Source organism: Cryptomeria japonica, chromosome 10 (genome assembly GCF_030272615.1).
Source record: "Cryptomeria japonica chromosome 10, Sugi_1.0, whole genome shotgun sequence".
In the NCBI taxonomy this organism is placed as follows: Eukaryota; Viridiplantae; Streptophyta; class Pinopsida; order Cupressales; family Cupressaceae; genus Cryptomeria; species Cryptomeria japonica.
The window spans coordinates 390,835,408-390,979,586 of NC_081414.1; positions in this window are offsets into that span (position 1 = coordinate 390,835,408).

Sequence of the window (144,179 nt, forward strand, 5' to 3'; positions counted from 1 at the left end):
AGCATTCTTCCTAGGAAGAAGGCTAGTTTCATGGAGTAGTAAAAAGCAGAGTTGTACTTCACAATCTACTATTGAAGCTGAGTATGTAGTAGCTTATATGAATTGCACACAAGCTATTTGGATGAGGCACATTTTGGAAGGTTTTAAGATGAAGATCTCAGAACCTATCAATATTTTGTGTGATAATATGAGTGCAATAAATATTTCTATGAATCCTGTTTTGCACACATGGACTAAGCACATTGAATTGAAGAATCACTTTTTGAGGGAGAAAGTTCAAAGTAAAGATGCTATCTTAGAGCATGTTTCTACCCAGGAGCATCTTGCAGATATCTTTACCAAACCTCTACCTAAGACCACTTTTGAGTATCTTAGAAGTCAGTTGGGGGTTGTCCCTCTTCATGAAGTCAGTTGAGCATGATGTTGATTGCATCAGTCCGTGAATTACTTGCAAAATTTAATATGGATTGATGAAGGAATGGATGTATTCCACAGGGGGAGCATCTAGTTACAGTTTGTTGATACACAGTGAGATTTTGATATTACATATTTTACTTTCATTTTGGCATTTTTGTCAAACGGGGAGAAGAAATATGTAACTGGGGAGAAGAACTATGTGTTTGATTAGGTGAACCAGTGACAGACTAAAGACAGACAGATCATGGTGAATACTTGGTATGTAAACCAAGATTCCTATTCACTAATCATAACAACAAATCAAATCAGAGGCGTTGATATTTCTATTGCCATCAATACCAAAGGGGGAGATTGTTGGTATTTTGCATATAGATTGCATTAATGATATGTTGTCATTGATGTCAATTGAGCCAGTGAATGGTATTCATGATTTTGCTGATGTTATTGTTGATATTGCTTTTGTATTGTAACCGATATGATAAACTTTGTGGAAGATGTTGTAAACTGGTATATGGTAGTTTGTAAGTTGAACCGGTGTATAAGGTTAAACCTTTCTATGTTATGTAACAGGTAAACCCTACCAGTTGTTTTTTGATAAACCCTAACCGATCAAGTTTGCTGGTTTATGATATGATGTTGAGCGGTAATGATGGAGGCACATGTGATCATTGAATGAGGATAAGTTTAGATTGATTTGACGCATTTGTTTGATTGTCTTGGAAAGGAGCAAAGTCGATTGCATCAAATGCATAGCGCATGATGAGTGATAAGTCCAATGAAGTGGTGATCATGGAGTGGTTGGAATTTTCTTCATTAATGTGAAGAGATTGTTATGATTTCTCACGATCAAGATTGTACCGACTTGTTTGTAATCTTGATGATAAGAATTAGGTTTTTGTTGTGTTACCGACCTACTTGAATTATATTTAAGGTCGATGAATTTGTTTGTAAAGGAGTTGGCAAAGTTGACAAAAATTAGTTGAGTGTATGGTTACCAAACCAGTGGATGGATCTGCAGTTTGAGCAAAGGAAGATTGAAGCTTAAGAAGGATCTGATCAAGCAGATGTAGTGCTATTTAGACATATCAAGAAAACCTGTTATTTTCTAACAATTACAGCAGAATCAAAATCCCTTAACCGGGTAAGCTCTAACAAGCTTGGTTACTTTCTAAATCCTCTAACAAGGTGGTCCATTAGTTTGGATTCTCAAATCCTCCAGCGAGGTTACTCCTAATAGGGTATTGTGCTTTTCATCAAGGCATATTTATAAATCCCTTAACCGAGTGATTCCTAATAGAATCGGTTCTTAACAGGACTTATTGTAAATCTTTAACAGGCTTGGCTCCTAATAGGGCAAACTTCAGAAGAGTTCAGATAGCTATCCTTGTGAGTCTCATCTCACTATGGTTCCATGTATAAATATTTGTGTCAAATGGTGAATGCTTATGTGGTTATGATCTTATTTGGTTATTTGATTAACTACTTAACTATTCTATTAAGGAATGATAACTAGAAGCATTGAGAGATGAATATGTTGACATATGGTCAAGCATTGTTGATGTTTACAAGATTGAAGTTGTTTACTGTTAAGTTGTCATAATAGTCAAACCGGTTGATGTTGGTTGATGTTGGTAATCTTTGAGATATTATCTTGACTGAGTTATTTGTTCATAATTTTATTTTTGAGTATTTGAATATTATCATCAAGCATTAGAAGATATTATCATTATCCATCGCTCCAGAAGCTAAGTCGGTCAAACAGAAATTAAGAAAGATGAATCTGCATGTAGCATTATTGGTAAAAGCTAAACTAAAGAAGTTATTAGACATTAGATTCATCTAACCTATATACTATGCTGAATGGATTTCAAACATTGTACCAGTTTCAAAACCTAATGGAAGCATCAGAATATGCATAGATTTTAGAGATGTCAACAAAGCATATCCAAAGGATGACTTTCCTTTGCCAAGCATCGACATAATTGTGGATCTAACAGCAGGCCACACAATATTATCATTAATGGATGGTTTCTCTGGCTATAATCAAATCAAAATTTCCCCAGAGGATCAAGATAAAACTGTGTTCACCTGTCCATGGGGAACGTATTGTTGGAACGTCATGCCTTTTGGCTTGAAGAATGCTGGGGCAACTTATCAAAGAGCCATGATGATAATCTTCCACGAAATGATGCATACCTTCATGGAGGACTATGTGGATGATTTATTGGCTAAATCATTCACCTGAGCAAAACATCTGGGCATATTAGATAAAATCTTTCAAAGGTTGGAATAGTTCAAAGTCATACTAAACCCTAAGAAGTGTGTCTTCGGGGTCACATCATGCAAACTATTAGGCTACATTATATCAGAAAAAGGCATTGAAGTAGATCCAGTGAAGGTACAAGCCATCATGGAGATGCCACCTCCCAAGAACATTAGCCAACTCAGATCTCTACAAGGATGGTTGCAATCCATTAGGCGATTTATAGCCCAACTAGCTGATAAATGTCTCCTGTTTAATCATCTTCTCCACAAGAATATACCTTTTAGATGGGAAGACAAGTGCATGGAATCATTTTACCAACTCAAGAAATATCTAATGAATCCGCCAGTTTTGGTACCACCAATAGCAAGCAAGCCGCTCATTCTCTACATATCAACAACTCAAGTATCATTGGGGGCATTTCTAGCACAAGAAGATTCAGAAGGAAAGGAATGAGCTATATATTACATCAGAAGAACTTTAAATGGATATGAGCTAAATTATACAATCATTGAGAAAGCTTTCTTAGTTGTGGTATTTACCTCTCAAAAGTTTCGTCACTACATGTTAGCTCATACAATCAAGCTAGTAGCAAAAATTGATCCTCTCAAGTATTTTACTCAGCAAAGCAGCTCTTATAGGACAATTGGCTAAGTGGCTCATCATTCTCAGTGAGTTTGATATCTAGTATGCAAAACATCGGGCTATCAAAGGACGGGTAATAGCAGATCAACTGGCTGAAGCACCACTACCAGATCAACAACCAATGCAGGTGGAATTTTTGGACATGGATGTCCTCACGGTCTCACCCAAATAATGGACCCTGTACTTTGAAGGATCCTATACCCAACATGGATTGAGTGTCAGCATCTTGTTCATCACTCCAAAAGGGCACACTATTCCACAATCTTATAGACTAATGTTTCCATGCACCAACAAAATTGTTGAGTATGAAGCCCTGGTGACAGGAATCAAAATGGTTGTGGAATGGAGAATCATCGAATTGAGAGTCTTTGGAGATTATCAATTAGTTATCAATCAAATCAATGATGAATATCAGACAAAGGATGATAAACAAATCCCTATAATAGAATGGTGGATGATTCTAAATAGTACTTTGTACACATCACCTTTGAGCAAATACCAAGGTTGGACAATAGAGCTACATATGCAATGGCCACTATCACTACACTGCTGCAAATTCTAGAGAAATGGAATCATTATGAGTTCCTGGTAGAGCAATTATTTTCCCCATCCTATGAAAATTCTGCATCCCAAGTCATCTATGCCTTAACCGGTTCAGACTCCCCTCTATATGGGACAATCTATGATTATCTTAAGAACAATACCCTTCCACTCGATCTATCCCATAACAAAAAATGTAGCTTCATCTAGCAAGCCACCCATTATACCTTAACTGCAGACACCCTTTACCGTCAAGGTCTAGATGGTACTCTTCTTTGTTTCCTCAATCATAATGAATTTGACTCTGCCTTACATAAGATTCATGAAGGTATCTATGGTGTGCATTCAAGTGGTCCTACTCTCACCAAGAAACTTCTGAGAATGAGATATTACTAGCCGACAATGAAGAAAGAGTCTTAACAATTTGCAAAGAAATGTCCCAAGTGCCAAATTCATGGCAATCTTATCCATGCACCAGTACATGAGCTGCACCCATTGACCACATCTTGGCCTTTCTGTCAGTGGGGAATTGATTTAGTAGGGAAAATTCATCCTTCTTCTTCAAATGGACACACGTTTATTATCACTGCAATAGAGTATTTCACAAAGTGAATTGAAGCAATCCCAATGACCACAGCAACTGGAAAATAGATCACCTCATTTATTCTCAATTATCTCATTTCCAAATATCACATTCACAGTTCCATCATTATCGATAATGGGCATCCTTTCAAAAATCGAGACGTACAAGAGATATGTGAAAGATTCAAAATCCCACATCGCTTCTCTACACCTTACTACCCATAGGGGAATGGTCAAGCAGAAGCATCAAATAAAACAATCCTGAAAAATCCTCAAGAAAATAGTAAATGATGCAGGTAAGGATTGGCATGTACAACTCAATCTAGCCCTCTGGACATATAGGACTAGCATTCAGACACCTACAAGGGCTACACCATATTCATTGGTGTATGGATCAGAATCAATTCTACCTCTTGAGGTAGAAATTCCATCTCTCAGAGTATCTTTGAAGGGCCTCATACCAGATGAGGAGTATCGAGTCAACAGATTACGTGAACTAGAGATTTTGGATGAAAAATGACAACATGCCTATGACCATCTCGAATGTGTAGAAGTTACAATCACAGAGTCATCCCTAGGGCTTTCAAAGTTGGTGATCTTGTACTAAAGGAAAATCCCATAAATCAACAACATGGAGAAAAGAAGGGGAAGTTTGAACCTAATTGGTTGGGTCCCTTTGTCATCATATCATCCTACAGATCAGGTGCCTATCATCCCTTTGTCAATGAGCCAAGCAACAACATCCATCTAAATAAATTCTACACTTGAGTTGTCTGATGCATGGAAAAAGCGAAAAAAATAAATAAATCAAAAAGTGCAATAAAACAAGTAGTGAAAACCTAGCAACAAGCGCTATTTGTGAGAGAACGACTCCTCTATCTATCAGTACTCATATCTTTGATCTATCTAAGTCTCAGCTAATGGCCATCACCCAACACTTATTCACACAACATTATCCTTGACATACTTAGCGTAGACACTATCCTTGATTATCTGAGAAACACTTCTCCACCTCATATCCCACCATGGCTTGGTGATCACCTTCTATATCCACATCAATAGATATCTATGAATAGGGGAAGCATTCCTCTCACTTCAAATATTTTGACAACAAACAACAACGATCACAACATGCTAAGAAAACAATGTCAACAACTGCTCATCAAGATAGAAAACAAGACCATTATCCAAATACAACTTTAACATACACATGATGGATGATTTTCTGAATTATGATTTGATTACATATAGCATGAAGTTTTGACTATTTTGTATCTTAAAAATTTGAATCATTAGAGCTTCTGAGCTACTTGAGGATGCATCAATCTAGAGAAGCAATGAGGGAATCTGATATTTTTTGGTTTTCTGTCTGTGAGGCGGTCATTCGTACGATGCAAATATTGTCTCAAGACATGATTGGAAACATATCATTTAAGATATTTTTCCACTTTATGCATATAAATGGTTAACTCTTGTCTGTTTTACCCAAGCAACACTCTAGTCATCTTGGTTCAATTATACCTCGATGCTGTGTCATCTTGAAATATCAAACATCCATGTAAGTTTTACTCTGGTCATTATGATTCAATTATATCATTATTCTTGTATAAACTTCCAATGTATCGAAAGCTCAATGATGAAAAACAAAAACAAAGCACAAACAAGTGACTAAATAGGAGTGACAACAACAAAATTAAAGTGATCATTTAGCTGCATATCATTCTTAAGCTTGCATTAGCCGCATATCATTTTAAATCTCACATCATTATCATTATCATTATCATTACCATACTTCTCATTTTCAAGATATATCTCACATCATTATCATTATCATACATCTCATTTTCAAGATACTATTGGAATAATGATATATTTGTCATTAGTGAATACACTTAGTGAAAACACTTATTCAATTCTGAATGGTTACCGAGCTCATCACTCAGTCCATAGCCTATACTGAGCATTCAGTAAAGCTCACCAATTAAATAGTTCAAACCGAGCAGTAAGACTGTCACCGAGCATATGAGACAAACAACAGTTACCGAGAAGTCAGTTCTCACCGAGTCACCAGTGGTTACCGAGTGACACTATATCTACCGAGTCACCACAGCTACCGAGTTCCAAGCTACACTTCGGGACTAGTATGGACTGAGCTTCTACTCTTACCGAGAGCATGACGATGCCGAGTACTGTAGTGGACGCCGTGTATTAGAAGATCACCGAGCCAGCTTGAGGAACCGAGTATCTACCGACTCAGTAATATTTTGTTCACCTATGTAAGGCCGACTTAAGAATGAGTTTATGTTATTAATTTGTATAAGGCCGACTTTATGAAATGTAAATGTAATTATGGACGGTATATATATGTGATGTATTATACCATCAGTAGTATGAATGAAAAATGTAAGATGTATGGATATGCGAAATTAGAAAGAGCAGAGCAGAAACTGCATTAAGGCAGTAGACTAGAACATTTTCGCAGAGTTAGTAAAGGAGCAGAATCGACATATCTATCTCAGAAGGAGATCAATACTCAAAGGATCTTATCAGCAATAAAGTTGTAAGTCAAGATCTACTGTTTCATCCTAACAGTTGAATCAGTTTGTAAATCCTTTTACCGGGTAGACTTAATAGTCTTTTGTAAATCTCTTAACCGAGTGCATACTTCATTGTATGTTTGTAAATCCTCTAACAAGGTGGACCTAGCAGTCCAAATTTGCTTCTAACAGGGCAGATCATCAGAAGTGATCATTGTAAGCCTTAACCGGCCAACTTTTACTGCAGTACCAAAGTTTTGTGGGTACCATCCCCACCCCAGTTTTACTTTCTATTTGGAAGGTTTCTGGGTCACCAAATCTTTGTGTTATGTGTTGTGAATGATTATATTTTCTTGCATGCAGTAGATTAAAAGAATGAATGGTTTAATATATGCAAGTGCAGAAATGAATTAAAAGATTTAAGTGTTACTGATTCACCCCTCCCCTCTCAGTAACTTGGTTAGTCCTGAATATTTTCAACAATTGGTATCAGAGCGTTGTGGTTCTCAGAGTAAAAGTTTGACAGCTTGAGAAAAGATCAAGACAATGGAGATATTCAGACTTGACAAAGCTATTGAGAATGAAAAGCTAGATCTGGAAATGGCCATAGCACAACTCAAAGAAGCAAGAGAACATCTTTCCCAATCCCTAAAAAGAAGAAAGGAACTAGCAAAAGAAATAAATGATCATGAGTATGTTGAAACAAAAATTGAAGATCTCTTTCCTACAAGTAGTTCAAATGAAGTAGATGAAGCAAACAATGCAATCAAAGAACTCCTAGAAAAAAATGGATTACTGCAAAAAGAAGTAAGGATGCTAAGAAGAGAACAGGAAATTCAGTCTGCAAGATTTTGTGAAATCTTGGAACAAAGGAATAAAATGCAAAATGAAATAGAAGGAAGAAACAATGAAATTGTACAGCATGAAAATCTCACTGAGCAACTCTCCAATGCAAATGAAGAGATCAGAATTCTCAAAGAACAGAATGAAAGTTTGAAAAATGAGCTAGATATTCAAAAGCAAGCAAATGAAAGGATGATGAAATCTCAAATAGACTTGGATCAATCAAATGAGCAAAATCTTCACAAACAAAAAGGTAAAGCTGGTCTTGGTTACAATGAAGAAGGTGAATCTTCCGAGCAAGGTAGCCAAAGAAATCAAAGACCTACATGCAATTACTGTGGTAAGACAGGTCACACATCAAACAAATGTTGGAGCAATGGAAAGACAAGATTCAAACGCAAATGCTACAGCTGTAATCAGCATGGTCACAAGGCTAGTGAATGCAAGGAGTTTGAAGGCAAATGTCACAAATGCAAGAAACAAGGTCACAAGGCATCAGAATGTAGAACAAAGACATTCACTCCAGCAGAACAAATTGTCAAAGCAATATTTGGTTGGGATTACAATACCTGGTGCAGATGTCATTATTGTGGAGAATATGGACACATTGGGATGAATTGTACAAGGCATCATCTAAGGAAGAAAGATACAACCATAAGATGTTATACATGCACTGAACTCGGACATATAGCCAAGAACTGCATGAACACAAAGAAGGTTGAAGATGAAAAGAAAGCTAAAGCTGACAACATTCGGAAATAGATGAGACAGCAGTGGGTTCCTAAATCTACCAAGCAGGATAATTCAAGCAATGGTCCTGTCACTCAAGAATTGGGTGACCCCACCATTACAAATTAGATCCATTAAAGAAGATAAGGAACTGCATCTTCAAAGCCTTACCATAAGCAGTTCCAAAATACAAAAGCATAATCGATGAAATCAGTATTTCCGATACATACAGAAAAGTCACTTACCGAGTTGAATGTTACCAAGCATGGTAAAACTGCAGACCTTACCGAGTTAGGTCAGTCTTACTGAGCAATCGCTAAAGTCATTAAGTCATCTCACCTACCCACTTATCAAGCATTAATGACAGAATTTTAATAAAAAGGGCAAAATCGACTTCATTCTTCACCACGTTATTCAGCATTTGAAGAGCTTAGGTTTTCAAAGTGCTTAAGGAGATTTAAGACGAATTTGCAGCGAAGGATCTAAAAAGAACTCGTTCCATTCAGCAATGACTTCCACTAGCACCACCAGCAGGAGCAAGGCGAAGAAGACTTCCAATATGTTAGTGAAAGGAGTTAAATGGACAGCGCCGAACTTCAAACTCGTTCCAGCGATCGCAGAATCACTCGACCCAAGTGGAGCACAGTCCAGAATTCCTTCCAAGGTACTTCTTATCAATGACATTCGTACTCATTTCAAATGCACTATTCAGGAGTTAGGGACTTTAGAAATGGACAATGCCCTAAGTCAGCTATGTGTTGACAAAACCCTAAAACCCGAGCATAGACATTTGGAAATCAAAGGTTTGACCCATATCCCACACCTACCAAGAAACTTTCAAGTGAAATGGATTAGGTATGTATTGAGCCGTGTACATGATGGGCAACTATGGTTAGATCAACCTATCTTAATAACAAAGAAGATGATTCATAGAATCACAGGTTTACCGATGTCAGACAAAGCAAAATCCACCAAAACCCTAGGTCGGGACGAACTGCAGGAGTTAACTCTTGCCGAATGGGATGGCAGAGGATTGAAAATTAACAATGTATCTGATGTTGAACTTAAATTTGGTATTATTATCATTGCATATAAGCTGTATAGTTCCAGTAGGCTAAATAGTGTGGCATGTGAGGCAGTAGACCTTGCCTACAAGGTAGTAAAGAAGAACATGGATTTTGACCTAGCAGAGGTTTTACTAACACAATTCAACAAGAACATGGATAGTATAAGGACATCAAATAATAATCCATGCAAATTTGGTTCTTTGTTGATTTGTATATTTTTCTATGTACAAAACTTTTTCCCTTCTAAAGGCACAGTAGTATGGAGGAAGGATACTCCAATTTTGTATCAGATAAATGAGTTTATAGCAGAAATAGGTCAGAATTTTGAGACAGTAATGGATAATTATTTTGAAGAATTTAAGGACAAAATGAACAACAGGTTCAGGATTCCTCCTAAGTTGGTAAAAGATTACAAGGATGATATATGTTTCATGGTAGACTGTGATAAAGTTTACATCCAGGTAGCCATACCCCGAGTGGCATGGGTAAAACCATTGCCCTATGAAATTAACATAGATGAAGCAAGGGATATAATAGAAGCCCTGATAAATGAACCAGCCATTCCCAACACCCCTGCATTTGGCACTTATGATGAGGCCAAAGCCAGAATTGAGCTTGAAATCAAGCTTCCAAAGGCCATCACCAGTACCAAGAGAAAGGCAGCTAAAGAAACAGAAGAAACAGAAGAGGAATCAGAAGAGGAAGCAGAAACACCAAAGAAGAAAGGCAAAGTAGTAATCACCAAGCCCAAACTTAAAACTGCAGTGTTCACAAGGAGAACCAGGAAAGGGCAAAAAGAAAGTGAAGTTGTATTCAGGAAACCCCCTCCTACCTTCGAAGAAAAATTGAAACAGTTGGAACAAGGATCTGGCATGTCTAACTTCAAGGCACTGAAGTATGAAAGCAGATCAGATGCAGAAAAGATGCAAATCGAGGAACTTTTACTGAACAAAATGGGTAAATGGAAATATACCCCAGATGATATCAGTTCTCAAATTCCAAATGAGCTTCTAGTCAGGATTAGACCAAGATGGACTTCAGCAGTGCAAACTGTCAAAGACATTTATGCACAAACCTTAAAACAGTTGTTACCGAACCTGACATATAAAGAAGTAAAAGAGGCATTAAAGGAGAATGAACACCAAATGACACTTAGGTTTCATACCTTCTTAGTTCTCTCCAAGCAGATAGAAGCAATAGTAAATAATGCCACAATTGTGTGGAAAAGGATATATAAGCTGCAAATGCCATCTGACCCCACAGTAACAATTGAGGGTGATAAAGAGGATGAAGAGGAGAAGGAAGAAGAAGAAGAAGCTGAGGAAGAAGGTGACACGGTAATAATAGGTGATGAAGAAGGTGACACGGTGATAATAGGTGATGAAGAAGATGATCCTGAACAGGTAGCAGCAGAAGTCATTGCATCTCTTCCTCACTCACCTCAGAAAGGCGTTGCATCATCAGCTTCAGCCAGCAGGATTGTGAGCACAGTAGCTACATCTATTGCTCAATCCTTGCCAATCACCTCTCAGCTCCAGACCCCAACAGTTACCTCATCCACCGAGCTGTAGAGCATGTCATTATCTACCGGGATGCAGAGTGTTGCCTCTACCAAACAACAAGTGACTTCTTCAGTCACCGAGATCACAACTTCTCCTGCAGCATGTATAGTAAGTTTTGCAACCTCTCCAGTTTTGACACATTCTTTAGCACAAATGATCACACCAATCAGCACTCCTGCATGTACATCAATTTTGGGAATAGTCGGTACATCCATGAGTCTTCCTCTAGTAAATCCCATTCCAGTTATAACAGCTACTCCAACCTTATCAACCATTGTAACTACATCAAAAGATAAGGAAGTAAGCACAGAAGTAATACAAAAGACACCTTTAAAACTTCTGCTTACCGGCAAGGCTATAGAGGATGATATAGATCTGGATAAAGAGATTGTCATTCCACAAATAGACCTCAATACTGCATCAATTGATGAAATGAGATTGATCAGCCAGTTGTTAGAATAGAAAGCAAAACAAAAACAACTAAGAAGTGAGAGAGACAGGGAATTCAACATCATAAACGGTGCAAAGACCATTCTCACAGATGCCTTAGGTATAAAAGTTGATCCCTCTCAACACATTTTTCTACAACTTGAAGAGGCTGTGAATAGATTCAATGAGGACTCATCAGGAGAAGAGAAACTGATAGAAAGAACCGAGAAGAAATTTGATAACAAGGTGCTTAAGCACATTGCTCAGCAGATAGCAATAAAACAGGTTGAATTGACCACTATTTTGGCCAAGTTAGAAAATTCTTTTAATAATGTAACTTCATTTTTTGCAAAGTTATGTGATGTTACCGAGTTCACAAAAGGAATCAGAGATCAACTGAAGAAAATTGATGATGATCTGAAAGCAAGTGCACAATAGTTGCAGCTTGACCCCAGCTCAAGCTCAACTCACCATTCAAACATCAGATTCCTATTAGATAAGCAATCAGAATTGCTCAGGGAAGATGCAAGGATCCGGTCTACATTGTTAGATATTCAGAATATGATCCTCCCTAACATGGATACAATGCAGAAACACATTACACATTCCAAAACATTGATCCATGATAACATTTTTTTAGTTGCAGAGCATGTAATTGAACTCTCAGCCAAAGTTCAAGTTGCATTGTCTATTTGCACAATTTTGCAAGAAAATTGGGATAAGACCTTGGCTCATATCAAACAAGTACACTCAGAGTTTATCTCACACTTTAATATTTCTATTTGAGTTATCTATTCTTTGGCATTATTGTCAAAAAGGGGGAGAATATGGAACATATTATTACAGACAAAGGGAGAATGATCAAGGGAGAATGTAAATAACAATTGGTATAGAGATAAGTGTATAGAATCATATGTATATTCTATGGGGGTGTTATGTACAGTGAGATATACAGGTATATACAGCAATCTACAATTGGTATCAATTTTGAAGAATCAAGTCAGCATGACAGATTCATTTTTGTCTCATAAGTGTTTTTGTCACTAATGCCAAAGGGGGAGATTGTTGGAATAATGATATATTTGTCATTAGTGAATACACTTAGTGAAAACACTTATTCGATTCTGAATGGTTACCGAGCTCATCACTCAGTCCACAGCCTATACCGAGCATTCAGTAAAGCTCACCGATTAAACAGTTCAAACCGAGCAGTAAGACTGTCACCGACCATATGAGACAAATAGCAGTTACCGAGAAGTCAGTTCTCACCGAGTCACCAGTGGTTACCGAGTGACACTATATCTACCGAGTCACCACAGCTACCGAGTTCCAAGCTACACTTCGAGACTAGTATGGACCGAGCTTCTACTCTTACCGAGAGCATGACGATGTCGAGTACTGTAGTGGACGCCGTGTATCAGAAGATCACCGAGCCAGCTTGAGGAATCGAGTATCTACCGACTCAATAATATTTTGTTCACCTATGTAAGGCCGACTTAAGAATGAGTTTATGTTATTAATTTGTATAAGGCCGACTTTATGAAATGTAAATGTAATTATGGACGGTATATATATGTGATGTATTATACCATCAGTAGTATGAATGAAAAATGTAAGATGTATGGATATGCGAAATTAGAAAGAGCAGAGCAGAAACTACATTAAGGCAGTAGACCAGAACATTTTCGCAGAGTCAGTAAAGGAGCAGAATCGACATATCTATCTCAGAAGGAGATCAATACTCAAAGGATCTTATCAGCAATAAAGTTGTAAGTCAAGATCTACTGTTTCATCCTAACAGTTGAATCAGTTTGTAAATCCTTTTACCGGGTAGACTTAACAGTCTTTTGTAAATCTCTTAACCGAGTGCATACTTCATTGTATGTTTGTAAATCCTCTAACAAGGTGGACCTAGCAGTCCAAATTTGCTTCTAACAGGGCAGATCATCAGAAGTGATCATTGTAAGCCTTAACCGGCCAACTTTTACTGCAGTACCAAAGTTTTGTGGGTACCATCCCCACCCCAGTTTTACTTTCTATTTGGAAGGTTTCTGGGTCACCAAATCTTTGTGTTATGTGTTGTGAATGATTATATTTTCTTGCATGCAGTAGATTAAAAGAATGAATGGTTTAATATATGCAAGTGCAAAAATGAATTAAAAGATTTAAGTGTTACTGATTCACCCCTCCCCTCTCAGTAACTTGGTTAGTCCTGAATATTTTCAATAGATACATCTCATAAATCAAAGTAATCAATGCATCCTCACATTCTCATCTCATCATAAATCATACATCATCATAAAAATCAAAGAGCATTATTATCTAAGCATCACATCATCATCAATAACACATGTGAATCAAAGAAAATCAATGTCATATATATTATATCTCAAAAAATGGTCAAAATGTACAAGGGATATCATGTCTATCTAAATACAACAAAATGATTGAAATACAACAGAGACAAGTCTCTCTGGTATGACTATCTCCTGAGGCTAACAGTCTTGCAATAGATGTCCCATCCCCTGGATCTCCACTAGGTGGATCACATCAGTCGAGCCCTGTAACACCTCTTCTCTCTATCCTCGTATGACTAGGAACAGATCAACTGGTTGCATAGCTAGGAGCTCTGTGATCTCTAGGGACCACCTCCTTGTATAAACGCTTGTAATACTTGGCCTCCTTGGCCATATACCGTATCTCCCTCAGCGTGTCCTGCATTGGGGCACCAGTCATCTCTCTCTCCAATCTCTTAGCAAGATCCTTTGCCTGACCTTGACACTCTCTCTATGTATCCCAATCTGCCATAATCTACGTAATCTAGCGTTGTTGTGCTAGCACCTATGCCTGTAGCTCCTGCACTGTGACCTATAGGGCTCTAATTTGCGAATCTTGTCGATGGGTGGGTACCCTAATTTGAATGGGTACCTGTTTCATGGTCCCACCCATGCCTTTCCCTTTCTAAGGTGCCAATGGAGGTAGAACATCATATCTCCTCCTCTGGGCAGGTCGACTAACATCCTCTATACCACCCACCGCTGCTAGCACTGCACCAACCCCACCAGCACCAAGAACGAGCCCTCCTCCTCTCCCTCTATCTCCCCCTCTTCCTCTATCTAATCCACCTCTATCTCCCCCCTCCCTCTATCTAATCCACCTCGAATACCTCCTCCACCACCTCCTCCATCATCTCCACCTCCATCTCCTACCTCCTCTCCCTCCTCATGTAGTACCCCTCCTCGGTTTAACTTATTAGACTCATGTTTTACTATTGTTACTTTCAGTAGATACATTACCATTATGTGTTATTCAGACTTATATGACATCATTTCATGCTTTATCTGGATATGAGATGCATAATTTATTTACAGTATTTCAGTACTTGTGATTTGTGGTATTTTATGGATTAGTGTTATGTACTGACACTTTACTTTATCTATGCAATCTGTAATTATATGTTGCATGTCTGTAAGTGTATTGGATGCGAGGGGATGATTTTCCTTCACTCACTTTGGTGAGATAGGGAACACGGCGATTCTCCTTCATCAGTGTGAATGCCATGTATTCTATATTTGTATATATATGCATATGTGGTTCGATGATGCAGGTCATTGCAGGTATAAGTACCAGGTATCGTCTCCACCTAGCTCCACAAGTCTGAGCATGCCTTATTTGTCTGATGGGAGTGGAGGAGATAGTGGTTGACCCTAATTGTACCTCAGTTACACTCTTGTGAGTCTCATCAGTCGGTCGTCCCTTTTGGTTTTGTTTGGCCGTTGTGTCAGTTTGCTTGACTATTTCAGAATCTTTATTTGGGTCTTCTCAGTTTGTGTGCCCTAGTAGATTGGATTAATTAATTGAGTTTATGGTGTCACTTTATAGTTAGCATATTTAATTTATGAATTATAATGCTTTAGTGATTATGAAATTAATTAATTAAGTGAACTGAAAAAATTTAGTTGCAAATTGCATTATAGTAGAAATATGGTTTTTATTTAAATTTAGTAGAAAATAAATTAGTTGCATTTATTATTCTCTAGATTTTAAAAATAAAATTTCCTTCCTTTATTAGTTTGCAATTTCATGATTTTAGAAATGTAATTTTATTTAAACCTTAGAGGAAAAATAAATAAAATTAAATACATTTATTGTTCTCTAGATTTCAAAAATAAATTAGAAATAAATAAAATCAAGTAGATTTACTTTCCTTAGTTATTTTTTTAAGAAAGTTAATTAAATGGGAATGAGAAAAGAAAAAAAAAAGGGAAAGTAATGATTTTTGGGAAATTGCATTTTCATTTACTTTTTGTGGGAATTAGGAAATAAAATAAAATATTTTAGTTTTTTTAAAATGGAATATTATATTTTGGAAAAGGAAAATATTTTCAACCTAGAAAGGTTTAGGTTAAACATATTTTTGGAAGAAAAATTATTTTTTTGGTGGAGTCACGGGAAGGAGACAGGGTTTTTTGGTGAAGAAAAATTATCTTGGAAGCAATATTTTGTTGAAGAAGAAATTATCAGAGAATTGCTGGGAAGAGGGATTGGCTTGGAAGCCCGGTTGCAAGGCTAAGCTCTTCTATGTGAATCTTCCAGGAAAGCTTCACAGGTTGGGTTGCTTTGCCTAGTTTTGTTTTCTTTTAATAAAAATAAATTAGTTTGTTCGAATCTCCAATCTTTGTTGTGGAGATTCTCATGTTTATTATTTATTTTCTATATTTTTAGTTTTGGCATTGTGAAAATTATAGGGTGTTATGCTGGCAAAATTTTTCCATTTTTACCCTCCTTTGTCCCAAATAGATTTTCTCTTTGTGTTATGCGATTTTGTGTTTCTTCCAGGTTGAGGAAAATCTTTAGAAATTGTGGGTTAAAAGAAAAATTGGGCTTATGAGGAAATTTTTTTTGTAAAGAAATGGGATTATGCCTCTCTATTTTGTCGCAAAGTTTGAGTGTTTTTATGAAGTCCTTTCCCAGTAAATTATATTGTGTAAATTTAGTTCTATTCTTTAAAAAAAAAATTATTATTATTATTATGCTGAGTTTGGACTCTATTGTCTGGGATGTGGAGATTTTAAAATCTCTTGTTGGTATTTTCATTTCTTGCTTTCTGTGTTTAAAAAAAAAAAATATAGAAGTTTTATTTTCTGTGCAAAGTAAAATTTAAATGTTAAAATTAAAAAAAAAAAAAAAAATTCATGGGGAGGGGGGTCGGTAGCAAATCTACCTACGGTAGCAGTGCTACCGTGCGGTAGCACCTGCTACCATAAGGTAGCAGTACTACCTACAGTAGTACCTGCTACCGTAGGGTAGTAGGGCTACCTTACGGGTAGCATGCTACCGTAGGGTACCAAAAAGGCTACCAAGGAAACATTAATTTTTGCCTCCCTATGTTTTGTGTGCTTCCAGTAAATGCCAAGTCTCGGGTTTCGTGCTCAGTTTTAATGTGAATTCAGATTTTTATTAACATTATATATATATATATATATATATATATATTCACCGAACATATATCATATACATATATTCATATAATTAATTCTGAATTTAGTTATTTTCAGAAAAGCTTATATTTAAGATTCTTTATTTACTCATGGAAATACATTAGGAGGTTAATTTTTATGCGTTTAATTTAACCTTATTGATCAAATGACAATTCTGCTTCTCTTTTATCAATGAAGATGTATTTCCTATTTTTCTGAAATATCCGTATTTGCAAGTAATTAATGCTCTTTACTATTTTAAAAAGATTCCCTGTTATAGGATCTTTAGAATAAAGGGTATTCTCTAGTAAAAGCATATTTCGTTGTAAATCTGATTTTGAGTTGTTGTCATGTTATAAAGGTTGTTTTTACCCTTGGTCAGGTGATGTTGTGTAACTCTATTGTTGTGAACCATCGAGTGTTTTGTTTCAAATGGTCAACCCTGGGTTAATGATTGTGTATCCTTCACCTGTAAATATGTCTGGATTAGTTATGGCTGTCAGTTTTTCCATAGAGTTCTCGTAGAGAGACCATTCCTATTAGTGTCCTATGAGAGAGAGTGGCTTTCAAGTGGGGGCTGTGCCCAAAGTGGATGGTAGGATAACCCCTCGAAAGTCAGTTAAGAAGTGATAACCTAATAATTGATTAGGGGGTGGGTAGCTAAAATATTAAACTAAGATAATGTGCCTTGCACATAGTTGAGTGCTTGTATAGGATCGGGATGTGGTGAGAAGCCCTGGAATGGAAAAACTACCACCTTGTCTTCACGAAGGGATTGGTAGGGTCTGCATGATGCTTAAATGGAGTCGGGGGTTCAGGAGAGGTTACCAGGATAACCCAGGATGGGGGCCAGGACCTCTGGAGGCCTACCTAGGGTAACCACCTTAAGCCATGCGATGACACTCTCTCCTTAGGGTCACTAGTGTTTGTGAGTTGAGTCACATGGGTTTTGCAGAGTCATGTTATACTGTTGTACTTGTCTTGTTTTTCTTGCTTGAGGGTCTTCTGCTATCTCCCAACATGGTGGGGTGGTTCCACTTTGGGATCACATGGTCGGGTGCTAGTGCCATTTCCCGGATATTTGTGTTCATACCTTCATGCGAGGATCGGCTTCGTTGGTGTTTCTTGGTTCGTGACTCATGTATCAGCTCTTGTTTGAGATTATTGTATATTTGAGACCATGTGGTCATTGTATTAGTAAACTATGTAACCTTGGCATTGTAACCTATGTATTTCATTTGTATTATTGGAAGCCATGTAATTATTGAATATTGTAATCTTAATTCAATGGAATGTATGTTTATTTCAGTTATCCTTCTTTTTATGTGTAAATGATTCATCAAAAATAAATGTATTGCAGCACTAGGTACTCTGGGTTTGTAGTGAGCCCATTCAACTTGACCTTTTTGTAGACACCTAAAAATGGTCAACGCTTGCGGAGTCATACTTTAACATTTGCGCATTGCCTCATTTTAGGTTTTTGCGTCGCATTAACATTTCTCCTATGTCACGCACTTGATTTTTATCATTTGCGAACATCGAGTCTTTCTTCTACATTCTTCATTCTGTCTCGCTCTCGAATTTGGTCTTGTCGACAACACTATCCAGTCATGATTTTAATCGATCTTATCCTATTGCATCAATGTGCGTGCTTATTTGTCATCATTTTGGACATCGTCAATCCTAATTAGGGTTTTGTCCTCCTGTCAATCTTGCGATCTATTTGTCATCAATCCTTGTCCTCTTGTCAATTTTGTCATTTTGCGATCATTTCGCTATCGATCATTGTCTGTCTCAATTATGTCAATTTGGATCAATTTGTCATTGTTCCTCGTCAATTGGCACATCAATTAAATAATTTATCACATTGGTCATTTATCAATCCAAAATCAAAATCATGATCGACATTAATTATCTTCAATCAAGACCTAATTGTCATTCTCGCATTGCTAATTCGTCTTCTAGGGTTTCGTGATTTCATCATTTAACCTTGTGTGTCATTTCTTCTTTTAGGATTAATAAATTGTTTATTTATCCTAAGTCTTCTCATTACAATTAAATCTTTATTTAATTGGCTAATTATTCTTCCTCTTGTAAATTAATTAATAAATGACAAATTATTAATTAATTTACCTAATTTCTAATTTCCTAATTTCCTATTTTTCCATCAATTTCTAATTCCTAATTTTCATCAATTTCAAATTTCTTAATTTCAATTTCCTCCTATTTCTCTCCTAAATTCATGGGAATGACATTTCAATTTGTCATAAATTGTCATAATTGACAATCAATCAATTTTGACATAGAATGTGTCATAATTTGTCATCAATTATCAATCAATCAAATTGTGCATGGAAAGTGCATAATTTGTCATAATTTGTCATATTGATTTGCAATTTCCATTTGAATTGCATCATGCTAATCTTTTCATTTATCCAATTCTTCTATAAATTGGATGATTTTCTTGAATCAAAGGCCCGAATCCCGAATCCTTGATTCTTGAATCCGAATCCTTAATCAAACTATCGAACTTACGCTTCTAGTACTCTTGAGCTTTTCATCAATCTTGCTTTCAATTGTATGTGCACTTGTAGGTGAGATCCACAAATCCATTGAAGAGGAAAGAAGAACAATGGAGCCGCATGGAAGGAGCATTCAATTCTGCATTTGGTTTGCATAATCTTTCATTTTGAATCTTTGTTTTCATACCTCTATTGAGTGTGCTTAGAATTAGGTTCATTTGCAATGAGTGCTCTCATGATTGAGTTATCATGTCTAGTGTTTTGATCTACTTTTTTGATGATTCCTAATTCCGATGCTACATTAATTGGTGAACCCGACGTGAATACTAACCTTCTAACCCTTTTACTGTGTTTTGGAGTGCTTCTAAGTTGATTTGCAGGTCAAAAACCCAAAAATAGGGCCGTGCAGTGCATTCTGGACACTTCTGCGCTTGTGTGAAGCATTTTGCACCTGTGTTGAGCATCTTGCGCCTGTGTATGCAACATTCTGCACTTGTGTCAGACATCTTGCGCCTGTGTCATGAGTTCTGCGCTTGTGTAAAGTCCAGAACAGAGGTGAAAAATGCAGTGTTTACTTGAAGTTTTTGATGTTTTTGCATTCTGTTTTCTGTGTTTTGGATTTTGGTACTAATTATTTGTGTAGAATCTTGGCATACGCATGGCAAAGACTAAAAATCAAACTACTAACATGTTTTGTGCAGATTCGATGGTCAAAGACAACAAATCAAACCTCTAACTTGGGTTTTGCAGGTTGCCTTGGAAAAATAACCAAATTGTGTGCTTGAGATTTTTAATTAGGCACTTAGTGATTTATAAATAGGTGGGAATGAACATTTGCTTGCTTTTATTGTTAAGTGTGACATTGGAGTAGGAGAGTATGCTCTCATCCTTCTTAGGGTGATCAAAAATCCAGATCTTCGATACCATGCTTGTGTTGTTGATTGAGTGTCACATTTAGAGGGCCTGCCTTCCCGACCACTTTTCTTTTGCAAGCAAGTGATAATCGTGAGAAGGGAACAACCCAAAGTGAGTACGGCTAGAATTCCTTGGCATTCTAACTCACTATAAAAAAATACCTGATGAGCGAAAGCTTTGAAGGAAGTGTTATGTGGGAATTGCAGTTACTTGGGAAGTGATGACCCTTGAACTCTTTCTCATATCAACATCTAAGTAGGGCCTCTTGGTCTAAATCATGCTTGCACGACTACATTTGTTTGGTATCTTGATGGGCTTAATGTCTCAATCATGCTTGCGTGACATCAAGGAGTAATGCTTAACATAAATCCTTACTAAACACCTTGTTTTAGAGGCCAAAAACCCTTCTAGTTGCTTGAGAAGGACAAATTCGGATACTTGGAAGAGATACTAAGTTCGCCATGGGGAGATTCCATGGGGACTGATGCTTGGCTTCCCTGAGAAGTGAGTGCCGTGGAGGGGAGCCCGTGGGGTCAAGCATCTATGTATTCTCCTTGAATCCCATAATGAGTCTACCTCTCAAGTACCTAATGTCCTTGCCTACCATAAGAAATGTGGAAATGAGCATGATTGTCTTGAGTCTATGTTAAAATATCTTGTATTCTTTGCTTGTCAAAAGTTGAATTGTATCTCATTTCAAGAGAAAAACAAATTGATTCAAAACAAGGTTAAACATAAGAGCATTTCATCCAACAAAGTTCAAAACACCTTCAAACATGGTTGTCAAACATTGTTCAAAATCTTGTCTCAACATTCATGTCACTTGCATTTAGGTTCATCCTAGGTTGCATTTTGCAAAATTCATTGTCAAGTACCAAGGTTAGGTTTCACCTAAGTCATACTCCTTTGCATATCAATAAGGGTCATCCATTTTGCATGTGTCCTCTTGCATTAGAGTCATATCATTGTCATACATTTATATTTGCATACCCTAAGTCTCTTCATTAAGCTTAAGTCATTATCATATCACATTAGTCATTTGCATATTAATTGTCCCTTTGCATATAGTGTCAAAGCTAGGTCTTGTCATACTTGAGTAATCCAAATCTTTGATAAACCCTAAGTCATTGTTAAGAAGTCTAGACCTTATCAAATCTTTTGTCCTTTTGTCATCAATATCATTTCATCAAACCTAGCTTAGTATCCAAGCGTATAGGGGAGACATTGTCATCTTGTCCTTTTTTTTAATTAAGTCCTTTTGTCCTTTGAGGTCTAGACATCATTTCAATTTCCTAAGGGTCTCTTTTTAGATTTGCATTCCAAAAAGTTTGTCAAAATCTTGAAAAACAACCAAAAACATAGATTGCATTTTCATTTATTTAGTTTGCATTTAGTTGCATATCATACATCATCCTTTTAAAATAAAAAATTCCAAAAAATATTGCATTTGCATAGTGACATGTCTATTGAAACAAGGTTCCAAGCACCAATGATGCAACAAAGTTTGACGTATCAACCGACAATGCAATCGCAATTATATCCAACCCAACAACAAAGCAACATTGGTCAAACTTATCATGATGAAACAAGTCTCCAAATACAAAAACTAGAGGAGAAACTAGCTCAAGAAGAGGAGATATTGGAACAAAGAGTGAAAAACATTGCGAAGAATAGATCACAAATGTCCAAAGTGTTTCAAAAATTTCCAGGTTGAAATCCAATTATCAAGCCAATTGATGTAAAATCTCTTCTTGAACGATCAGACATACTAGCTCTCCTTTCCCAAATAGAGATGATGAAACAATTTCAAGAAAGGAGACAACATCAACAACATTATGTGCCTCCACAACAAGAACAAGAAGGTGTTTACTATCAATCACATTTTCAACCATCACAACCAATGGTCCAACATATACAATCAATACAACCAATGGTCCAATTTCAACAATATGTCCAACCAATTATACAATGTCAACAAATGGTTCAACCAATGGTGGAATATCAACAAGTTCAATCAACATATCAATGTCAACAACCCCAACCAAGCATTCAAAAACAAAGCTTGCAACATGCACCAAGCCAAATTGAGCAACATCTAGTTCAAAATCAAAACATGACATTAGATCAGAACCAACTCCTTGCCAAACAAGTTCAAATTCCAGATACAACTATGTCAAAACCTCGAAAGAAAGGTGGCTTTATTGCAATGATCTTAAGGAAATGACCAAGTGAGTTCTTTGAGGAAGATCAAACTAATACGCCTATGTCTAGCAATGCCTCATCCCCCCATAAACAAATTGACTATCCAGTGGCATCTATCCCTACACCTTTAGAAGTTTCACAAGAACCTTCCATATTGTCCTCATCAAACAATACACCCAAGGATGAAATTATCCAAGAGCTATCCATAATTGATTGCCAAGATAATCCAATTCATGATGCACATCCTTGTCATGTTTTAGAAATACAAGACCCAATGCCACCATGCACTTTGTTGCCATTACCTGTTTTAGAGGATCCCATTAGAAGTCCCTCTTCCTCATGTTCAAGCATTGATTCCTTGCCAGAATCCATCACAAATGTTCAAAGTGCATTTCCTTCATGCCAAAACATTGATTCATTGTCAGAATCCCCCATGCATATCCAAAGTCCAACCTCATGTCAAGAGGATAATTTAGAACATGAAGAAATGCGTGTTGAAACAGATCAAGATCAAGATCCTGAAACCTTATCATCCCATCCAATTGTTGACCAGGATCCCATTTCCCCAGACACTCACAATGATTCCCCTATTCTTGTCCATCCTATCCAAAGCCCTATTGACACTCCATTCCTTGAGCAAGATCAAGATATCCCAGTTCATCCAATCCCAAACGATCCCCTTCCATTTCATGAAAAAACTGTCCTTTCAAATCCCATTGACATTCCACTTCCTAAGAAAGATCAAGATATCCCTTCCATCCTTTATGATGATCCCATTGAAATTCAAGAGAAAAGAACCTTTAAAGAGGATTCCAATGATCTTCCTCCTTGTCAAGATCAAATCATTCCTTCAGATCCTCCACAAGATCCACTTGTTCCTCCATCTCCATGTCCTAATCCCGCATATCCACTCCAAGATCGCATTTCTTTTGATGATCCCATTATTTCTCCCATTCCATCTCTTGAAGAGCCTGTCATTGAACCATGTCCACTACACAATCCTAGTCCTCCTCATGATCCTAATCCCCTTCATGATTCTAATGTGTCAGTGCAAGATGTTCATGAACCCTCGACATGCATAAAGGGTTCTTCCACTTTGGTGAAATCTAATCCACTTCAAGATCTCATTATTTCTCTCATCTCATATCCACCTCATAATGGACTCGCGTCTTCTTCCCAAAGAAAAGAGTCTCCTACCAGTCAAGATATTCATAAAGGCAAAGGAGTAGACCTTCATGAGCAAGAACCCCTTCATATCAAAGAATATACTAATGGTCATGGCTATAGAGCTCACACTCAAGGTGTTGGTATCCCTTCAAAGTCAAAATCCAAATGTCCACCTTCCCCATCATCGCTTCCATCCATTCTAGGTCCCTATATCCCTCCATCTCCTATGCAACATCAGCAAAGGCACACATCTTGGAGAACTTTCCATCAATCCCACAGGCCTCCATATCATTCCCATCCACACCGACATTCATTCCCTCTTCCAAGCAATTTGGATGCCAAGTATAAAAGTCATAAGTCTAAAAATCCACATGTATTCAAGGATCAACATGTCCAATATAATCGAAATGTCAAAACAAAGAACAATATGATCTATAAAGAAAAAGAAATATCAAAAAGGCCACAAAGGCCCACTGAGCAAAATAAAGCAAAGTCAAAATATATATGGGTTCCTAAATCCCTTGTGCAAGCAATGCACTACAAGGAACCACAAAAGCATGAAAAATAAAAAACCATGTGGATCCCTAAGAAGCTCCTTGAAGCACAAAAGCCTAAAGAAACATCCAACTTGGCATCCAAAATTGCTATTCCTCCATCCAAACCTTCCAAGTCTGTTCCTCCATCACCTTCTTCATCCATTTTGGGCCCTTATGTCCCAAAATCCCAAGCTATTCCTCCATCCAAATCTCAATATCCAAAATACGTCTTTCCTCCATCAGTCCATCACCCCTCAAGGTGTGTGCCAATGTTGATCTTGCCAACATTTCCATCCACTGAAGCACAATTCTTCCAATACCCTACCTATTATCCAATGCATATTTTCCATCCTTCCATCCCTTTGGTCCAATCCTTTGCATAAATCCTTGCCTTAGTTTCATGTCATTTTCCATGTCCTTATGCTACCAACGTCTTTGAGCATACTTTTAAAGGTCATGGTCCATTTTTTTTTTAAGGCTACTATCCAATCAAAAAGACGCTTGAGTCCTTCTTCCATCCCCTATCATGTGTCCGTCTTCTATTGAAAAAGTCAAAATACATACAAAAAAAAAAAGTGAAAAAAAAAGACAAAAGAAAAAAAAAAAGTAAAGCAAAAATAATTCGTCCACTGGTGAAAACCTGGCAAACAGGCGCCTTGGGCAAGTACCATGATGAAAACCTGGCAAACAGGCATCATGCGTAATCTATGAACTTCTTGCACACCACACTTGGGGGCAGGTTTCGTCCTTCATGTCATATTCCTCCATTGTCCTATCATCCCTTATGTCCAGTTTCCCTTTCCACCTTTGATCTTGACAAGGCTAACGATCATCATGAGCATCATGCATCTTGTTTGCAGCTTTCAGTCTACCATAGCTTTTGGTCTTTATCCATTTGCTTATTACAACCTTTCATCCATATTCCCTAGCTTATTGCAACTGTCTGCCACTATCCCTTAGCTAACCCCGACCTTCAGTCCATGTCCCTTATCCATTCTTGGTCTTGCTTATTCTATCCATATCTTATCACTATCCATACACTCTTTTTCATTCCTTGATCTTGATCTGACATAAGGACGTGAAATGTCACTGCTTTACATTGTCATATCCAGTCTCTTGTCCCATCATGCAATAGCCCTTGAAAATTGCATCCGTATTGTCTCCATGATAAAAGGCCTTTGTCTTCCCTCTATCCACCATCATTTCAGCAAGCCTATTTATTCACCTGTCATATTCCTTGCCTTGCTAGACATTGGGGGCAAAATCATAAAAATTGAAAAATGCCCTAAAAAAAAATCATAAAAAATCGAAAAATGTCCTGAAAAAATCTCAAAAAAATTGAAAAATGTCCTGAAATAATTCAAAAAACTTGAAAAATGTCCTGAAAAAAAATCATAAAAATTGAAAAATGTCCTGAAAAAATATCTAAAAATTGAAAAATTGAAAATCCCTAAAAATCATAAAAAGTCCTGAAAAAATGAACAAAAACATTTCAAAAACATCAAAATCCAAAAACATGCATTTTGCAATAAATATCCTCTTGGTGCATAAGACAGATCACTGAGCATCCATCCAACAACTCGCAATCGCACGATGTGCCTTAATGAAATCACGCTTAAATAGATGAACTTTTTCACTCAAACCAAACATTCAAACTGATCACAATTGTCATCTCAATCGAACATTAGTATCCAAATCATTTGTCCTTGTCTCTATTATCATGGGTCTTATACAAGGTGTGGTATACTCGAAACCAGACTGTGTCCTGTCTTAGACGGGGTATCACATTTCCTGAAACCAGACAGCATGATCGGCCTATCAGTACTTTCAACTTTTGACAATGAAGATCAAGATGTTTGTCTGATTTGCTTGAATTTGTGAGTCTTATCTTTTTTATTGATTTATCTTTGGCTTTGATCATGTTCCTATGTTGCTCGATGATGTCACTGAGTGATTTAGAGTGACCGGGATGGTTCATGATCCCTCTTCTTTTTTTTTATTGTGAGTGTTGCTTGTCTATCATGTGTCTGTCTTTTGCAAAAAGGGTTGCATTTCAGCTCTGGCCTTCAATGCCATGATGCTACGCATCCATTTTGCTACATAAAAAATAAAGGTTCTCACCTACAAAGTGCATTACTGAAAGCAAGTTTTCTTCATCTTTAACTGTCTTCTGTCTCATTTTCTTCTTACTAACATTTCTTCCATCAGTTCGGATAGTCAGTTCGGTCTAGTGCTCCGATTTCCCCGCACCCATATACTACATCCTGCATCCATTGGTTAGTACATTTGCATTACATCAAGCATCATATCAAGCATTTTATCCATGTCATATTATCAATGCATCAAAAACACATAAAAATATATCCATACATGTTCATAAACAGTGCATAAGTCATCCATACATGGAAAATAACATCAGTCATAGCACATTGCATCCCATCATATCAATGCATATCATATCCACATAATATCGGAGTACAAAATTGGACTGTCTGTCCTAAGTATGGCCCGTAGGCTGACTATATAATATCACACTACATAATGTCCACTGTCTATCATAAGGAGCATGTGCCTCTGTCACTGGGTTCTCCCTCTATCCTCCTCATCCCTACCATATCTCAAGTCCTGCTAATGTATCTCTGTCCGTGCTTCTGAGTCTATGTCATAACATGAAGCAGTCAGGCCGTTTCTCCCGTGTGATCAACGGATACTGTCGACTCTGCATCACAATTGGGGCACATTTTGTCAGTTTTAGGGTTTGCTCCTATGGGTTGCATTTCCTCATTTTCATGTCCACATCAGGGTGTTTTTCATCTCATTTGACCTATCCTATCCTTGTCCCCCCTTTCCGGAGCATTTGCATGTTGTTTTGACCAAAACTAGGGTTTTCATGCCCTCTTGCGCCTGTGTCAGAGAACCTGCGCCTGTGTCAGGTAAATTACGCTTGTGTCTTCCTACACAAGTGCAAAAGACATGACACAAGTGCAGAAGACCTCACACAAGCGCAGAAGTCATGACACAAGCGTAGAAGACCCTACACAAGCGCAGAAGTCAGTTTCTGCATCCCCTGTGGGCCCCGCAATGTCCCGCAAGCAAGTCAAATTCATGAAATTGAAAACATGGGTTTTTGAGATCCATATCGCTTCTCCCACATCATCCGATCATTTGTACATGCGTACATGTTCTCCGAGGTGATCTACCATTTGAATGTTCGCCATCTCTCTACAAGTGTCCTTTTCCAGAGCAACAAATCCTCTTCTTGGGCTAGTGCAAATGAGCAATTTTCACCCTCTTGGTCTCATTTATAGCTCTTTGTCAGTGCATAGATGGACGTGCGTCCTCTCCATCTTATGTTGGTCGTGGTCTTGTGCACCTTACATTGCTTGTCCTGCATGCATCCGATCTCCGATTGTCAGTCCGTTCGATCCTATCATTTTTATCGATCAATTGGCCTCTTTTCTGTATGTTTCCGGCCAATTCCTCGAGGGGGCATGCATATGTCATTATTATTGTCTGGGGCATTTTCATTAAGTTCTTTGAAACAACGCTTACAATCGCATTGTCTCAAAGAGGGGCAAAATGTAGACACCTAAAAATGGTCAACGCTTGCGGAGTCATACTTTAACATTTGCGCATTGCCTCATTTTAGGTTTTTGCGTCGCATTAACATTTCTCCTATGTCACGCACTTGGTTTTTATCATTTGCGAACATCGAGTCTTTCTTCTACATTCTTCATTCTGTCTCGCTCTCGAATTTGGTCTTGTCGACAACACTATCCAGTCATGATTTTAATCGATCTTATCATATTGCATCAATGTGCGTGCTTATTTGTCATCATTTTGGACATCGTCAATCCTAATTAGGGTTTTGTCCTCCTGTCAATCTTGCGATCTATTTGTCATCAATCCTTGTCCTCTTGTCAATTTTGTCATTTTGCGATCATTTCGCTATCGATCATTGTCTGTCTCAATTATGTCAATTTGGATCAATTTGTCATTGTTCCTCGTCAATTGGCGCATCAATTAAATCATTTATCACATTGGTCATTTATCAATCCAAAATCAAAATCATGATCGACATTAATTATCTTCAATCAAGACCTAATTGTCATTCTCGCATTGCTAATTCGTCTTCTAGGGTTTCGTGATTTCATCATTTAACCTTGTGTGTCATTTCTTCTTTTAGGATTAATAAATTGTTTATTTATCCTAAGTCTTCTCATTACAATTAAATCTTTATTTAATTGGCTAATTATTCTTCCTCTTGTAAATTAATTAATAAATGACAAATTATTAATTAATTTACCTAATTTCTAATTTCCTAATTTCCTATTTTTCCATCAATTTCTAATTCCTAATTTTCATCAATTTCAAATTTCTTAATTTCAATTTCCTCCTATTTCTCTCCTAAATTCATGGGAATGACATTTCAATTTGTCATAAATTGTCATAATTGACAATCAATCAATTTTGACATAGAATGTGTCATAATTTGTCATCAATTATCAATCAATCAAATTGTGCATGGAAAGTGCATAATTTGTCATAATTTGTCATATTGATTTGCAATTTCCATTTGAATTGTATCATGCTAATCTTGTCATTTATCCAATTCTTCTATAAATTGGATGATTTTCTTGAATCAAAGGCCCGAATCCCGAATCCTTGATTCTTGAATCCGAATCCTTAATCAAACTATCGAACTTACGCTTCTAGTACTCTTGAGCTTTTCATCAATCTTGCTTTCAATTGTATGTGCACTTGTAGGTGAGATCCACAAATCCATTGAAGAGGAAAGAAGAACAATGGAGCCGCATGGAAGGAGCATTCAATTCTGCATTTGGTTTGCATAATCTTTCATTTTGAATGCTTTGTTTTCATATCTCTATTGAGTGTGCTTAGGATTAGGTTCATTTGCAATGAGTGCTCTCATGATTGAGTTATCATGTCTAGTGTTTTGATCTACTTGTTTTGATGATTCCTAATTCCTATGCTACACTTTTTTCTTAGGTCTTAATGTTTGTGTTTCCCTTATTTTATCCTTGTCCTAGATCTAAATCATTTTCTCTTTTGTACTGTTAAGTCATGGCTAGGAAAGCCAGAGGAGGTGGCCGTATGGATGGTCGCAATAGAGGCAGAGGTGCAGGATGGGGTCATGGTTCTAACCGTCACAGTCCTTCACCACCACCCACTCATGTGAGTGACGAGCCAGAACAGTCTGTTTATCAGGATTCACAGCATGCAGGAGAGTAGGTTCCTGAAAGGGAAGAGCTGAGACAGATGTTTCAGGAGGTTCTGGCCAGGTTAGGCCCTAGGCCTGAGGTTGATCAGCCTATTCATGCTCAGGTTGAGGAGTCGCATCAACAGGTTCCAAAGGAGAGAGAGAGAGAGAGAGAGAGAGAGAGAGAGAGAGATCACTCAGGAGGAGGGAGATCCCAGCTCACCAAGATCCAGCTTCCTTGGGTCACATAAAGGACTTGATGAGTTCCAACCCTCCCTTCTTTGATGGTAAGGGTACTGGTCTTGAGGCAAAGACCTGACTTGTTAGTCTGGATCGGTGTATGCATTAACACCATATCATGGGAGATATTTCTAGAGAGATTCAGGGCATGATTTCTCTCACCCTAGTGGAGGCAAACTCATGTAGACCAGTTCTATGCTTTGCATCAGTATGGTATGTTAGTAGACCAGTTTGAGCATAGGTTCTATGAGCTTAAACAATATGTCAGGATTGGTAATGATGAGGCAATGCTTTTTCAACACTTCTTGAGGGGTCTAAATGACCGCATCAGTGGAGGAGTGAGAGTGTTCGAGCCATCTTCAATTGGGGTAGCCATGGAGAAAGCTAGGTTGGTAGAGTAGAACCTTAGCCGTGCACATGGTGGTTAGTCAGGAGTGCAGATTGGTAGTGGGCCTAGAGTTCATAGGAACCAGTCCCAGCCAGCTACACCATTTAGGAGTCCTCAGGCAACCACTAAGGGTGGACAACAACAACAACATCAGCCACTGAAATTGAAATAGTTCCAGGGCCAGCAGGGTGGCAATTCTCAGTATAGGAAGACCAAGAATTGGCAAAGAAGCATATAGGGTCCTTCAGGTTAGTCCTCACAGAGTGCATCTCATGCCCCTAGCAGGAGAAGCTTCCAACAGTCTAGTAGGCAGATGGGAAGTAGAGGACTAGGTAGGGGAGCTTGCTTCTCTTGTGGTCAGTTTGGTCACATAGCCACGCAGTGCCCTCAGCGTTCTCACCAGATAGGTCGTCAAAGGCCAGCAGCATTAGAGCTTACAGTAGGGGATGTAGGTAGATCCCATAGAGTGTTTGCAGCGATTGATGACCACCAAGTTGATCACTAGGGTACAGTTATTGAGGCAGTAGGTGTGTTATGTGGAATTCCTATCTCTATACTCTTTGATTTCGGTGCTTCGGATTCTTTCATTTCTTCGTCCATTGTGGAGCGGAGCGGACTCACGTCTGCTAAGCAAGTAGATGGGTGGCAAGTAGAGTTGGCTACAGGTGTGCGTGTTTCTGTAGATGCCTTTATTCCCAATTGTTAGTTGGACCCAGGAACCGTAGTTACCTCAGTTGACCTTCGGGTCATTCCTTTGGGTTCTTATGGAGTTGTGTTGGGGATGGATTGGATTTCATCTCATAGTTCTCGTGTAGACTGTCGCAAGAAGACAGTGGAGTGTTTAGATGACCTTGGCAGGGAAGTGGAGATTGTTGGAGTTCAGAGACTGATATCCCTACGTATGATTTCCACTATGCAACTTAAGCGGTACATGCGTAGAGGGTGTCAAATTTTTGTAGTTACTCTTGAGGATGTGGATGAAAAAGAGAGTCAAGAAATCACTCTTGATGGTCACCCTATTCTTCAAGAGTATGCTGATGTGTTTCCATTGGATATTCCTGGTATGCCTCCAAAGCGAGACATAGACTTTCGCATTGACTTGGTTCCTAGTGTAGAACCTATTTCGAGAGCTCCATATCAGATGACTACTCAGGAGTTGAGTGAGTTGAAGTTGCAGATTGAAGAATTGTTTGTCAGCCAGAAGATAATAATTGAGAATGAGGTAGGAAACCACCATACTCAAAATTACCAAATTCAAAATGATAGAAAGACAATGCACTATCCCCTTTCTCCCTTTTTAATTAAATTTACATTTAATTAAATTCATCCTTGCAAATAAATAAATCTAATTTATTTATTTAAATCCCCCACTTTTATTTATGTAAATTGCATCTATTTGGTTGAAATAAAGTAATTTTATTTTAATTAAATCCATTTCCCTCCACTTGTATTTTCCTATATCTCCCACTTGCCTCCTAACCCCCTTCTAGATTCTTCTAATAACTTCCAATTTAGCCTAATCCATCTCCTAAATATTGTCACAATCCTAAGCAAAGAGAAGTCAATTCTCAAAGCCTTCAAAGTCTTTGAAAACCATTAAAGACTTTATGTCCTCAACAAGTTAACCCTCAAAGTCTTCCAAACCATTTAAGGCTTTTACATAACCATTAATGGTTAACTCAACCTTCTTGCATGATTAGAGATTTTCTCTCTAACTCAACCCTTATCTAACCCAAGGGTCTCATCAAGCATTCATGGCTTTAACCTTGGTTATTTCTTTAACCCTTGCACAAGAGTTTACCTCTTGGGTAAAAGCTTTATCTAATGGATAACCCTAACCTAACCTTAACCCTTACCTCCTAGGGTAACCTTCATGTCTTCTCAAGCATTTAATGCTTCTTTCATCTCCTCTCAAGCAACCTCTTGTTGACAATTGTCACCATTTCATTGGTGATAATTGTAAACATGGATTGATTAACTTTTAACCATGTCCCTTGTAAAGATTATCTAATCTTGACCATCCAGTGCCCTATTTTTCCTATAAATAGAGCTCTCATTCTCTCATTTTTAGATATCCAGGTTTTCATGCATCAAACTTATAGTCATTTAACTAAGAATTTTATCCTCTTTGATAAATCATCTTAATAGCATTTAGAAACATTCTATTATCATATCATATCATATCCATGTTAGACTAGTATATCATTGCTAGGATAATTATCTAATCTTACCATCTTCTTTATGCTAGTTCAATCATCATAGTTTCAATAGCATATATATCCAGGAATGCATTCATGCATAATAATCAAACATCACTCGTTCTTGGAGTTATCATTCCTAAGTCACTTTTCTCAGTGATCTAAGAGCAAAGGCATTGACTTTAGGGATCTTGTGAGATAGAGAACAATGGGACACCCCTTGGGAAGTTGAGCTATTCAATATAGTTCCTATAACTTTCACCAAGAGTCTCATTGGTGTGTGGACCCTTTGAAACTAACTTTCATGTTTATGTCGCCCTCATTTCCTACACACACAACTTATCCTCATATAAAAATAAATTCCCTTTAATATAAAAATAAATCTAATTAAGCTATAATAAGATTCTTACTTTTGAAATGGGGTTTTCCCCCTAGAACCTTATTTTAAATTGTAAGACCCCTTTATGAGTCAACCCTAATTTTTAAATTATATTTTAATCTGACTCTTTTAGTGTTTCCTCTAAAATATTATATGAGATGAGATCATCTCATTACCATCTCTTTTATTCTATTTATTTCTCTTCATCTAAACCCTAGTTTTGAACTAGGTTTTTGTCTCTATATTTTTTTGAAATATTTTCTTTACTACCCAAACCCTAAATCGGATTTGGGTATTCTTCTCTACAAATGTCCCATGGTGAGCTTTCTATAAGTGTAAGTATCGACACATCCATGGGGAATGGCGGTGCGTGGCTTAGAAGGGGCGGCAGAGAGATTGAAGGCAACGACCACAAAGGTGTTGTGTAGGGGAGGTGGTATGTGAACACCGGTGGGTCGTAGGCGTCATCGGAGGGGAGGGGTGGGGTGGCCACCGCCCGCAATGTGGGGAAGCCCTCTACACCTATGGGGATCCCCTCCACCCCCAACCACCACCACAGTCGTAGGGGAGCCCCGCGTGACTGTGGGTGGACACGACCTTTCCCCCCCACAAATCAGCCCCCCTGTAATGGTTTCAATTTTATTTTTTGTTTTAAAATTTGTTTTTTTTTAAATATTTTTTTAATTGGCCAAAAAAAATATGATATTTTTGTGTATAAATATATATATACATATACATATGTATATATATATATATATAATGTATATGTATATGTATATGTATATGTATATGTATATACATTTTCTGTGTAATGTGCCTTTTTTTTTTCTTTCTTTTTTTCTTTTTCTAGTTTATTAAATAAAAACAACAACATTATAAAATGATTATATAAGGTATATTTATATATATACATGTGTGTGTGTGTGTGTGTGTGTAAATATACACAGAGGTGAAATTCTCTGTTTTAGAATAGAATTTTTTTAATTTGAACAGTAGCATTAGTATTTCTTTATTTACATGCATTTGTATATATATATATATATTTGTAACATTATTCTTCTACTGTCTATACACTGTGTATTTCCATATTTGCATTTTATAGCAACATTATAATAATCTACATGTAATGCATATATATATATATATATATATATATATATATATATATATATATATATATATATATATATATATATATATATATATATATATATATATATATATATATATATATCAAAATAATTGTATTCTTAGAAATATACCCACTGTAATTTTTCCAAAGTTGCTTTATTACAACATTTTAGTTTATTAACAACATTGATCTTTTATTTTATTTAACCGGCAATATATCTTTACAAATTAATGAATAACACATGATTCAATATGAAGTTCTTTTTTCTGTGATTTCTTTCTTAACTAGGAAGCAACAAGCAAAATGGAATAACAATGTATGTAGTATAATATAAACACTTCCCATTTTTTTTAATTTTTTTTAAACTAAAACTAATATTCCAATATCATATTTATTCAACCTTTTACAACTTGGAATTAAATAATCAACTAACAACCATATTACTCTTCACAATAGCAATAGGAATAATATTTGAATGCTTCTATTTTTTTAAAATCTAATGAATAAAATAACCAAATGACGTGTTACATTCTTCTTCTTTGGAATACATTGAATACAAGGAAAAATATATTATTCTATCTTTTTACAACATTTCCAGAAATTCAAATAAATATAATAAGAGGAATTTAAATCTAAAGATGAACATTTAGGTACACTTGAAAATACTTTAGCAACCACTTTAGGAAGGTAGTTTTTCTCCATCCTTTAAATAAATTGCAGACTTGCAAATAAAACTTTGGATGTGACCATGGAGGCTCACCTTCCAACCTATGCCTACTAGAGGCCACCCCCGAGCTAGGAGAACCAAGGACCAAATAGGTTACACACATACTCAAACACAAATACAAGAAATCAGATTTTACAAGAAATCATTTCAGCAATGAACTCCCAACTCAACGCTTGCACATAGTCACCAACTGATTCAAAATAATGGGGTGAAGGTGGACCAAGTATCTAAAGGGAGAAACTGCAATAAAATCATTGATAACCAAATGCCCTCACAAGGCTTAAAGATTTATCTAATTGGTCTCTCACATGACCAAAACAATCCTTATGACCCCCAAGGCTACAATCCAACTCCCCTTATGATGCCCATGTGTTATATATACAAAAAAACAATAGCAAGGAACTTAAACCATGTTTATCCCTCTCTTCCAAGAAGAGAGACTCTACACCCTTAGACTGTCCTAAAACCCTCCACCCCAAGACTACTCTTCTCTCCCAAGGGTGAGTTTAGTCTTGACTCCCATGTACAAACAACAAGAAAAAGAAAAGGTAAAACAACTCAAACAATTCCAAAAACATAGTTATAAGAACATAGAAACATATTATTTTCATAACAATTTCATATTTTGCCATTTCTCAATATGTATGCAACTAACTACTTGGATGGATTTACACCAACCTTTACTCCTGCTATGGAATGTATGTTGTAGAAGAGCTTCCCAATTCCCTTACAATCCTCTTACTTAGCCAAAAATTTTATATTCTAAAAATTCAAATCCAATTACAAAAACTTGTCTCCAAGATTGGAGAGTGGGTGATCAAAGCCCCAAGTTTGAAAATCTCCCCTATGTAGGCTCTCCTCACACTTTCCAACTTCCTTGGAAAGGATGTGAGTTCCCACGGGTTTGTCTTCCCAACCTCTTACAGGGTTTCTAGAAATGAAAATTTAAAATGGTGGTTGCAAGATGGGGAAGTGCACCTAAACACCAAAAGGAAGGTTGTCTACCCAAGAGTTAATCTTCTAAAAGTTCAATTTCGTGAATCTTGGAAAACCCACTTTTGAAGTGACTTGACAGTCACATGTGAGTGGTCAAATGGCTAAAAATGTCCCTTACCCATAGGTATATCATATGGGCCTTCAAAAGTGACCTAAACTCAACCCTAGGAGTTAGTTTGACCCCTCAAAAACCCACCTAAAGTTTATCTACGGGTCAAACTTGATTTGACCAAACTAATGGCTCTCCCACCAAGTTATCTTTTGGGACCACAAAAAGATATTTGAAAATGCATTGGGCTACACACTTTCCCTCCTAAGGACATGTTATTTGCCAACTCACACACATGACAAGTGTCAAGTGACACCATAAAATACACATCACTAAAATACACTTGGCATGTCCTTTTTGGGAATAATAACATTAACAATTACAAATATGAACTTACACTCAAGCATCACTATTACAGAATTAAATACATCACATACAAGGTATTGTCTCTCCAAATAGACAAACCTTGGCTTGACTAATTCACATAGGTTTAGTCTTAGTTCTCCGTGTATTTCTATGGTCACATGGATTAATTCCCTACACATCTCATTTCACACATTAGCAATCCAAAACAACATGCATATTTAAGTACAAGAAAGGAAATACATATTAGACACATAACATCAATTTCACAACATCTCATCAATTGATCCAAATCAAAGAGCAATATAGCTAGTATCCAATTAACAATTTTCCTAGCAAATCCATATAAAATTAATTATTAAATTGCATCATCATAAGCATCATATAAATCAATTTTCCATAAGAACATGTATAAATGTATTATATCATCATCACAATTAGTACTGAAATTAATGTAAGATTGAATAAATCATATCCCATGATATCAAATAGTATCTAAACCCGTAATGCACCAAGATAGTATATCAAATAATAAGTCTAACATAAAAATCAAAGAAGTGCTATGACAGGCTCGGGGTAGGGCCTCACACCCTCTCCCTCTAGGCATGAACTTCCTTGTGGAGGTCATTAAAAAGATGGGGGTACTGAGATCTCATCTGTGATGTGTCCTCCCATGATGTTGTAACCTCGTCATAAAAATCCCACTGGACCCTAACGTGGTCTAGCTCTCAGCCTCAAAGAGCCAGTGTCCGACGAGCTAATATGTGAATGGGCTCCAAAGCCAACTGCCCATCTGACTCCACCTGCAAGGCATCCCAATCTAGAATATGAGACTCATCATAAATATACTTCCTCGGTATAGACACATGAAACACATTGTGGATGTGTGACATGATAGGTGGAAAAGATAGATGATATGCAATTGGTCCTATCCTCTCAGGGATCTCAAATGGTCCAACAAAGAGATGTGCGATCTTAGAACCCTTTCCATAATGGATTGGACTCTTATGCGGTCACACTCTCAAAAAGACCCTATCTCCAACCATGTAGCTACGATCTATCCTCTTCGCATCTGCATACTTCTTATGTCTATCATGTGCCTCTCTAAGGTGTTGTCTAATCAAATCTACCTGCTACTCCATATCCCAAACTAACTCAAGACCAATAGCTACTCTATCCTCAATACAGGCCCAACTCAAAGGTGTCCTATAAGGTCTGCTGTATAATGTCTAATAAGGTGGCATCCCCAAGGAAGTGTGATGCCCATTATTATAGGAAAACTCTACCAAGTGAAGATACTCTTCCCATCTAGTTTGATGATCCATGCCATATATACAGAGCGTATCTTCCAATACCTGGTTCACCCTCTCTATCTATCCATCCATTTCCGAATGATAGGTTGTGATAAAGTTGAGTTTGGTACCCAATGATTCCTGTAATGCCTTCCAAAAGGAAGAAGTAAAGAGGGAATCCCTATCTAAAATGATCTCATGTGGAATGCCATGAAGTCTGAAAATATCCCACAAGAACACCCATGCCACTGCTGGTGTTGTGAAAGTAGTTTGGACTGGTGAGAAGTGAACTACTTTGGTCAACTTATCTACTGTCACCATGATGGCCTCATGATGGCGAGATGACATAGGGAGACCAATGATGAAATCCATCGAAATTGTATCCCACTTCCACTTTGGTATCGTATGAGACTGAAGCAACCCACATGGATGGCGGTGCTCCACCTTAACTCTCTTGCACTCAAGGCATCAGGCTACTAGTTTTGGAATGAGTTGTTGCATACCTGGCCAGTGATACAATTGTCTCAAATTTGCATGCATCTTCTTAACCCTGGGATGTGCTACTTGGGGAGCTCTATGAGCCTATATCATAATGAAATCACACAATTTTTTGGAAGAAGGTACATAAATACACCCTCTATGGTGTATTAGTCCATCGGACTCGAATGAATAATATTTATATCTCACTTCTAGGGTCTCTTGAGATTGCACTACTTGACACACCTCTAAATACCACTCATCCTCAAACAAGTGCTGCAATATGCGATCTCTCAGATCTGTATCTATAGACATGGAGTATATCTCATGACATCATCTACTCCAAGCATCTACAACTACGTTCTCTTTCCCCTTGATGTAGTGAACATCAAAATCATACTCACACAAGAACTCCATCCATCTCCTTTGACAAGCATTAAGTTTAGGCTGAGTAAATATATACTGGAAGCTCTAATGATCAGAATGAAGCTCAAAATGATGACCTAAAAGAAAGTGTCTCCATCTCACAAGTGCATGCACTACTGCTGCAAGCTCAAGGTCATTAGTAGGTTATTTAAGCTTGTGAGTCTCAAGTTTCCTAAAATCATATGCAATAGCTCGACCATCCTGCATAAGGACTACTCCCAAACCGTCCAAGGAAGCATCTACACATACCATAAAATCGACTAAGGGATCTGACACAATAAGAATAGATGCGCTAGTAAGTGTTTTTCTAAGTTATCGAAAGGCCCTCTCGCACTTTTCTTTCCACTCAAATTTCTTTCCCTTTCACTGAAGAGATGTGATAGGGTGTGCAACCCTAGAGAACCCCTCAATGAAGCGTATGTAATATCTTGCTAATCCCATGAAACTCCTGAACTCTGTCACACTAGTTGGCAATAGCCAATCCATAATATCTCTAATCTTTGATGGGTCAAGTGAGATCCCATCTCCTGATATGACATGTCCCAAATATCAGACCTTTGAATGGAAGAAGGCACACTTAGACAAGCTGTCATAAAACTTATTATCTCTCAAACATTACAATACTTGACGTAAGTGCTCTTCATGCTCTTCCTCATTCTGAGAATATATTAATATATTATCGAGGAAAACAATCATGAATCTATCAAGGAAGGTGTGGAATACACCATTCATGAGACTTATGAACACTGCTTGAGCATTCGTAAGGCCAAAAGGTACCACTGTGAACTCATAGTGGCCATATCTAGTTTAGAAAGCAGTTTTGTGAATATCACTCTCCACTATCCTCAACTAATGATATCTTGACTTCAGATCTATCTTTTAAAACACTTTGGCACCCTGTAACTGATCAAATAAGTCATTGATCCTAGGCAATGGATACTGGTTCTTAATGGTTACTTTGTTTAACTGTCGGTAATCCATACATAATCGTAGGGATCCATCCTTCTTCTTTCCAAAGATGACTGGTGCGTCCCAAGGGGAGATGCTAGGATGAATGTTCCCTTTCTCTAATAGTTCCTCAAGCTACATCATGATCTCATTAAGCTCATTAGTGTTCATTCTATATGGTGCTCTCAAAACTGGCTCAACTCCTAGTACAAGATCTATATGAAAATCAATCTCCCTACGAGGTGGCATATTGGGTAGCTCGGAAGGAAACATGTCTACAAATCCCTTAAGAATATGATTATCATCAAGTGAGGGTGTAGCACCCCTGCCCTAATCTATTTCTAACCCTGGTTTAATCTTGATTAGTTTATCATAATATTATGTTATAAGTCAGATGTTGATTTTACGCATAGCTATTGATGTGGTTTTCTCACTAGTTGTATGCTAGTTGTCAGTGTACCTATATCATGGTATTAACATCGAGCTAACGCTTTCATTAAATTTTATATATGTATGCATGTATGACTCTTGGTGCAGGATATTTCAGGTACAATGCCGCATGAGTGCGAGGTTCACCTTCACCTGGATTGCAGGTTTGAGTGTACCTTTTTAATCCTTAGAGTCGGATTAGGTGGTCGTAAGACCCTAGTTGACCTTAGTCGTGCTCAAGTGAGCATCGCCAGTCGTCGTCGGTAATCCCCTTCTTGTTTGGGTTTGCGAGTCATCTGTTTGGTTGGCTTTCTCGATTTGCGTGCTTGGTGTGTTTGGTTAATTTGATTAATTAGTCCTTAGTAATTTTCTTTATTAAATATATGCGTTTGTGCATTGAAGATTAATGGATTAAATTAATCGGGTTTTCGTATGCGATTTTCGTTGATATTGAATTGCTTATTTTAATTGGAAGTAAATTCGATTAAATGTCTGATTTTGATTATTAATTGCGTTTTATATATGCTGTTAAAAAAGAAAGAAAGTTTTGTATTTTATTGCGATAAACTTAACTGTATTCTGTTGGCTTTTGAGATTAGAAAGATTAAATTTGATTAAATGAAAGAAATCGATTTTTTAATTGAAAGGCAAGTTTAATTTGTTGGATAGTGAGAAAAGGATTAATTTTGTGAATTATTTGTAAATAAAAATTTTTATTCCAAAATAGAGTTTTTGGTCAACTCTTCCATATAACCCAAATTTGGGGAAAAATGGAAGGATGGACATTTTTTTTTGGAGAAGAAATTTGGAATGAATTTGGAGGTTTTGGGAAGGAATGATGCTGGATCTAACAGGTGGGCTCTCCTTCAGCCATTCCAGGATTGCGTATTAAGGTAGGATTCTGAACTGCTTTTCTTGTTGCCAAATCCAATCTTTGATTGCTTTCAGTTTTAATTTGGATTGTGGGTTTAAATCCATGTTTTAGCTGTGTTCTTCAAGAAAATGCATGGCTGTATCATTATGTTAAAATGGATTATCTTGCCATGTCTGGTTTTCTCTTTGTTGAATAAAAATAAATTTGTTTGAGGTGTGTTATCCCTCATTGTTGTTGGGCGTTTGAAACCCCTTCGTATTTAGGGAAGAATGGAACCACCAAAGAAATGGCTGTCAAACCCAGTTCGTTTTAACCGAACTCAAAAAAAAAAATCAAAATTTTATTATGAATTTTGCAGTGGGCGTTTTGTGTTTGTTGAAAGCCGAACTGTGTGTTAAAAAAAATAAAATTATTTATTCATTTTTGAGCTGGGCGTTTGCTCTTGTATCGGGACCATGCATTTTTTTTTGTTTTAGCGGACTGTATTTTGGGGTTGGAGGGTGGGGAGCGGAGCTCCACCCGCTCCTCCTCCCCTCTCCCCCGCACGTTCCCCTCTACCCTCCCTCGCAGACCGTTGCCTGCGGCTCACGGCGGTGGCCGCAGGGGCCGCGGTGGCCGCAGGGCGCCGCGGCACCTGTGGGCACCACCGCGAGCGCCGCCCGCACCCTTCCCTCGGCTAGGGTTAGGGCACGGCTGCCTAGCCACATAATTTTTAATGCGTTTTTGTTGTTTTAAACATGGTTTTAAAAAAAAAATGGTTGTTTTAATGTATTTTGTTTAGTATTTAAAAAAAAAAGCCTATGATGTTATTATCATTTTAATGGAAGTTATTATTTAATGTTAAGTTCAATTAGCTTCTTAATTATGGTTAAGGGGGCATATCATGATAAAGGCTAACTTGATATTGATTAATTATATAATGGAGTTATAGGTGAATTAATCATTCAATTTCATTTCACGATTTGTGCAGCCCTTCTAATTAAGTTCTTCAACTGTTAACTTCGCAACTAAATATCATTGATTATATTCTAATCAATCTTGGATTAATGAATCTAGATCTTGATCGTTGAAATACGATGTAATTACTGCTTGATGATGTTAAATTTTATCGTAGAACATATCATTTGAGTAATTGTAAAGTAGTGAAATATTTATCGTTGGGCATTAGGAATTTAACGATATGCATTGGAAATGACTATCTCCATTTAGATTCTCTTTCTAAATTTTTATTTCCGTAATCCGTATTATGTAACTGGAATTGAAATTATGAATCTGTAGAGATTGATTGTAGACCAGTATGTTAATGAAGTTTTGGATTGGAGATTAAATATCTTATTTTAGTTGATTAATAGTTGTTTGAGATTTATTAATATGAATTGGTTAAAAACTCATTATGGCTTAATTTGCCTGTTCGATGCTTTGAACCTTAGGAGTTAGAAAACCAAGAACAACTTATCCCTTGATGAGGTAGATAACTGTAATCAGCTTTAGATCATGTAGAAAACTTGATCGACTTTAATGTTTAAATCAATTTGAGGAAATATTGTCTTTTCTGATTATTGCCTTGCGAGTTTAATTTCTGTATTCGCCTTTAATTATGAAATGGCATGTTTTGCTTTGTTTAGTAGGACCCTGTCGTATGGATTGACTTGGGGTACCTGTTTCAGTCCTCGATTCTGAGTTGACTATTGTATTGTGGTAGTGTCGTTTTGGTCATATCCTCCTTGCGTGAGTCGAATGATGATTCATGGTTGACCTTAGTCTGTCAGGTCTCTAGTTAGAGTACCGTCAGTAAGTGATTGCCCTTGAGTTGTGGTTGACCAGATTATTGTTTTCCCTTCTTGAACTCCGTTCATCTGACCATGTGTATTCCTTGGTTTTGAGTTCGTCTGAGTATAGTCTAGTGTCGTATGGGAAAGTGGCTTTCGATTGGGGGCCGCGCCCAAAGTGGCTGCTGGGTAACCCGTCGAAAGTGAGTCTAATAAGTGATAACCTAACAGTAGATTAGAATGTAATCTCTAAATAAGATAATGTGCCTCACACATGGGATGAGTGCTATCATAGACTCGACATGCTGTGGGAAGGCCTGAAATGGCAAACTACCATCCTTGTCATCACGAGAGGATGAGTGGGTCCACATGAGGCTTGGATGGGCCGGAAGCTCGGATTAGGTTGCCAGGGTGACCCAATGTATGGGGCCGGGACCTATGAAGACTTGCCATGGTATCCATACCAGGTTGTGTGATGACACTTGTCCCTACGTTCGCTAGTGTGTTGTCGTTTTGTCCTGTTAGGAGTACCTTGTGAGTCGTCCTTTTTGTCTCTACCCTTGCGAGTGTCAGTTTCATGTTAGACCTTGGGTGGTGATGACTCAGTTTTATGGATGCTCTCCTGGACCCTTGTTTTAGCTTTGATTATGTTCAGCTGGATCCTGTTCTTTTCAAGGATCGTTTATGTATTATTGACCGATGCGGTCGCTTGTATATTGTTTATGTATGGCCTTGATGGCTGGATTAAAATGGTGTAACCTCTTGTATTCTTAACCTTTATTATTTATCAGAGGGGTCTTGCAGTTGCGCAGACCCGGAGATGTAGCCCTTTAGGGGTGAACTCCGAGATCATTATGGTGTTATGTGATGTATTCTCTTATGTTTCCTTTATTCAGCTTTATCATGTATGATTAACTTATGTTAGAATGGATAAGTGGATAATTGGAATTATCTTTAAATGCTTATTTGCAGTTCTTTCTTGAATGCCATGTTGATCGAATGCATAAGTGGTTTAGATGTGATTTATCATAGATGCCGTATGCAATCATCTTTTAAAATGCAATAAAATGGAGTATGAAAGAATGTAACTTAGAGTAATGAATTATACTCAGTTGTTGTTAAGGAATTTAAATATGCTTGGAAAGATCTCTTATGTTATGATGAAATCCTAGTGTATTAGAATGTTAGATGTATGGTTTGTAATTTTTAATGAAAAGCTTGAATGAAGATTGTGAATGGATCTTAATGATGAATCTTCGCTTGTGATTTATATTTCCCTCTTTTGAAAGGAATTACCCTGATTATGAATTATCTCGTTATTAAGATATTCAGCTTTTGGATTAATTGTGTGAGTTAAGTGAATTGTGAAATTAAGTAATCTCGTTGGGAAACTCTTTAGGTGTTAGTAGATGTCTTCCGCTATGTAATCTGAATCTTTGATATCTTGTTGCATCTTGTGTGTTGTAACTTAAAAGAAAAAAAAAAAAAAAAATTGCTCTCTATTCTTGTGTTATGGCTTAATCCCTTCGGGGTTTCCTGGCGGGGCATTACAGAGGGTTCCTTCCCATCCTCTTCTTCTCTATCACTAATAGTGATGGAAATTAACTTACATCCCTTTTGCATGCTCCACTTAAGCTGCATAGCAGAGATCATACAAAGTGATACGAGTCTTTGTACTCTTGAAATCACTATGGAAGTACCATGATCATCCACACACTTGATTTTTTTCTGTCAACAATCCATCTTGGCTCTGTGGGCATATAGCCAATCCATGCCAAGAACAATATCATAAGATCCTAGTGGTGTAACTCGAAGGTCTTCTATGGTGGTCATATTCCCAATCTGAAGCTGACAATCCTTAACCATTGATTCAACTGACACTCTACCTTCTGAAGCTAACTCAACTTCCCAACTAACATCTTGTGTAGTTCCCACTAGCCCACAAAACTCCACAACCAATGAAGAAATAAAAGAATCAGTAGCTCTTGAATCAAATAGGATAGTAACACTACTACCTCTGATCATACCTATGGCCTTTATAACGGTGGCCTAATGGTCAGCTTGGCAGTTGTCAACCACTGCAAAAACTCTGTGGGACTTACCCATATCCCCAACTGTAGGTTTTGAACCTTCCATACGCTAACTACCTGCCATCTGTCCCTGTGGGCACCCTCTCGCCATGTTTCCCATGGCTCCACAAGTAAAGCAAGTGTCATGTGTCTGAATCTGAACACCCTGTGACCTAGAATATTGTTGTCCTCCTATCCTACTAGATCCACTATAACCACCCCTGGTGGACTGTTGAGCCTGAGTCAGAGGTGTGTATGGAACCTATGATTGCTAATCATGTATAGGAGCCTGTGTCTACCACTACTTGGGCTTAAAGCCCTGTTGTCCCTGTGGAGGCCTTTGCCTCTGATTCTGCTAAGACTGCTACTGAGGGTGAGGGGGTTTGTAGGATCCTAAAGATTGTCTATGATTTCCCTTCCAATGGGGTTTGTGAAACCCGAATGACTGTGGTGTAGGGTTCTAGTTCTGAAACCGATCTCGTGTATCTTGTGGTTTACCCTGAATCTCCTCTGATAATAAGGCTTTCTCCACAACAACCCGTAGGCTTCCTGGAGGTGCCATGCATATTGGTCCTGCTATCTCGACATTCGGTCCTTTGATAAAATGGTTCACTAACTATTTATCATCCTTCATGTAATCTACCTAAGGTAGGAGCTCAAAGAGCTTACTCTCATACTGTGACACTAAGAGTCCCTTCTGCTGAAGGTCATGAAACTCATCAATTCGGCACTGCCTAAAGTCCTCTAACAAGTATCTATCTCTGAACCTCTCTAAGAAGGTACCCTAAGTAATGGTGTCAACAATTATGTCATTCTTATATTCCTCTTGCCTCCACCATGTGGAAGCTGACCCTCTTAAAAGATGAATATCAAACCGTGCTTTTAGATTTCTATCATAGGGATGCAATCCGAAGCACCTCTATAAGATCAAAAGATATAACTCAGCTTCTATCCCATCGATAGATCCTGCAAATGATGGTGGTTGTAGGTGTAGAAGCTCTCTAATCTAATCTCCTGGATCACAGGGTTCTCTCTCTACAATCATAGGTGCTATAACTAGTGGTGGCTCAAGTTGGTGAACTGACTCAGGCTCATGCTCAACTTGTCCCTCTATATGGCTAGGAGGTGGACTCCTACTCTGTTCCCTAGCTGTCGATCTATGACTCTCAGAAACCTGATGTCCTACCTGATGACCTATTGAAGGCAATCTATCCTGTACTATCCCTATGAGGTTCTATAGTGCGTTCAAAATGTCTTGGTTTGGGTCAATAGGTTGTTCGAGAGGAGCCTCCTAATTCCCTTAAGGAGCTGACTCTTCCCGCTCAATGTCTTCGTGTTCCATGCGAGCATGCCTAGGACCCCTTCCACATCTAAGAGCTTGTCACGTAGTTGGAGGCATCCTACACGAGTAATAAAATAAAATAAATAAATAATTTAAAAAAGAAAATAATAATTTAAGAGAAACCTAATGGAGAAAGGTTCCTAGTGTTGGAAACCTTGCTCTGATACCAAAATGTGGTGCCCAAACTTTTGGGCAAAAACTCATCAACAAAATTATTTTTAAATAACACTAAACTACTTGTGGTCTAAGTTCAAATAGATGTGATAACTCAATTAGTTTCACTAAAAGATATCCTAAGTGTCAATTTGAATGGGTCTCTAATGCGAGCGATAAATTATTTTATTTAACTAGGAGGCTTAGGACTTTTCCCAAGCTCTTAAGCGATTTAATAATCAAATAAATTAGATTTTATCTAAGTGTTGAAAGCCATCCAATAATCTTGAATATAATTCCTAATAAATTATATTTTAATTACTTAACATTTACAATAATTCCCATTAACTAAAGTTGAATAGATTAATCCTATAAAGTCAACACAACTTTTATAATTAATTAATTCCCCCAATTCAATCTTCAATTGTTATTATATTAAGTGTCAATATTATTTCCTTATAATATTTAAATAATTCCAAAATCCATTAAATTGACATTAATACAAATTCATTGTATTAATATTAATTAATTAGGCAAATGAATGTAAAGTCCCAAAATGTCATTAAAATAACTAAATCATTAATAATGTTGTCTAGAAAATAAATCTCTCATTATCATTGTATTAATATTAATTAATTAGGCAAATGAATGTAAAGTCCCAAAACGTCATTAAAATAACTAAATCATTAATAATGTTGTCTAGAAAATAAATCTCTCATTATCATTGTATTAATATTAATTAATTAGGCAAATGAATGTAAAGTCCCAAAATGTCATTAAAATAGCTAAATCATTAATAATGTTGTCTAGAAAATAAATCTCCCATTATTGATAATTAAATCCCCTTTAAAGGTTTAAATAATCATTTACAATTAAATACCCTCATTAAATTATAACTTCTTTTTAAATTTACATCTCACTAAGTCATTGAATTACAAATAAACAATCTCCCCTAAATAAAATATCCCCCCTTCTTATAATTTCATTAACACAACTCATCCTCATATAAAATTAAATTCCCTCTAATATAAAAATAACTCTAATTAAGCTATAATAAGATTCTTACTTTTGAAATGGGGTTTTCCCCCTATAACCTTATTTTAAATTGTAAGACCCCTTTATGAGTCAACCCTAATTTTTAAATTATATTTTTATCTTACCCTTTTAGGGTTTCCTCTAAAATATTAAATGAGATGAGATCATCTCATTACCATCTCTTTTATTCTCTTTATTTCTCTTCCTCTAAACCCTAGTTTTTAACTAGGTTTTTGTCTCTATATTTTTTTATTAAATCTTTTCTCTACTACCCAAACCCTAAATCGGATTTGGGTATTCTTCTCTACAAATATCCCATGGCGGGATTTTTGTAAGTATAGGTATCAACACATCCACGGTGGATGACAGTGCATGGTTTAGAAGGGGTGGCGGAGAGATTGAAGGCGACAACAACGGAGGTGGTCTATGACCACCGGTGGGTCGCAGGCGGCAACGGAGTTCACAGGCGTCGTCGGAGAGGAGGGGAGGGGTGGCAACCACCATGGTAGCCACCGGCCACAGTGTGGGGAAGCCTCCTGTGCCTATGGAGATGCACAACTCCCCCTCCCCACAATCGCAAGGGAGCCCCCCATGACTATGAGTGGCCATCGCCCCCCGCCCCCCCCCCCCGTAATGGTTTCAATTTTTTTTTTTGTTTCAAAATAGTTTTTTAAATCGGTCAAAAAAAATACAATGTTAATATATATATATATATATATATATATATGTATATATATATGTATATATATATATATATGTATATATATATGTATATATATATATATGTATATATATATGTATATATATATATATGTATATATATATATGTATATATATATATATGTATATATATATATATATGTATATATGTATATATGTATGTGTATATTTATATATATACATTTTCTGTGTAATGTGTAATTTTTTTCTTTTTCCAGTTTATTAAATACAAACAAAAACATTATAAAATGATTATATAAGGTATATATATGTGTGTGTGTGTGTGTTTGTAACATTATTTTCTACTGTGTATACAATTAGACAGTTCAAATAACTGGAAGACAACTGAGAAGGGGGGTGAATCAGTTGTCACCAGATTACCGGAACCTTAAGCAATTAAAACATTAATACCAGAACCCAAAAGATCAATTACCGGAATGCATAAAACAAATACCGAAATAGAAGATATACCAATTAAGCACAAGCAATAATCAGAGAATAAATACCATCCACATGCCACCAATATTTGTATGTGGAAAACTCGGTAAAGGAAAAAATCATAGTGGGAAGCCTACCCATAGTCAGATAATACTTATGCAGTAAGTATGTGATTACAAATAGATGGGCCTACACTTGCAGGAAGGCCAACAACCTAGAGAACATTTCTCATTACAAAAGGAGTCTCACTGACTACATAAAAATCCAGACTACAATCTGGATGAATGAATGAATTGCAATGATAGCATCTCCTATTCCTAAGTACGTTCCAGTTAAGCTCAACACCAGATGATTAAATCCTCTTACATAAACTCAACTTGATCACCAATGATCGACTAAATCCTCTTCTTGAATGATTATTACATTATTCGCTCCTATACCAAAACCACATCCACATATATGATCTACAATGAGATCTTACATCATATATATACAAACCCTCGACCACAAACAATAAGGCCAACCACCAAAAAATAAACATATTACATAATTACAAAACATGTCGGCCTGAGACCAAACAAATAATATCCAACCCATAAGACATCCCAGAAACACATCGAGAAGTCCAATCAACATGTTACATTAAGTCAGTCCATAACCTAGATAAACTGAGACCCAATTTAGGTCCACACACGGTAAAGAAATGATCCCAATCAACCAAGTCTCGAACACGATCACCATCAACATCCTGAATCTCCACTATAAGCCACACCAACTCCACTTATGCATAACATCAAAGATCTTCAACAATGCTCTACCGGTGAAACCCTCACCGAAACAACAAACCAAGCTTACTAGCATAGAGGATAGCATCTGATCAACGAATCAAAACCAACTGACTGAACATGAATCTGAGTAGCATGAATAAGCCAATTCCAAGAACCCAAAAATACCAGAGCATACCGGATCATCATGATCTAATCCAACCAAAAACCAAACATCCTACTGGGACCATAAGAATACCAGTAAACAACCAAAACATCTAGTGTTTACATCAATGACAAAACATCAATGCAACACATAATCAATTCCTCCAAATGGCCAACGTATACACAGTGTATTTTCAGATTCGCATGTTATAGAAGCATTATAACAATCTACATGTAATAGCATTGATCTTTTATTTCATTTAACTAGCGATATATCTTTACAAATTAATGAATAACACATGATTCAATATGAAGTTTTTTTTCTGTGATTTCTTTTTTAACTAAGCAACAAGCAAAATGGAATAACAATGAATGTAGTATCATATAAACACTTCCCATTTTTTTATTTTCTTTTAAACTAAAACTAATATTCCAATATCATATTTATTCAACCTTTTACAACTTGGAATGAAATAATCAACAAACAACCATATTACTCTTCACAACATCAATAGGAATAATATTTGAATGATTCTTTTTTTTTTAAAATCTAATGAATAAAATAACCAAATGGCATGTTACATTCTTCTTCTTTGGAATACATTGAATACAAGGAAAAATACATTGTTCTATCTTCTTACAACATTTCCAAAAATTCAAATAAATATAATAGGAGGAATTTAAATCTGAAGATGAACATTTGGGTACACTTGAAAATACTTTAGCAACCACTTTAGGAAGGTAGCTTTTCTCCATCCTTCAAATAAATTGTACACCTGCAAATAAAACTTTGGATGTGACCATGGAGGATCACCTCCCAACCTAGGCCTACTAGAGCCCACCCCGGAGCTAGGAGAACCAAGGACCAAACATGTTACACACATACTCAAACACAAATACGAGAAACCAGATTTTACAAGAAATCATTTCAACAATGAACTCCCAACCCAAAGCTTGCACATAGTCACCAAGTGAATCAAAACAATGGGGTGAAGGTGGACCAAGTATCTAAAGGGAGAAACTAAAATAAAACCATTAATAACCAAATACCCTCACAAGGCTTAAAGATTCATCTACTTGGTCTCTCAGATGACCAAAACAATCCTTATGACCCCCAAGGCTACAAGACAACTCCCCTTATGACCCCCATATGTTATATATACAAACAAACAACAACAAGGCACTTAAACCTTGTTTATTCCCGTCTTCCAAGAAGAGAGACTCTACACCCTTAGACTGTTCTAAAACCCTCCACCCCAAGACTACTCTTCCCTCCCAAGGGTGAGTTTAGTCTTGACTCCCATGTACAAAAAACAAGAAAAATACAAAGGAAAACAACTAAAACAATTCCAAAAACATAGTTACAAGAACATAGAAACATATTCTTTTCATAACAATTTCATATTTTACCATTTCTCAATATGTATGCAACTAACTACTTGGATGGATTGACGCAAACCTTTACTCTTGTTATGGAATGTATGTTGTAGAAGAGTTGCCCAATTCCCTTACAATCCTCTTACTTAGCCACAAATTCTATTCTAAAATTTCAAATCCAATTACAAAAACTTGTCTCCAAGATTGGAGAGTGGGTGATCAAAGTCCCAAGTTTGAAAATCTCCCCTATGTAGGCTCTCCTCACACTTTCCAACTTCCTTGGAAAGGATGTGAGTTACCATAGGTTGGTCTTCCCAACCTCTTACATGGTTTCTAGAAATGTGAAGTGTACCTAAACACCAAAAGGAAGGTTGTCTACCCAAAAGTCAATCTTCTAAAAGTTCAGTTTCATCCATCTTGGAAAACCCACTTTTGAAGTGACTTGACAGTCACATGTGAGTGGTCACATGGATAAAAAATGTCTCTTACTCATAGGTAAATCATATGGGCCTTCAAAAGTGACCTAAATTCAACTCTAGGAGTTAGTTTGACCCCCCTAAAACCCACCTAAAGTTTGTCTACGGGTCAAACTTGATTTGACCAAACTAATGGCTCTCCCACCAAGTTATCTTTTGGGACCACAATAAGATATTTGAAAATGCATTGTGTTACACACTTTCCCTCCTAAGGACATGTTATTTGTCAGCTGACACACATCACAAGTGTCAAGTGACACCATAAAAAACACATCACTAAAATACACTTGGCATGTCCTTTTCGGGAATAATAACATTAACAATTATAAATATGAACTTACACTCAAGCATCACTATTACGAAATTAAATACATCACATACGAGGTATTGCCTCTTCAAATAGACAAACCTTGGCTTTACTAATTCACATAGGTTTGGTCTTAGTTGTTTGTGTATTTCCATGGTCACGTGGATTAATTCCCTACACATCTCATTTCACACATTAGAAATCCAAAACCACATGCATATGTAAATACAAGAAAGGAAATACACATTAGACACATAACATCAATTTCACAACATCTCATCAATTGATCCAAATCAAAGAGCAATAGAGATAGTATCTGATTAACATTTTTCCTAGCAAATCCATATGAAATCAATTATTAAATTGCATCATCATAAGCATCATATAAATCAATTTTCCATAAGGACATGTATAAATGTATCACATCATCATCACATGTAAGATGGAATACATCATATCCCATGATATCAAATCACCTATCAAATAGTATCTAAATCCATAATGCATTAAGATAGTATATCAAATAATAAGTCTAACATGAAAATCAATATTAAAAAAAAGCATAAGAATGATATAAATAAATTTTATAGTAGCAAATCAAATTCCTAATAAATATTTTTTAACCAAAACCAAATAGACAAAAAACAACTTCTAATTTGTTTAAAATTTAATTATTTAAATGAAAACTACAATAATAATAAGATTAATATAAGATCTTCCATAAAAATCTAATAATAAAATATTATGTCATTGAGAACTTTCAAAAAGCTATGAATAAATTTTCTAAATTTTTAATAAGAAATTAGAAACAAAACAAATAATGTGATAATAAATGGTAAGAGAGAAAGATTTGATAATTTTGAACCATATCCACAATTTTCAATACAAATTAAATTCTATAGTTTTATTTTGTTATATTTTATATATAATTTTCTAAATATACTATTATAGATGAGATTATTAGTAAAACTTTTTAAATAAACATATGTAAATATAATATTATATTTTTAATTTATAATATTTGTTAAATATTTTTAAAGATAAGATTATAATATTTGTTTTTTAAATATTTTATATATTATCTTAAAAAAATTTAAATATCAATATAGATAATTATTTTAAATTAAATAGAAAATTTAAGATTTTTTATTTTTTGTGTAATTTTTTTGTGTATATCATTTTATTAAATTTACTACAGAAATACATATTAATTTAAGATTATAATGCTTTTTCCTTTTAGAATAGTTTAAATATTAGATCATGATTATGTTTTAATGTCAATATAGAAACTAATTAATATTTTATTTTTTATGTAATTTTTTTTGTTGTTTTATCATATTTTTTAGAAAAATGCATACTAATTTATAATATTTAATATCAATATAAAAATTTATAATTGAAATCATCTAATGGCTCTAGGCATTGCAATCGTCTTGCAAGTTTCTATATAAACATGGACCCTTGATTATAGAAATTAGTGGATTAAATTCATATAGGGAAGGTCTTTGGAAATATATAAAAAAATAGAATAATTCTTGAAATACTATTTTGCAAAAAACAAAAAATATTAATAATGATTCTCGAAATTTAAAAAGAAAAAATGATATGTAGGATATTTATATTAGTTTAAAATATTTTTGAACAACAAAGATTGAAAAAGATTTGAAAAACTAAATGAAAAACTAAAAATAAAATAATTCTTTAAATAACATTTTGCCATAAAAGAGATCAATAATAATTCTTGAAATAAAAAAGCAATATTTAAGATATTTAATATTAATTTAAAATGTAATGCCTACCAAAATACCCTAGAGAAATTAAGAAACTAACATACTTATATATATATATATATATATATATAAATATATATATATATATATATTTATATATATATATATATATTTATATATATATATATATTTATATATATATAAACATCATCTATTGCAACACATAACATCTTCTACTCATTGAATTAATATCCATCAACATAATATGCACTTAACCATAACAAACATATATTATAAAGACATTAACTAATTACACAAGCGGAAATAAACACTTAATTAACTTCACTTCTATCTCCCTAGGGTATCTCAACATCATTACTTATGAAATCACCACAAGCAAATGTTATCATGATCACTACTACTATCTAATGCAACCTAATACCATGAGTTTCTATTTCCTTTCATCCATATATGTATAATCATTTACTATTTCAATACAAAACATATCCATTACCATTTATTCCTTCCATGCAACATAAGTAAGATCATCCACTAACTACCTATAATGAAATGCAATCCATTACAATGTTAACTAATCCATTCCAATTAGGTTCATTTTAGAGCACCAATACCAAATATTCCTAATTCTTTTTTTTCATTCAAATACCAACATGATCATATACTTCCCCATCATTATTAACTTAATATCACTATGTTCTATTCACATTTCTAATTCCTTAATAGCATACACATAATACCAAATGCACAACCATAATTTAATTAACATTATTTTCCATTTCAAAATTATATTACAAAATACACTAAAATACATCCATACTTATCCTCCTACTAGAGTCATAACTGCATCCCACTTCATCTAATGCAATATAGTTCATTTCCTTAAGGTTAACCATTTATCCTAACAACTACCTATTCACATTCATATTCTAGAGATATCCACTTACCAATTTTAACAAATTTTGTATTAAGATAATTCCTTTAATGTCATCATAAATACTTCATACATATCGAATATTCACTTACAAAAAAAGCATTAAAATGACTTCAATTCACTACTAGTCCACAAGATATGTGATACATTACTTGGATGTGGTACTGCAAAGAGACATGGAGCAATATATCTCAATGTTTTCTTTCACCAATCATAATGAAGTCCTAAGTTAACATCTACCATTATATACATATATCCAATATATCAAGAGCATTACTCTTCTACTACCTTTACAACATTTACATGATATATACTAACAAGTGCCATAAGATCAAATACATCTATCTGCTACAGTATTCATCTATAAACCATCATGATAGAAGAATCCACATCCACGCAAGAATCCAATGAACACATCCCAATGGAAGAAGGCATCAACCACCCGGCCATGTGGAACCAAAGGAGCCACCCCCTGTGCTAGGAGATGACACAGGGTCCCAACACACACTCTAGACCTAAGCTGACACCTAACAACCAAAGAGACTGAACAACTCAATCACTACAATAGTATATAATGATATATCAATCACAAGATAATCACAAATATACTCCCAGGAGCATACCATCCAATAAAGATATAAGCATAAATAAAACAAAGGACAGATGTAGGGGTAGAGTGTCATCGCATGTTACAAGCATCCTTTCAAGGAACCTCTTGGTAAGTGACACACATGCGGAACCAACTCAACCAATGAGAGATCAAGAGAGTTCAGTTTTCCATCACAATGGCCTACCCAAGATTATCCTAAAACATCCTCCCTAAGACTAAGTCTTGGGGCTCACATCCATTAATTATCTTGATTAGGTGAATCCTAGTTACCCAACCCATCTAATTAATTATCAATGTTTGTTGGCATAATTGATGGAGATGATGATGAGATGAGAAGATGACCGACAAAGTTGATATGAGGAGATTGTTTGCTTGATGATGATGATATAATTGTAATAAGATGTTTGATGACTTAATTTTTGTTGTAATTGATGGCAACCACATTTGTTTAGTCATCTAGGTCATCTAGACCTGCCAATATAGCCTAACCAGTAGTGGAATGAGTTAGACAACAAAACTACTAAGTTGTTGTCAACCAATAAATAGGAATAAAGCAATGATCAAGTGACTGGTACAGATGATTGGAGAAGATTCAGGTGTTGTGGTTCAGAATATATGTTCATAACATTGGCATGAGTCTGTGATTGAAATCACATCAAGTTTGGTGAACCAGAAAGCACACTTGTAATTGATTGTTATGAAGTCTTTGAACAAGAATGAATATTGGTATCAGATCTTTAATCGATAATGATTTAAGGTTTGGCAGTGGATCTTATCATGATCATAACTTAGTGATGACATGTTAGAATCTGTGTGTAATGATAAGATTGTATTTGAGCATGTACAAGGATCAAATTTTTTGGGAAACAACAAAGTGCTTAGTAGAATGAAACCAGGGTTTGATTGCTTATCAGATCGATGTGCGGTGATCATTCAACAGTAGAAATCATCTAGAAATTTTTTGTAATGATCTATAATGTATTTTGGCAGAGTTTTTTGTCACGCTAAATGTAAATTCATTATATCTTGTTGATGTAATTAGGGTTTGTAGCTGCCTTAACTAAAAAGTGTATTTAGGGCTAGTTGGAGAAGAGATTTTGTGTCGATAGTTTGAGAAGAAGGTATTGCCAAACCAGTTTGAAGTGTCTGCATGTGTGTAGCAGAGTTCTGTTGAAAAGGATCTGTACTAGCAAGCAAGTGTTATAATCAGATCATTTGCCCTATTGTTTCCTAACAATTACAACAGTTTGAAATCCCTTAACCGGGTAGATCCTAACATGTCTTATATTGTAAATCCTTTCACCGAGTGGCTAAGTAACTTGAGTTTTAAATCCTCTAACAAGATTACTCCTACTAGGGTAGAGCTCCTAAGAGGGATGAGGCAAAATCCCTTGACCGGGTGACTCCTAATAGGGTCTTCTCTTAACTGGGCATATTGTAAGCTCTTAACTAGGTTAGGCCTTTAACTAGGCACATTCTAAAAGAGTGCAAATATTTTGTGGGTGCTAATTCCCACAATGGTTTTTCCCAGTTGGGTTTCCATGTGAAAAATTATTGTGTTTTGGTTTGCATGCTTTGTTGGATGTTTTCTTATGTGGTTATATTTCTTACATGCTTATTAATTTTCAGGTTGGAGAAAGTTGTTATAAGCTTTATTAAGTTTTTTCTTGCACTGATTCACCCCCCCCCCCTCTCAGTGTCTTATAAGTTTATCAATTGGTATCAAAGCCTAATTCCCTTAAGGCTTAACAACTTGGGAAGGATCTCTAAGGCTAACATGGGGGGAGGTTCAATGAGTTACAAAGAGCTTTCACATAGGCTTGTAGAATCTAAAGAAGCCCTTGGTGAACTAAAGGTCAAGTACAAAGCTTCATTGGCTAAGAGAAGAGAGCTAGCTAAGCATTTGTTGGAACTCAGTGAAAATAGTTCATCTGAGGAAGAAAACATTGATGCCTTGTCTAATGAGGTGGAAAAGCTGAATGATGGAAAGCCAAATCTAACGAGAGAGTTGGAAGCCCTTACCATTAGGATGAGCCAAGAGTTGGAATCCAAGAGGACAACTGAATACAAAATAAGAGATCAAGAGTATGATATCATTAAGCTGAACCAGGAGATTGGTACCCCGCATGCACACCTTCAAGATCTAAGAATGAGAAATCAGAATTAATGTGTAAGATGTCGGGTTCACCAAAATATAAAGTGGAAAATTGGATCCTAGTGACTCCCCGCCTAGGAGAGAGAGAGAGGAAGCCACTAGGATGATTTTCACTTGGAAAGGAACTTTACATTCAAAAGAGGGGCTTGAATCTACTAGATCCAAATCCAAGGGAAACAAGGGTGTGAATTCTGAGCGGATTGCAAGTGGTTGATGTGTGATTTACCCTATTTTGTAAATGAGAAAGTTGACTTGTTGACTATGTGGAAAAGAGAGAGGAAATGAGTGAAATGAGGAGCTACCAATTCGAGATCGGGTTGTAAATTTGAATCTGAGCTAATTAGACTAATACAGATCTACCCTACAAATTTGGAGAAAATTCATCAAGACCGTGGCAGGAATGTATATGGTTCGCCATAAAATCCGTGAAACGAAAAGGGTTCTTTCATCTCTGCAAATGAAGCCCAAACCTGCAATTACAGTTGTACACCTACAACCTACACACAGAAAAGAGAGGGAGAATGGTTGTGGATAGGGGTTTGCCTCAGTTGAACCCCGGTTGAGGAATAAACCTTGAAAGAAAGTAATTGCAAATTCTTGAATGTAAACAATGGAAATGTATACCTTGGAGATCTGCTACTTGTTGATGATGATTGCTTTGCTTCTTGAATGTAACCACAAATGTTGTATGAAATGGCATATAACATGAAAAAACCCTAACACACACACACACACATGCTTGCAAATGAATGTTGTAATTTTCCTCCAATGGATGAATGAAGAATACTTGAATGCTTGAATGCTTGATGATGACCTTGGAATCTTGTATCCTCTCCTTATGCTTCTTATCCCTTATCATGCGTTTTTCATCTGTCCATGAATGAGGGTATTGAATTCATTTTTATACATTCCTCAAGGATTAATTTTCAACCAATGAAGGCCTACAAAGAGGAATTGCAAACCCTAAAGACAAATAATGCATAGGAGATCGGGTAGACCGAGCATAGTGCCACCCTAAGGGGTGGGGACAAGGGCACCATGCCCCTGTCCTACCCTATTTTGGAGCCCAGACATGGTCTAGAGAAAACACAGGATATGAAGGAGGAAGGGTGAAGGGGTGAGAATGCAAAAATAGGTCTCGGTTAGGGAAGGAGATGTCATCGCCAAGGTGAGGACCCAAAATGTGGTTAAAATTGTAGGGGTCGCAATTTTATGACACTACACCTACCAATCCATTTTCTTGAAGGTTTACAATGTTTGTCAAGATTTTATACAAATAAAACAATATATATAATAAAAATAGTTATAATATAATTTTATTTCAAAACTAACTCCTACAAGGTTTGATTGCTCTTTCCTTGGACATATTCACCCTATTGCATGTGTTACGACCTCACGAAGATCACAAAACCCACTAATAGTCATCCCACTTATAGAGGGTGTCTCACTTGAAGATGGCACTCTCGTAATGTGAAAAATAAAATAAAATAATAATATTTTAAAAATAAATAGTAGATAACCATAACCATTATTTGATACACTAAATCTAAATGATATAATTAAAAGAAAAAAAATATATAAATTAGAGAGGGTTTCTATATATTTTAAATTTATTATCTACCATTTAACTTTATTTTCTCCATATCTAAAAGTTTCTAATTTGTCTTTAGTTTTTTTCCCACTTTTGTGTAAATTTTAAAATTTAAATATATACAATATTCATTCATTTTATTTTTTTGATTGGTGAATATGGGATTTTTACATTGGCCCAAATTAGATGAGGTCACAATTAAGAGACCTCATCTCGAACATGAATGCACAAGTCCAAATCCATGGTGGCCTAGCAAGGGCATAGAGCCCACAAGCACACCATCCCAACAAGTGTATAAAGCACAATCATGAGTGTCTACTAAGTCACTTAACATGAACACCAACAACATCAATGCTAAGGTTATCCCAACATGGGCACATAGCCTACGAGCACACCATCCCAACAAGTGTATGGAGCATAGGCAAGAACTTCTACTAAGTCACCTAACATGAACACTAGCAACACCAATGCTAAGGTTCAAACCTGTGAACACACTAAATCAACAAGGGCACGTGTGCAAGGACCTCCATTTTATTAAAATATTGAATTACATAAATACACTTAATCTCACACATAATTAAGCATACATCAAAGCAATTTGCTCAAACATATGAGAATAGAGACATGATTACGAATTTCAACATAATGTTTAAGTACATAAGTCCAAAGAATAAGCAAAACATAACGAAACTATTTCCTTTACAAGAGACCATAAGTTTGAATACAATGAATACATAAAATGCATAGTTAATGATAATATTGATAGAAACACCCAACATCTATCTCCCTCAAACATGTCATGGATGAGAACATTATTAGAGAACTTTTCCACCCAATTGTGAAGCACTATACTTCCCCAAAATTCTTCCTACATGAAGAATACTTGACCGTACATAAGGATGCCTAGCAATCCAAAACTAACAGAAGTAATGGAATCTTGTGCAACATGATATATCTATATTCTAAGATGCTATAGTAATAATACCATGATATGGAAGAGAGTATGAAACATAATGATTCAAATAGCAAATATATACTTAGAGATCAAATAAGATTTGGACAAAGCATCTTTTTGTGTCTACTATCAACATATAAGTTCAAGTAGAAACTTACCCTTCTCTTTGCTCCATATTCAGTACTTGTTTGAAAAACACATAAATTAAACAAGGAATACACAAAATGCACTAAGAATACATATGAAAACAAAGCATCTATCCATGCATTATTTATTTGGAAATTACTCACAAATATTAGCCAATTATGCAAACAAGCATATATTTTACATATACAATAGAAGTTAAACTTATATCAATAACACAAGAATGCATATAATAGTATAAAGTGTACAAGAGTACATAAATGCATTGGAACACCCTGCCAAGAAACCCTAGGGGATAATAACTATATACACAAGGAGTAGATGGAAAAAAATAAAGTAATAAGGTGTCATCATGCATAAAATATACAAGTATAACGCTCAAACCTTAAGATAAGATCAAACTGTTGATGACCAATAACATGCATGTGAAAGATAAGAGACTCAAAACTATAAACAATCAAGAGGAAAGGTATTTGAAACCATAGGACAAGGTCTAAGAGGTGTTTAGGGTCACACATGTCTCTCCCTCCATTTTTGGGTGGCTTTGCCCAAAATGGACATGTGTCCTCTTGGACACATGTCATTCCTTTTCTTTCTAGTTGAGCCACTTGTCCTTTTTGAGGACAAGTGTCTCCTCTTCACCTCCCCTTCCATTCCTCATCTCTCCTATTTAATCCCCTTCATTTTAGACCAAATGATCCACTTTTTCACTCAATGCATTGTTACTCTGCTAAAATAATCACACATCCATTTTTCATCTCTCATTATCACTTGCATCTACAATCATGGAGGACAAATTAGACATCCATTGACGTCATGAGCACACTTCCAATCATGAAATAATCAAATCAAAGCAAGGATATTGGTTTTAATTTCTTGTCATTTGTGATTTTGCTTTGGTTTTATCATTTTGATCTTGAAGTGTTGAGTTTAATGGCTTGTTTTGGTTAATTAGTTTATCTTTTTATCCTTTAGGTTAACACGCACATTTTTCCTCATACATTTTTTGGCACGTCCGGTGAGACCCACTTCACGAGTCATTTAACGTTTTTTGTTGTTTCAGTGTGTTTATTGCAGATTTTGAGCACTTGTAGGAAAAAAGGGGATCTACAAGCTGATTTCCACTTAGGCAGAAGTCTATTTTCTCAATTCTGTGATTTTATGAAACCATGGGTTTGCACTCTAAAACAATGGGTTCCCTAATATCATTTTCATATGACCGTGGGATCACCATCATCACTTTTGTACATAAGGTAAAATTTTCTTTAAGTTTTAGGTTTTTATAAATGATAATTGCCTTTTGTCTATGAAACAACGGGTCCACACCTTGATCCCTCTCTTAAAACAATGGGGTTGCGCCACATAGTAGCGAGATCACTCATTATCATTTATATGATTTTCCCAAATGTTATTTTTGGTACTAATCAACTAACTTGTGTGTTAGCATTTTAGACAGACAGCGGGAACACATTTTAAACCAGCAGATTTGCACCCTGAAACAATGGGTGTGTGCCCTAAAACAATGGGTTTGTGCCTTGAAACAACAAGTTCACTTAAAACAACAAGTTTGTGCCATACAGTACGTATACATCAAAATACATCATAATGGTAACGAAGTTGAACATGATTTTTGCAACATGTGACTCTTTCCTTATTAATCCAAACATACCAAAGTTTACACTTTTCAAAATACCTTTGACTAATGCTAATAGTTAACACCTTATCATCCAAATTTTTTTTGTCCAATTCAGTTTGAGTCATGTCCAAAAGGTGTTTTGGATGTGGATCATGAATTTTTGACCCAACTCTTACTTTAAGATCATCTCTAGCATTAGGTGATACTCTTGTATTATCATGCCAAAAAAATTCGATCGAAGTTTTGACTTCACCAGTAAGTTTCATATCAGACCTTGGGAGTCTACCACTAAAAGTCCACAAATTGTTTGTCAGATCACTTTCAAAGTTAACTCTTCTCTTTACAACTCTTGTCAAATTTTTGTGATGAATATTAAGATATCCACTTATGTTAGTCATTATTCTTTTATCAGAAATTGTTTTGTTTACTAAAGTTGTTGTTATTGCCCGTCGTTCTGCATTCCTATCTTTAGAAAGACTTTTCTTTCCGATTGTATCAAAGGCACTAGAAGAAGTCAATACAACTTGTTTTAAAGACTCATCTTTCTTCTTGGGTTTTACATAAATGCGTAACTTCTTCATGACTTTTAACATTTTAGTCATTTTAATAAGTTGTAACATTAATTGACATTGTAACCCAAATTTCTTATTATAAAAATATTGTCTAAACAATCTATTTGCATGTGTCCTAATCTGTCTCCATGAAACCAAGCTAGGAAAATTGTTTAGCACATCACTTTTAATTTGAAAATATTCATTCATTTCATTATCATTCAAACATGTTTCTTTTTCAATTGGTGTTTCCATGTCTACGTCCACATTATTGATTTCAATAGTCGATTGATTTTCAATTTCAATTGGGGTTTCAATTTCAATTTCAATTTGAGTTTTACTTTCATTTGGGGTTTGATTTTCAATTGGGGTTTGATTTGCAATATTTGTTGTAACTCTATTTTCATGAAGAAATTCAAATTTATTTAATGAGTAACCTACTTCTACTAAATCACCAATTTGTTCATGGGAATAAACATGGGGCTATGAAGACATACCTGTATCCAATAATGGATGAGAAGATGCACCCGAATTTGGTTCTATTTTGTTTCCTTCTTCAACCTTTATGGTGTCATCGATGATCTCCTCTTCTGAAACGATTATTGAACTTGAAGCTCCAACATTGTTCAATTATTTAATTCTTTCTCATTGACGTTTTGCCTCCTTCTCTCTATTTTATACAATATCTTCAGATGTCAGATCCTTCCTTTTCCTCTTTTGTCATTGATTTGTTCTCATGGCTGCACCAAAGTTTGAATTCGAATGGATCTCCTTGTCAAATCGATAACAAGACAAGAAAAGAGATTTTGTTAACAAAACATTCTTTTTACAGATCAAACTAGTTGGAGAATGATTTAATAATAATTCAATAATTGAAATATGTCCTTGTGAGCCATTTTTTTGCCCAACAGATCTTTCAGAAATGGGTGCATATTTCTGAAAAACGGGCACCCATTTCGCTTTCAACGGTACAAAGCAAAATGGTTGCCCATTTTTTGAATTTCAAATAACGAGCACCCGTTTCATAAAAGGTGGAGTGGGAAACAAACCTATGCTTCATTTTTGGCTTCAGGTTAGGCTTGGTGGGACCAAGCCTATGCTTGGACCTCCAAAAAATGGCTAAGGCAAAAGAATATCAGATTTCGGCCTTGCCTTAATTTTTTGAAGGCCTTCCTGATCGAATATTTTGATGAAATAAAAACCCATTAGAATTCTCAAATTCCTAATTTCAAAAATTTAAATTTCATATTGATAAGATTATTTTACTATTTTTACATTATTTCTTAATCGAAAGTGTTACATAAACCTAAAATACTGAGGTTCAGTAAAACTTTAATAACCTTTTTGTTTTTAGGTTTTAAAAAAATAAAATTATATGAAATCAATTTACATACAATTCTTTTGAAGATAAAAAAAAAAATTAAAATATGAAATTTTCATCAAATTATGGTGGTCATACACTTGATGTTTTGAAAATGTACTTTATATTCAATTAAAAATTAATAGAAAAATATATATTCAATAAAAAAATAAGAAAAAAAATTCTCATCAATATTTGGCATCTTAAGTATCTTTTCCCAGAAGGATTTGCAAAAATTCATTTATTTGCATCAAAAAATGGTGGTTGTACAGTGTGGTATGGTCCTGAAATGGGTCCTGAAATGGGCATTTTGAAAAAGTGTTTTTAAACATGCCTTCTAAAAAAAGATTTCTACCATGTGGGTATTGAAATAAATTACATATTTGAAAAGTAGACTCTAAGCACTATATTTTCTATTACTGAAGTTTTTGAGATTCAATCTCTAAGTGCCTCAAATTTTGACATCAATCGATATTAAATTTGAAAAACGGGGAAAACACTTCCACTTTTTGCCCAAAAGTGGGACTCAACTTTTTGCAACCACCCAATTATCAATCGTGGCCTTGTTGTGTAATTTGGATTATTTAGTATGCAATTTTGTTATTGTTTCAATTACATGTAATTATGTGCAATTTTGTCATTATTCTAAGCCTTTGGAATGTTCAGTATTGATCACAAGAAGGTACAAAGATTGATGCTCATTCTAAGAATTTGTCAATCAAATGTCTAAGGGGAGATTTTAGAATGAATGTAGTAATAAAAGATAAATTAATCTTGATTTAGTTCATAGAATAATCTTTCTTTGACAAATGAGAATCTTTCTTGTCACACACTTTAGAATGGTGTTTCAAGATATGAATGGTAATAATAGATCTTAAATTCTATTATGATTTTTAGTGAGTCTAAAACTTGGTTGTGTTTTTGGTGATTAGAATTTCTTCAGAATTGGATGACATTGTTAGCATGTTGTAGATCATGTTATCTTAATTTTTTTTTTTGATCGGTAACAAGTATTACAATTTCAGCTGCTCTGCAATGTTCTACTAACTTAAGACAATATGGGGTCTCACCCCTACAATAAAGTCGCTTTTGACTGGAGCTATGAACCAGTGGGGTCTCATGCAGCATATTGAACCTTCATATCTATAATACTCCTTATATCTCCCTTCTCCTTATCTCTCCATATGCCTTATATCTCCCGCTCCTTATCTCTCCACAAAGACTCCTTATGCCTCCCTCCTTATCTCTCCAAACACCTTATATCTCCCTCTCCTTATCTCTCCATAACCATCTCCTTATCGTTCCATAGCCAACTCCTTATAACTCCACAACAACTCCTTATCGCTCTGCATCATCTCCTTATCACTCTGCATCAATGACCTCCAAATCACACCGCTAGCCTATAGTTGGGCTAAGTCATGGCGCCTAGCAGCAATGCCCATGAGCTCGTGCAGGGAGTACAACCTGTCACCCATCGTTTGCCACTAATGCGAAGCCCTGCAAGAGACTCAAACCATTGACCTCCCCATTCTAGGGCTCGTGACTTTTACCGTCATGCTATGGGGTGAACCCCAGGTTATCTTAATTTTTTAGTATCAAATGTGTAACTATAATAAAATTTGGAAGGAAATACAATGCCTAGACGATGCTCACTAGAACATCATTAAGAACTTGTAAAGAAATAAAATAAAGTGAAACAACACACACACACACACACAAGCAATAAGTTGATGGATACCTTAGTCACAAGAAACATTTTTTAGTTTTATCTCTAAATCATATCCCTAAAATTTCAAAGTCTAAGCATTTCTCTTTAAATCAAGTTTATATTAAGTCAAGATTGACTTAATTGTTCATTTTAGAACTAGAGCTATAGAATTCACATCTAAGATATATAATATAATTTGATTAGGCGTGTCTAATACCACATAGGAATTTTTTTCAATTATAAGTAGTTAATATTTCAAGTGGATATTTCAAATTACATGGCTTCTTGCCAGTTATCTCCTCACCCATTTTCGGGTTCACAAAATAACGTTTCAAATAATTTTTTGTAATGTCTTTTCCACCAAGGGCAAAAACTGTCAAATTAAAATTGAAAAAAATGTGCCCTCATGTCGCACTATTGATAAAAGTAAAATTATTGAAGTTGCTAGATGCTAGATTTATAAGACCCATTGACTATGCCGACTGGATTTCAAACTCAATACCAGTTTCAAAACTTGATGGGAATGTTTGTGTTTGCATAGATTTCAGAGATTTAAATAAATCTTATCCTAAAGATGACTTGCCACTTCCAAATATTGACATGATAATGGATTTTATAACATGACACAAGATATTATCCCCCATGGATGGCTTCTCGGGCTATAATCAAATCGAAATTGCTCCTGAAGACCAAATCAAAATAACATTCACTTTTCCTTTGGGAAATTTTTGTTGGAATGTCATGCCCTTCAAATTGAAGAATGTGAGAGATACTTGTCAACATGAAATGACCACTATTTTTCATGACATGATGCATATAGATTTGGAGGACTATGTAGATGATTTGTTGGGGAAATCTAAAACTAAAGCAGGACATTTAGCAATCATGGATAAAATTATTACAAGATTGGAAAGATATAAGGTGCATCTGAATCCAAAGAATTGTGTCTTTGAGGAAACCTTATTGAAACTCCTTGGATACATTGTCTCATCTAAGGGTATTTAAGTTGATCCTGCAAAAGTAAAAGCCATTCTTGAGATGTTGCCACCGAAGAATATTCGTCAACTTAGATCCTTACAAGGAAAACTCCAATCTATCTGTTATTTTATAGCACAATTAATGGATAAATGTCAACCATTTTAGCACCTGCTACATAAGATTGTTTCATTTAGATGGGAAGAAAAATGTGAACAAGCTTTTCAAAGGACCAAAGAGTACTAGATATCACCACCAATGTTAGTATCTCTTGCAGATGACAAGATCTTACTATTGTATATATCCACAACCACCATAACACTAGGAGCAATTTTGGTGCAACATGTCTCTAAAGGAAAAAAATGTGTAATATATTACATTAGTCATACCTTAGTGGGATATGAGCTCAATTATATTCCTATTGAGAGAGTGTGTCTTTCTATAGTTTTTGCCTCACAAAAACTATGACATTACATTCTTACACTTCAAACAAAGCTCATTGCAAAAATTGACCCCCTTAAATATCTTCTGAGTAAAGCAGCTCTTACATGACGACTAGCTAAATGGGTCATGATTTTTAGCGAGTTTGACATTGAATATGTGGAAATATAAGCAATAAAAGGACAAGCTATAGCAGATCAACTCAGTAATGCTCATATCACAAACGATCATCCACTTATTACAGAGCTACCTGATGAGTCAATATTCAGCATGGAATCTTCACATCTCTAGACTTTATATTTTGATGGCTCCTTTACACAAGGTGGTTCTAGAACTAGCATTCTATTTGTCACATCACAAGGGGATTTTATACCTAAGGCTTATAAGATATAGTTTCCATGTACCAATAACATTGTAGAATATGAAGCATTACTCTCTGAACTCTGTATGGTTGTAGAATGGAAAATCTTATAGTTGCATGTTCCTGGTGACTTCTAGTTAGTGATCAGATAGGTTAATGATGATTATAAGGCAAAAGATGAAAATCTTATGCCATACAAGAGAGTGGTGGATGGCTTCAAGGCTTACTTTACCACAATCACATTTGAGTAAATTCCTTGGGATATGTTGGGTCTCAAATCAACAGATTGGATAGGTTCTAAGGAAATGCCAACTCCTATGATAAAACCCTCCAATTGACTTGGCCAACTTATAGAGTGAACCTGTTTGGTTGTTAACTCTCTCACTTCAGGCTCTGCAGGACCTAGGCGGGTATACCTATTCACCAGTTGTCTTTAATGACCGGTGCCTTTTATAGAAGATTAAGTATCTTGATCTGGTTTCCTCCTATCTCAGAATGGCATAAGTTCCTAGGATGGAGATATAGCAGATGAGTTCAAGATTGTTGTTGTAGAAGCTATTCGATCTATGTTTCTTACTTAGTTACTCCTGTTGCTTTAAAATAACATATGATGAATATGGTGATAAGTGTAATCTGTAAATAGCCAGTGCCTTCTTCGCTGTTTGGGCTACAGAGTCATTTATATTTTCTTTAGGACTTACTATGCAAACTTGTGAGAGAGTTTTTAACCCACCCTTTTGTGGACCTGTCGGTTATTATTTCCTTTGAGATCAATTTGAATGCTTATATCATAAGTTGCTTGAATGAGTTTAACCCTACCTTTAAGGGACCATTCAAGTAAGCGCTGCGAGGACCAATTATAATTCACAAGAAGAACTTTTATTTCAATCTTATAACATACAACATAAATTTCATTCGAAGAATATGAATAACCTTATCTCTTTAGATAATATCACAAGCAATTGCCAGAACAAAATGAAATAATCCACAACACATATGCAAAGAAAAACAACTGATCATAGCATGTATTCCATCAAAATTTATATAACAGAAAACTTACAGGTTGGCATACATTGCTATCTTGTTCCTATCTGTCTATTGTCTTTATATTACAAAAACCTCTCTTACATATATATGAGAGAAAAAGTCATTTATGAAAAGACGTGTCTTTTCAAAATACTAATTGTTAATTTGAATATTCCTAACAAACTTAAGTAAATAGAGATTAAGAATTCCTAAATGATGAATATAATCATCTTCTTTGAAAGTCTTGATCTTAACACTCTGTTTCTTCAATTCCTCTCCTTGTGAAAGGTATTCGAAGATCATCTGGTTGACGGTAGGGGCCATGTCTTTGCTTCGGTCCAATCTTGATAGAGCCCGATCCTTGATGTTTACAAGCTCATCCCACAAATCTTCCATAGACATTACTCCTCCTTCTTTATAGAACGAGGGCATTCCAATAGGGCTCCCATCATCCAATTCTTTAAGATCTCGCTTTAGCATATCTTCGAATTTAACATGATCTTCTATATATGCAGTCCCTTCAGCCTTCTCCTATGGTGTTATCACATCAACACTGCTTATTACCTCATGCAATCATGCTTTTAACCTTTCATGCTCTCTTAATGCTTTTATGGTTCCAGTGTACACCCTCCAGTAATGTTCGACATGTATAAGCATGGTGTTGAATCGGTGTTCAATGATGTCGTTAACCAATTTATCCATCTTTTGCTGGATATTATTTACCTGTTTGGTAGCCTTATCTGCTTGATACTTCCAATATAGAGCATCAGAAACATCATCCAAGCTCTGTCCTATGGGATATGAGGCATATTCATTCAAGGGAGTCCCTATCTCAAGTTGTAATATTTTCGTTTGTAACTTTTGGTTCTCCTCTTTAGACTTTTCATACAAGCCCTTATAGGTAATATTTTCCCTGACCAAAAACTCTGTCTGATCCATATTTAATTTGGCTACATCCAGGTTCAACTTTGCAGTGACCCTAGGGTTAGTCTTTCCAACTTGATGAATCATGAGGTGTCCAAAGGTTTCTTCGATATCCACAATAATTGGCCTTTTTCCCTTCGGATATAATGCCCATTGTAGGAGAGCCTTTTGATCAGGATCATACCCGGAGCCTAGGAACAATTTATCTACCTCTTGAGGCAACATTTGTTGATTCAAGTCCTGTTTCTTCAAGAACCCGTCAAACAGGAGTGCTGAATTTATGTCCCAACCAGAAAAGATGATAACACCAGCCTCTTTTAATATTTTCCTCCCTTTCTCAGGGGTCATATCTTTCATGAGGGTATCGATTTCATCCTATAGTCTCTTCATTTGTTCTTCTTCTGGTCTTCCAGCCATGCTTCGTTTCACATGGGCCCCTTTATATTGGTACAAGAATGAAAGGAATTCCCTCGAAGAGGCGAATCCGTCATCAGCAACAAAGTCCTCATGCTCTGTCATCCTTATGTCAACTACATCTTTAATGTTGAATTCACCAGTGTCCACATCCACCTCTGCTTCAAAACCGGGGGGATAATCATATCTAGGAGAGTCAGCAGGGATGCTGCTAGCAGCTGATTTCGGTGACATGTGAGCTAGTGGTTGACTATCCTTTTCAGTATTGATAAAATGAAGGAACTATGGGGGCACTCTATGCATAATCTCTACTTCATGTTGAAGTAGCCTTTTAGCTACCTCCAAAGGGTCTTGGAGGTTTCCAAGCAAGTCTCCATCCACCATCCCCCTTGCTCTTTTCCATTTGAAGGCTTCCCAAGTCATTTTGCTTCTTTCTCTCAAAACCCTGGCCTCTTCCCTTTCAAGGTTCTTGATTAAGTCATCTGGCATTTTAGCCACATGTATTCTGGCTTTTAGTTTTTGTGACACCCTGGTAGCTCTTATATATCCCTTAGGATCAAAGTTCTCTCTAGGATCACCCAGAGTCATGCCATAATAATCTAATTTATTTTGAAGTAAATGATAGCTTTTTGAACTTTTAACAATAAAATCGAAAAAAACCAATAACCCTAGAACAATGGATTGTTTACCAAAATCCATAAGATGTTTGGCACTGACAGTAGATAATTGTCTCACAATCTCCAAGCTAACCATCTTGTTTGGTACTGTAATTGGAAGCATGTATGGCTTTCCTTCATACCCAAATACCCTGATTTCTGTATGATTATTGTGGCAATACCAGCTACCCCAGTTGTGATCAATCTGGGACTCTGGAGAGAAGTCTTTTGGCCTGAGGAATCTCTTAATTTCAAGGGACAAAGTATAATCTCTATGTTGTCCAAAGGCCGCACTAAGGGGTTTCACAAAATATTCCTGAAAGTGCCAGTATTGGTTGTTCATGAATCTTTGATCCCACGCAGAAACCCATAACTGAACTAGTTTCTTCAAACCATTCTTATCATAAGCTCTGATGCAGAAATCATCTGACCAGAAATTGATTTCTTGTCCACAATAAAGGATAATGTGCATCAATAAAGAGTACAATGAGAAATGGATATTCACAAGGTCTCCTTTCAATTTTTCCAACCCATGATTTAGGGCATCTGCAACATAAGTGGCATAATCAAATGACCTAGGTTCTTTCGATTATAAATCAGCACACAGAACCATAACCCCAATATCCATGAGAGGATGAGCCTCTAAGCCTAATACTTGGGCTGTAGCATAATATGTATACTTAAAATACGGATGGAATTGGTTGACATCAAATGGCACCTTGTCATTTTTTCTGAATGGAACAAAGGACCCGCCCACTTTCGACCGGTGAATGGGTAATCTCCATGTCCTGTAGATGTTTTCCAAGCTAAAGAATTCTCGCGACAGTTTCTACATATCAATTTTCTCTTCTACTTCCCAGTCTAGATCAAATACCATATCAATAGTCTGTTTGTTAATCACCACCAAGGGATTCCCTCGGTAGTCGCATATGGTTTTGGTTCTCAAATCATAGCAATCCACCAGAGCTTTCATTAATTCAACATCCACAAATACATTTGGGACTACCAATTTCCCTACGTTTTTCTTCCATAGGTTACTTATGGGCTCAGGAGAATCCCTCCTCTTGTGACTAAACAAGAACAACTCATGTCCTCTGATTTCTGTCCATATGTCTCCCAGATGTTCAAATCTATCCTCCAATCCTTCTTCTTCACTCTTGATCTTTTTAGACCTCACACTGAATGTCGGGCACTGGTCCAGCAAATCCTGAGTCAAAGCTCTACCTTCCTTTTTCTGTCTTTTGGGCTTCTCTTCAGGGTTTAATTCTTTCCCTTTTCTACTCTTTTTAGAAGAAGAAGAAGGTTCCATAATTTCAGCAAATACGAGAAATCACACTTACTTGGAGAATTGTCTAACTCTTCTGATTGTCGTTCACGAGTTTCAGCAAATTCCTTGCAACTTTCAGTCTCTTGGCATCAATCCGGTTCTTATGAAGATTTGATCATCTCAGCTATAATTGCATGGGCAACTTGTGCACAGTTAATGTCTCTGCGTCTATAATGGCTATTCAAATGTTTAAACTTAATTGCAGATGTGACATTCCTCACTTGGGCTTTTAACTCTTTCGCGGGAAGTACTATTCAACTGAAATGATCGTAAATCGAGTTTTCAATGAAACCCTTGTCTTCGGCCGAATACTTTGATCTTTCATCGAAAGCTCACTTTCCTCGATATCACTTCATCGGTGAATAGCCCATGTCGAAAAACCATTTTCAAGTCTCATCGAAATCATATTTTCCACAATGAACTTTCTTTCGATAAGTCATTCGCAAGTTTCATCGAAATCATATTTCGATGAGTTCTGTTCTTCGGTGAAAGTTCATGCAAGCTCTTTGAAAGTCTTTTTTCTTCGATATCCCCTTTATCGATAAAACCCCTCTATTTTTGTTCGATATAATGTTATCGATGAGATTTGCATTTCGATGAATGCTTTTTGAACTTCTTCGGCAGTTGTATCTCCTCGAAATCACTTTTTGCTTTTTGCTTTTTGCTTTTCACTTTTCGATGAAACTGGAGTATCGATGAGCGGCTTCCTTCATTTATCGAAAGTGATATTCTGCCGAAGACATCTTTACGTAGTGCTTTACACGTCATGCTCTATTTCGATGAAAGCATTCTTTCGGTGAAACTCCTTTTGAGATGCTTGATATGATATTTTGGCCGATATCTTTTAGTTTTCACGCCTTTGGGAAGATTTTTTTTTATTTCAAATATAGTGTTCAACAGCGGCTCTGACTGAGGATGGAGGCATATTGTGTATGTCTTCAAGAATTCAGAATCTCTGGTTAATGAGGATACATTTTGACAAGTCATGGTATTTACAATGGAAGTGGATCCTAATCTACTATACATGTAACAAAACACATCAAGAAAAGAATTTTTTCAAGAATTGTCCATGTACTGGCAATTCTTGGACTTCCCCTATTGTATTTTGGAGCAAGTAGGAGTCTTCTCCTTTTTTATCCATAATCACATATGGTCCGATCCATAAAGCCTCAAATTTGCCATGTTTGCCTTTGTCTTGACTCCTGGCATTCCACATTAAGACCCAATCACCCACACAAAATTTTCTATCCGTTGTCCTCCTATCATACAACCTCTTCATCTGATTTTGAATCTTTATATTCTATTTCTGAGCCTCTGTTCTGACTTCATCAAGCTCTACTAACTGCATCATCCTCTCTTGTGAGGGGTCTTCAACATCTATCCCTTCTTGAGTCATGAACCTATGTACAGGCAGGAGATTGTCCAAAGGCAATCTGGCTCTTTTGCCATAAACCAACTCAAATGGAGACTTTCCCATAGATTTCTTCATTGTTATTCTATCTGCCCATAATGCAAGACTCAAATTTGAATCCCATGCCTTCTTGTTGTGTCCTAACATCCTTTTAATGATCTTTAGGATGTTCTTGTTGCTTGATTCAGCTTGCCCATTTCCTTGGGGGTGGTAAGGAGAAGAATGAGATATTTGAATGCCATACTCTTCACAAAAAGTGTTGAATTCCTCAGACCTAAAGGACATGCCATTGTCTGAGATGATCTTTGCAGGAACACCGAATCTGGTCATAATGTTCTCCATTATGAATTTTATTACTACTTTACTAGTAGCTTGTCTAGTGGGTATTGCCTCTACCCACTTGGTAAAATAGTCTGTAGCAACCAATATCCATCTGTGTCCTCCGCTGGATCTTTCAGATATTTCTCCTATGAAATCTATTCCACATTGTTGAAATGGTTCCTCAACTAGCATTGGTCTTAATGGAAGTGACCCTTGATATTTTATTTTGCCTGAAAATTTCTGACAAGCCTCACACTTTCTAACATATCTATAAGAGTCATTGAAAATGCATGGCCAAAAGTATCCAGCTCTCAATATCTTATGCGTAGTAGTCTTAGCTGAAAAATGACCACCACAAACCCCATCATGCATCTCTTGGAGAACCTTCTCTGCTTTGCAGTTATCTAGGCACAATAATAATATCCCATCTCTGTTTTTCCAATACAAGTCCCCATTGACAATCACATATCTCACAGATTTCAACTTTAAAGTTCTTCTCTGATTATCAGTCATACCATCCGGGCATTTCAAGTGCTTAAGGTAGTATATGATGTCAGTGTACCATGTTGTATTCTCAATGCTGAAGTTGGCTTCCTCTAATCCCACTTGGTTTACACAAGACTCCTCAATTTCAGTCCCTGTCATGAGTTTGGCCAGCCCTTGTCCTTTGATAACTTGTGAAATTTTGAGTTCAATGTTGAACTCTTGTATTTGGTTGATCCATTTACATCTTTTTCCTGTGACCTCAGTTTGTCTGAAGATATCTTTCACTGCTGCATTAGGAACATATGCTATAACTTCAGCCCCTACTAAGTATGGTCGAAACTATTTTACTGATCTGACCAAGGCATAAGCTTGCTTTTCATTCAACTCATATTTTATTTCTGAAGGGCTCAAAGACTTGCTAAAATATGCAATGGGCTGCTAATACCCTTCTGGATTCTTCTGCAACAATACTGTTGCTATTGTATGACAAGAAGCAAATGAGAATATTATAAAAGGCTTGCTAAAATCTGGAGAGATTAGTACTGGTGCTTCAGAAATTGCTCTTTTGATCGCTACAAAGGAATCAATTGCTTCCTCAGTCCAATCAATTTGGACTCCTTTCTTTAACATCTTTACTATAGGTTTTATTATGTCTGCAAAATTTAAAATAATGCCAAGTGACGCTAAATATTGTGAGTTCTTGGTTGAACTACTCTTGGAGCCTACCTACAATGTACCACAATTTGAAATGATATGTCTCATCATTGGTCTTGATTCTCAGTGGTATGGAGATATTTATGCCTACTTACATGATAATACCTTACCTCCTGATCTATCTAATAAATCTCAAAAAACCTTTATTTGTTGAGCCTCCCATTATGCCTTTTTAGCTGATACCCTATATCGTCAGGGTCTTGATGGTACCTTAAATTAATGTCTTGAGTGCAATGAAGCTAAAACTGCCTTGTGATAAGTGCACAAAGGTATATGTAGGGCACATTCAAGCAGTCCTATCCTAGCTGGGAAACTATTATGTACTGGTTACTACTGGCCTACCATGGAGAAGGACACTTATCAATTTGTCAAGAAATGAAAGCAATGCTAGATACAGATACTTGATACATGCGTCTGCATAGAATTTCAACCAGTTATTACACCTTGGCTCTTTTGTCAGTGGGGACTCGACCTCATGGGAAAAATCCATCCACCCTCATCCAATGGCCATAAATTCATCATCGCTACTACACAGTATTTCATAAATGGATTGAATTTGTTTCTCTCAACCCCCCTTTCTATCATCACAAACAATGGTCACCCTTTTAAGAATCAAGATGTCCATGAGGTTTTGCAAGAAATTTCATATCCAACACCATTTCTCTACATTTTACTATCCTCAAGGTAATGGCCAGGCTAAGGCCTCTAATAAAAATATCCTCAGAATCCTCAAAAAGGTAGTTAATGAAGCTAGTCGTGATTAACATATCCATTTGAACCCCACCTTATGGGCTTATTGCACGAGTGTCCACACTCCCATAGGTACCACTACATACTCCCTTGTTTATGGTGTTGAAGCTATGTTTCCCATTGATGTCGAGATACCTTCCCTACGAGTATCTTTATGCAACCTGATCAGTGATGAAGACTATAGAGTCTCTCACTTCCATGACTTATAATTGTTGGATGAAAGAAGAAAAAATGTTTTTGATGAACTTAGAGCATATCAACAATGCATGTGCAAAATTTACAACCATAGAGTCAGATCTCACATATTTGAAGTTGGTGATCTTGTCCATCAACAAGACAGAGAGAAAAAGGGAAAGTTTGAACCTAACTAGCTTGGTCCATATATTATCACTACTACCTATGGATCAAGAGCATATCAGTTGGCTACTCCCAAGGGTGAACCACTTGAAGATCAATCAATAATATACAACTTCGCAGGTTCTATGCTTGAGTATTTCAAAGAATTTTTATAAAATACCAAAAAAAAAATGAAAAAATGAAAAAAGATCCTAAAGAAATACAAAAAATGAGAAAAAGGCCTGAAAAAAATGTCACTTTGGTGAAAACCTAGCAAACTGGTGCCTTGTGACACAAAAAAAAAGTGAAAAAAAGAAAAGAAAAAGAAAAATAATTTCGTCCATTGGTGAAAACCTGGCAAACAAACACTTTGGGCAAGTACCATGGTGAAAACTAAGCAATTGGCACCATGAATAAAGATTTTGCTCCTCTTTCCTTTTGTACTCTACTTGATCATACCCTATTTGTATCTACCCTCCCATTCCATAATAACCTTCCCACCCCCATCATAGCTTATGGATTGTTTTGCATGACCCGTGCACATGTTGCTTCTACATAATAAGATAGTATTATCCCTCACTAGAGCATTTGCTCAACTTTAGCAATGGGTTGGGATAGTTGGCATCTCATGATCACAGGAACTATCTTCTAAAATGTCTTGAAAAAATCCTAAAAATCATAAAATGTCTTGAAAAAATCATAAAAAATCATAAAATGTCCTAAAAAAATCATAAAAAGTCCTTAAAATTTATAAAAATCATACAATGTCACAAAAAAATCATAAAAATCATAAAATTTCCTGAAAAAAATCCTAGAAATCATAAAATGATTTGAAAAAATCCTAAAAAATCATAAAATATCTTGAAAAAATCCTTTAAAATCGTAAAAAGTCTTGAAAAAATCCAAAAATTCCTAAAAAGTCCTAGAAAAATCCTAAAAAATCATAAAATGACGTGAAAAAAATCCTAAAATGTTTTGAAAAAATCGTAAATTTTTTCATCGAAATCCAAAACCATTTAATAAACATTGTGAAGACACAAACACTTCAGATGAGCATGCATCTTTGAGAAATCATGACATGATGCGATTATGATTAAGTAGACGTGACAATACCTTATCAACTTATAAAACCCAAATACATATATTGTGACAAGAATCATTCGACATGAAGCATACTATCTATTTGTTTGATTATGTCTTTTGATTTTATTTTATTTTATTTCTGGTGACATGTCTTTAAGCTTTTTTGGGATGTCTATGACTAGAGATTTTATCTCCAAGATGTCTTTGACTAGAAAGGCGAGGATGGGGCATCTTCAGTTGTTTTCTGCTTGTGAATTGTTTCTTAGTAATATGATGATTCATCTTAGGACATGGTCATCTAAGATCATCGAGGACATATCAGTTTGATACAATCTGAGGCATTTCTTTCCTGTCTGATGTGTTTTCTTTCATACAATTGGTATGTAACTTCGTATAGGTATGATCCATATCTAGATGAGCTTTATCTTTTTCTATAATAAGCTCGATGATGATATAAGAACTTAAAAAGCATAAGAATTCTCATCACCTTCGTATCCTCTTTCTCATCATTCTTCTTTCTCATCACTTTTCTCCTTTCATCATCCATTTCATCTCTCTTTTTCATCATTTCTTTCATCATCATCTTCATTCTTCTCATTGCAGTGAGATCAGTCGCACGCTTTATCCAACTGATGCATATCTTTGAATCTTTAATCACTTTATCAAATCAACCAACTTTCTCCGTGGACTCTCATAACCCCCCTGATCACTCAATATTTCAACCTCTCTTGTGCTAGCATCAATCCCTATCAAATTAATCATCTTATCAACCTAGCTATACTGTTCATTTCCATTAATTATTTAGTGACACCTCATCAACTATGCATTTCCATCAAATGTACATCTCAACTTAGTCACTTGTCTAATATCAATGATTCAATCCCCTTTTAATAATATATCAAGATATTAATCTCCATCAATCCATTTGATCAATCTCTAGAGGGGGCATAACCGATCAAACATTTATCCATCATTTATTCTTTAATATTATTATATATCATCTATAACATCTATATTATCATTTATCCATTTTTAAATTTATTATTTCATTTATCATCTATCATCTATATATTTAACAATCACTTTAACATGGGGGCATGATTTCAGGATTCAACAACACAATGCGAGCATGGAAGGCGGGCGATTCCAGGATTCAAATTTGAGTGGGAATTCTAGATCGGCATCAGGACAGCATGCGACAGATGATTCAGAGATTCCTGTGGAAGGAGAAGGTTCAGATGGTAAGGACCTCGATGATCCTGTGAACTTGGGGGACCCAGGGGGAGGATTAACACCACGTGAAGAGCAGTTAGCACTAGAGAGTGGGAAAGGGCAGGTTCAAACTTCAAAAATAGAAGATGACAACTCGGAAGGAGCCCAAGGACAACAAATGACTTGTGTTTCAGAGAACACGATGGAAGGTAAAGATCATCCGGAAAAGGTTCTTTTATCAATGGACCCTAAAGGGGGACCCAATGGACAGACACGTAAGTGGTCCTCATTGTTTGGGGTCAAGCCCAAAGGTAAGTCCTCATCGCCTCCTGTTAAAAACTCCTTGAATGTGTCTCAGTGCAAGTTTCTTATCGTTGTTCCTGACCAAATCATTGATCAAAACATCGCTAGAATGGAAAACACTTTGATTGGTTATTTCTTTGGATCTAGAGCTAACATAGAAATAGTTCATGGATTTGTCAAAAGAAAGTGGAACCTGAAAGGTTAGGTAGATGTGGTAGCAATGAACAAAGGCTGTCTATCCTTCTCCTTTTCTTGTGATGAGAATAGAAGAAACATTCTATGTAGTGGGTCTTGGGCAATAGGAAAATACATCATTTACATCTAGAAGTGGTACCCTAATGTAGCAAAAGGAAAGAATTTTTTGGCCCAAGTCCTGGTGTGGGTCAAACTCCCTGGGCTCCCAATGGAATTCTGGGAGGAAGACATTTTTGCAAGAATTGCCATTGATCAGATCACGGCTTCTAGAAGAAGGCTGATCTATGCAAGGATCTATGTTGGAGTTGGACCTGACATGAACTTGCTAGAGGAAATAGAGATAGAATCAAAACTGGGGAAGTGGAAGCAAAACATTGTTTATGAAACAATCCCCTTCGCCTGTTATCATTGTAAAAAAGTTGGACATTGGGCTAAAAAATGTCCATCTAAAGAGGATAAACCCCATACCCAAACTAAGGTTTGGAAAAAAGTGGACAAGCCACTAAAATTTTGGGATTCCAATGACCCTAATCAGGAGAAGCAGTCCCAGATAGTAAGGGTGGAGGAAGAAATCACTAGTGAAGTGGGTAATGAACCAAAGATTCAGATGTTGGAACAGGGTGTTGTACACAAAGAAAAAGACAACACTCAACAAGAGGATTAGAAAGAGGACAAGACAGAGGTAGAGAAAATAGATAAACATCCCATAGATAATAAAGAGGAAGGAGATAACTTCAACCTTGTCTCAAAATCTCAAGATCAAGATAAAGAAATAGACTGGTTCCAAGAAGCCCAACTTTATACCATTTTGGGCCAAGGGCTATCGGAAATCTCATTAACCACCCCAGTAAAGGGAAAGTTGGCTAATTCGGAGGAACAAGATCCAAAATGGGGGGATGAAGAGGACATAAAAAAGGCACTGGGGAAGAATGAATCAAAGTAGGGGGATGAAGAAGTTGCAGAGGATAAAAGAAAGAACAAGCAAAAGAAAAAGAATAACAATAACCCAGTAAATAGTACGTTGACTAGAAACACCAGAAGTAGGCTTGGTGATGTGGGAGCGCAACACACTTCTCCAGGAAGACACTCAAATGCCAAAAAAAGAACATTGGAAACAAGAAGGAATTTAGCAGATGGTACCCAAAGAACCATCTTTGAGGCAAGTATTTCTAAAAATCCATGAAAATCATCTCCTGGAATATTAGGGGACTTAATAGTCCTCACAAACATAATTTAGTTAGAAATATGATTAGAGACAAAAACCCTGATATTTTTTTGATTCAAGAAACTAAGATGGTGAAAGATAAAGTTGAAAGTTTGAATATTTTCAAAAATGGAGGAGTCGGCGGAGGTAGTTCAGAAGGTGCCTCGAGAGGAATTGTTACATTCTGGAACAAAAACAATATAGAAGGAGAGGTGTTAATTTAGGACAACAACCTGGCCTGTATTAGATTTAATCACATTAAGAATTACACTATGTGGGTCCTAACAAATTTTTATGCTCCTAACACTAAGACTAGCCGTAGCGAGATGTGGAGATATCTTACTAGGCTGAGAAGAAGATTTGCTGAAGACAACTGGATAATTATGGGAGATTTCAACACTCCCCTAAAGGAAAATGAGAAAAAGGGAGGGAGTCATGCTAATTTGGATAGCAGATTACCTAATGGACTTTATAAACAATAATGCCATTCATGATCTAGAGTTGCAAGGAGTCAAATACACGTGGACTAATTGAAGAAGTGGTGAGAATTTGATTCAGGTCAGACTGGATAGAGCTCTACTTTCCTTAGACGGGTTTAATCTTCATGAATGTTCTTTATCTTCTCACATAAAGGCAGGATCAGATCATTACCCTATAACCTTAACGGCTAAAGTAAAAAATAGAAGGAGACATTCCCCTTATAGATTTAAAAAAATGTAGACTAGACACCCGGATCTGGAAAGTAAGATTAAGGACTGGTGGCAGGTCAGTATTGAAGGCAATGCCATGTATAAAGTGGTCAAAAAGCTAAAGAATGTTAAAGATAATGTCAAGAAGTGGAATAAGGACTACTTTGGGAACATCTTTACCTCAAAAGCATCGACCCTCTTAGAACTCAAGGAGATCCAAGATGAGATACAACACAATGGTTATACCTATATGTCTAGAAATACTGAAGATGCTATTCTGATGAGATATCATGAAATAATAGCTAAAGAGGAAACCTACTAGAAACAAAGATCGAGAAATGTCTAGTTAAAGGAGGGGGATAGGAACACTAAATACTTCCATATGTCCACACTTAGACATAAGGCTATAAATAGAATTGTACAGATTAAAGTGAATGGTAGATGTGTTGAAGATGATGATTCCATGAGCAAGGCTGCAATGGATTTTTTCTCTAATCTACTTGCTAAGGATCAAAATCTGAATAAACAGGCCCAACGGGAACTTCTTGACAGTGTACCTACCACTCTGGGGGAAGATCACAATGACTGTTTAACTGCCATTCCCTACCATGATGAAATTCTAACAGCTATTAAGTCCTTTGAGGGCAGCAAAGCCACAGGTCCGGATGGCTTTCCCATGTTCTTCTTCCAAATGTATTGGCATATTATTGGAGATGATGTTACAAGAGCTGTGAAAGAGTTTTTTGGTGCTAGAAAACTTTTGAAAGAAGTTAATGGTACTTTTATAGCTCTTATACCCAAAAAGATGGGGGCTGATTCAATGGATCTTTTTAGACCTATAAGCTTATGCAACTCTCTCTACAAGATTATCTCTAAGGTCCTTACCTCTATAATTCTCAATTTGCTTCCTTCCATTATATCACCTCAATAAAGTGGTTTTGTCCCGGGAAGGCAAATTTTGGACTCTATCATCTCTATTCATGAAAATATCCATTCTCTGGCCTTTTCTAAAAATGAAGGTTTTTTTTCTAAGCTTGATCTTTCTAAAACCTATGATAGAGTGGATTGGGATTTTATGATGGATGTTCTTTTAGCTTTTGGTTTTAATCCTAGGAGTGTTAGACTTATCAGGCAACTTGTTTCTTTGGCCACTTTCTCTGTGCTAATGAATGGCTCCCCCTCTCCTTTCTTTAAAGCCTCAAGAGGTCTCAGGCAAGGGGACCCCTTATCTCCAGTGATCTTTATCATCATGGCAGAATGTTTGGGGAGATGTATTGGAAAACTGGTTGAGAAAAGGGAGTTTTGTGGTTTGAAACCTTCTTCAATAGATCAAATATGCTCTCATCAGTAGTTTGTTGATGATTCTATAATAATGGGAAAAGCCACTGTAAAGGACACTAGAAGACTAAAAAAAGCTTTGGATATCTATGGAGACGCTACTGGTCAGCTTATAAACTGGTCTAGGTGGCCAAATTGGTAGCTTGCCTGCCTCCTATTTGGGGCTCCCTTTAGGTCAAGATCCTCTGGATACCTTTTGGGGAGCCTTGGTGGATAAATTCCATAAAAAGTTGTCTAGATGGAAGGGAGCTCTACTTAGTCAAGCAGGTAAGGTTCAAATGCTAAAAACCACTCTTCAAAGTATCCCTCTCTATGCCATCAGTCTGTTCAGGATTCCTACTAAGTATGCTGAGGCCATTGAAAAAATACAGAGATCCTTTTTATGGACAGGGGTTGAGGAGAAGAAGAGAATGAACTTAATTGCTTGGGAGAAGTACTATAATCCTATGAATAAAGGCGATCTAGGCCTTAGAAGAATAAGAGACATAAATGAATACCTTTTGGCTAAGCAGATTTGGAGAGGATATAGAAATCAAGGAGAGTGGAAAAAAATATGCGACAACAAATATAAAAGACAATGTCCAAATCTTCAAAGTTTCCTCAAAGTGGAGATTATCCCAATTGGATCCAATAGTTGGAAAAATATCTCTAGGACTAGAGACTTAATTATCAAAGGTACAAAATGGAAGTTGGGGAAAGGGAATCTTATTCAGTTCTGGGAGGATCCTTGGCTTATGGAGACCCCTTTAAATGAAAACCTTGAGTGGAACAGATATCAGAACCAATGCAAGGAAATATTTGGAACCAAGGTGGAGGATTATTGGAAAGATGGACAATGGAAAGACTTATCTCAAGTGGATCAGTCTTTGGGTAGTTTGAACAAAGTCATGAACTCAACGGTGAGGATTGAAGAAGAAGACTAGTTAATTTGGAAACTCACTGCTAGTGGTACTTTTACTGTGGCATCTCTTTATCATCAACAGTACAATAACATGGAAAGTCCTTGCTGGGCTAAAGCATGGGTGAAAGGCCTTACCCCCAAGATCAACATTTTCTTTTGGATATCCCTCCAAGACAAAATTCTAACAATAGAGAATATAAGAAAAAGAGGTATTAGCATACCAAGTTTCTGTACACTCTATAAGCAGAATGAGGAGACAATAAATCATATGCTCTTTCATTGCCCCTTCTCAGCTGATGTTTGGGGAAGTTGTCTGGATCAATTCAATATCAGTTGGAGCTTCCCCAACTCGATTCAAGAGATTTTCAAGTCATGGCATCATCCTTCAAAAAATAGAACTACTACCTTGCTATGGAGAATTGCTTTACCACACGTGTTGGGGTATATGGAAGAGAGAAATGATAGAATTTTCAGAGAAAAGTATACTAAGGCTAACATTGTGTTTGAAAAAATAAGAAGAAACATAGTGGAAAATATGAATATTATAGGTGGTATTGATAATCCTAACACTAAGGAGGATCAATTTGTTTATAAAAAATGGAGATTAAAAGCTCAAGAGAGTATCCAGAGTAACCCTAGAGAGGGAGTGATATGGACTAGCCCACCTAAGGGATGGATGAAAATCAATTTTGATGGTGCCTCTAAGGGAAACCCAGGGGTTGCAGGATATGGAGTGGTCCTAAGGGATGAATGGGGAATATGTAAAATCATAAAATGTATTCCTATAGGAAAATAGACCAACCATTTTGCCGAAGCCATGGCGGCTTATCATGGGATTATCCTTGCCAAAGAAGCCAAATGCACTAAAGTTTGGTGTGAAGGAGACTCCTTAAACATTATCAATTGTTTAAATATGAAATTCCTACTGTCATGGTCAATTAGTAATGCTATTAAAGCAACAAGGAAAATCAGTGAAGAGTTTGAAATGTGTGTTTTTACACATGTTTATAGGGAGGCCAACTCTTGTGCTGATTGGGCAACCAACCTAGCTTGCCAATCGGAAAACATCATCACTAGTTATGGTGAAAAGGAGATTGCAAGTGAAATGAAATCCTTGCTCAATCAGGACCGAAGCTATACAAGGAAACTTGGTACTTTTAATCATTATTTCTAATGACCTTTCCGCCTTTTTCGATGCAGGCCTTGCTTGAAGATAATGAGCTATTAACTAGGTGTCATATCATCATTATTTGGCACGGATTATGGGCGCTCTTATAGAATAACCACAGAAACCAAAGGAAAAGTTATCAAAACGAGAGAAGGCATTGCAAGGAAGGTGCTGGAAAAATGGGAGGAAACAAGAAGAGATTTGAACCTGCTTCCTGCTCTGAATGGAGAAAGAACAAAGAAGTATGGGGTATCCTTCAGCAGGGGAGGCTCAATGTTTTCATGGAACGACTGAATGGGAAGGACCCCACAATTACCAGCTACTTCATAAAGAACTGGAAAAATGGAAAAGCTCTGATTGGATCACATATGATGAATGTAGACGAAGAGGTTATCATTGAGGCCATGGGGTTGACTATCGAGGGTATGAAATTTTACAGGGACAGAGGGATATCAGATAAGGCTGTAGACAAGTTTCCTATTACAGATGGTGAGAGAAGAAAGATGATCAAAATTGACAACTCCTACCACTCCCCAAAGATAATTTGTAGGCCATGGAGGTTTGTCTTATTTGCTTCTATTGAATATATTACCTTAGACGGTAGGTTTACCAGGGCTTATGGGCATCACTTCATCCTTCTTAACCATTTATGTCATGGTGAAAGGGTTAGCCTTCCCTATTACTTGGCCTGTTCAATGGATCATACTATAAAGGAAATCCAGAAGGATCCTAAAGGCGATCATGCCCTCCACCAGGGGCTCATGGTCCTGGTTTACAAAAAGCTAAAGGGGAAGTGCATTGAAAAGCCTATTAAAGGAAAAAATGCTAGAGATGAGACTACAGAAAGTAAGTATAGTGGTTTCAACTTTGATTCTAAGACCGAGGGAGAGTCAGAAGAAACGAGAAAAAAAGGGAGGATTAGGGCTAAGAAGAGGAGGATTATTGTGGAAACTGAAATGTCAGACTCTGAAACTCATTCCCTTGACGAAAAACCTGTTAAAAAGAGGAAAGGGAAAGCCTCTAGAAAGTTGGCTCAAAAAAAGAACACTAAAAAGGGTAGCCATTCTGATCTCAATTATGTTCTGGTTGAGTCTAAGGAGGAGGATGATGATAATAAGAGGATTGATAGTCAGGACAAAGAAGGGGAGGGTAACTCGGTTAAGGATAATTTGGACACCGTGGAGACGGTGAAAACCACTAGACTGCATAATGAGGAAAAAGGGGGTCAAAGTGATAGTGGTGACAAAGATACCATTAAGGCTTTCTGTGAGACCATCACTACTCTGGTGAAGGATATTAATAGTTTGAAAACAGATACACAGGCCATGGCAAGAATTACAGTTGGTGACAAGCCCTTGGCAAAGCATGTTAAAGAGTTAGTGGTCATTCTGCATAATGCGCAAGCTATTGAATGTATGGTTGGAAAAATCTTAGCCATGGAGAAAAAGGTCAATGAGATGGGAGATAGAAAGGAAATGGACAACAAATTGAAAGATTTTGGAAGCAGAATTGACAAGCTGGAGCAGTCAAGCAGCTTGCTAATCAAAATTTCCAAATTCTTAAATCTTTGGTGGACAACATGAACATCTTTATCAACAGGTACGAGAACAATGCAGAGAAGGAAGGTGATAAAGAGCAGGTCAACAAGAAGGGTCATGAAAGGAGGACCAAAGCTAACACAAAGAATAAGGTCAACATCGAAGGTCGTGAGCTGGAGGATATGAAGACCTCAGCAAACAACATGAAACAAATGGTTGTTCACGCTGAGGAGATCCTAAATAGTATTTAGTTCTAGTTGTTGTCCTTGGTCCTGTCTCTTTGTTGTCTTTTGCTTTCCTGTTGCTGTATGTTCCAAGTTTTATGTAATTATGTAATGATGTTTTAAGTTGTACCCATCTGGTGGGTTCATTTTGACTTTTTGAAGTGATCAGACAATTTTTTATGCTTTTCTGTTCTCCTGGCTTGTAAAAGGTTCGAGTACCTTTCAAATACTTGTTTTTACTTAATCAAAACAATAATATTATTATTTATCTATTTTCACAAACATATGCATAAACATTTACATTATCCATTTATTCTTTCTCCTCTACCCATTTACATCCACCTCACACATGTGCGATTAGTCTCCCAAACCCTATTCTTTATCCCACATTCATACCACAACATGGATTCACCCGAAGAATGCCTATAAAAACCCAATCACCTCTCTCATTTGATCTATCTAGCAATCAGTTCATTTTTGCATTCTTGTTATCTTGCACTTCACTTTCTCTAGCTTTTGGCATTCATCATCTCAAATCTTTGTTTCCTCATAGCCTATTGTGCATGTGCTTCTAAGAGCAATATTGTTACAAAACACAAAATATTGAGGACTAGGAGTGCAATGTGTAGAGCACAAGATATCAGTGAGAGGGAGGGGGGGTGAATCAGTGATTATAAACAATTTCAAACAATGTGTGCGACTGGTAGGATAATGAAAGTACTAACAAGCAATTAGACACAAGAGCACATCACATAACACCAGATATATGAGGAAAACCCAATGTGGGAAAAAACTCTGTGATAAATGATGTTGGAGATCTACTACTCCAATCTAGCCTTACAATGAAATAACAGTTTTACAATGTTTAGGGAACCAACCCAAGGAGCACCAACCCCTAGAAATTTATGGGCACCTACCCAAATGAGCACCAACCCCTATTCTATTCAAAGCACCAACCTCTACACCGAGCACTCACTCAGTGAAATACAATGATATATAAATTAATACAATGATAAACACCTAGTTACAAATGCATTTTGTAATACCTAGAAACTATTCACTCTGTCAATTAAACTTTTTTTTTGTTTCACTGCTTCTCTTTTCTACCGGTCTTCTGTTCTTAGTTTCTGAATCCTCTACAACTTAGTTTCAACCTTGTCGGATCTTCTCTGAAACTCACTTTTCTCTCCTTCACTCTCTGCTGCTCTCTTACCGGTTCAGACAATGTCGGTTTAACAAACTGTTAACCTCTGTAATAGTTTACCGGTTACCTTAACCCTTGCCAGTTAAACCTTCCTTACCAGTTCTTCTCCAACACTCAATCGCTTCAATATTTTCTATCACACTCAGACTAATCAACTCTTGCCTCATAGAGATTCACTTTTTCATAAATATCTCATCAAGCATTCTCTATCAACATACTTAAGTTTTTGATCTGCATATTTATATATATGCTTTCCGGCCATAACAAAAACTCAAACTTCATGTGCGTAGGGTTTTCTTCACCGACCTCGATCCTTATCAAATCAGATCTCAACTTTCTTGAATCAACAACCTACAATAGTACAACAAAAAGCTCTATCCTCTTTTATTATTCCTATGAATGTTTACTATATTTAGCAATCTGGACTCTATTCATCAGTCTTGATTTTATCAACCACAATAAATGATCTAGCAGTTTCTTTCTCCAGATCAACAAGACAATCAAATATCCTACTTCGATCATGATGTCAAAGAATAAAATCTCTTCCCTTCGATCTATTTTGAGTCGCAATCCTCTACAACTAATCCATGATTTTCGCAGTCGATATTTAATACAAACTTAGTTGGCAACCACCTCGCTAACGCACCATTCACCTACCACTGCACGTTCGGCACCTAGAGTCCACATGACATCTTTGTTAGTGTCCAGCTCACTTGATTGTGTTAGTTCATACCCAGTCACCAATCGAACATGCTACTAGTATACACTAACCTGTTAACCTTCATATCGTGCACTTCACTATTCCGCCGGTTAGGTCATGTTAGATCAGACTGCACTTACTGGGTTTGCTTGCTTACTAGTTGACATACTTAACGATTGACATCCCATACCGGTTGACATCAACATGCCAACAATCTCCTATGGCGGTAACAATACTTTGCATATTGGTTGACATACTTACCGATTGACATCAATGACAATACAATGCCAACACAATGGAGTAGGTTTTTGTAGCATGCATGTGTGTTCTAGCTTAGATTTTTGGTTTGCATGTATTTTTATTGCAGGTACTTCATTACTGGATGATTAATCTATCTGAATCTTCTCCCATAAGATCTTACACAAGATAGTTGCATCTACACCTAATAATTATTTTTTCTATTATTTCTTTGTCCACCAAAGAGACATCATTGTACACGCTTGCATTATATTCCAAATAATCATGTTGAAAAATAGTGTTTAGTAAGATTTTTACCTCCAAGGGTTCATAATTTGGATCATCCTCATCATTCTTCTTCTTTTTTACCTTAGGTTTTGTCTACTTTTCACTTATTTTTCTTCGTAGGGGTCTCTACCAAAGAAACCTGGGTCTTTTTCCTTTTGGATAGAGGCGCAATGTCCTCCCCTTCCTCTTCTTATTCCTTTACCTTTCTCCTTTTAGACCTTTTCGGATACAAAATTGTTCTTTTCAAACCTCTTAATCAGATTTGGTTGCTCTCTACCTCTTCCACTTCAGGTTTTAGATCTCCTTTTTCTCTTGTAGATTTATGTTTTTTCCTCGATGCCTTCTTCTTACTTATCACAAACTAGGCAAGCATTCTAGAGAAACCTAACTTCACCGTAGAGAAGGAAGACACAAACCTTGTCCTCCTTTGTCCTTGGCTTGATGACCCCTCAATAGGAGGCACACAAATGCTCTCTGAAATAGAGCACACACCAATGTCCTTGTATAGTCTCTCCATTTTTTTGTCATATCCTTTATCAACCTTCTCCTATCTCAATTTTTCTTCAATTTCTTCCACAATACCAAAATGAGGCTCATTAGGATCCTTCTCCAACTAAATGAGAGCAATGATCTTTGCATTAAATTCTTCTTCATATACTTCATATGGAAGCTTTGGAATCCATGCAATTCTATGTTCTACTACCTCAACATAACAATTATCTCTACTTACTAGAAATTTAAATGTGTCTTTGTATTTCTGAACCACATATGAAGGGAATCTCTCTCTTTCCTGCATTGTGCCTTGTAATTTCTTGAACCAACTAGAGTATAAAGTGTTACTTCTCTTATTATCTATCCAAAAAAATTTAACACGTTGTTTAATATGTACCAGCAATAGATATTGTAGTGCCTCTCCATGCCTTGCATATGAGACTTGTTAGATTATGTTTGACTCTTTATGTGTGATTTATTTTGTTGCTTTGTGAGTATCGATACATTCATGTGATTCATTTATGATACTCTTGGTAGATTCTTATGGTTTTGTGTGTGTTTTCTGATGATAGACATTTCATGTTGACAGATGATATATTATATTTTACATGGATGGTGATATATTCAAGAATATGTTGATGTTGGGATTTATGTTTGGGCTTATATTTACTTATGATGTTATCATGCAATGTGCTAACTTTACTTCATGATTGTATTGGATATATTGATGTTATTTATTATGTTGTGTCTTTATGATGTATTATTATTGTGGACATGGAAGGTACGATGCCATACCACTCATTATGAGCAGGGTGTGACATTGTGATTCTCTTTCACCTAGGTGTTTACTTAGTTACTGTATATTTATGTATATATGTTGTTCATAGATGTTTAGTGTTATGCAAGGTTCAAGTACTAGACATCGACTTCAGTTGGTTTCATAGGTCTGAGTGTGTCTCTAATTCCAATGACAAGTTGATCGAAGAATGATATAGTGTCTTATTGCATTCTAAGCTTAGGTTGAGGTTTTGTTAGTTCTAGTTTTTTGTTAAGTTGCCTTGTAGGAGTTAAGAGGTGTTGGGTTGATTTTATTGTGTTGATTAATTAATAATTTTATAAGCTCTAATGTGTAATTAATAAATAATATTTATTGTGATTTTAATATATATTAATATGATTATTTTATGGTATTATATTATTAAATCATTTATTTTTATTTGGGAATTTAATTATTTATTCTTTTATTTTATTGGCTTTATTGGTTAATAGAGAGTTGAAATTTAGTAATTATTGTTTTTAATTATTTTCTCTTTGTTTTCAAAGGTGGAGGTTGAGTGAGCTTTATGTTTTGCATTGAAGTTGTTATTTGAAGTTTTATGCATGTAGAGAGATTATTTTTTAGGATTTTTTCTTTGTGTTTTATTTAGGGATTTTTGAGGATTTTAAGGAGAGAATTGTTTTATCATTTGGAGAGTTGAGAATTGGAGAGCTATGATTGTATGCCAAAAATGCGGTCTTCAACTTGCAAGAAGAAAAACACTTGAAACACACTAATGAAGAATTACATTAGAGTTAGAAATGATAAACAAGTTAGTGAATTTAAAACTCCTAAAATCGCCTCATTGTCCTCTATCTCTAAAGATCTTCAAGATTCAAGGTGGCCCTCACTTGGAAGAGCACTTGCTTTATAAGATGACAACCTAGAGAATGAGATTTTAGTGATGTGCTAAGATCAAAATGGATGCAACTAAGATCTTAGCTAAGATGAGATGATGGATGAAGATAGGATGCGAGATGCAAGACTAGATGATTAAGATGTTAAATGTATTCCAAATTGAAGATTAGATGATGCTAGATGAGTTAATTAAACTAGATGAGTATAAAATACTATGAGATGATATGCTAAAATGAAGCTAAAACGCTAATGCTAATGCTAAATGGCTTGGATACTTGAAGATGACTTGAATGCTTGAAGATGACAAGATGAGCTCTTTAACCTGTAAAGTAACTATAATTTAGATGCACATGATTGAGATATCAATTGAAGGAGAAATGGGCTCTATTTATAGAAGAATTGGAGAATTGGATGGCCAAGATTGAATTGGCTCAAGGAGGGTCAAGATTGAAAGTTATCAATCCATGTGAGATTTTTAACCCAATCTTATGTTGACAAGTGTTACCATGAGATTGCTTGAGAGGAGAGGAAGGAGGCATTAAATGCTTTAGAAGACTTAATTGTTAATCCCATGTGGGCAAATTCATGGAATAAAGATTTTATCCAATGGATAAAGATATTGCCCAATGGACAAAATCTTGTGCAAAGCTCAGTGTGTTGAAAATGTGAAGTTTTGTAAGAGAATTAAAATCTCTTTGGAGACCTTGGAGGTTATCTTGTTGGAAGTTAGATAACCTTGAAGACTTTTGTGAGAGTCCTACAAATTTGGGGAACTCAACAAAGTTAGCTTGTTGAAAAGATAAAAATTTAAATGCATTTAGAAGACTTTTTTCTAAAATTAGAAGTGACTTCCCCAAAATTTAGGGATGTGACCATGATAGAAGAATTAGACTAATTAGGTGGGTTTTGAGAGGTTCTAGAAGAATACTTAGGAAGTTAATGGAAAATGTAGGAGAATGCAAGTGGGAGAAATAGGAATTTTTAATTAAAATAAAAAAGATTTATTTCAACTAAAATGAATGCAACTTGCATTTGGAAAGATATTTAAATAAATATTAATTTATTTAAATGTGAATGTGAATTTTGGATTTTATTTAAATAAATCTTAATTTATTTAAATGAGAAAAAGGGGAATAAAGCATTAAATTCTTGAAGCCTTTGAGGGAAACCATTAAAGGCTTAAGAAGACTGTAAGGGAAACCATTAAAGGTTTGAGAAGACTGTAGAAGGAAGCCATTAAAGGCTTGAAGACTTTAAGGGAAGCCATTAAATATGATTTCAAATAAATAATTTATTTATTTAAAATTGTGGTGCAACTTGCATTTGTAAAATAGGATTTCAAATAAATAGTTAATTTATGTAAAATTGTGGGTGGAGAAAAATAGGATTTTTTAGATAAAATAAAAGATTTATTTTAGCCAAAAAGAGATGCAACTTGCATATGTTGTAAAATGCAAGTGGGATGAGGGAAATGGGGATTTTTAATTAAATGTTGAATTTAATTAAAATGGAAAGGAGATTTTAATTAAATGTTGAATTTAATTAAAATGTAAAGGGGACTTTAATTAAATGTTGAATTTGATTAAAATGGTTAGAAGGGGATATTTAATTAAAATGTCTAGAAGGGGATATTTAATTAAATGTTGAATTTGATTAAAATGGCTAAAAGGAGAAATTTAATTAAATGTTGAATTTAATTAAAATGACTAAAAAGGGATATTTAATTAAATGTTGAATTTAATTAAAATGGCTGAAAGGGGGTATTTAATTAAATGTTGAATTTAATTCAAATGACTTAGATAGAAGAAAGGGGGAATTAATTAAATCTTTAATTTGATTAATAGTTGATTAGAAGAAAAGGGATATTGATTAAACCTTAGTTTAGTCAATAACAAGATTAGTGTAATTAAACAAATATAAATTCATTTAATTAGTTGTGCAAGTTTAGATGTCTACAATGATAATTTTTGGAGAATTTTCTTGGTGTTTTTAGGTTTTTTGAAAGAGAATTTTTTCTTAGATTTTTGGAAGCACTTTTTATGCATGCTTGGACGATTTTGGATTGCATTGTTGTTGTGTTTTGCAATGGAGAGGATTGACATTTCTATATTGTTGGTGTTCTTCATTTCTCTTTCAACTATTTGACCATTTTTTTAATTCCAAGTTGGAGGTTTTGTTATTCTTGTATTTTATTTGTGCATCTTTAATTTTGAAAAAGAAATATTGTCTTCTTTGTGTTTGGAAATTGTCATCTGAATTATTGAGAAGAATTCTATGAAATATCATTACCAGAATTTTATTTATTGCATATGAAGAGTTTGGGACTTGAATTCTTTCTCTGCGTGTCTTTTGTTTTCGCTTCTTTGTTTATCATATATGAGAGAATTATTGCTTTAGGATTTTGCCATGAATTTTGTCTGTGAAAGTAATTTCCTATCTTTGGAATCTCTTATTTGGTTTACGAGTGTTGGTCGCTTCTTTCCATGTCGAAGTCAAGTTTTGTTTGAGTTTAATAAATTTGAATATAATCTTTATTTTATTTTTATATCATAATTTGACTTTTGAGCATATGCGCTAAAAAAAATATTATATGCACTAAAACAATTATTAAATGTGCTAAACAAATTATTGTATGCGCTAAACAAATTATTATATGTGCTAAACAAATTACTGAATGCACTATTCTGGTTATTTTGCATTTTTGGTGAGTGTTCAATAATTTTACCAGTCTGACTCAGACTAGAGACTTGATTTCGAAACTATGATTTTCAAGAATTGGTTAATTGTATTTTAGAAGGATTTTGTGATATTCTTGGATTCATGTTGAGAATCAGATTTATTATGATGTTTCAGTTTCTTTTATGGAACCGACTGATTTGCATTACAGATGGTTATGAGATACATTTATGATTTGTTATTTATATTTTATCCTTTATGGAATCGATTGATTTGCATTACAGATGGTTATGAGATACCTTTATGATTTGTTATTTATTTATGTTTTATCCTTAGAATTTAGGAGCATGTTAGGGGAAGCGGCTGCCAGGATATCTCATTAGGAGTGTTGTTAAGCAAGTGATAACCTTAATGAATTTATTATAAGGCTTGGGTACTTTTCACATTAACAAGACAATTATGGTGTCCCACTCATAGCTGAAGTGCTAGTTCAGGCTCAAGATGAGATTGGAAAGGCCTTCTTAGCTTGACTATACTCCCTTGTCTTCACTAGAGGTTGAGTTGGTTCTGCATGGGCGTTCACTTGGTGTTGGGGTCCAGAGAGGCTGGCAAGATAACCTTGATGATGACATATGATGAAAATTTACCTATGTGTGTCCTAGGTTTTAGCCTTTGGTTAGTCTTTGTGTTTTGATTAAGCCTATGTTTTGTGTTATTGTTTTATACTTTTTGATTATTTCATAGCTAGGCGTTAGTCTAGTTTAGAGTGTGCAAGGCTTTATATCATTCTCTACAGAATGGAGGGTGGTTCCTTTTTGGTTCCACATGGTCGGGTGGTTTGATGCCTTCTTCCATTGGGATCCATCTTCATTGGATGTTCATGAGCATGATGGATGCTTCCACTTTTCTTCAGTTCTTATGCTATGGATTCTTGGAGCAGATGTATATCATGATTTCCTATTTGGAGTAGATATTGTATATTTGTATTTGTTACCAGTACATGATGTAATATGTAATATAATGATGACTTATGTAGTGTTGGACATGATAGCATTTCATGAATGAGTGTTTAATGGAATTTTTATAATTACTTTTCTATGTTATATGTGGTGAAATGAGCATTAGTATAGCTAAGGGAAGTAAACATGAGTCATTGATAGTTGTTGTATATTTCCTTATTGGTGTTATAATTAAGTAGTGACATTATGATACCCCAGGGAAGGTTGTTTATATGTTTTGAAATTAATTCTTCTTGTGCACATAAGTTTTATATAATCATGCAATCTTAATGAGTCATTGAAGTTTAATGTATTGTGTTATCTTTTTTTAAAAAATGAACTTTATTTTTCTAGTTATGCATTTAGTTCTCTAGGGTTTTCCTGGCAGGCAAATTATAGGTATAAAGTTATCCCAAACTACATCCTTAGCACTTGAAAGATCATTCAAGAACGTAAATAGAAAACAAATGATCACAAATCCAAATTTAAATGGGTAGTTACTCTTCTTTGTTTTTTCCAAGTTTTCCAAAAGCTATTGTCTAAAAATCTCATAGGTATCAAATCTCTCACCTACAACTACCATCTTGTGTGCTATGTAGATCGTTGTCATAGTGGAACAACCCTTCTAGTTCTGAAAGTATAAATTTATATGCTAAACACTTGGTTATGTATTTGACTCTTGGATTTTTTATATCTTGAATGGTCATGGCTCTTCCATCCCACCTAGAACCAGTTAGCATCGCTACAATGTCATTCTTCACCAATTTTTTCACTGGAACCATTTTGTTTATACATAACTCAGTTATACCCTAATGGCATCCTTTGAGATCTTTTATGGCTTATCCAAGTACATAATGTCTTCATGAATTTGGCTCAAAATTATTCTTAACCACTCTATCTCATATTTGAAATCAAGGAAATCTTTCCAAATGTTTACCCTAATAAAAAATGTTCATGTATTTATCCTTGAATGTAACCAAATTATTTTCAGTCATCTTATCCGAAAGGTCATGAAATTTTGAGTGACTTACCTCTTCCATGTTGGCATGAATGGATTCCCTTACATCTTCAGTGTACACATAGTCAATTGGAACCCTAAAATATTCTCCATCTTTATCTCACACCATCACCATATAAGGATATGTCTAAAACATAGGTCATGGCTTCAGCTCAGTGTTGACTACAATTGGAGTGTCCATCTTACACAATTTACAGTCTATACAAAAAACTAGGGTTTACAAGAAATGCACTTCAAACACACTAATCACACAAAAAATATTCTTCACATGCAAGAGCTCCCAAAATAACAAGTTCGAAATTGATAAAAATGAACTTAACATCCCATTTTATGTATTGCATCCACCAACTAGGTTCACACTGATATTAATGCATTTTACCATTATAGTTCATGAAGTTGATACTTTGCTTTTATTATTTTTCACAAACAACACTACAAACCAATGAAACCATTTGGTAACCTCTAAAATACATTCTTAACATCTGTAATACTGAAAACAACTTAGTATCCAAATCACAAGGGGGGGGGGGGGCACACAAGATCCACATTTAGTTATCTGCCTCAGACAATGCATAAATACCTAGTTAGTGGAAGAGGAATCTACATCAATACAGGGTGTAGATCCATCCTCACTCTTATCTTCCACCTTTTCTTTTGTTTTCTTTACCCATGCCATCTTCATCTTCTCCTTTTCTTTGTTAACATTAATTTTCTTTACTGAATCAATAGACCTCTCACTCTTATTTTTACAAAATTTAGCAATATGTCCAAGTTTATTGCAATTATAACAAGTCAAACCTTGATCTGGACCATTTTCATTTGTTCTTATGTTTGAAATGCACTTAATGACCTTATGCCCAAACTTTTTTTTTGCATAGAAATATCCATTGAATGACTGAATATTTCTACCATACCCTATATTCACATATTCATTCCATGTCATCCTACTTCTACACTCATTTTCCTTATGTACAAACTTATTTCAAGTATAGCATTAACCATTGAATGATTGAGATATGATTTGACTTCTACATTCACTAGCTTTGTGTCCAAACTTATTTCATGACAAACAATTACCATTAAATTTTGTTGAATACCTAGTTTGAGTAGGGGTAGTCTTTCTATCAATCATCTTGTTTGAGATTGAAATAAAATCTTACTGATCTTTGTTTGAGTCTTTCACTTCATTTTTGACCTTTTCTTATCCTTATTCTCCTTTACTGAACCTCTTAGATATTTCACCATTTTCAAATCCAATTCCACCTTTATCCTTGTTTTGCTTTTGAGTACTAAGAATCACATCAAGTACTCCACTTCCACCTTTAAGCTTCAAACCTTTTTTAATTTTTTATTTTACATGTTCTAGTGTGTTCCTTGGCATATCCATTTCTCCAAATTTTTCAAGTAACTTTGTTTCAAGATCATCAATAACTTTTCTTCCTTCATTTATATATTTCTTAGATAGGTGATCTTATCTCCAACATTCTTGCACTTATTTATGATTTCATCCAATATGCTAGAACTTGTCTCAATTCTCCATCTATGTCTACCACAACATTAAAGTCCCATTAAATTTGTTCCATAACAACCATATCAAAATCAAACATAGTATTAAAAAATCTAGATATACCTCTGTTGTTAGGCTGTAACTTTAGGAACCTTACTCTAATACCAATTATTTAACACTACCTGATGCTGAGAGGGGGGTGGGGGGGAATCAACATAAACTAAATCTCAATCAATTTATCCTTTTATTTATCATTCATTCTGTCTACCTTAAGCATGAAAGTAACTAATATAAATTAAAATCCATTCACACATGAACACTAAGATTTTTACATGGAAAACCCAAACTAGAAAAAACCAAGGTGAGAATCATACTCGCAATATATTTGAAATTGTTTACAAAGTTGAGTCCAAGGGCCAATGAGCTCACTACTCTAGAAGTGACTTGTCGTCTAAGGTGCACAACCTTAAGGCAAGATACAATAATGTCTTGCACACATTAAAGATCACTTTTTCCGGTCAAGATAAAAGTCATCTAATATAATGACATCAATAGGATTAAATTATAGAAAGCCGCAACTACTAGAATGCTCATAATACTTCACAATTTAGGATACATCAGAAAATATCTTCATCGCTGCTCTATTGAATCTCTCAACCTTTATATCACTTTTGTTGGCATGATGATGATTTTTGTATTGGATGACTTTATGTGTTGTCATTAATGGAACACATATGTTTTGATTTTCGTGGTCATATTTGTATATCAGTTAGGTCAAACTAGTACTACTATTAAGTCTTTGTATTGTAAACCGGTATCATATGCATAGAGTAAGTCTAACTAGTATGAAGGTGTCTAACTCAGTATATGTAGACAACTGGTATATGTAGTTAAGAGAATCGGTTTTGGTCAATTCCACTATTACCAATTTTGAGATACAACAAAGAGAGACAAGGAGGCGCATGAAGACAATCAATCTATGAGTTTGAAGCAATCAACACTCAACCGGTATTGGTGTTCTAACCAGTTTCTGAGATTATGTGATGAGTTATCATTGGTCATGATGTGTTACCACCAACCAACTTTTTTGCGGTGATTTGTGATGTGTTAAGGAAGATTGTCCATATTCACTGAACCTAGGAAATTGTGTTAAGGTTCTTGAGCCGACATGAAATCTAATGTCTATAAAAAAAGATATTGTGATGAGTTATTTTGATATAGGAGATGCAAGTTATGTTATGAGTTGGAGTTGATGCGATTTATTGAAGGAGTTACAGAGTATGTCGATGATGCAGTAATGAGTGAGCAAAAAAGGATCTAAACAAGCAGGATGTGCTATTCCTAGATCATACCACCTGTTGTTTTCTAATCACTACAACAACTAAATTACCTAGCCAGGTAATCTCTAACAAGCTTCATTGTACACATCCTCTAACAAGTTGATTCATTAACTTAGATCTAAATCCTCCATTGAGGTTACCTTTAACTAGGTATAGCTCCTAACAGGGCTTGGGATCTCTAACATGATCTGCTCCCAACAGAGCATTTGTTGACCTTAACCGGCCAGTTACCTATTTTTGCAAATAGTTAACTTGTGAGTTCCATCTCACCGTGGTTTTTTCTAGTTGGGTTTTCCATGTATAAATACTTGTGTTATGGTGGATGTTTTGATTGTTGTGAATTATTTTATAACACTTTGGATTACATTCAAAGTCATTGGTAAATTAGTTAAATGTTTTTATTGGTCTGCAATTAAATTTTTATTGTTTTGTTATCAATGATTCACCCCCCCTCTCAGTGCTTAATAAGTTTATCAACTTTACATTCATATTCCATTACATGATCCACACATTGTTCATCCATCTACACAATGATTTTAACCTTTATATACCATCTACGATTTCAACAACATCAATTAGGTTGGCCTAATTAGGTGTAATGTGTCATTACATAATAATCAACCCCAAAACAATCTCCAATGAAAATGTGAAAGCAAAATGAAGTGTTTGAAGAGTCACATCAGGTTGAAACACCTTTTGGATACTCCCAAAATGGCTCTCATGCAACTGCACACTACTATGTGGACCAAAACACCTTAGATAAGCTTCAATTGATAATTCAATTAATGCATGGCAATCATAAATTTTCCAAATTCAATGTAAACTACCAAATATACCTACAAATGATCAACACAACAACATATGATATCAAGGAAACCAAAACAACTATCTACATCACCCTATTAATTTAAAAGCCAAGGAATGCACCATATTCCTCATACCACTACATTGTAATTACCCCAATAAGAACTCAGACTTAAATGAATTTAATTGTAGATCACCTCATCAATTAAAAACTAAGATGTGAATAAATTATACATCCACAAACATTTATCTAAAATCACATAACTAGCTAATACATATATGCCACGTACCAAACCAAACTACATGATAGTCCAATTCATGCATTGCACTTCAACAATGGAAATTTGGGATTAGCTTCAAAATAATTATGAAGGAGATGATAAAGTGAATAAGGCTAAGATCCAAACCCTCAAGAGACAATTTTAAATCCTAAAGATGAAGGAAGAAGAAAATGTTGTTGCCTACTTTCTCTATGTGGATGAAGTCATAAACACTATTCATGGTCTTGGAAAAAAGATTGAGGATGAGGGTATTGTGCAAAAAGTATTAAGATATTTTCCTAAGAGATTTGATGCAAAAGTTTTGTCCATCAGAGAAATGAAGGATCTAGACACATTGAAGATGGATGAGCTACATGACATTCTTATGACATATAAAATGAAGACAAAGAATGGAAAAACATCAAAATGAGAAGACATATTCAAAGAATCAATAGGGATGAATAACAAATTTCCAACGATAAGAAAAATTTCTATTGATGAGGAAGAAGCTTACTTTGTAAATAAAATCAATAAAGGATCCAACAAGAGCAAAGGAAAGTATAATCTTAAATGTTTTAATTGTGGTAATGTAAATCATTATGCTACCAAATATCCATAGATTGGAATTAAAATAAGTAAAGAGGAAGAATTATATTATTTCAAGAGGAAAGATAATAAAAACCATCATAGCAAGAAGTACACTCAAGAAAAATTCAATAAGAAGAATTTTTGAAGATAGGAGAAGAGCCTATATGCCCAAGGAAGTAATAGCTCATCTAAAAATGATGAAATCTTTTCGAAAAGTGAAAGAGAAGAAATTATCTTTATGGCCATGGAAATGCAAGAATAATCTCCAAGGTGCAAAGATAAAGAAAATAAAAATCTTGAAAGTGAGGACACCCTAGTGGATTTTGAGGAAGAGATTACAATCACCATCAACAATTTTAAGGGACTTTAGAAAAAATTAAATAGAATTGAACAACAAAATGCCTGAGAAAATAATTATAGACTTAAAGACTCAAGCCAAAGAGGCTAAAAACATTGAAGATGTGTTGAAAGAGAAACTAAAAGAAAAATTCTCTAAGTGTGAGAAGCTTGAGTCAAAAATTGTCTCCCTAAGGAAAGAGCTAGAAAAGACTAAAGAACAACTCAATAGAAACATGAAGTTTGACAAGAGTTTGGAAATGTTTGTAGATCATATTAACTCACAAAAAGCACCCTTTGTCAAAATTGGTCTTGGTTTTGATGCAAAAAGTGGTCTTTCTCCTTTATTCATTATTTTTTTGGGTTGGCTTTGTATGTAAAAAGGTTGTTTTAGCTTGGAAGATAATTTTATAATACCATTATTTTTTTAGTTTCACAACCATAGATTTTTTAGCTAAAGTGGGTTACTTTATGTCTGATAGACTTATAAAGCACTAAGGGGGGGGGTGAATCAGTGATAGCAAAAACATTACCACTTCAAATACAGACTGGTAAAGATAGTTAACCAGTTTAGTTAAAACTATGTATGCAATCCAAAATGATATTAAAGCATCCACAACAAGTAAAACATCCACCATAACACAAATGTTTTATACATGGAAAACCCAACTGGGAAAAACCACGGTGAGATGGAACTCACAAGTTAACTATCTGCAGTAATAGGTAACTAACTGATTAAGGTCTACAAAGTGCTCTGCTAGGAGTGAATCATGTTAAAGATCCCAATGCCTTGTTAAGAGTTGTACCCTGTTAGGAGTAACCTCGATAGAGGATTTCAAAACCCAAACTAATGGATCACCTGGTTAGAGGATTTGTACAATGAAGCTTGTTAGAGCTTACCCGATTAGGGGATTTGATTGTTGTAGTGATTAGGAAACAATAGGTGGTGTGATCTAATAACAACACATCTTGCTAGTATAGATCCTCTTTATCTCACTCAATACTGCATCACCGACATACTTTGCAATTCACAACAAATAAAACTTACAACATCAACTGTATCTCGTATCATACAAAATACTTCATCACATGTCATTATATAGACATTATATTTTATGTCGGCTAAGGAACCTCATCACAATTTCCTAGGTGCAGTGTATCTGGACAATCTCGCATAACACATCATACATTTCCACCAAATCTGTCGGTTAGGGATAACTCATCACGACCGGTGATAACTCATCACATAATCAGTGAAACCGGTTGGAAAATTGATACCAGTTAAGAGTTAACATCTTCAAACACATAGATTGATCGTCCTCCATTCACTTCCGTGATGATCTCCGCAATATCTCCAAAACTAGTGTTAATGACAATGACCAAAACCAATGTCATTGCTACATATACCGGTTGTCTACACATATCGGTTAGACACCTTCAAACTGGTTGGACTCCACTATACAAATGATACCAGTTTGTCATGACTAATATGACCATTACAATGTGAACATATTTGTGTGTATGTGCCATCAATGAGAACATATAAAGTCATCCTTTATAAAAATCTTCATCAAGCCAACAATGTGGATAAGAGGTTGATAGATGTTTTGGAAGAAAAACTAAATGAATTACTACTATAAAACTATTATTAATAAATCATTTTTTATTAAGCTTATCTTATTTATCATCATTTTAATCTGCTTACACTTTAAATTTGGATTAGCTATTGTTAAAATAATTATTAAAAAGTAATAAAAAGAATATTCAAATGAGAAATAGAGTTTGTTGAATGAGGGAGGATAATTAAAAAAACTTTAAATTACAATTTGAAAGATTTGATAGCGAAACTAGTTTAAATGGATTAAAAAAGAATCGTTCTAACTTTATGATTGTAAACACCTAAATTTGACTAATTAATTTAATAAAATTTAAACCCCTTTCCTCTAATTAATTAATTTCCCTTTTTCGTTCTTCCAATTAATTAATTAATCTCCTAGTCCCTTTTCCTCCAATTAATTAAGTCATAATTAATTAATCCACCAATCCTATTCCTCTAATTAATTAATGTCCCTTTCCCCCCTTTAGATTAATTACCTTTAATTAATTAAATTCCCCTTTCTTTCCCAATCCCATGAATTAATTAAATTAATTCTCTATCCCATTTGAGCACATGGCTCCTAACCTTAACCCCCATCTAACCTAACCTTTGTCCTAACCCTAGGGTTCCAACCAACCCTATCCATCCAAACCTCCCCCAACCTAGTCACCCTCCAGACCTCCCAACCAACCCTATCCTATCCCTCCTAACCTCCATATGTGCACATCTTAACCAACTTCCCTAATTTGGGGGGAAATATCCTATATTGGGTGGGTTGGCCGAAAATGGACATGTGTCCTTCACTCCTTCCCCTCTAGTTGAGCCACTTTTCCCATTTGAGGACAAGTGTCTCCTCTTCACACCCCCTCTCCTTCCTCTCATCTTCTATATAAACCCTCTATTTCTTATGCAAAATATCCACTATTCATTCAATGCATCGTTACTATGCTGAAATCACTACTCGCACTCATACATCCATTATAATTTGCATTATAATCTTCATCAAATCATGGATCACAATCAAGCATCCAAATCGATGTCATGACCACACATCCAATTGTGAAATAACCGAATCAAAGCAAGGATTTAGGGTTTACATAGCTTTTTTTGTGATTTTTTCTTTAATTTTACCATTTTGATCTTGAAGTGATGAGTTTAATGGCTTGTTTTGGTTAATTAGTTTATCTTTTATCATTTGTATTCACACGTACAGTTTTCATCATGCATTTTCTGGCACGCTTGTGTTAGACACAATGTACCACTGAGAGGGGGTTGAATTAGTGGTTTTCAATCTTTTCCCTTTAACTATCCTATGTGTGTATACTGACTATCAGATCTAAAAGAAAGAAAACTTACCGGTTAGAGGGGAGACCAACATAAATGCAATCACACATGAAATGAACATCTCATAACACCAACATATATGAGGAAAACCCAAGATGGGAAAAACCTCGGTGAGAAATGTTGCTAGAGTCTACTACTCCAATCTAGCCTCACAATGAATCTCTAATTACAATGTTTAGGGCACCAACCCAAGGAGCAACAACCCCTGATTTAGGGCACCAACCCAAGGAGAACCAACCCCTGATTTAGGGCACCAACCCAAGGAGCTACAACCCCTAATTTAGGGCACCAACCCGAGGAGCACCAACCCCTACACGAAGCTCCAACTCAGTGATCTTAAATAAATATATTCTATTACAAAAGTAGTAGCCTTGTTACAAATGAACTTTGTAACCCTTCAACAAATCACTCTACTGGATCTTCTATCCAGTTCATTGTTGGTTCTCTACTCACCCACTCACTGCTGCAACCTTATCTCCTACTGCAACCTTACCAGTTCAGTCTCTTCTCCTTCTCTGTCGGTTCTCTCTTTGTTGGTTCTCTCTTTTTCACACTGCTGCTATCCACCACTGGTCTTGATAACTCAATCAGATATTTTCCATCTAATTCTTGTCGGTTCTTACCTTGCCTTTTTTGCAATCTTCTATGACTTTTCTCTGCCGGTTTGGTCACCACCGATTTACTCTGTTAGACTTAATGGTTGTCTACCAATTGCCTCACTATTGCCGGTTGAACTCTTCAATCTATTTCTCACTCACAATTAGTCTCTTTTCTGATTCACATTGAGTACTTGACTGATTTGATATCACATGCAACAACAACACTCTCTCATTCAACAACAACAAACAATATCTTTGGCTCACATACTTATATCCAAATTTTCCTACCAAGACATGAGTTTGAACATTGGCACGGTTAGGGTTTCTTCCATGCACTCAATTTGCATCCAATCTAATCTCTGATCATCATGACATATCAAATCCAATAATATATCATGTCCTTGATCGATGTTCAACACTCAATCAATGAGCATCGCCCAAATGTCTACCCTGTGAAACACGTCTTCTCTATTTAGCCATCTGGAGGATGTTTTTCGACCTTTTGTCTAATCGATCACATGAGTGATGTAGTTTCCTTCACCCTCTTCAATCTCTAAGATCATCCTTTTTTGGATCTTTGTTGTTTCCTTAATTTCGAGCCACAATCCTCTTCTTTTCTTCCTCGAGCCTCACAGTCGTCATAAATGTTGGACCAGTCGCCAACAACCTCACCGACACATCACATCGACCTGTGCATGCATGGAACATCACCTCCACTTGGCCCCTTTATCGACATCCACCTTTTCTAGGTCGGTTATGTTGGTCCAGACAAGATCACAAACCAACCACTCAACCGGGTTCATCTATCGGTTCACAGACCTTGTTGATTGTACTCTAATTGGTATGCCTTGAACCTTGCCCTCTGCTTCTCTTTCGATGGAGCACCTAAAATGGTCAACACACATGACAACCTACCTCATGCACATCATCATTAGTTGGGAGCCTTTTGCATCTGCACTTTGACAGCATTACCAGTGGACATACTTACTGATAAACACCTTGATGACATCATGTCATCAATCTTCAACATGCTTCATCTGTCTATAACTTCTCACCTTTTCCTTATTCATTCATTAGACTGGTTCTCCTATCAACTGGTTTGTCAAAGTGACAACCATATCCTTCAATATTTACACCAGTAACTCATCATTGTCTACCCAACTAATCCGGTGCATATTCCTAATCTCATGCACCTAAGGCAACTTGGAGTTTTACCAATTCATCCATTGAGAGCCTTCAATAACCTGCCTTCTACTCTTTTGTCTTATCTCAAAGGACTATGATACATTCCATGCATAATGGGAGATAAGCACCACTTACTAGTGGGAGTGGATCCTTGTCATTTGCATCTATTTGAGTATGCATATCTTCAAACATGCACATGTGATCCTGTGTGGGCACATTCACTATCAGTTATCTCTTCACATGGTAACTGCATCTCTATCCAGTGGGAGTCCTGATGTTCTACATCCACATAGTATACCAATGACCTGTACATACTTCTCCTCCTGTGTTGATGTGATTTAGGTAACATTTCACCTCTTCATCACAATCACCAGTCCAACATCTTTCTCTCTTATTGGTTGGCAAATATGCACTGCCAACATGTCACTTACCGATCTGCAGTCCTTATGTCCTCAACACAAGTCAACACTAACTTGTGTACCAGTGACTCCAATGTCCATTATGCTCAATGACCAACTCTTCCTTACCGGTGACCTACTAGGCTAGTTGACATCAATAGCACCATTTCTGTTATGCATCAATGACAACACTGATCATCAATCTCCCATACTAGTTACCATCCTATACTAGTTGACATCAATGACAACATAATGCCAACAGCCCGGTGGGACCCACTTCATAGGTCTTTCTAACATTTTTTGTTGTTTTGGTGCATTTAATTGTAGATTTTGAGCACTTGCAGGCAAAAAAAGCAGATCTACAAACTAATTTTTTCCTAGGTTGAAGTCTAATTTCTCAATCCTGCGATTTCAGGAAACAACAGGTTTGCACCCTGAAACCATAGGTTCGCTATTATCATTTTCAAACGACAGCGGGAACGCCATCATCAGTTTTGTACAAAAAGGTAAAAATTTTATTAAGTTTTGAGTTTTTAAAAAAATGATAATTGGCTTATGTCTGTGAAACAACGGGTTCGCATTCTTGCACTAGTGGGTTCACTATCTTGCACCAACAGGTTCACTATCTTGCCCCTGTGGGTTCGCTTTCTTGCACCAGCGGGTGAGCTTAAAACAATGGGTTTGTGCCACACAGTAGTAGGATTGCTAATGATCATTTACATTATTTTACTGAATTTTATTTTGGTACTAATTAGCTAACTTACGTGTTAGCATTTTAGACAGACAAAAGGAACACGCTTTAGACAACCAACGAGTTCACGCCTTGAAACAATGGGTTTACGCCACACAGTAGGAGGATCGCTAATTATCATTTACATGATTTTTCAGAATGATATTTTAGTACTATTTAGCTAATTTGTGTGTTGTTGGATGGTTTTATTAATGTTTGTGCAACATTTCAAGCTATAAGAAGACCCCTAAACGTTTCAACACTAAGATTTTTGCTTGTAGGACAGCTAAAGAAAGTGGGGTTTCATTGAAACAAATTTGCTCATTTCCTTCTTTATTTTGTGTCTTATTGCATAAATAGACACACTTTAATTCAATTAAGGGAATGGATATGTTGTGTCTTTTGAGTAATTAGGCACAATTCAATTCAAGTAAAGCATTGAACCCTACGTCTTTCATGTCTTGCACGCTTGTGCATCTGTGGACTGGTCGTACTGCTAACACACACTATCCTCTCCTTCTATCTCTTGTGGTCATAGGTTCAAGAGAAATTGTTAGCGATGCTCTATTTTACTTTCTAAGTAGGAGTCCCTGTCCCTCTGAGTAGCCTATAAGGCTAGGTGAGGGGAGAACTACACAAGCGATAAATTTTTTCGGTCTGCTATATAAATATTTGTGATTTTAGTGAAAGTAATAAATAAACTGGTAATTCTATGTTATACCAATAGTTTCCCTCAATATCATTATGCAAATACCTTTGTGGTCTTGATGCAAGTCAAAATCCCCTAGTGCTTGTGTGGTAGATGTGTAAAATCCATGTTCTATGAGATGGGATATCTCTTAAATGAGATAGCCACCGCATGTATGGCTACCTGATTCACCCTGAAAGTTCTCCCACTATGAGCCAATTGTTCTTTAGCATCCAAAAATCCTTCTATGTGTTAACTCAGGTGTTGTGATATGCACATACCGAATAAACTCCTCACGTACCCCCAATTCAAGATAGAAAATTCACTAGGATGTGATTACCCAAGAATTTGAAGCTTGACATTCTCGAGAAGTGTGTGCCAAGGGTGGAGCTAGTGTTGTCAGGCTTCTATCTATTCGGTTGGAATTGGTATTCTTAGAAAGGAGATTTAACACATACTGTCATTTGACTATCCACAGGGTTGTACTTAAATGATTCAGTCTGTTTTATGGTCATATCTTCATGCTTGATGTGTTTGGTGTCAAGTCTTTTATAGAAATATCAATCTAGAGGGTTTGAAGTCAGTTCTAGCGGGTCTCTAGTCTATTACAACGGGTTTGCAATCTTGTATTAGTGGGAATGTTATCAACTTTGAGACAGAATTGATATACTTAGCACAGTCACTGCCATTTTCTCAACCAACGGGTTTGGATCTCAAACCAACGGGTTTTCTCTTTGTTTCAGCAGGTTTGGTCTAGCTATTTTTGAGTCGTATTCTAGTGGGTTCACTTTTGATATTGTCTATTGTGTTGTTCCATTGAGTTTGCACCCTAAAACAATAGGCTTGCACCCTGAAACAATAGGTTTGCACCCTGAAACAATGAGTTTGTGTTTTTATTGTCGTTATGTTGTCCAAGCATTTTTCAGTCTTGCCTATCTTGTTCTAGCAGATTTGCATCTTGTTCTAGCATGTTTACGTCTTGTTTTGGTAGGTTTGTAGCCTATTATAGCAAGTGAGTCTTATCTTGTCACGATTTGTCAATTAGTGTCATTATGCTATCAGATTTCTATTTCATTGATTTACAATCTTATGTTTCCCCAACAGTTAGGGTCTATCTTTGGCGATCCCAGTCTTAGATGTCATTATACTATCATTATGTTGTCTGCATTGCTTTATACTGTAGTGTCATAAAATTCCAATCCTAGAAATTTATGAATGTATTAGGGTCCTCACGCATGTGAACTCGAATCCTCTAGCCCGATCGGAGATCAGAGAGTGTTCGGCTTGTAAAAACAACTTCTTCCTTGTCCTCTGCATCACTCTGTCCACACTCTGCTCTGGAGACAAGGGTAGGACAAGGGCGTGGGGCCCCTATCCCCCTTGGATAGGGGTGTGGCACCCCTGTCCCTGCCCTATTTTGGGGCATGACCTTCTTAGAGAATTCATTGTGGGTTGTGCAGTGAGCGGGAAATCTCCCCGATATCGACCTGTGATGAAATTCAAATCCTTCAAACATGTATTTAAGGGGGCATTCACTCTCTCATTTGCAAAAGAGGTTGTATAGGTCTAAGTTGGAGAGATTCAAGTTGCATATGCAATCAAGCATTCAATCATTCAAGCAATCTTTTCTGGCATTGAGCATTCTCAAGTCTCCCTTCAAGGCTAGGTGTTGTATTCAAGTCAAGGATTCAACCATTGAAGAGGAGATTGATTTCAACATACAATTTCATACAAGCATTTCTCTCAACATTTCTACTACAACCTCCCTTGAGGTGATCTACAATTCAGTCTTTCATTTACATCTACTTGCAAGTACTTTCTTTCATTACTTGGTTAATTCCAAAACTAGGGTTTGACCTAAAGGCAAACCCCCAATCCCAACACATTTCCCTCTCTTTTCTGTGTGTAGGTTGTAGGTGAGCAACTATACTTTTGGATTTGGGTTTCATTTGCAGAGGTGGAAAAATCCTTTCGTTTCATGTATTTTTTGAAGGACCGTGTACATTCCTGCCACGGTCCAGATAACTTTTTGTCAAATTTGCAGGGTGACTTTGTCTCGACATTTTACTGCCAAATCTAGGTGCACAACCTCTTCCCATATTTAGATCTCAAGTTATAATCAATTCTTTGTCACTTTTGCACAATATAATTCAATTAATTCCTTTCCATTTCAAACAAGGAAGAAGGGATCATCCTAACATTCTTAATTCATTCAGAATTCAATCTATCATCTTTGTGTGGAGATTGAACCTAGTGAATTATCCCGTATCTTCCTAATTTAATGGTAAAAAGTGTTTGAAGGATAATCAATAAGTGAAACTCTCATCTCTCTTTGAGGGAAAGGGTTAGTTTTCCTCTTGATCTATCACTCATCATTTTTCCACCATTACATTTTGGTGAACCTGACATCTTGCATGCTTTCCTTTAAACAAAATTGCATATTTTTCATTTACAAGTTTCAAATTTCTGAAAACTTAGTGGTTAATTCATTAAGAACCCTAGTTTTTAAAATTAAAATTGAACTTGTAATTTGTAAAAATTGCTTGTGGTTATCTTAGATCTAAAAAGTGCGTTGTTTGTCAAATCCAATTTCATCATTGTCTTGTTCAAATCTCAATTAAAATTTATAAAATTAAGAGGTTACTTGTTAAAACCCTAATTTTTAAAAATCATCTTGTACTTGTGCAAAAATTGGATTTCAACTTAATTTTCAGATTTCTGATTATTCTCAGATTTGTCTTCATTCCTACAATTCAAATTTTGATTTCCCCCCCACTTTTTTTCCCCAAAATTCAAATTTCAAGATTGAGTGGTTAGGTCATCAAACCCTAATTTTTAAAATTAATTGCATTTTATGTGAATTTAAAATCAATCCCATTTACATTCAGATTCTTAAACATTTTCCAAGGTGTCCCTATCCATTAGGTTTGACCCTTTTCAAAATTGCACTTCAATTACTCTTTTTTTCAAAACCCTAATAGGGTTCTATTTTCAGCTTTGTGCCTTCATTTCGCCCATCTAGGGATCGTAAAATTCACCATTTTTTGGGGGTTAGCTTTAAAATCATCATAATATCTATCCCTGCAAATTTTGAAAAAAATTGGTCAGACCATGTGCGTTCCCACCACGGTCCTCGACTTTTTTTTCTGAAATTTCAGGAGACTGTATTTAATAGCTTAAATCTAGAAGATTGGTTGATTTTATCGATTTTTGAACCCTCTAGAATCAGAAATACCTTCAAAGTTCAACATTTCAACTTTCAAGAATTTTTTTAAAAATTAAGAAGTTAATCATTGTCTATCCTAATTTTAAAAATTCTGATTTTAAAATTAAGTGGTATTCCCTTGGCCTTGATTTTAAAATTCCATTTTCCTTTCATTTTTAGAAATTGTGTCGTTTTATTCCTCTAACAAAGTTCAAGTTGTGTAATCATTATTTTTTTAAATTTGACATTACTCAATTTTTGCAAGCTTTATTCCACAATTCAAAATTCATTTTTTCCCTCTAGTGCATGAGTTTTACTACTATTAGTCTTGCCTATCCTATCCCCATTAGACAAAGCATTAGAATTTAAGCTTCCCAAGGTTTAATTACCGAGGAGATGGATCCTAATTTGGGTGACTTCTTTAATGAGGATCATGCTAATTCTTCCCATCCTAGTCATGTACCTATTTACCCCATTGATGGATCCCATGATGAAGAAGAAGCTTTAACTAGGGTTTCTTTAGATCAACTTTCTACATTGGACAATCAATTTGATAGATTTCAACAATGGATGTCCCAAGAATACCCTAATAGTGAATCTCTTCCATTAATTGAAGGTCTTAAGTGCATTTTTGAAAGTGATAAGAATGGAATTGATATATTACATGGCATTGCACATATTATTGATTCTAATGTCATGCCTATCAAGAGTTGTGCCGAAACCCTAGGTTACTCACAACCTTCAACACAAGTCAATTCCTCTATCCCTTTGACTAATCCTATGACTAGTATTCCTACTTTTACATCTAACATCATGGCTAACTCAACTCAAAATGTCATCCCTACAATCATAGGTCATGGGGGAAATCCCTCTTCTTCATTTAATCCTCCATCGTTGCCTATGTCTTCCATGAGTATTCCTACTATTTCTCAACCAATAAGTGTGACACAAGGGGGCAATTTCTTCAACTTTATTCCTCCTTTAAGTGTCCCTTTTCCTACCCAATCATCCTCAATGCCTACTTATCATAGTGTCCCACCACCTTATTCTCAGTTCATGCCTTCCTTCCACAATATCACACCACCTTCTCAATCACCTATGTCTAACATAAATTCTTCTATCGAAATAACAACCAACAATCTTGCCCAAATTGTGTCTTCCTTACAACAACAAATTTCTTCCATGAGTCAATCCAAGTTTAGTGTGCCCACATTTGATGTTGTGAGCCCACTTTATCTTGATATTGTTAAAGTCATGCCACCTAAACAGGTTGAGATCCCTCAATTGGAACTCTATACTAGAAAAGGTGATCCTCTTACACATGTTAAAACATTTCAAACCTTGTGTACTAATTTTTCTTATGATCAACGATTGCTTGCAAAATTGTTTACAAGAATACTAAGAGATAAGGCCTTACAATGGTATTGCTCTTTGTCTTCTTATTCTATCACTTCCTTTCAACGACTAGCAAATGCTTTCATCCAACTATTTCTAAACAACATTGGTCCTAAAATCACTTTGACTGATTTAATGCATTGTAAACAAGTTGTTAAAGAGAAAGTGACTGATTTCATTGGTAGATATAAGAATTTGTGTGCTCAAATTCCTATTCATGTGCTTGATAATGATATTCAAATAATTTCTATTTCTAATTTACAAAAAGATATCAGGGAAAAGCTTCTTTTGTTTGAGTTTACTTCCTTTCCGCAGTTGTGCGCAACACTGCACAATTATCAACTGGATGTGAGTCAAATGGAGAAATCCACTCCTATGGCTCCAAGTGATAAGGGGGAGAGTGTTCAACAACCGTTTGCGTAGTTCAAACCAACAAAAAACTTCACCAAGTTCAATGATCCAATCAACAACAACCATGTGAATGCTACAACAGGTGTGCCTTCTATTTCTAAATTTTTCCAAAGAGGAAGACAATTTACTCCTTTGAATGAATATTTGCATAGTATTATGTCTCAGTTATTGCATAGAAATGTTATCAAACTTCCTCATATAAAACAAGTTGATCCTTCCAAACTTGCATCTCCTCATTTTGATAACAATTCCTTTTGCCAATTTCATCATCAACCTGGTCATGATACTGAGAAATGTTTTGCATTGAAAAATAAGGTTCAAGACTTGTATGATAAAAATACTATATCTTTTGCAGGTGTGAATGATAAAAGGAATAAATCAGTTGCTCCTCCTAGTCAAAATCTTAATATTTTCATTGATCCATTGCCATCTCATACCTCTAACATTATTGAGATTGTGCCTAATTCTCTCTCTTCTGAAACATTCATCTGTATGGCTCCAAATTTGGTTAATATGGTAGAAACACAAGATTCGCCTAAGGATCCTTGTATTACATTTGACCCTAGTGAGACCATTAGAGCACCCGATGGCCCTATATACATACTAGCAAAGGTTAAGAATATCCCTTGCCGTGGTGCCCTGAATGATCTCTTTTGCAAGGTTAATGTCATAACTAAAGAGTATCTTTTCACTTTACGATTTCATAAACCATTATATGATGATTCTAATGTAGTTGTGAAGTTATTTCATGGCTTCTCTTGTCCTACCATTAGTTCTATCAGCCTTCCTACTGAAGCCCATGCTAAATCCATGGATATTGACTTTGTTATCATACCTTCTTCTAAGCAATTTCATGTGAATTTGGGCTATCCTTGGCTCTCTTCCATGAAGGCTATTTCTTCTCCAATGCACAAGTGTCTTAAATTTCCTCACAATGGAGAAATTATAACTGTGAACCATAGCTTATTTTGTCCATTCGAAGGAAGCCCTGGTGTTCCTATTGATCTCTTTCGGCCAAAACAATTTCAATCTTTTCCATTAAGGAGGGATGATCTTTTTCAAACTTATCAAAAATGGAAGAATGATATTATGTAATCCTTAAGTCAAACTAGGTCACCAACACTTGACATTCCTATTATTTTTCAAGATGAGGTTCTTCCCCTCTCAGATAGAACTAATCTTCCTCCTAAGGAAAATTGTCCACCTACTCCTTTGGATGTGACTTTACCTTCTCTTAAAGATAACAACAATATTCTTCCTAAGGTTAGACCTATTCCTCCTCCTCATGATGGACTTGGTCTCCTTCCTACACCTAATATTCCTCCTTTCTATGGCACAGTTCCACCTCCTTCCTCTTATCGAGAGAAGAGGCTTGCTTCTCCTATTGTTCAACCAAAAATACCTCAACCTAAACCTTCCCCTATTAAGGAGAAAATAATTTGTCCTTCTTTAAGTGTTCATCCTCCTTCTCAGCTTTCCACTGAGATGCGACAAAATCGTTGAGCGAGAGAACGTCGATGAAGATGTTGTGTTCGAGCTCATGAAGCTATCCCTCAAAATACTCAATCTTCTCAAACTCCAACAGTTGACATGTTTCCCTTTTCTCCTAAGCAAGATGTTCAACCAACATCTCCAAATCATAAGTTGCATAAAACATGTGTTGGTTTTACTCCTATTCGTGTTATTGCTCCTCTTTCTCTAAACTTTGATGAAGAAATGGGTGAAAATGTTTTTCATAATGGTAATACAACTCCTAATGTTTCTGATAGTAAGTATGAGTATGTTGATGTGGACAAACATTTATCGGATGAATTTTCACAAATCCTAACCCTAGCTCCTAGAATCTAACAAAGTGACTTACAACATGAACAAAGTCCTTGTTTGGATCTTATGATAGCTCCATCTGTTGCACTCAATATCGCTGCTTTGGCATGTTGCTCGCCTTCCTGAAATAGTGATCAACAAGATCAAGAGGTGGATGTTGTGCTAGATTAACAATATTAGCACTATAGATTTCTCTCTCTCCTTTCTTTCTCATTTGTGACTATTATTCTATGTGTATCCTTGTTCTTCTATTGTTCCCTTAAATGTCTACTTGGGGATGATGCAAAGCATTGAGATATTTTCTTGGTCTCTTTCATGTTTACTCAAAAGACATCCTCTCTTCCCTTTCTTCTAAGGCAACATCCTTCTTTGGGGAATGAAGATTATTATATGCATATACATACATAATATACATAAGTTATCATACAACATACTAAATCTGAGGAAAGCGACACTACTTCATGTTTTGTGTTCATTATCCTTGGGTTTATACCTCCATTGGGGGCTAAATCCTTGTGATAACGTTCTCCCTCTCTTCTCTCTCTTAGGTGTATCTTACCTTAATGAAATCACCCCTGATAAGGTATGTGCGATCAGCTTAACATGGGGGAATACACTCCGCTCATACCTTCCTTCTTGTGATACCTAGAATTACTTAGTGAACTTTGCTTTTCTTTGTAATCTTTCTATCCTTGCTTTCATGACTCATAGTGAAGGGAAATTTGCTACTTGCAGCCATGGTTCTCCCCTTCTCAATCTTCCCTTTTACTTTTTCAATCGAAGTCGTAAGATCCTCATTCCATTGGGGGCTTGGCGCATCTTGCCTCCTTGACATGGTGAAAATATTTCAATATTGTTTCCTTGTATTTTACTGACAGTATTGGCATACACTTATACTCCCGCTAAAGTGGGGGCTAAATGTAGTGTCATAAAATTGCAACCCTAGCAATTTATGACTGCATTAGGGTCCTCATGCACGTGAACTCGAATCCTCTCACCTGATCGGAGACCAGAGAGTGCTCAGCTTGCAAAAACAATTTCTTCCTTGGCCTCCGCATCACTCTATCCACACTCTTCCCTGGAGACAGGGGTAGGAAAGGGGCATGGTACCCCTGTCCCCCCTTGGATAGGGGTGTGGCACCCATGTCTTCCCACGATAGGGGTAGGGCACCCTTTTCCTCCCAGGATAATGGCATGGCACCCCTGTCCCTGACCTATTTTGGGGAAAGACCTTCTTAGAGCATGCATTGTGGGTTGTGTAGTGAGCAGGAAATCTCCCTGATGTCAGCCCATGATAAAATTCAAATCCTTCAAACATGTATTTAAGGGGACATTCACTCTCTCATTTGCATAAGAGGTTGGATAGGTTGAAGTTGGAGAGATTCAAGTTGCATAAGAGATCAAGCATTCAATCATTCAAGCAATCTTTTCTAGCATTGAGCATTCTAAAGTCTCCCTTCAAGGCTAGGTGTTGCATTCAAGTCAAGGATTCAACCATTGAACAGGAGACTGATTTCAACATACAATTTCATACAAGCATTTCTATCAACATTTCTACTACAACCTCCCTTGAGGTGATCTACAATTCAGTCTTTCATTTACATCTACTTGCAAGTACTTTCTTTTATTACTTGGTTAATTCTAAAACTGGGGTTTGACCTAAAGGAAACCCCCCAATCCCAACATATTTCCCTCTCTTTTCTGTGTGTAGGTTGTAGGTGCTCAACTGTACTTTTGGATTTGGGCTTCATTTGCAGAGGTGGAAAAACCATTTTCATTTCACAGATTTTTCGGAGGACCGTGTACATTCCTACCATGGTCTTGACAACTTTTCGTCAAATTTATAGGGTGACTTCGTCTTGACATTTTACTGCTAAATCCAAGTGTACAACCTCTTCCCATATTCAGATCTCAAGTTATAATCGATTCTTTGTCACTTTTGCACTACATAATTCAATCAATTCCTTTCCATTTCAAATAAGGAAGGGATCATCCTAACATTCTTAATTCATTCAAAATTCAATCTATCATCTTTGTGTGGAGATTCAATCTAGTGAATTATCCCTTATCTTCCTAATGTAATGGTAAAAAGTGTTTGAAGGATAATCAATAAGTGAAACTCTCATCTCTCTTTGAGGGAAAGGGTTAGTTTTCCTCTTGATCTATCACTCATCATTTTCCCACTATTACATATACATTTCTTGATCTATCAGTGGTTTACACCCATCTTTTATGATCTTAGTCTTAGATGTTATTACATTGTTGTTATGCTATCTGCATTGCCTTAAAAACTACCTAACTCTTCAGTTGTTAGTTATGTCTTTGGTATGGGTCTTGGACGTCATTATGTTGTTATTATGTTGTTCGCATTGCCTTAGAAACTACTCGAATCTTTATCTATCAGTTATCTCTTTGATATTGGTTTTTTGATGTTGTCACGCTGCTGGAATTCTGTCTGTTAAGTGTTAGAGTTTCCTTGACTCTTTAGTTGTCAGTTATCTCTTTGGTATTGGTCTTAAATATTGTTACGCTGCCAAAATTTTGTTCATTTAGTGCTAAAGTTTCCTTGACTCTTCAGATGTCAACTATCTCTTTGATTTGGTATTATTTGTTGTTACACTCCCAAATTTCTTTCTGTTTAGCATTAGAGTTCTATTGACTCTTCAGTTGTTAGGATCTATCCTCCTGGTCTTGGTCTTAGAAGTTTTCACGCTGCCGAAGTGTTGTTCATATTATGTTAGAAATCTATAGAGTTATCAGCAGTTGTTATCTATCCTTGTGTATTCTTATTCTTAGATGTTGTTGCGCTAGCAGAGTGTTGTCTGTAGTTCGTTGGTTCACTCTCAATCGACATCATTGACTCTTTAGTTTTGCATTCTAGTTTGGGTTGTAGTATTTTGATTTGTGTCTAGATGCTACCAATTTTTCATTAGATCACTTGTTGTTTCATATCTCTCAACATCCAGGTTATTGTCCTTGTCATCACTAGTTTTGTATCTCTTTGATCATCTCTTTGTGATTTCGATTGGTCTAGTTATCAGAGTAGTTGCTTTTTACCACGATTGATCTTTCATCTTCTTTTGTACTTTTGTCTTTAGGTTGTTGGTTCATATTTTTTTTATCTGATCTCTCATCATATTTCTCTTTAGTTTTTTCCATCTCCCATTCATTGATTTAAGTCTTCATCAGTTTGGGTTTTGATCAGGTCAGTCTGTATCTTTTTGGTGACAATTATCACCTCTCCTTGGACTATATAGTGTCCTAGGGTTTTTCATCACATATCACATTGAGATCTTATCACCTCAAGCCATAGGTTTGATCTGTAGTGTTTTACCTTATTGGGTTTTGTGTTTGTTGTATCCTCCAAAGCTATCCCAAAGTCACATTGTTCCTTATTAGATAGTTCTCGATCCTTGTCTAAGTCTTTGTTTTATCATCCGCTTGATCAGATCATCCCAGGTAGCGTAGTCTCTTGGACATGCCTTAGTTCACAACATCTCTCAGTCCTTTTCATGCGGTTCATGCTCGTAAATACTCAGTCCAAATCTAGGCAAGATATGGAACAATCATCCCAGATGGGATTAGGGTTTTCACACCCACAACAAAACCTTGAGTTTGTTGTCAATCCCAGTATAGCGGGAAATTATATTCCCCTCACATACGAAATGTTCAATCCTACCATTTTAGATGATGCCATGGTAAATCAACTTGATGACACAGATAATCAAATCAATTCCCTCTATTAATTCTTTTCTAATATTGATAATGCTCAAATGGTCGATGGGATCATTGAATTTTGCAAAGACATCATCTTCGCTAATATGGTCACAAGTAGCATGACTATCACATCACCTAATGTCCCTGTAACTTCTAGTCAACAAGAATCACCTCATCAAGTCGCATTACCTTCGTTGGCATTGTCATAGAGTCACATATCCATACCACATATGCAAGTGCCTATGGATTCCCTTGCACGATACTATCAATCGTTTAATGCTAAGTGGCAAGGGCTTGCCTCTACAGGAAGCAATGTTTATAATGCATTAGTTAATGTGTTATCCACACATCTCAACACCTCTCTACAATCAATGACACATATGCCTATAACATCAAGTGTGATTCAAGTCACACCTTTTACCAATCTGGTCTCTCAACCCATCAATGTGCCTTCTGCACAAATGCCATGCTGGACCACCAAAATGCCAGGTTATCCCCCATGTTACTACACAAGTTTTGACTGGTGGCATGAATTACATGATGTCGTCATCCTCATATATACCCCCACCCATTCAATCAATGCTACAAGTCATGGGTAACACTGTAGGGATGACATGATACCCTATTATATCCATTACGCAGATCTTGGATGGGGGCATTCCTTCTACAATGTTGTCATCATACATAGCCCCACCCATTCAATCAATAACACAAATTATTACCATGACCCAAGCAATTGTCCAATCACTTGTTTCTCAATGGAAATTCAATTAATTGCAAGTGTTGCCTACCTCATATGTAGTCACGAACGTTCATCATGTGCAAAGTGGCATAAATCAAAATTCTCTGACAGGAAATGCTCAATCTAAAGTATATGCCAATTATACAGGGAGAAGTTATCTGCAAGGTAGTACACCATAACTTCAATAATTATAGAATTTGCAATATCAAGAACCACTTGGCACCCCATAGCAGAATGTGGCGACCTATTCGTAGATACCTCAATACTAACAACAACCTTTTGGTCAACAATAAATTTTGGGTTATCAAAACATCGCTAGTTATTAGAACCCACCACACCAACAAGGTTATCATCAGTCTTAATAAATGTCACAACAAATGCCTCGATATTAATCAGCTACACCCTCTCTTGATCTCTTCCCAATCAACACTGAATGGGAGGAAATGAAAGCTTCTCTTAAAACATTACAAGAGAATATGTCCAAGTGGGTCTTCAAATTTGAAGAACTTTACCCTTACCCATTCAAAAAATCTATCACAGCTATGCCTTTTCCTAAACACTTTGAAATGCCCAGATTTGATAAATACAAAGGAAAAGGGGATCCAAGATATCATATCAAGGAATTATTAATGGCTTGCAAAGAAGTATCATGGTGTGATGACTATCTTTTGTAGTTGTTCCCTAAGAGCCTTAGTGGTCCTTCATTAGAGAGGTTCTCCAACTTACCATTTGGTGTCATCACCACCTTTGCAGACTTGTCTAAACGTTTCATGGTGCAATATCACTATAACATAGAAAATGACACCTCCATGTTCAACCTATGTCAAGCTAAGAAAAAGGGTGGTGAAAGTCTTCTTGATTATAACCAATGATGGAGAGACCTATCTATTAGCCTCCCATGCACACTATGAGACACCCAATTGGTACATGTTTTCATCAATAATCTCCATCCAAAACTGGGATATCACATTCGATTAAACTATGCTAACACATTCAGAGATATCAATTCTAAAGGACCATCGGTAGAACAAGTGCTCATTGATGAAGCAGTCATAAAAATTTACAAAGAGTATTCGGATAAGCCTAACAACGATAGGTCCCATTATTTGAATAGAAAGAAGAATGATGTTGGTAATAGAGTCATTGATTCCAAGACCGTGCAAATGATTATGGTTGCAAAGCCACAAACCACACAAATATATCTTACAAATCCACCACCAATGCATATCCATCCTCTACAAGTGAAAACAACAAATGCACAAGTTAATATGATGAACACAATCATGGTATCTCAGGCTCCCCCACATCAAGTAGGTAACTGCGGTCCTCAATGCCAGTTCATGCCTATTGATGAGCTGCTAGATGTTATCTTCAAACACATGGAGTAACACAACATGGCTATATATCCTCAAACACAACCTTTTGATGAATCTAAGCCTAAACTTGATTGGTATAAGGAAAATGAATATTGAGCCTACCATCACGTCAAGGGTCAGGAAACGAACAAGTGCATGAAGCTAAAACAACTAGTTCATGACCTTTTTGACTATGGCAAAATTGATATCAACCCTATCATAGGAAAATCACCCAATGACAATTTGGGAATGTATAAAAATACTCTTCCCAAGCATTGAGGAGAAGCAAGAACAGTCATTGCTAATCAAGGTTACACTACCGATAACATTAACTACAACAATGTTCCATTTGACTATGGTTCTACTATAGGGTGCGTTTACCGAGTTGATGATCATGTTGACATGATTCATGTTAAAGGGGGTGATACCCACTATGCGGTTACCACTAGAAGAGCTTGGATGATAGTCTTAGGGGGCCCCTACGTCTTGTGTTCCTCCTACACTATTGGTGTCATTGCAATACAATATCCTTGAGCACTTTGGAAAAACTCATGCACTTATTTCCATTCTTGACCTCTTAAAAGCCTCACCTACTCACTAGGAGATCCTTAAACAAACCTTACAAAAGGATCACATTCCTGGTAACATTAACACTGACCATTTTCAAGCTATGGTAGCCCATTTATCTTCCACTTATCACCTCAATTTCACACAATCCGATGTTATAGCCTTAGATCCTGATCACATTCGCCCATTGAACATTGAAGCCATAGTCAAGTTACACAAAGTGAAATGATTCCTAATTGATAATGGTTATGCCCTTAATATTTGTATGTTGAGGCTCGTTAATCAAGTGGGGTACACGGTCTCAGATATGCATAATTAAAGTATTACTATCAAGGCTTATGACAATGCTGAGAGAAGTTCAGGAGGGATGATTAATCTCCCTATACAAGTGGGCCCAACAACACAAAACACATTGTGCCACATTGTTGATCTTGATCTCCCTTTCAACATACTTCTCGGTCACCCATGGATTCATGCCATGTAGGCCATTACTTCCACCTATCACCAATGCCTCAAATTTCCATTTCAAGGATGCAAAATGACCATTCATGGCGATGCTCAACCATTTGAGTCCTGTCGTGCACTCGAGGCCTGATCCCCATATTCCCATCATTGCCCTGGTATCAATAGAGATGACGCACCTAATACCACATCATCCTCATATGTTGATCCTAATACCATCTTAGTCACTACTAAAGAAAAGAAATCTCTCCCTCCAACCTTTACCTAACTCAAGATCAATGACGTTGGCTGTGGCAAGTACTCCCTGCAAGATACTTTCACAGTGGGTTCTTTTCCCTTAGATCCACATTCCCATGGGAAGCCCACTAAGGAACAGAAGATGAAAGGACCAGTGATCAGACAATATGGCTCTACCACATTCCAATCTCAAGAAGAGCTTAATCATGAGGTCATAGAAGGAGACATACATCAATGGCTATAAAAAGATGTCCCTATAGACAACAAGACCCATCACCAAGGATTCAAGCATAAATATCCAAAACAACACAAGTGAGCTACTCAGAAATGGAACTATCAAGGTGGTGGACTAGGTCTAGAAAAACAAGGCATAAGAACCCCTATTGATCCCACTGATAATAAGAATCACAAAGGGCTTGGTTTTGGACATCCCTCCCATGAAGCCTCAAGTTCGATTGGCACTTCTGGAAATAATGTGGATGTTATGGTTGATCCTAAAAACATCCCCGAGGTTGTCAAACATGAGTACAATGATATAGATAGCTCCTCCTCCTTTGGTACATCTGTGCTATTTTAAAACTCCATCCTCCTTATTTATCTTCCCCTTCACCACCCTGAACTCATTGACTGGGGCCAAACTATTGCACACCTAGATACATTCCAAAATGACACAATGCTCCTTTAATTTCTGGGGGCAACTGAGTGTCCACCATAATATAATCCTGGTTAGAGTACTATTTACAAGATTTATCCTAAAGGTTACTTTGGGGAAGAGGGAATCCTTAACCGCAAAAGTGAAAAAGAAAAGAAAAATCAGGGGTCTTCTTGTGAAAACTTCTTAGAGGTGCTTCCTAACTCCAAAATAGTAAAAACAAAGGGCATATTTTCTGGTGTCAACCTCTTTGAGGAACCAAAGGATGAGGATTATCTTATTCCCCTTGGTAATTATTATGTTCATGAGCGCTCACCTATTCTAATAGATCTAACGAAAGAGATAAATCTGGGTACTTCAGAAAAACCACATATTACTCATGTGGCAGGATCTCTATTTGATGATGAGGCTCATGTGTTCTCTGATATTCTTCACAGATGGACCATCAACTTTGCATGGTCCTATATGGACATGTCAGGCCTTGATCTTGAGTTGGTTCTTCATCATCTTGTAGTTGATCCCAATGCTAAACCAGTCAAGCAGAAACTACGAAAGATGCATCCAAGAATTGCATTGTTGGTCAAAGTAGAATTAGAAAAGATGTTAGAAGCTAAGTTCATCTAACCAATTGATTCCTCATAATGGATATCAAATATGGTCCCTATTTCAAATCCTAATAGTGATATCAGAGTATGTAATGACTTTAGAGACCTGAATAAAGAATGTCCTAAATGTGATTTTCCACTTCCTAACATTGACATCCTTGTTGATCTTACAACAGGACATGAAATGCTATCCCTGATGGATGGCTTCTTAGGATACAATCAGATCAAAATAGAAGAAGATGATCAATATAAAATAGCTTTTACCACACCATGGGGTACTTTTTTCTATTAGGTCATGCCTTTGGCTTGAAGAATACAGGCCCCACATATCAACACACTATGACAGTGATATTTCATGATCTTATGCACAAAGTAATGGAAGATTATGTGGATGACATATTGTGCAAATCTAGGAAAAAGAGCAGAACATCTGGCAATCCTTGAGCAGATATTTGAGCATTTGGCTAAATACAAGTTGCATCTCAACCCTAAAAAGTGTGTTTGGGGTTACATCAGAAAAAATTCTAGGATTCATCATGTCTCAGCGTGGCATTGAGGTTGATCCCATGAAAGTTAAAGCAATAATGGAAATTCCTCCTCCCCAAGCATTACTGAATATGTGTAGTCTACAAGGAAAATTATAATATGTTAGGCATTTCATTGCACAGTTAATAGATAAATGTCAACCTTTCACTCATATGCTTAGGAAAGGTGCAAAATTTAAGTGGGATATCCAGTGTCAACAAGATTTTGATAAGATCAAAGAATACCTAGGTCATCCACAAGTTATAATGTCTCCTATTCTAGGTCAACCTCTAATTTTATACATTTCTATAACTGCAACAATAGTGGGGGCATTACTTGCACAACTTAATGATGAAGGCAAGGAAAGAGCAATTTCTTACATCAGTCACACCTTAGTGGGATATGAGCTTAATTATTCTTCAATGTAAAAAGAATGTCTGGCTATCGTCTTTTATTCTCAAAGATTGTGACACTACATGCTAAGTCATATAGTGAAGCTCATTTGTAAAATTGATCCTCTTAAATATCTACTTTCCAAGACTACTCTAACAAGATGTGTGACCAAGTGGGTCTTGTTTCTCAATGAGTTTGATATTCAGTATGTGGATTGAAAGGATATCAAGGGGGACGTCATCGCCGATTAGTTATCAAAAACACCATTAGTTGATGCATATCCACTCATCACATAATTCCCTAATGAGTATGTTTGCACAGTCTATGCACAACCTCCCTGTAAATTATTCTTTGATGGTTCACATACTCAAAGAGGAGCTAGGGTAGGACTCCTATTTGTAACACCCTAGGGAGATCTAATTCCAAAATCTTTCAAGATGGCATTCCCTTGTACTAATAATATTGTTGAGTATGAAGCCTTAATCACTAGATTGAAGACAATTATCCAATGGAATATATCAGATCTTTTAGTTTATGGAGATTCACAACTTTTCATCCAACAAGCTAATGATGAATACCAAACTAAAGATGATAAGCTCCTATCTTACAAAAGGATGGTTGATGACCTTAATAGTAATTTTTAGAATATCATCTACAACCATTGGATCCCTCCTAGATATTAGACCAGATAGTCTGAGATATGAATTCCTAGTTGAACAACTTCTACAACCAACATTTGAGATATCACACACAGACATGGTGTGCAACATTGTTGAACCCCAATCACCCTGGTACTACGATATCCATGCCTATCTCAAAGATGACACCCTCCCTAAAAACACATCTCATAATGATCAATGAAATCTTATCCATCTTTGTGTTTGATTCACCCTTATAAGAGACAATCTATATCACCACAGCTATCATGATATACTTTCTTGGTGTCTCGATTCGAACAAAGCTAAACTTATGATGCAAGAAGTGCATGCTGGTACTTGCAGTGCTCACATGAGTGGATATATTCTCACCAAATAGCTCTTAAGAGTGGGATATTATTGGCCCACCAAGGAACATGATTGTTGTGAATATGCCAAGAAATGTGTATCATGTCAGCAGCATGGGGATTTGATTCATGTTCTAGCATAGGATTTGCAACCAATTGCAACACCATGATGTTTTTACACATGGGGCCTCGACCTCATTGGTAAGATCCATCCTTCTTCCTCAGATGGACACAAGTTTATCATTGTTGCAACAAAATATTTTACCAAATGGGTGGAGGCCATTCCCCTTGCCCTCACTACTGGTGTTCAAGTGTCCAAGTTCATCTTGTATCATATTATTTTCCATTATGGGATTCCCTCCACCATCATTACTGACAATGGAACCCCATTTAAAAACCAAAACAAGCACAATCAATGCATTCCCCACCTGGTTTTGCCTCCCAAACCTTGATTTACTAAAAAAAAAAAAAAATCAAAATTCAAGAAAATTTGACAAAGGGCTCATTTTTTGAGACGTACCTCTCGATCTGGTCCTCCGTGCCACCTCATGTTCCATACCACATCCATTCAGTGCCTCGATCTCACCCGTTCCACCATCTCGCCTTCACTAGGTTTTCTTCTCTAGAGTTCTTTTTGTAAAAATGAGCATGCACAAATGAATTTCAAAAAGCACTTTTTGGCCTTATATAGTGAACTTTTGGGCTCTTATCTTCACCCTACACCCCCACAAAACTGTTTTGAGCATATCTCCTTTCACTGACCTCCTTTTGAGGTGTCATTTTCTCCTACTGGTTTAGTTTTTCATCTCCTTTCAATACGTTGGTTGGAGCAATGTCTTTTTCAAGATGCCACCTAGGCCCCTTTTTCCTGTGCACCCTCTCGAGGGGGCACCCCTTCTCTTGTCCCCTATTCTCAATCAGGCTTGGGGCATTTTTTCACTTTCTCACTCTCCGGTGTTTTATTTTTCTTTGCATTGATGCTATTTTAGCCCCACCACGAAGAAGGAAAAAATGTAGACATCTAAATTTTACTAATTAATTTAATCAAATTTAAAACCCTTTCCTCTAATTAATTAATTTAATTAATAAATTTCCCTATTTTGTTCTTCCAATTAATTAATCACCTAATCCCCTTTCCTCCAATTAATTAATCTCTTAATCCCCTTTCCTCCAATTAATTAATTCATAATTAATTAATCCACCAATCCTATTCCTCTAATTAATTAATGTGCCTTTTTTCCCTTTTGATTAATTACCTTTAATTAATTAAATGCCCCTTTCTTTCCCAATCCCATGAGTTAATTAAATTAATTAATTTAATTAATTCTCTATCCCATTTGAGCACATGGCTCCTAACCTTAACCCCCATCTAACCTAGCCCTTGTCCTAACCTTGGGGTTCCAACCAACCCTATCCATCCAAACCTCTGCCAACCTAGTCACCCTCTAAACATCCCAACCAACCCTATCCTATCCCTCCTAACCTCCATATGTGCACATCCTAACCAACTTCCCTGATTTGGGGGAAAATATCCTATTTTGGGCAGCTTTGCCCAAAATGGACATGTGTCCCTAAGGACACATGTCACTCCTTCCCCTCTAGTTGAGCCACTTGTCCCCTTTGAGGTAAAGTGTCTCCTCTTCACACCCTCTCTCCTTCCTCTCATCTTCTATATAAACCCTCCATTTCTTATGCAAAATATCTATTATTCATTCAATGCATCATTACTATGCCGAAATCACTACTCACACTCATACATCAATTATTATTTGCATTACCATCTTCATCAAATCATGGAGCACAATCGAGCTTTTGAATCAACATCATGAGCACACATCCAATCGTGAAATAATCAAATTGAAGCAAGGATTTGGGGTTTGCATAGCTTTTCTTTGTGCTTTTTGCTTTGATTTTAACATTTCGATCTTGAAGTGATGAGTTTAATGGCTTGTTTTGGTTAATTAGTTTATCTTTTATCCTTTGTATTCGCACACACATTTTTCATCACACAATGATTTATTTAAGTTCCTTACAATTTAATTAAGAAGTGATAACATCATTGTAATAATTAAAGATACTTTAATAATTTAATCTTTAAAGTTACAAAAGAAACCCTTACAAGTACTTTAAATTTCATTGAATTTCTTAAAAAAATAAATTAGTGTAATTAAACTATCTTTTTATTATAATGTAATTTTAATGTACAAAATTGCAACAAAATTTTGTATTATATTTTATTTTGATTGTTTTTAAAAGAGACAAGATTTTTCATTTTGGCTAAAGTAGAGTTTATATTCTTTAAACAAGAACATTCATCTAATTAGCATTTATTTTGTCTTATAATGAATTATTCAAAATCTAAATCTTTTTTCCTTTATCTTTTAATTCTAATTATAGAATATTAACAATCTGCATGTTAACTATATTGAAATTAATTTAATGGTTATATGTATAAAAAAGAGAAAAGTGTGTCTTCTTTTATAAAAACATTTTAACTAGAAGTGATTTTTATCTAATTTGGTTCCAAATATTTTGAACATATTATTGTTTACCATTATTTGCATTCATTTTATTTAATGAGTTTATTTTCAGAAATATAATTATTATTTTCATATTTAATCTCATACATTAAATTATTTAATATTTTTAAATGTAAAAAAAATTTATTTTATTTTTTTGAATTGATAGTAGATTACTAAGGTCAATGAGAATCAAAATACCACCACTAGTTTAGACAGAATAAAATTTAGAGGATATTAACATAACATATCAAACATCATAGGCCACACAAGGTCACTATTGAAAAGTTTTCATTTATTTAAGGAAACAATAATAGGCCATGTAAGGCCACTAATATAAAAACATACTAGATAAACACCATGCAAGACACCATATACAAAGTTTGTAGAGTATATAATAGAGCAAAAAAATTGAAAGACACAATAGAACCTATAGATATACCATCCATACAAAATGATTGAAAGGACTAGCAAAAATTGTAGATACAAATACATTGAAAAGTTGTAACTTTTATTGTATACATCTAAATTATTCAACTCAACCGGTGGGTCAATCTCTAAAAGATTCTCATTGGACCTCACTATCTCCAATGCATCATCATCATCTTGCATAACCTAATCATATTGAATCCCCAATTCCTTTTCCAAATTCCCATGTGAGTGCTTCTTGTTGTACATCTTCTAAAGAGTCAAGTAGTTAATCAAGAAAATTTCATTGTTTCTATAGCAAAGGGCCAGCATCTATCATATTTGACCTCAAACCTATTGATGTTAACCTATATAATGTCCAATAGATTATGAATCTTGTATTTAGATATCTTTAAAGTAATGATCACCTGCATAGAGATATCATGATAAATAAGTCTTCTAGAAAACTTAGTAAGCACCCTCCTTTTATCTAGGAACCAATCCTTAATTTAGATTTCCATAAATACCACAAAATTTTAATGGAAATAACATGCCAAAACAAATTAAAATATTTACACAATCCAATCAAAGCAAAAAATAATTCCATGCCATGTCAAAATGCCCATATAACCCTAACCCCCCACATTAGCAAAGAATAAAAGCCAAATCACTTTAGCATAAAAATAGTCAAAGAAAATATGTTTCATAGTCTTAGAAACCCTACAAATGGGGTAGAGGTTCATATTAGAGGAATGTAAAGAATAACACAACTTTTTTAACAATAATAACAACGTTTTTAGGTCACTAGTTAGAAGAAAAGTTAAGCATCCAACAATCATTAAGGTGCCTAGTTACATATTGGGACAACAATAGAACAATATATCACCTTGGAGTTCACTTTTTGTATACTTTCATCATCACACCATTTAATTTTATCAAGCATGTCATCAATGTTGGCAGGTGAAATAGGGAAGAGAAACGCCTTGCAAGATTCCCTAAGAATAGAGTAAGTTCTCCTTTGATTTTCTAGCAAATCAAATTTTTCACTTAGAGAAGCCCAATTTTTTAACTAGTTATTAATTTGCATATTGTTAAATTTCTTTATACCTTTGTTAAACTAGGATTTTTCATAGCACCCTTGCAACATAGCAAGAGGCTTCTCTTTATTGTATTAAATACTTAGATTAATCTTGAAAAAAATAGTTTATTGTTCTCTTTGTGAAAAAAATATCAACCTTTAATCATCACCTTAACTTGCTCCCAAACTTTCCATCTACTCTTATAGACATTGGAACCAATGGGGGAAACATGAAACTTTCCAAACAATAATTCGTATAGGTGAAGATTCTTCCAAGATCTAGAATGTTTTGGAACTACCACCTGCATATTGTTACTTACCAAGACTTTCCAAGACTCATTCTCAACCAAGGATTTTAGAATGCATTTGACATCTAAAGACACCTCATTATTTTTTGAATCTTTCAACCCGAAACCACCTTCTACTTTGTCAAGACAACACCACTCCCACTTCACTACATGCTTCTTTTTATTCACTTTTTAATCAAACCAAATAAATTGTCACTTTCTTCTAGATGTACTAAACTTGCAAGATACAAAATAGCCACATGAAAGAGTAATAGAGATTGTAATATGAAATGATTTTAGGACAAATTTGAATTCTACCAATAAGAGATAAATACTATCTATTCTATTTATAAATATTTTTATCAATTTTTTTATAATCCATTTCTACATGTCTGTCAAGAAGGGAGATACGACAAAGGGAATACCAAGGTACCTAGTTTTTTTATTAAGTATCCCCTCACTGATCATATTTTATAAACCACTCTAGAGGATAATTTTCTCAGCTAAGTATTATAAATTTGATATTGGAGAGTTTAGAACCAAATGCTTTACAAAAAACATAAGTTTTTGCATCAAAACTTCAAACTTGTCTACTTCAAACCTCACAAAGAGAGAAATGTCATCAACAAACTAGAAGTTTAATAGGTCCTCCTTACTAGGGAGTGTCACCCCTCTAATCACAGGGCTCATAATTGAGTTTCTTAGAATATAGAAGATAGCATCAACTACAATCACAGATAGAGTAGAGGCAAGAGGACAACCTTGCCTAATAGATCTCTATAGTTGAAACTGATTAGACAATGATCCATTCACATCCACTTGAGCCATAGCATCCTTAAGTAGGGTCTTGATCATTTGACAAAAACATTGAGGAAACCCAAAGGCTTCTATAGTCATCACAAGAAAGGGTCAAATTATACCCTATCATTATCTTTTTAAAAGTCAAGGAAGAGCATACCAATATTTTGATTTGATAATTTGGCCCATTCCATGGCCTCCCAACTAGTAAGGAGAGTTTCCAAGATATATTTCTTTTTTCAAACCCAAATTGGGTACTACTAATAAAAGAGGGAATTAAAGATGGAGGAAACAAAATGGACATGAGATCTTATGGATTAAGTTTCAAGTCTTTACAACATCCAAATAATAGAGAAACTACAAGAAGATTATTCAAATATGCATATACGAAAAACAAAAATGTCACGAACCATATTTTCAATAATATGTTATTAGGAAAATAATGTAGGTTTTTTGTTATGAAATAGAAATTGAAATGAATATGAACTTTTATTGCGATGATAATGCAGTTTGTATGCAATTACATGGTTATTATTATTTTTATTTGGGGATTGTCATTACTGATGAACTATTGAGTGCAAGTGATGCAGGGACAGGTGAACGTAAATGAAGGTGATAACATGGTTCAGGTAGAGTTGTCTTAGCTCTTGGATTTTGTTAGAATAGATGGAATCTCTCACACACCATGTTAGGATTTATAAGTTGCATCTTGTAATGATGAATGATTTAAAAGACCTTATTTGAGTGTTTGTTTAAATTGGAATGATGAATTTGGAATAAGTAGTAGATTGATTTAAATGTTTATACATGTGCATTTATTGCATGATTTGAGCAGTGATTGAATTAAATCCAAGTTGCATGAGTGAATGTGAAATATTATGTCTTATTTTAAAGTAAGATTGTTTTGTTAATGGGTTAGATATGAATATTGATTGTAGGTTTATACGTTCTTTATGTGCAGATATGTATAAATGTATGAAATATCGTACTTATGAGTTTACTTTGGTAATTTTATAATAGTATAACATATATATATGTATATGAGATATTGATTCAATCATATACATATATATCTATATAGTTATTATATATGTATATCCAATGATCGTGAAATTTAATTACTTCATGAATTTTGTTTATACCTATACATAATCATATGAGATTAAATATATATATATATATATATATGTATATGTATTATATATATATACATGAGTTCTAATAATAATTCGATCATGGACTTATAAATATGTATGTAATTATTGAACATGTAAATCTATTGTTGAAATTAATTAATTATTGTTTTAAAAGAAAAGTCATTATTTATATTTTATTATATATATATATATATATAAATAAAATTAAAAATATATATATAATAAAAAAAAAAATGAGAACATTGGAAAGCGACTTAAATTAAAACCTAACGACCGAAAAGGGTGGTTCAATAAATGCTAAGTGAATGTGAGGGAGGTCGATAGTAATATCAACCACTCCCCTTATTTAAAGGGATGGATCGGTATTACCACTGACCACTCCTCCTCCCCTTTTTATTAACACCGACCACATTGTAGATCCAATATGGTAGTCGGCAGGTTTAAAGGTAGTTGCATGAATTAAGGCAAGCATAGTTTAGAGGGAGTCGACATATCTCCGAATATCCCCCCCCTCCTTCCATTTAACCATGTTTCATACCACTGTCACTACAACAATAGGTGGTGAAAGTTGTGGGTTACCAACCCACGTAAACAATAGAATAAGGTACGAAAAGTGGGAGTCAAGGTTGGCAATTCCACGTAGCAAGTTATGAAGAGGTAATCTTACCGCATAGTAGAGTCAAAGTATTATAATGAGTATGCACGGTGGGGTGTATTTAATACAAGTCATAGTGGACAAAGGAGGAAAGTCAACTTGGCATCATGAGAACTTAGAAACTGTTTGCAAGGGTGTCGGTATTAATATCTTAACAACTTTAGTAGTTTGGTGTCATGAAGAAGTTAATGAATAACATTTCATGGAGAACACATAAGTGCTCAAAACCATTTAGGACTATTATGTTGCAATTAAACCATGTGTGGTGTCAGTTAGAATCAATCCATCACTAGGAGAGATAGCCCAAAAATAGAAAAGAAGGTAGATGAAAACATTATATATAGACCATCGAATGGGAAGAGAAGAGAGGGACATATATGCAACAAAGGATTAGAGAATGGAATTTAGAAGAGAAAAGTAGTGGAGATTTAGATGTGTTTACGACGAAGTCGTAAAAGATCAATGATGATCATCTCCGATTTAGTGTTGAATTTTAGAGGAAAGAATCGAATATCGGAACAAGGAAGAGTGGTAGACACGCCAGAGGAACAATGACCTTCTTGAGAACTTGGTGAGATAAAAAGAAGATAATAATACACCGAGTAGAATCAGTCAGAGGTAGGATTTGTTCTAACAAAGTTTGTTGTATAAATCTAAAGAGAAAATGTTATATTTTGATTAGACTTAGACAGAATTAGAGTCATAGTTTTTAGATTTCTAATTATGAGAATTTTGTCGAATAACATCAAAATACGTTCTTTAGAAAATTATAATATATACATAAATAGCTTAAGGAAATAGATTTGAAAATATTGTTGATAAACATAAGTGAAATTCATAGAAATTAGACCACCAAATCCTCTAGAAACAGAGTAAGAGGATAGAGTGATGGTGCGTACAAAACCTGTAGATTTAAATCACAAATAAGATGAAATACTAGGATAACAAATTATTAAAAATTGAAGCTTATTTTGAATTTGTGTAGAAAAGACTTACACTTTCAAATTTGATCCTTGCATGAAAAGTAAAGATGGTTATTAGGTGTCTCATTTTAAAAGCCATATAGATAGGTGCTTGATGAATTTTCATCATGTTGGATTGATGTTATGGAAAATTAGTAAAATCAATTAGTTGAGTTCTTAAATCATGAAAAGACACATATTAGTATTAAACTAAATATGTTGTTCGAGAAAAGAGGTAAGTAAACCAAAACACGTGGAAAGATAGAGAGCTTAGATGATATAATCGTGGAAATTATAAACCATAAGAAATGGAATGCAAGTTAATAACTACGCTATTTAAATATTTTGATAATTGAATAAAAGAATGAGTACTCATTTTATTCAATTTTTATGTAAAGATACATACATGTGTTACTCCTTAATATTTAATTCTTATCTTTAAATTGTTTAAAAGATAGAAGTGAAAGATTGTTTTCTTTCAGATGTATATTTGTTTATCCATGAAATATTGCTTCCTATCAGATAGGATTGGTTGTAACAACATATTGATTCTTTCTATTTCTATTCAATGAAAGATTGTCTTCTTTATCACTGTATTTTTATCTTGCAAGAAATAGGAAGCTATAATTGAAAGGTGAAAGATTGTCTTCTGTATATATGTTTTCTAGATTTGTGTGAACAAAGCTGGATAGGATTGTGTTTGTGGAAAGTTACCTTCCAGGATAGGTGCCGAATGTGGAATTATAGAGAGAATAGTTTGATTTTCCAAACTATCTTTTATTGCTATGCATGGCATTATACTTGGCCGAGTAACTATTTGACCATTGAAAAATATGGATTTATTTATGCTCTCTACCACATCCTTGATTGATCTTGCTTGTTTCTTAATGGAATTAAAAAAATTAAAATGCATGTATCATCTAGGCACACACCAGATTCCATATTGCCTTTCGAATTCTTTTGCTAAGCAATTCGTGCAGGGTCAAGTATTCTTGATTGACTAAGAATTCCGGGGAAGTGTAAGCTTCAAGGTTGGGTGGAAAAAGTGCCTGAATCTTGTTCTCGTCTTCATGCTAAAGATTGCATTGAAGATAGCTTGGGTTGCAAATCAAAGGATGCATCTCACCCTTTACTTTGTATTATTTTCTTATTGAACTTATGGAAACCTGAAATGCCTAAGTATTGTATGTTTGAGATACTACTTATATCAATTTATTGAATGAAGAATCTTTATCTTTTATAGAAATTTTGTGTGTATTACGATATAAATGGAATGATCAAATGAAGCCATGGAAGGAAAAGTGGAATGAAATAGACTTATTAAAGGAATTATGATTTTATTTAAGAATAAAGAGTATTTTGGCTATTATTGAAGTTAGCATGATTTTACGTCTTTACAAAAAAACTCTAATCTAGTTGATAGGAAATGAAATTAATCATCTCTATTACACTCCTTAAATCAAGATCTTATGTAAATAAAATGGTTCTTAGAAGCACACACAAGAGGCTATGATTCATTGGATATTTTAAAATGAACAATGAAATAAGTAATTAAAATGAAGAAATCTTGAGAAATGAAAGAGTGCAATATCACATAGATTGTTTGTCGAAATGAGGAGAAAGGCACTGTATTTATAGTTGTCCCTAGGGTGGATCTAGCTCACAGGGTGAATGTGGGGTGAATGATTAATGGATATGTGTTAGTCCCACATTGAATGGGTTGTGGTAGCAGGCAGAAGTGGAAGTGTTAAGAGGAGAGTGAAGCGTTGTGCTAGGACTAGATTAGCCAGATAGGTGGGTGAAATTAATTTATGCATAATATTAATATGAAATGAATTAAAATGATTGGGCTGGGGGCCTAGCTCGATTGGTGAGAGATTCCAGTGGTGAAGCGTGAGGGAATGAGGTCTAGTCTCCCCCAAGCCCATGTAGTACCAGAGGACATGTCACGCCAGCATCACCGATCATGTTAAAAATTTTACCTGATGCAGTGCAGTTTATAGGGGGTGCTATACCCGATTCTTGCAGTCTAAACAAAATAAAGAAATGGATTAAAATGATTTAAATGAGTGAATGGAATAATAATAATAATATGAAATGGATCAAATGGGATGATAAATATTAATAAATAATGGATGAATATTATGAATTAAATGGATACTAATGAATATTAAATGATAAATAGATATTGGCATAATATAATAATACTGAATAATGGAATAATATAATGGTAGATAGTGAAATGGATCCACTTAAAAATTGGAAAAATTGAAGCCAAATGGGTTAGTAAATTTTATATGTCTACATTTTTCCCCTCTTTGAGAAAATGTAGCCCGTTGCATTATTTCAAAGAAACTTGACTAGCTGCTTTATGCCCAAGAAATATCCTGGTAGGGATGGCGATTGATGTGTAATGCCCCCTTGAGAGATTGATCGATCAGATGGGACGATTGATATCTTGATAGATTATAGGAAAAAATATTGGATAAGTGATATTGTAATAGTGATTAAGCTAGGGTGTACATTTGGCAGAAATGCATAAATGATAAGGTGTAACTGATCAATTGATGGAAATGAGTAGTATAGACAGGTTGATAAGTTGATTAAGTTGGTTGAGTTGATTAAGCCGATTGAGATAATTAAGCTAATTGAAGTTGATTGAGATTGATAGTAGCACAAAATAGGTTGATGCAATGATTGATTAGTTGATTGATAAGGGGTGATGATATTTTGAGAGGAAATTTGATTGATTTTCTATTTAATTCATATATTGGTTACATGATGTGATTGATTGATTTCTCTTCTATAAAGAAGATGAAGAAAGATGGTGATGAAAGGAAATGAAAGCAATGAAAGCAATGAAAGAGATGGATGAAAGAGATATGAAAGTGATGAGAGCGATGTTCTTATTTAAGTGCTTATATCATCATTGAGCTTATTATGGAAAAAGGATGGATTCATCTACATATGGATAAGATCCAAATGAATTGACATACCAATTATATGTAGGAAAATATATCAGGAAGTCAAGAAATTCCCCTATTTACATGACTCCCATACATCCTCAATGATCTTTTACAATCATGTCCTAAGATGAGTCATCAAATTACTAAGGAACAATCCATGAGTAGCAAACGAGTGAGCATACCCCATCCTCGCCTTTCTAGTGAAAGACATCTTGGAGATAGAATATAAAGTTAGAGACATCCCATAAAAGCTAAAAGACATGTCGCCAAACATAAAATAAAAAATAATCAGAAGACATAAGCAAACAAACCATGTTATGTTTCCTACCAAAATGATTCTTGTCTAGTTATTGTGTTGATTTAGACAGGTTTATAAGATGTTATGCCTGCTCAATGTTTTGATTGCGTAATAATTTGATAGTGATTGCACAAAGTATTTGTGTCTTTGCAATGTTTATTAAATGTTTTTAATATTTTGTTGAAAAGTTTTATGATTCTTAGGGTTTTTTTAATGTTTTGATTTTTTATGATTTTTTAAGACTTTTAAGGACTTTTTTATGATTTTTAAGATTTTTTGAATATTTGCCCCTACTTTTTAGCAAGGTAAAATTGATTTTGAGTGGAAGAATGAATGAATGGGATATAAATGGATAAGTGAATGATGAAGGAAGCTTATGCGATTTTCAAGGACTACCTCTTGATAGGATAACATATTAATCTAAGCAAAGGGACAAGATATAGCAATATAAGGTAATGATATGGTGTAACGAATGTCATATGATCCAAAGAAATGGCCATGTCAAGAGGTTTTTTGAAAAAACTTTGTATTTTGTCTTTAGTTTTGATCAAGATCAAGGGATATATTTGGGTAGGAGGCAAATAGGATAAGCAAGATCAAAGCTAGTAATGAAGGATGGAAGCAAGCAATGGACAAAATAATGGATAGGAGCTCAGGGGTGTAGATCAAGTACAATAGATAGGACACACAAAGCTTGCAAAGGTCCTTAAACTTGTCAAGGTAAAAGGTGGAAGAAGGGATATGAATGTAGATATAGATAATAACAGACAATGGAGGATGATGGATGCACACAGATGGAACTTGCCCCTAGTGTAAAGTGTAAAAGGATAATGGATTATGCTTGACGCCTGTTTGCAAACCTCCAAGGATGCAATACAATGATGAAACAAAACCACCAACCGACCTTAACCACTAAACATCTTCTTGCTTTTATAGACCCAAGCTCCAACAAAAATAACTAGTGGTAAAGTAAAACCATGTGCCACAAAACCATATGCTCACAAGTACCCTTGGCCGCACATTTAATATTGGGTATTAAGTTTTCTCTCTTTAAATATATTTTCCCAATATTAATTAATTACAATATAATAATCCCAATGTTACATTACAACTCATCAAGTGTTCCTAAAAATATTCCCAAGGAATCCCTACATGTTACACATCCATGTACAACATCACATAATAAATAAAATATTACAATTATAAACATTATTATGCAAGGTGTACAACACCTATTTTCCCAACATTCCCTCACTTATTGTATACATTGCATAAAGGTAAATCAATGAAATACGCCAGCATAGCCATACATGTAATCACATGAATCTCCAACATGCTTTCATACTCCATCAAGATACCTGCAATAAAACAAGTGACCACCATCTCAAGAAAGAATTCCTCTCATCCTCTAACATGACACCTATGGAAGAAAAGGAACAAGCCAATGTGAAGATGTACCAATCCATGAACACAAGCATAAAATCAATTGTGATAACAAAGGCTCCAAGTTGTTGTCATAAAGTAAAAACCCACATGATCGGAAATGACATCCACAACACATGTGAATCCATCCAACCATCAATACCTCCTAGGTATAATCAACATCAGTAAACTCATGCAAATCTCATATCAAATCATAAACTGCAATGAAGCTCCAAGCTCCAAGCATCAAAATCTATAAATAAAGTACACACATATCTAGGGACTCCCACTACATAGGTAATACCAAATCTGAAATGAAGCTCAAAGCATATCAAGGCTACCAATAACCACTCCTATCAAGGTGTGATAAGTAAATAAAACATGTAGTACCAAGAACAATCAAAATGATCCACACATGCAACCCAATTGCTACATACTCTCCCATAATATGTCACCATCCTCCCAAAGTGAGAGAGAATATATAGAATGAAGAGAGACAACCTGAAAACCATAACCTATCCTTCTACCAACACCTCAAATAAACAATATTATTTCAAGTATGATCCTCTCCAAAATACCCCAAAAGAGAAGCCAAAACAACACCTAAAACCCTCGTTCAATCTCTTAGATCAAACCAACATAAGTATCATGTAATGCCAATATGGATGTAAGCCTCTCATAACCAAGAAGATCAAATTCATAATAATCATGCCAATGAAGGAAATCATCCCGCTAAACCATCTCCTAACATCCTCATAATGATATCATAACATCAAACCATATGCACAAGGAGATAGCCAATGCTATACATCTCTCAAATGAACCTCGAGAACTAAACATCTCCATAGGTGAATATCCATATCTATAAAAGATAAACATAAAGATAATGCACCTGAAAGGAACAATGGGAAATACCTCTCAAGTAGTAAACTGTCGAGTAGACAAAGAGTGGGGAATGAGAATTCTCATCAAGCTATGCAAGTCATCATGACTCAAACTAAGAACAATATCCTCTCAAGTCCATACTAGGTGAATTCTCCTTGGAATTTCTACAGAAACAACAAACTATCCCAACACATATCTGTAATCACAAGAGAATACTAGCATCACCAAAATCTTCATGTATCCATGAGAACCCGTAAATTATCAATCCATACCAAACTCCAAATACAACATAGCACCATCATGAAGTATCAAGAAAATGATCATACACTCAATACAAAGAGAACCACCAAGATCAATGCCAAAGCTCCAACCATGGAATCAAGAACATAAGCATGAAAACATGATCTAATCATCCCCTCAAAGGAGATAACCTATTCCATATGAACATATCGAATAATTGTAACATGTCATAACTCTAAATGCATATCAAGAGTGTACCATGAAATAACAACAACCATGATAACATGTCAAATAAAATCATAAAACCACACCTCAACCAAGGACTCCATGAGCAAATATGTCCACATCCTCAAATACCATGAAGATCATCATCTCCTACTAGTGTACCTACAAATGTGAAAGACTCTCAACAACAATAGGATCAAGATCTACTCAAACATCTGCACACTAAGAATATCATCCACCATCCAATGCTGAATACACATCACTGCCAACAAATCCCATTGAATCGTGATACCAAGTCACACATGGCATTGTGATAACCATCTCCTACATGAAGAACATCTAGGTCTACATACATGAAACTAAAAAGACAATCACATCAAGTGTAACATTAAATCCAATCCAAGAAGATACATGCAACTGCCAACAAAACCACCAATCATGAATCGATGCTACTCTGCCAATACATCACTGTCAAAATCTCCCACTAAAAGTATAACCAATGAATAACCAAGCTATCATGACATCCTAATAAACAACATGCTACAAGTCTCAACACCAACTATCCAAGTACTATAAACAACATCCATCCTCTCATCTACAAACAAACATACCAATGTACAAATAACCACAAACAAGATCAACTAACTGTTGGCCATTTGGTGGAATTGATTATGTGTTGCGTTTATGTTTTGTCATTGATGCCAACACTAGTTGTTTGGATGCTTTACCAACACCCTTCTAGTCCCGGTAGGATGAGTGGTTTCTGGTCAACTTGGATCTAACATGATCTGGTAGGCTCTGGTATAATCTGGTGATGGAACTGGCTTGCTCATGATACTCATACTCATTTGATCAATTGGTTTTGGTTTGGAGATTGGATACTATCATGCTTGCTTAGAAGATTGGTTTTTGGTTTTGGCGAGGGTTTCACCACTAGAGCTTTTGATGGAGATCTTTGATGAATTGCATAAGTGGTGTTGGTGCAACTTTTGATGGAGTTTCAAGATGTTGTTGATGATCATGTTTGAGACTTGCTAGTTGAAGATCATTGTTGGAGCGTGTGGACCTATACTTGGTTCTAGTTGATCTAGGTTATGGACCAACTTTAATGTAACGTGTGGATAGGACCTATTGATGTATTTATGGGATGTCTTATGTGTTGATATTACTTGTTTGGTCTAAGGCTATCATGGTTTATAATTATGTAATTGGTTTATTGTTTGGTGGCCGACCTGATTGTTTATGGTCGAGGGTTTGTATATATAGATGTGAGATCTCATTCTAGATCATCATGGTTATATGTAAGAGGTCATGGTCAAGGAATGTAATGTGCGAATAATGTAATATCATTCAAGTAGAGGAGTTGATTGATCATTGGAGATCGAATTGGGTTTATGTTAGAGGATTTAGTCCTCCGGTATTGAGCTTAACCAAAACTATACTCAGACATAGGAGATGCTATCTTTTGCAGTTCAACACTTCTCCGGGTTGTAGTCTGGATTTATATGTAGTTAGTGAGGTTCCTGTTGTGATGAGAAGTGTTCTCTAGGGTGTTGGCCTTCCTTCATGTGCAGGCCCCTCAATTGTAATTCACATACTTACTGCAAAAGTATTATCTGACTGTGGGTAGGCTTCCCATCATGGTTTTTCCCTTTATCGGGTTTTCCACGTACAAATCTTGGTGTTGTGTGGATGGATTTTATTCTATGATTATTGTTTATGCTTAATTGGTTTATCTTCTATTCTTGTATTAATGTTTTGGGTTCCTGTATTAAAATTTAAATTGCTAATGGTTCCTGTAATCTATGACAACTGATTCACCCCCCCTCTCAGTTGTCTTCCGGTTATCTGAACTGTCTAACACTAACAAGTATGCACCACAATGAATCAGTCATGTGAATATAGACAGTCCACATCGAGTCATCCCACTACAAGTGAATGGGTAGCTAATCCACAATCTACATAAATAAAAGATCTAATCAATGAAATATGCAAACTCATCATCCAATTAGTAAACTTCAAATTGAGATATCAAAGAGAATAATCATGTAGACCAAATGACTCAAAATACCAAATCAACATCTGTTCTGATTTGCCAAACATGTCCACAACCAAGTACCATAGTCAAGGAAGCAAATAAGCATCAAGGAGATAATTAGCAACCTCCTAACATGAACCTAAATCACCACAAACATAAATATGTCATTTCAATGCAAAACATGTACTTTCATACCCATGACACCATAATCATAACCAATGTTGTACCAGCACTCAACTATCACCCACATGAAACTCCAAGTCTCAAAATGTGTCCAACCATATCTTCAAACCGAGAACAACTTGTGTACCTATCATCATTAATTACAACTCTAAAAAAGACCTATAAACCTATACCAAAGAACACCAACTCTAATAATTTGTTGTTGCATCATAAATATCTCATAAAAACATGTACTCCCTGAAGGTTTTGACTCATGACTCGTCCGGATGCACTCACACTTACACCTTGAATCTCAGGAACATACAAAAGATCAAACAATAACACACATCTCCATACTCATCAAATTGGTAAAATAGTAGCACCACACTATAGTAGACTCAACATGCTCTCCAACGCCTATTTGAAATCCAAAATCTGATTTCGTATGCAATATTTATGACCAAAATGTTGGCATTGAGTTTTCATTAATGTCAACATACATAGATGCAAAGTTGATTCAGGTTCAGGATGTAAGCAGAGAAGTGTTGGTTTAGATTTGGCACTGATGCATGGAAGATTTTTCATGTCGATTACACAATGTGTTTATCACCACTCATAGTGCGCTTGAATTTATTGATGAGAGATCTTATTTCTGCAAGATACCTTGACTTCCTAGAAGATCAATCGAGGCTTGTTGATAAAGTTTCTAAAAATGGGTTGTGGAAAACTCAACGTGTTTATCACCTCATGTGCAGATAGAGAATAGGGGGTGTTCGCTATTTCGTAGATCAACCTGTTTGTGTTGATAAAAAATGGATGGCAAAAAGAAGAGTAGATATCACAATGTTTATCGTACTATCTCTGCAATCCCTCAAGCTCCAACTCCACCACTAAAAAGTCATCTACGAAACTATGGGAATAAAGGTAAGCATATCCGCAGTCCCACATGTCAACTCGCTTTGACTTCCAAGTCATAGGTGGATCTGTGGGAAGAAGGAAGGAATGTTTGCCACATAATATCAAACGACATGTTTTGCACCATGCATCGCCAACTCGTAGCCAAGAAGCTAAATAAAAAAAATCTCATGGGGCAAGTTAAGTGTAAGAAAGAGTGCAGTCTCGCCATCCCACAGGTGTTGTTTGAATTGTTGAGAACATGATGTGTTTTCTATAAATTGTCGACACATAAGCGGTGCACTTAGCATTTGACCAAGTTTGACCCGATGATTTAAAAGGAGATATGGAGGACATGGCATGTACAAGACCAATCAGAGATCACTAAAAAGGTATGGTTGCTAAGGAAATGACAACTAGGAGTTTCATTTTACAAGAATAAGTATTGCTTGCAAAGATCTCTCCAGAATGTTGAGTTAACTGAATGAATCTAGAAAGAATGTGATACGAAAGGCAAAAAATTAGGAAGCATAAATTAAGGCAGATTAAGCTCTAGATCTTGATAAGAATTTTTTGAATTCTTCTTTGGAGGGAAAATTATGAGTGTGATCAAATGAATTTTTGAAGATTAAATTGTTAGTGTTGTTGTTGAAGGAAAATTGGAATTCGTTGTTGTAGATGAAATAGAATCAATAAAACAAAGCATAATAAACATAGTGTGTATTTCACACTATGTGGACAAGAGTAAGGGACAAGCAAAGAGTAGAAATCTATTACAGAGATTAGAGAGTTGAAGACAAAGCCTGTAAGCTGAAAATAGCATATTCAAATTTAGGTGTGGAAAACACAATGTGTTACAAAACATCATTTGTAACGAGGTATTCAATATGTAGTTGTTATAAATCTTTTGTAATCATCTGAGTGGGCTCTCATATCAGGGGTTGGTGCCCATAAACTTTGTAATCAAACTTTTTCACTATGAGGCTGGATTAGAGCAGTAGACTCTAGAAACATTTCTCACTGAGGTTTTCCCAATCTTGGGTTTTCCTTGTATATCTTGTGTTGTGGGATTGTCTTTTGTGTGTGTGTGCAGATTTGTTTAGTGTCTTTTCTCATCACTGCTTGATCATTATATTAGAGCTTTAATCTTTTAGAAAGTGCAAGTTTTTAGTTACCACTGATTCACCCCCCCTCTCAGTGGTCCATTTGTGTTCCTTCACAAAATTGTGTAACAAATAATATCTAGCTTCCAAGCTCCAAAAATATATTAAAGTGGCAAAACTAGGGAACCAAACTAGTACCAAACTGTAGTTCTCATAATCAGGTTTCCAATGAGTTTAAGAAGTCCAAAATCTGACAATTTGGGTGAAAATTATGCTCCGTTGAACAAAATAAGCCAATTTCCTTATATGGAAATAATTTGTGGCTTTCAAAATTTTTCCTTCTTCCAGACCTAAAATCATTATAAATCATGGTTTGATTTTCACAAAACCAAAAATAGGTCTAAATAAAAAATTGGTGGATCTAATTTAATATTTAACAAACTACAATTAATAATTTTCATTGGTAGATTAAAACTTTTTTTATTAAACAGGGCCCCACCAGCATGAGCTACAATGGGGTAGACTTTGCATCTATAGAACTAAGTACTACACTGCCCTATGCTATCGAGGGTGTGGCGAGGGGCCCAACCCTCGCCACCATAATTGTTTTTGTATTTTATTGTTTTAAACATTTTCAAACAAAACCCACCGACAAATATATATATATATATATATATATATATATATATATATATATATATATATATATATATATATATATATATATATATATATATATATATACTTTTAATTAATTTGCAGGTCAAAATATTTCAGCGGCAAGACAAAAAAAAATTTAACTCTGCAGACACTGTCCAAATTTGACAACCGTCACGGTCGTCCACCAAAAATATTTTGCAATTTTTTCAATTGTAGGCAAAATAGGGAAAATTTTATATCAATTTTCGTTTCTTGGCCAACCTAGATCCAATGGTAAGGTCTATTTTGTCCCATAGGGTCATTTCTAAAAATTGCCCCCCAAAACCCTCATTTAGAGGCACATCCAAAGGAAACCCATTTGACCCAATATTTTCTAAACCCCAAATCTATAAATAACCCATCACAACAACAAACCTAAGGCCCTCAGATATGCAATAAAATAACCTGCAAGTGTGTTCCATACCTTGTAATGTCTGAATCCTTTCATGCATAGCCAAGGCTTCCACTTTGCACCTCTTCCACTCAAGTTAGGGTTATCACTTCAAATAAACCATGAAAGCTTTGATACCACTTGTTAGGAAATAATGCTCTAAACGCACATACATTTAATCCATTTCCTACATAATCCATGAGAGAAAAGAATGCATACAATTTTACGAAATCACCATAATGCAAAGATCAAAATAGACAAGCCACAAGATAACACAAGATATATCTTGGGAAAACACTCATGAGGGAAAAACTCAACCTCCAACAACATCCATACTCCATCATATTATTCAACCATAAATAAATATAGTTACAATGAATATCTTTGAGCCATCAAGCCCTCCAATGCATTCCGATGTTTCCAAGCATGAATCCACACATCCCATGCCATGCTTCACAAATGCAAACCTCCAAGGACTCAATACAATGACAACCCAAAACCACCAGCCAACCTTAACCACTAAACATGTACTTTTTTTTATAGACCCAAGCTCACATAAAAACAACTAGTGGTAAATTAAAACCATGTGCCACAAAAACATGTGCTCACAACTACCCTTGACCCCACATTTAATATTGAGTACTAAGTTTTCTCTTTTTAAATATCTTTCCCAAATATTGAATTATTACAATATAATTATCCCAATGTTACAATACAACTCATCAAGTGGTCCTAAGAATATTTCCAAAGAATCTCTACATGTTACACTTCCATGTGCAACATCACATAATAAATAAAATATTACAATTTTAAACATTATTTTGCAAGGTGTACAACACCTAGATTTTCCCAATAGATTTCTCTTTACCTTTTTTTTTACTTTTTTCTTTTCTTTTTCTCCTTTTTTAATTTTTTTTCTCTTCTCACTTTTTGGAAGATAATGGATGCATGATAGAAGTTGGAAGAAGGAATCAAGCATCTCGCTTGTTTGTATGATACCCTTGAAATATGTGTTGCAATAGAAAATGGCTATGAAGGTATACTCAAATATGTTGCTAGGATAATGAAATGAAACTAGGGTAAGGATTTATGAAAATGATATGATAAGAGGAATGGAAGAATGGAAAAATAAGTGTTGGATAACAGATGGGATATTGGAAGACTGGTGCATGAGTAAATGGAAATTTTGGCAGGATCAACATTGACACACACCTCGAGAGGCGATGGAGTGATGGAGGAAAAGTGTGTTTTGGATTTTGAGATTTTGATGGAGGAATGACAATGGATTTGGGAACATGAGGACCCAAAATGGATTTGAAAAGCTGTAGAGGTTTAGAAGTAGGGATAGCAATCTTGGATGCCAACTATGATTTATTTTTAAGATGTTGTGCTTTGAGGAGTTGCTTGGGAAACCACATAGTTTTTTATTTTTCTTTCTTTTGCAATTCCTTGGAATTCATTGCTTCTACTAGCACCTTAGGAACCCATATGGTTTTTGAATTTTCTCTCTTTTTTTCAATGGGCCTTTGTGGCCTTTTGTATATCTCTTTTTTTCTTTTTGAATCACATTTTACTTTATTTTTACATGTTGATTAGATGGGACATGTTGATCCTTAAATGCATGTGGATTTTATGCTTCACATCCAAATTGTTTCCCAATGGGATTTAATTCATGGATGGATAGGAATGATATGAAGGCCTTTTGGATGGGTTTATATAAGTAGATGATGGTAATATTCTAAAAAAGGTGTGCCTTTGTCGATCTTGAATAAGGGTTGGAGGGGTATAAGGACCTAAAATGGATGGAAGGGATGAAGGGGTAGGCCTATATTTGTACTTAGATGAAGGTGTGTAGGATTTAATAGGGATACCAACATATTGAATTTCATCTTTATTGTTGGGACCATGACCATCAAGATTTGCTTTGATATGGAAGGATTCTAATGTACCTTCTTCATGGAGGCCTGACTACTTGCCTTGATTAATCATTTGACTAATGAGATACTCATTGCTTTTGGAAGAAGACACAATTCCATTTTAAGATGGATATGAAATGAGAAAGAGATAGGGTCACAAATTAGACCAAACCTAATGGAAGTGGAGGAACACATTTGACCTATAATGATAGGGTCCACCGAGCATGCCAATGAAGATAGAGGAAATGAAATGGACCCGAGATCTTATAGATTAACATTCAGGTCTTTCCAACATTCAAATAATAGAGAACCTGCAAGAAGATTATTCAAATATGCATATACGAATAACAACAAACTCTAATCTACTTGATAGGAAATGAAACTAATTATCTCTTTTACACTCCTTAAATCAAGATCTTATGTAAACAAAATGGCTCTCATAAGAACACACAAGAGGCTATGATTTATTAGAAATTTAAAATGAAAAAAAAAGCAATGAAGGCAAATAAAGATTGAGAAATGCAAGAGTACAATATTGCATATAATGTTTGTCATAATGAGAAGAAAGGCACTGTATTTATAGTTGACCCTAGGATGGATCCAACTTACAGGGGAAATGTGGGACAAAATATTGATGGAGATTTATTATTCCCACATTTAATGGGTTCTAGTAGCAGGCAAAAGTGGAAATGTTAAAAGGATTCAAGCGGTTGTGCAAGGACATTAGCCGAATAGGTGGA